This window comes from Muscardinus avellanarius (genome assembly GCF_963383645.1).
Source record: "Muscardinus avellanarius genome assembly, chromosome: 1".
NCBI lineage: Eukaryota > Metazoa > Chordata > Mammalia > Rodentia > Gliridae > Muscardinus > Muscardinus avellanarius.
The window spans coordinates 227581544-227707790 of NC_137786.1; the positions used below are offsets into that span (position 1 = coordinate 227581544).

Here is a 126247-nt window from a genome sequence, read left to right on the forward strand (position 1 = left end):
AGCTGAGGCTGGCTTCGAACCTGTGCGATCCTCCTGTCTCAGCCTCCCAAGCACCGGGATTATAAACGTGCGCCACCACACTAGGCCTAATTCTTAATTTTTCACAAAGCAAATTTAGCAATATAAAAATATAAAACATCATGAGCAAACAAGGTTTATCCCAGGAATATAAGATAGGGTTGCAACTAAAAGTTAATTCAGTGAAGCCGGGCGTGGTGGCGCACGCTTGTAATCCCAGCATTCGGGAGGCTGAGACCAGAGGATCACAGTTTGCAGACAGCCTCAGCTACTTAGTGAGGCCCTCTGCAACTCAGTGAGACCCGGTTTCAAAATAAAGAATAAAATAGGGCAGGGGGTGTAGCTCAGAGGTCGAATGCCCCTGGGTTCCATCCCCAGACCCGAAAAAAAAAATTAATGCAGGGAATTCACCAAGTCAATAGAATAAAGTAGAATAAGCATTGATCATTAAACAGTTAGAGCTGTGGCAAAATTCAACACCCATTCATGACAGGGATTCTTTGCAAACTAAGAAGAGAAGAGAACTTCCTATACCTGGTGAAAGGAAACTGAGAGGGACTATTTTTTTATTTTTATTTTTTTCAGTACTGGGGATGTAACCCAGGGGCATTTTACCTCTGAGCTACATCCTCAGCCCTATTGTTTGTTTGTTTGTTTATTTATTTATTTATTTATTTATTTATTTATTTATGTGTTTATTTATTTATTTATTTTGGTGGGTCTGGGATGGAACCCAGGGGCATTCGCCTCCGAGCTACATCCCCTGTCCTATTTTTTATTCTTTATTTTGAAACATGGTCTCACTAAATTGTGGAGGGCCTAAGTAGCTGAGGCTGTCCGCAAACCGATTCTCCTGTCTCAGCCTCCCAAATGCTAGGATTACATGTGTGTGCTACCAAGCGCGGCTGAGGGACTATTTTTTATTCTTTATTTTAAAACAGGGTTGCCGGGCGTGGTGGCGCACGCTTGTAATCCCAGTGCTTGGGAGGCTAAGACAGGAGGATCACGCAGGTTCGAAGCCAGCCTCAGGCGGTCTAAGAGACCCTGTTTCCAAGTAAAATATAAAATAGGTCTGGGAGTGTAGCCCGGAGGTAGAAGGCCCCTGGGTTCCATTCCCAATACCTCCAAAAAAATAAAATAAATAAAACAGGGTCTTGAGGGGCATGGTGGCGCACACTTGTAATCCCAGCACTTGGGAGGCTGAGACAGAATTGCCCAGGTTCGAAGCCAGCCTCAGCTACTTAGTGAGGCTCTCAGCAATTTAGTAAGACCCTGTTTCCAAATAAAGTATAGTCTGGGAGTATAGCCCGGAGATAGAAAAGTCCTTGGGCTCCACTCCCAGTACCACAACAAAACAAAACAAAACAAACAACAACAAAAAAAACAGAGTCTCACTAAATTGAATGGGGCCTCACTAAGTTGCTGAAGCTGGTGGCAAACCTGTGATCCTCCTGTTTCAGCTTCCCAAGTACTGGGATTACAGGCAGGCACCACCACACCTGGCATGCCTGTATTTTAACTCTTTTTTTTTCTTCTGGTATGTGATGCTGGGAGTTAAACTCAGGACCCCATGATTGCTAGGCAAGGTCTGTATCAGTGAGCTACACCTTCAACCCTTTATTTACTTTTGTGATACTGGGAATTGAACCCAGTGGTGCTACATCCCCGGCCCTTTTAATTTCATTTCGTTTTACTTATTTTGTTTTTATGGTACTAGAGGTGGGATCCAGGGGAATTCTACCTCCCAGCTATGCCCCCAGAACTATTTTATTTCTATTTTAAAACAGGGTCTCATTAGGTTGATGAAAGTCTCACTCCTTGCTGAGGCTTTCCTTGAACCTGTGATCCTCCTGTGTCAGCCTCTCAATGACTAGGATTACAACTGTGCACCACCTGAAGGGTCCAAGAATTGCCCACCAACCCAAATATCGAAGGACTCACAAGAGATGTAAAATGCAAGCGAGGTTTATTGTGCTGCAGCTGTCCCGGCTAGCCAGGGGTCGAGACCAAGACACTATGGCCGAGGTTCGACCCCTCCCCACTCCACGCTCTGAATTTTATAACCCTAGGAGGGAGTGGTTACACATGAGGGAGTGGTTACACACGTCAGAGCCCGCCAACCTTAGAATACAACCAATCAGATACAAGGACAAACAAGTACAACCAATAATTTTAAAACATGCTCTGCCTTTCCCACCCACCTTGGCTGGGCCAGGCTTATCTCTGCACTGAATAATCTGCCTGGAGAGCAGATTAGCCTGGCCTTGTTTGCTGATCTAGCTCAGAGATATGGGGATGGGGTCCCATTTACAAAGACCTTGGCCATCAAGCTGGAGATTAGAGGCTTTGACCTTGTGGGTCCCCTACCCTCGTCCTTGAATCCTGCAACCTGGGCAGCTGGGCTTATGGATCTTCATTCTATTTCCAATCCTACCTTACTTCTATATCTTAACTCTATATTTTAATACCTTATTTCTAATCCTAATATGGAAGAAGACTTCTCTAGTTAACCTCTCATACTGGGGGGGAAAGTGCTTCTTCCATCCTACTTCCCAGCACCCCTACACACCATGTTCAGCTTATTTTTATTTATTTATTTATTTATTTATTTATTTGGTCTGGGGATGGAACCCAGGTGCATTCGACCTCCGAACTACAGCCCCTGCCCTATTTTTTATTCTTTATTTTGAAACAGGGTCTCACTGAGTTGCAGAGGGCCTCACTATATAGCTGAGGCTGTCCGTGAACCGCGATCCTCCGGTCTCAGCCTCCTGAATGCTGGGATGACAAGTGTGCCCATCACGGCCGGCTTCTATTTTATTTTGAGATAGGGTCTTTCAGTGTTGCCCAGCCCGGCCCCAAACTTGCGATCCTCTTGCCCCAGGCTCTAGAATCACTGGGATTACAGTCATGAGCTACCACATGCTGCCTATTTTATTTTTTTCCTGCACAATATCATGACCAAATGGGCTTATTTAAAAAAAGACAAGATTGGTTATACCCTTGAAATATCAGCGTAATCCATTACATTAGCAGCATAAAAGGGAAAAGTAAAAAATGATTTCAATAGATACAAAGAATGCACTTAATAAAATGCATCTTAAGCCTTTTAGCAAACTAGGAAGAGGATTTATTCATCTGATGAGTATCTACAAAAATCTCTAGTAACATTAATATTGAAATATGGAGCCGGGCGCGGTGGCACACGCTTGTAATCCCAGCATTCGGGAGTCTGAGACAGGAGGATCATGGTTCGAGGACAGCCTCAGCTATTTAGTGAGGCCCTCTGCAACTCAGTGAGACCCTGTTTCAAAATAAAGAATAAAAAATAGGGCTGGGGGTGTAGCTTGGGGTAGAATGCCCCTGGGTTCCATCCCTGGGACTGCAAAAAAAAAAAAAAAAAAAAAAAAAAAAAATATATATATATATATTATATATATATATATATATATATATATCAACATATACCTCCTTGAGGCTAGGAATAAGGTAACATCTCTATCTCCAACACAGCAAAAACAAAAAAGAATAAGACAAGGGGATCCATTATTACCACTTCTATTCAACATCATAGTAAAGGTCTCAGTCAGTGCAATAAGGCAAGAAAAAAAATTGAAGGTATAAGGACTGAGAAAGAAGTAAAACTATCTTTATTGTTGATGATGTGATATGTGATAAGTTGGGTCCTGCACTCATGTGACTTTGTGTCACATGACCTCTGCAGGGGAAGGGAGGGGCTGAAACCCCCGCGAGAATTGGGCGTTCCCACGAGTAAACCCTCATCTCGCGAGATGCATACCTTGAAAAGGAGAGCCCGCGTCCTCAAGCTTCGGACAGGCGCGCGGGCCCCATGGTGCCTCACCCTGATCCCCGGGAGAGCTGTGCCATTAAAACTTTACATGCCATGTGTACCGGACCTCTCTTGTGTTTTTCACACTCCGCCGTACGCACATTATTTTTATTTTACTCGCATTAATTTTTTATTTTACTTATCATTTGGTGCCGAGACCCGGGAGAACTCTTGGGTCCCTCCCTATTTTTTTCCTTTTTTTTTTTTTTTCTGTTTTCTCTTTTTATTTTTACTCTCTTTTTGAGCCCCGGACTCTCCGACCCGCCAGCAGCTCGACTGTGAGGTCCCACACCAGCGCTCCGCTTGCAGGCGTTGCTCCCACCACTGCCGCCGCTGCCGCCCCGTGCCTGCCCGGACCGTAAGCCTTCTTCCCCAGCCCCGCGCTCTCCAGGAGAGCCGGCGGCCTTCTTCCAGCCCCGAGCTCTGCTGAGAGCTCGCGGCCATCTTTTCGGCCCCACGCTCTGCTGAGAGCCGGTGGCCATCTTTCCAGCCCCGCGCTCTGCTGAGAGCCGGTGGCCATCTTCCAGCTCTGAGCTCTGCTGAGAGCTCGCGGCCATCTTTTCGGCCCCGCGCTCTGCTGAGAGCCGGTGGCCATCTTTCCAGCTCTGAGCTCTGCTGAGAGCTCGCGGCCATCTTTTCGGCCCCACGCTCTGCTGAGAGCCGGTGGCCATCTTTCTGGCCCCGCGCTCTGCTGAGAGCCAGTGGCCATCTTTTCCCACCCACGTGCTCTCTTCTGGAGCGCCGACGGCCATCTTCCACTGCCACCGCGGCCGCAGCCACCACTGCCGGGGCGTGCAGGCTCCGCCGGCTGCCAGGCTGCCAGTTCCACCCGCCCGGAGCCAGGCTCCTTGGGTGATGCTGGCACCTGCTCTGCTTGCCGACCTCCTGCACGGGCCAGGACCTCTGCCTGCTGCTTGGACCTCCTAAAACCGCCGTTCCAGCTCGGCGCTCCAGTCACCGCCGGGACCTCTGGCCGGTTTGCCCCGCCCGCCCCGAGCCAGGCTCATTGGGCGGCGCATAGCCGGCTTCGGTGTCCGCCACAGTCACCCGCGCCAGGCGTAGCTCTACTCGCTGCTGCTGCTCCGTTTCGCCCGCCCAAGCCAGGCTCACTGGCGGTGCTCCTCGGGGCCCAGCCTCAGCGACTGCCGCATGCCTGGAAGCCATTTTGTCTCCACACCGCAAACTGGGCAAGCCATGCCGCCTGCGTGCCACCGTTTGATCCTGCCTGTGCCAGCCGTCAGTGCCATCCACACCAGCCACCGGCATCCACGCGCCCCAGCTCCACCGCGCCCCCAGCAGCTTCTCAGCGCTTCTGTTGCAGCCAGCGCTGGCCGGCAACACTTCACTCTGGTAAACTGCCTCCTTCCCTTGGTTAGCGGGTTCCGGACTTGGGTCTTCCGGTCCACTGGGACCCCAAAATCTAAGCGCTTGGTGACCCATTGTCCCCTGGTCCACTGGGACCACCCTCCGGATGACCAGGTCATCCTCTGGTTTTGAGAAGGAATGAAGACGTTCTTCCCTATCTTTTAACCTCTGTTTCTGAATGATTGAGCAGGGAAATTGGGGACGCCCACTTCCTGTTCTTCGTTTCCGCCCGCGAACCAATTATGGGAAGTCGAACCTTTATGCTAGCAGATGCCCACATCTCCATGCTCCGCCTGTCTGCCTTGATACGAGTTGGGAAATGGGTTGCGATGGCCCAGGAATAGTTAGGAACTTTTCTAAGCGGTCTGGTATCCCTCCAAATGCTCTCCTCTATCAGCTGCCATTTATTTTCCCACCAGCCGCCATTTTGTGATGGCGCGCAGTCGCTGCCTGGTGACATCACAGTCGCCATCGTGGCCCCCACCAGACTACAATTTTGTTGGGTGGCTGCTCGGCCGCTCCACAAGGTTTTAAACGCACTTGGCTTCTGGCTCCCATTCCAGCCCGCTTGGGCATGCCCTAGGTGCTGTGGGAAACACCGGGGCCAGGCCGGGGCTGGGGTGACACCCTCTGTCTGCCTATGGGGAGTCTGCGTTGCCATTCTTGCCGGACACCCGCCCTGGGACGCGCTCTTTGTGTGTGAGTGTAGATCCGTCGCAGCTGACAGAACCTTAACATGACATCTAAAGTTTTAATTCCAGAGAGAAACAGGCGGAAATGGAGCGTACACTCCGACTTTGCCAAAAAGCAGATCCCTGGTAGCTGCCCTTCAGCTGGCGGTGGCGGCTCAGCCCTCTGGAGCGCCACCTAGGTGTGGAGGACTGCAACAACAACTACCTCCAGGAGCCTGCCTGAAGTGGGGTAAAGCCACGCCTACCAATCAGACTGCTTGGCGTGTGGCCAGGAGGGCCACTGGAACAGTGCCCTTGGAAAAGGCCCTTGCCTGTTCAAGCCTCCTCAAGCGCACATCACTAAGCTGTCCAGGGTAACCTCCAATTCGCACTGCAGCTATGCACCCACCTGCACCCCCTTCTGGGGGACTGGACTCCCGACTCCTCCCGGCCTGGGGCCCCTGACGACGCCCCTTGGCAGCAGGAAGAAGCTAGAGGGTCCAATCGTCATCCGTTATCCCTACCATCAAAAGGCCGGAATGTTAAGTTGGGTCCTGCACTCATGTGACTTTGTGTCACATGACCTCTGCAGGGCAAGGGAGGGGCTGAAACCCCCGCGAGAATTGGGCGTTCCCGCGAGTAAACCCTCATCTCGCGAGATGCATACCTTGAAAAGGAGAGCCCGCGTCCTCAAGCTTCGGACAGGCGCGTGGGCCCCACGGTGCCTCGCCCTGATCCCCGGGAGAGCCGTGCCATTAAAACTTTACATGCCATGTGTACCGGACCTCTCTCGTGTTTTTCACACTCCGCCGTACGCACATTATTTTTATTTTACTCGCATTAATTTTTTATTTTACTTATCAATATGTACATAAAAAGCCCAAAGTAGCTTCAAAGCCTTTTAGGAATAATCAGTTTCACCTGGGCCTGGTGGTGCACCCTTGTAATCCCAGTACTTGGGAGGCTGAGACAGGAGAAGAGCCGATTCAATTCAAAGCCAGCCTTGGCAATGTAGACAGGCTCTCAGAAATCTAGTGAGACCTTGTTTCCAAATAAAAGAATAAAAATTGGGACTGGGGGTGTAGCTTGGAGGCAGAATGCCTCTAGGTTGAATCCCTAGTGCCAAAAAAAAAAAGAAATAATAATCAGTTCCATGCCAGGCATGGGGATGCACATCTATAATCCCAGTACTTGGGAGGCTGAAACAGTAGGATCACAAGTTTGAAACCAGCCTTTGCAATTTAGTGAGGCTTGCAGCACCTTAGTGAGACCCTGCTTCCAAATAAAAAATAAAATAGGAGCTGGGCGTGGTGGTGCATGCTTATAATTCCAGCATCTGGGAGGCTGAGATAGGAGAATCGCGGTTTGTGGACAGACTCAGCTACTTAGTGAGGCCCTTTGCAACCTAGTGAGACACTTTCAAAACAAAGAATAAAAAACTAGGGCTAGGGGTGTAGCTTGGAGGTAGAATGTCCCTGAGTTCCATCCCCAGTACCGCAAAATAAATAAATAAATAAATAAATAAATAAATAGGGCTGGAGTGTATCTCAGACGCAGAATGTCCCTGAGTCCAATCACCAGTTTGCAAAAGAAAAAATAACAATAATCAAAATGAAATAATTGGTTTTGCTAGGTTATTATATGTTGGGACAAACAGTTGTCCATGTCCCTAGGTGTCTCTGTACATTCTTTGTGGTGTGTATGTGTGTGTGTGTGTGTGTGTGTGTGTGTGTGTGTGTGCGCACACACACGTGAATGAATCCAGGGCCATTCTACCCCCACCCTTTTATTTTTTTGGACTTCACTAAGTTGCTTAGGTTAACCATGAACCCGTGATCCTTCCATCTCAGCCTCCCAGTTACTGGTAGTACAGACTTGTGCGATCACTTCTGACTGTACATTCTTGATACAGAGCACAGAGATAATTAAGTAGTTAGAGGTAGCTGAGCATGATAATATTTATTCCCAGTACTTCGGAGGCTGTGACAGGATGGTCTGAAGTTTGAGGCCAGTTTGGGCAATTTAGTAAGACCCTGTTTCAAAATAAAAAGTAAAAAGGGCCAGGCCTGGTGGCGCATGCTTGTAATCCCAGCATTTGGGAGGCTGAGACAGGAGGATCGCAGACAGCCTCAGCTACTTAGGCCATTTGCAACTCAGTGAGACCCTGTTTTAAAAAAAAAAAATAGGGCTGGGGTGTCACTTGGAGGTAGAATGCCCTTGGGTTCCATTCTCAGTACCAATCAAATCAAATCAGGCAGTGATCAGATAGAAGACAGACTGACGGCTGCCATTACCCATCAGCTTCCCAGGCTGTCGCCCCCTGGTGGGAGGCTCTCTGTGTACACTCAGGAGTTGCTTCTGCCCCTTTTCCCTTAAACCTAGAACCACCCCCTCCCCTAGAACCCAGTTTGAGTGGGTCATCTGTTGTCTGCCTGCAGTACCCCACAGACAACAGACGGCTCACAGCCAAGTCAGCCCGAGTCTTCAAAACCCATTCCTCTTCCCATTCCCCGGCCCACGGCGGCGACACACTTTTACTGTTCCAAGTCCTAAGAGGTGTTTACAGCTCAGCTCTCAGGCCGTCATTTGGAGACTTTTTCGGTCCCGCCTGGGAGTACTTTGTCCCTCAGCTTCGTGGGGCTGCACACATGGGTCACCTGGTGACGGTTAGCTCTCCTGTTCTTGTTTATTTACGCTCCGGGAAAGGATGCTCTGTTTCTGACTCATCTTGGTCCAGGAATTCGCCGCAGGGAAGGCCAGTGCTAACCCCCACCCTCGTTCGCAGAACCCGTTCACACACACCCTTTCTCATTTTCAGATGGTTGTCGGAGGAGAAAATTGTGAAGCTGGGCATGCTGGTGCCTGACTGTCATCCAAGGATTACAAATTTGGGAGGCTGAGACAGGAGATCACAGGTTCAAGGCCAGCCTCAGCAAATTAGAGGACCCCCCCCCAATAATTTAGTGAGACCCTGTTACTTTGTTTTTCTTTTTTGTGGTATTGGGGATTGAACTCAGGGACGTTCTACCTCCGAGTTACACCCCAGCCTTATTTTTTGTTCTTTATTTTGAAACAGGATCTCATTAATTAGTGGAGGGTCTAAGTTTCTGAGGCTGGCTGAGAACCTGCGATTCTCCTGTACTGGGATCACAAGAGTGCGCCATGCCTGACTGAGACCCTGTTTTATATTTATTTATTGATTGATTTGTTTGTTTGTTTACTTATTTATTAGTGGTACTGGGGGTGAAACCCAGGGGCTTTTCTACCTCCAGGCTATACTCTCAGGCCTATTTTATACTTATTTGGAAACAGGGTCTCAGTTGCTGAGAGCCTCACTAAGTAGCTGAGGCTGTCTGTGAACCACGATCCTTCTGTCTCAGCCTCCCAAACGCTGGGATTACAAGCGTGCACCTCCACGCCCGGCTTGAGACCCTGTTTTAAAGTGAAAAAATGAAATTAGGTTGGGGTTTAGCTTAGAGGTAGAAGGCCCCTGGGTTCAATAGAAAGAAGGAAAGAAAGAGAGAAGAGAGAGAGAAGAGAGAAAGTAAGAAAGAAAAAGAAAAAAGGGAGAAAGGAAGAAAGGAAAGGAGAAAGAAAGAAAGAAGAAAGAAAGAAAGAAAGAAAGAAAGAAAGAAAGAAAGAAAGAAAGAAAGAAAGAAAGAAAAAGAGTTCGGAAACAAAGAACTAGGGACTAGGGCCAGTCCTCCGACACTTCGTCACCACGGCCACTTCGATCCAACGCCTTGTAATCGAGGTTGGGGGGAACCCGAAAGCTGCCCCTGTCTCCGGGGTCCTGTAAATGACAGCTCTATGCGTCTCTTAGCTATAGCCGACTTACAACTCAAAGCCGCTCTCGGCGAGCGCTCCGCTTTGCGCATGCGCGGCGGGCCCGCGGGCCGGGCCCGAGTGACCATAGAGTGCCGCGGGCTGGCAGAGGGGCCAGCAGCCCGGGCCGCTCTGCCCCCCACTTCCGGCAGAGCCTCGCTGCTCCGGGAGCGGCCGCGCCGCGTACGCAGTTTCCATGGGGACTGAAGATGGCGCCGCGAGGTGAGATTCCCGAGGTGTGTGAGTCTCTGCTCCCTGACCCATCGGTACCCGTAGTCCTTCCACCTCCCTTCTTTGCCAGAGCTCGACCTAAACCCCCATTCTCAAGTGTTAGGGACATCGCTCCTCATTTGTCCTGAGGGGGGATTCGCAGCCCCGCCCACCCTGCGTGTTTGAAGGTCTTGAAATGCAGGTCCCAAATACTGTACCTCTGAAGCTTTGACTGGGTCGGCTGAGGGCTGGTTCAGTCACAGATCAGCTAGTTTGTTCCAGGCCAGTGCTGGTCTCAGCGTCCAAATTTTCCCTCCCAAGTAGTGGCCGGGTAGATCCTTGGGATGCTTTTCAGCTGTGCTGACCTCTGAGTTACCTCTTGACTTTCTCGCCTGAAGCCCAAGGAGTAGAGTTTGACAGTCATTCCTGGGGAGGAGAGCAAAGGGTGTCCCCGAACACCACACCCTTCACTCCCACCACCTCATTAGCAGCCATCAGAAGTGCCCCAGCCACTCCCTGCGGCCTTGTGTTTTCTCCAGGTTAGACCTAGAACTATTCAAGTAACGGAGCATGAGCTGGCCTCCCCTCTGTTCTTTATTCAGGGAAACGGTTGTCCTCAACCCCCCTGGAAATCCTGTTCTTTCTGAATGGGTGGTATTATGCTACTTATTTCCTGCTGGAGCTCTTCATATTCCTGTATAAAGGTAAGGCTGGGCTTGACTGCCCAGGCACCAACATCTCTTTCCCACTTCAGTCAACAGCCACCAAGAACTTTCTTTTTTATTCTTTACTGACCCCTGCAGCTCCTTCCACTGCAAAGCAGAGGTCTCTCCTTCAGATGGCTTCTTTGAGAATGATTCAGTAGCACTAGTCAGTCCCTCAGCAAGAATTTCTTGAGTTTGGGAAGTGTGGGCTTCTTTTCCATTCTGACTTCCCCGTCTCTTCTCTTTGCTGAGCTCCAACTTAAACCTATTGGTGTAGCTGGGCTTGGTGGCGCATGCTTGTAACCCTCGTACTTGGGAGGCTGAGACAGGAGGATCACAGGTTTGAAGCCAGCCTCCGCAATTTAGTGAGGCTCTCAGTTTGTTTGTTTGTTTATTTATTTATTTATTTATTTATTTTTGTATGGTACTGGGGATGGAACCCAGGGGCTTTCTACCTCCGGGGCTGTACTCCCAGACCTATTTTATACTTTATTTGGAAAGTCTCACTAAGTTGCTGAGAGCTTCACTAAGTAGCTGAGGCTGGCTTCAAAACGGTGTGATCCTCCTTTCTCAGCCTCCCAAGCGCTGGGATTACAAGCGTGTGCCACCATGCCCGGCTCTGAGGCTCTCAGCAATTTAACAAGACCCTGTTTCCAAATAAGAAATAAAATAGGTCTGGAGGTGTAGCCTGGAGGTAGAAAGCCCCTGGATTCTATTCTTAGTACCACAAAACAAAACAAAAGTCATTTGTAGCATGGTGTGGTGGCACACGCTTGTAATTCCAGCATTTGGGAGGCTGAGACTGGAGGATCACGGTTCGCAGACAGCCTCAGCTACTTAGTGAGGTCCTCCGCAACTCAGTGAGACCCGGTTTCAAAATAAAGAATAAAAAATTGGGCAGGGAGTGTAGCTCGGAGGTAGAATGACCCTGGGTTCCATCCCCAGGCCTGCAAAAAAACAACAACAACAACAAAAAACCTCATTTGTGACCCTCAGAAGCTATTCAGTGGCCTGTATGCCCCTGCTGTACATCTGAGCATCTTGGGGAGTGGAGTCCCATAGACTCGGGAGTAAAAGCCTGCCTCTAACAGACCTAGTTGCACTATGAGTTAATGTTTCCCGCAGCTGTAATAATGCCCACATCCTACTCACTGGTCCACGGAAAGCTAAGGCTGACGTCCTCTGTGTTTCCAAGCGTGGACTCTGGCTTTTTGTATCGGCAGGTCTCCTGCTGCCATATCCAACTGCCAACCTAGTACTGGATGTGGCGATGCTCCTCCTTTATCTTGGAATTGAAGTCATTCGCCTGTTTTTCGGTGAGTGTTGTTCAGGGAGTATTTCCATTCTTTATGAGATGGGCTGGGATCTGTAACTTGATTAACAAGACAGAGTACATAAGCTGGGCCAGCTATCAGCAGCTGGATCTGGTGGCCTATACTGTTACTCCCTTTCTGAAGTTTCCAGCTGCTGCTTCATATTTTGGGTCAAGATTTACCCGTCTGTTGCTCTGTAGAGCTAAAGGCGGTCAGTAGTATGGGCTCTCAGATCATTCTTTCCCAGATGCCTAACTGCTACAGGAACACCTGGTTCCTTTCACTGACTTTCTTGGGAGAATAGATTTAATTGTAATTCCATGTCTAGGGTGGCCAACGCCTGCATAACACCAAAATCTCTTCTTCTCTGAATAAGGATCTCTTCAACAAATTATATATCCCCAAAAACACAGACTCAGATCCTTACTAGTTAGAATATCTCAGCCCTCAAGACAGTGTCAAAGCACAAACTGAAGAAAAAAGACTTGCCACACATACAAGAAAGTATAAAGACGGCTCACATAAATCACTGAGGAAAGATGGATGAACTTTTCTTGAGTGTGTGGTAATGTGGATTGAACTCTTGGGCATTCTACCTCTGAGCTATATACCCCCAGCCCTATTTTACTTTTTATTTAGAAACAGGGTGTCACTAATTTGTGGAGGGCCTCAATAAGTTGCTGAGGCTGGCCTTGAACCTGAAATCCTCTTGTCTCAGCCTCTCAAATACTGGGATTTCAGGTGTGAGCCACAATGAGCCGCTAAGTTGGAGTGATTTTAAAAATCAGTAAGAGCTGGGCGTGGTGGCGCACGCCTGGGAGACTGAAACAGGATTGTAGGTTCAAGGCAAGCCTCCGCAACTTAGGAGGCTCCCAGCAACGTAGTGAGACCCTGTTTCTAAATACAAAAACAAAATAGGGATGGGGGTGTAACTCAGAGGTAGAATGCCCCCCCAAATTGATAAGGGGCGCTAATAAGAGTGAACATGAGAATAATTACAAAGGATGAATAATCTTGACAAAATGCCCAAACTCAGCAATAAAATGCAAATTGGAACAATAAGGCAATATTTTTTCACCCATTGATAACAATAAAAAGATTTACAGGATCCAGTATTAGAGCATATTAGGGAATAGATATTAGTATACACTTCTGTGTGTATAAACACATACTTTCTATATTTTCCTTCTCTTTTTGATACTGGGGATGGAACCCAGGGGCATTCTACCTCTGAGCTATATCCCCAGCCCTTTTTATTTAAAAAAATTATTTATTCATTTATTTATTTTTGCGGCACTGGGGATGGAACCCAAAGGCATTCTACCTCTGAGTTACATCCCCCGTCCTATTTTTCAGTCTTTTTATCTTTTTGAAACAGAGTCTCACTGAGTTGCAAAGGGCTTCACTAAGTAGTAGCTGAGGCTGTCCGCGAATACCCGTTTTAGCCCCCTAAGTACTGGGATTACAAGCGTGCGCCACCGTGCCCGGCTCCCAGCCCTATTTTATATTCTTTATTTTGAAACAGGGCCTCACTAGGCAACTGAGGCTGGCCGTGAACCCACGGTTCTCAAGTGTGTGCCACCATACCCAGCTATATAATATTTTTTTAATTAAAAATTTTTTTTCCTAAGGAAGATCCTATTGTCCCTTGTGAGGGAGAAGGATGAGAAGTAGGGTCTCTGGAGTAAATGACTCCAACCCTGTGTTTCCTCCAAAGCTTCAACTTTTTTTTTCTTTTTGGTGGTATTGGGGGTTGAACCCAAAGGCATTCTACCTCCAAGCTATACCACCATCCCTGTTTTTTTATTTGAAAACAGGGTCTTGCTAAATTGCTGAAGCTGGCTTTGAACCTCTGATCCTCCTGCCTCATCTTCCCAAATACTGGTCCAGTGTTTCAACTTATTAGTACAGCGGGATCCCACCCACAATTGTGCATCCCCTGCTCCCCAAGTCCCTTCTCTCTGCTCTCCAGTCCCTCACATCCCACCCACCTGTCACCTGAGACCAGGGCAAACAGCCAGCTGGAGGTGACTCCATAGGCTGTGTCCGACAGGTACAAAGGGAAACCTCTGCCAGCGAAAGATGCCACTTGGCATTAGTGTGGCCTTGACCTTCCCGTCTGCCATGATGGCCTCCTATTACCTGCTGCTGCAGACCTACGTGCTCCGCCTGGAAGCCATCATGAACGGCATCTTGCTCTTCTTCTGTGGCTCAGAGCTGCTCCTCGAGGTGCTCACCCTGGCCGCTTTCTCCAGGTACTCCCTGGGGGCCGGGTCCCTACCCAGGGAGGGATGCCTTGTTCTTCGGAGGCCCGAGGGGTCCAGAGGACTAGATTTAAGGGGGTGTCAGTGGGACCGCCTTTCCCATTTCTGGTAGGTGGAAAGGTTCACTCTTAGGGAAGGCATTTCTTCTGGTTCTTTGGGGCCAAGAGGCTCGGAATATGAAACTTCGGGCCAGCTACTCTTGTTCACTAGTCTTTTAACATTTTCTTTTTCTTTCTGCCATCAGTATGGACAGGATTTGAAGTACCAAAATGTCAGCCCATCAGGCTGACACCACGCATACTTCTGGTACTTTGGTCACACCCGTGAGAAGCAGTGGGTCATATTGGCCTGGGAGGTCATGCGGCTTTTCCTCAGCACAGACATCTGGGCAAGCAGCCGGCATAGGCCTGTGGGCACCATCTGGTCCACCAGGACATCATTCTGAGACCTCTGCACTCCAGCACAGAGGGCGAGGCTATCCCCATGCTGGCCCTTCTCAGACCAGTTCCCGCTGATCTTATGCTCTCCTCTTTGATCACTGTGGCCAGAGCATCTTCTGTGGATCCTGTAGGCTCCTTGGGCTTCCAGCAGGACCTGAGTGCATGCGCAGAGAGCCTCGTGGCGCTGGGCTCCTGGAGCTATGCGAAAGCCTCCTACCCAATTCCTCAAGGAGCCTCGAGCCCCAGAACTTTGTAGTAGCTCATAGTGTTATTTTTCTACTCTGATCATGAAGTAAACACTATTTTATAATAAATGTGTATTTTTGGTTGTGGGGGTTGCAGCCTTTTCCTTACAACACATTCTCGGGCTGTGCGTAGTGACAGACACAAAGGCAGTGATGGTCCCAGTGAGTGTCTTCTGGCCTGTCACCCACTGCCCACCCGGACCCAGCGTCGGCGTCTTGGCTTTCGTTGCTCCCACAGCTCGTCAGCTCCTTTCCAGGCTTGGCCATGTGTTACTGGAAGAAGCATATTCTAAATGTACCACATTTTAAAATTTATTGTAAAAATTTGAGTTAACATAAAAGGAATACATAGTTTAACCGGGACAAATGGTACCTTAGGTGAGTATATAATTTCAAGCACTGCTCTGCATCATCCTTGACACCGGTCATGTGTTTTAGCCTCAGAAGTCACCAGGGGCCATGAAAGAGAGGGTCTATCTTAGGAAGCTGTGAGGTGTCTTGTCAGATGAATCCCAAAAATAACTGACCGGTAAGTCTTCTATGCTGGACTTTCACTCGCTTTTTCTCTGTGATCCAGCTCATCCTGTGGTCTCCACTGACCAGAGCCGCAGCTGTGTTCTACCTCTGCCCTTGCCTCCTAGCTGCCCTTGGGAGTACATTCAAACACTAGTGGACAGATGTAACCCACCATGAAACAGTAACCAAAAATCCAACAGAAGCTTCCATTATGTTGGTCACAAATCCCCAAGTGTTTCCTGTTGCTCCTCACCCATCGCTTTCTCCAGCCCCGCGTTGACGTTAGCATTGCCTTGAAGCTGAGGGTGAAGCCACCCTCCATGACTTCTCACTTCATTGCGGGGTCTGTGGTTAAGGGCACCCTCCCAGCCACACAGGTAAATGAATGGAAGGCTCCAAAGCGTAGAGGGAGATTATAAAATCTAAACCTTAGCATCCAAAAGGACCTTGGAGATCAAGCTTTTTTTTTGTTGTTGCAGCACCAGGGATGGAACCCAGGGGCATTCTACCTGTGAACTACACCCCCAGCCCTATTTTTTCTTCATTTTGAAACAGGATCTCGCTGAGTTGCAAAGGGCCTAAGTAGTAGTTGAGGCTGTCCTCCAACCACGATCCTCCTGTCTCAACCTCCCAAATGCTGGGGTTACAAGTGTCTGCCACATCAGCTAATTCGAACCCCCTACTTTACAGGCTTAGGTGACAGCTCTTCCCAACTGGTACTGACAAAACTAGAAACCTTGTATATGTCTCAGCCTAGATCAAGTAAATTCCACTTCTCATCAGGTGCCTCTTTTGTATAAGGATAATGGCCGAAAGTAAGGATGTGATTAGGAAATCCTCTCATTTCATGGTTAGACCACTGTTTGAGGATGTTTCTTCCTGGTGCCGAGTCACCTGTGTAGATAATTGGTCGCATCAGAGCAGAACACTACAAAAGAAACCAAGGCAGTGGAGACATCTTTGGAGTTGAGGCGCTGGGAGGCCGGGCTCCTCAGTGAGGGAAGGACAGTGTGGACAGAGAGTGGCAGAAAAAGCACTTGTGTGTGCCGGCACAACAGCTCTTTTCATCTAGACTGGAGACTGAGGCTACATTGTTTGCCCATGGTTAGATGGAGGAACTAGGCTCTAGAAACAAGTCTACCAGACGCAGTCAGCACTGCAAAAGTAAACCAACACGAGTAGGAAATGTGCTCTGAACTTGGTTGTAGGAATCTTGAAAGGCAGAGGGTGACTTGGAAGTTCTCTAACCAGGGGTCAGAAAGCCAAGGAATGGCAGTCCAACTCAAGAGGTGCCTCCGGAGGGCCGCACTAGAAGTCTAGGGAGCTTGCCACTCAGCTCTGGCTGCCAAGAACCCACCTAACGCAATTCCACCTGCGAATGTGGGCTCTCTACCATCCCCCAGCACCTACGTCAGCCCGTGCCCACGCCCAAGACCTCGACAAATCTATTCAATGCAAAATCCACAAAACAGCTCACACCCCATTTATTATTTAAAAATATTTTGTTACAAAAGGAAAAAAATACAATGCAGTATAAAAGATTGACAGCGTCATCAAGTTTATTACACAATTTTCAACCTATCAGAAAGACAAACAAATCACCGACAACAGGGGGACGGGGGGCCTTGGCCTTTTTGAGGGTTAGGTTTTTTTTTTTCCCTTTTGCTATCAGGAAATAAAACTAAAAATTGTGTCATTGAGTAAAAACAAAACGAAAATGGGGAGAAAATAATTCTCCGGGTAAACGGCTTTTCCGATATTCTATGTATTGTTTTTCCATAAACTGTCACCTTACTTGGTTTTTTCTACATTTAAAAAGACACCCAGAGCTGCTCCCAAGGATAAGCACATTGCTTAGCACTTGGCCAGTGGGCGGGGTGCCTGTTCTGAGTGGAGGTGGGGACAGGGCTGGGGACAGGGAGAAAAGCTTCGACCTGCAGCCTCTGTCCCAAGGGAATGTGCCTCTCCAGCCCCAGGCTCCCTCAGTGGCTGAGGGCAAGTCGGAGAAAGGTTCATCCAGTCCAGCCTCTCCCTTCCCAGCCCGAGGGCCTGCAGTGCCTGTTCCCCTCGAGTGCCACGCCTCTTCTCGTGTCAGATTTCACGCCCCTGTCGATGCATGCAGGAGCACCACCCATGGGGCCTGCGGCTGCCTCCTTCAGCAGCACATCCATCAGTTTGGATGTTACAGGAAAAGCAATTCCATTCGCCTGTGTAGAATCCACCCCAGAGTGCTGGTCCTTAGAGCTCTGAGCCAAGTTCATTCAAGTCAGGCTCCGTTTCTTCCTTGCTCCTTATCACAGGCAGGAGTTGCCTCCAGGCCGAGTGAGTGGGGCTGTTAAGTCAATAGTCGAAAGGTGGAAAGACACCAAATGTGTGACTTTACCTGCCTGCTAGTGCTAGGTTTTCCCACAATATGTACCTGGGACAACAAGCCCATGCTTACATCGAACCTGAAAGAAGAGAAGCTTGTGCAAGTAGGCCGTCTCCTGCCCAACTGCCCCTTCCCCACTCCTCCTGGTACTTCGCTAAGGTTCTCCATTGCTGACATCCCACTATCCCCATTCCCAGTGGCACTCACTTCCTCTAAAACAAGGAAGCAGCCTTCTTGGGGAAGGGCTTCATGTGAAAGCCCCAGGGAAGGGAACACTCTAGAGAGAGCCGGTTACTGGAGGAGGCCACCAAGCACTAAGCAGTAAAGGGTGGCAACTGGCTCTGCCGGGCTAGCAGCAGAAAGCAACCTCACAGGCCTCTCTGCTTAGGAGGGACAAGTCCACCAAGAAGGCTGGGCGGCAGGGAGTTGAAAGAGTTCAACCCTCTGGGAGGGCAGGGAAAGAAACCGTCAATATGCAAGAGGGGAAAACCAAGAGCAGAAATCGCTTTTCACAAGGTAATTTCTGTTCTCATGGTCCCTCTTTAAAGGAAAGGTCTGGGAAGGTAAAAGAGTGAAACAAAGTGGTATGTTAGCAAGGGCTTTGGACCCTCTTGACCCCATCAAATCTACTGCTGAGGGCAGGACCCTGGGCATATTTTGGCACACCCAGTCGTGCTCCCAGATCCTGCACGAGGACCCATTTTCTTTGGGAAGCAAGTCTTCCCATCAGCCTCACCAATACACTGCTCCAGGAGAATCAGAAACTCATTCGGTTCCTTGGACAAAGCACCATTCTCTATGGAGACAAGGGGCCCGAGCTTGTAGCTTTCTTCTGTCTTGTCTGCCATCCCCCCCAACCAAGTCGTTATGTTCTTTCCCCTGGCAATCAGGAGGTCTGGGATTGGGAGGGCTGCCAAGCCATTTTCAAACCTGTAGGGCAGAGGGTATTTCCCTGGGTGTCAGGAGGGAGTTAGGGGTTTGGAGAAAGGGGAAGAGGTGGAGCGGCCTCCGTCCTTTAGTCCTGATCAAGGTGAGGAGATGCAAGTCCATTAAAAAAACATTTGCTTCCAACCAGACTCCTGCAATGAGAACATCAGAAGAGGAGAAAGGAAACACTGAGATTACTGTCTGATCAATAGAGGCTTATAAGAAATACAATGGCATGTTCTTAAGTTACAACATAAGGGATGTAGACAGACAGAATGCAAACCTGCGAAAGTAGAAGAGAGTGAACAGATACCAAATGGTGGTGGAGGAGAAGCTAAAGTTGAGAGAAAAAAGCAGGAACATCTTACTTTAAGGTCAGGGAGAAAACACACAGCAGAACAAGGTTCAGAAAGCAGCTTGAAAAGGAGATTTTGGCTAAGAAATTATGGGAACTATAATGTTTCAAGAAAAGTTGCTGTAAGGGCACATGGTAAATTTAAGTAATTTAAGGAAATCTATTCTGAGCAAATGTCATAGCTTACCTTAAGGGGAAGAAAAAAAAAATCTGAAAACGGGGTGGTACAGTGGTAAGAAAACAAGTGTGTACACAATCAAATCCATCCATCCCCATGCACCCAAGGCCCTAACAGGGAGCACACACTTCTGCAGGTAACTTCTGTTTTCTTCGAAAGCAAGTCTGGTTAAAACTGATTCCAGTGTCCTTCTACAAAACACACACACACACACACACACACACACACACACACACACACACACACACACACGATTGTCTACACTGTACTAAAATAAACTCAAAACAATTTCAAGTCCTTCCCCACATGACAGGTGTGGGTGAGAGACCAAGAAATAAATGAATGTCACCAGGAAGGCTCTGCCAGGAGAAAACAAAAAGCAGAGCATGAAAGAAAAGGAAAGTGGTAACGAGTCACCACCACAGAAACCTAAAGTTAAGAAACTTTTTACCCAAAAGCAAGGTTGTTACTCCACCACCAAACTGCGGGGTCCGAGTATACTCAGCCCTTGTGAGTACTGCACCATCGATCTGCAGACTGCAATGTGGTTGAGTCTGACCATATAAAACAGACTAACAGGCAAAAGGAAAAAGAAGACCTAAATCCAGACTGAGAATTTTATTTTTTTGTGGCACTGGGGATTGAACCCAGGGTCAGTCTACCTGGGCTACACCCTCAGCCCTTTAAAACTTTTATTTGAAACAGGGTCTCGCGAGGATGAGAGTCTCACTACTTGCTGAGGCTGTCCCTGAATTGTGAACCTCCTGCTTAGCTTTCCAAGTACTGGGATTACAGGTGTGCACCACCATGCCTGGTTTCAGACTGAGATTGAGAATTTTAGAAGACTTTTTTTTGTGTGGTAATAGAGATTGAACCCATGGGCATTTACTTCTGAACTACCTACACTGCTAGCCCTTTTTATTTGCTGAGGCTGTCCTCAAACCTGCCATCCTGTTGTCTCAGGCCTCCTAAATACTGGGATTACTGGCATGTACCACCATGCTCCGCTGTTTTATTTTTTTTGTTTTGGAAATTAAATCCAGGGCTTCATGAATGCAAGGCACAGATTTAGAATTTTTGCTAATGTCCAAACTGGCAACACAGACCATACACATTCACCCGCTGTGTGTATACTTTTGTAAAGAGGCTTCATAAAGCCAGGCGTGGTGGCGCACGCTTGTAATCCCAGCATTCAAAAGGCTGAGACAGGAGGACTTCGGCTCATGGACAGCCTCAGATTACTTAGTGAGGCCCTCTGCAGCTCAGTGAGACCTGGTTTCAATATAAAGAATAAAAAATAGGGCAGGGGGTGTAGCTCGGAGGTCGAATGCCTCTGGGCTCCACCCCCAGATCTCAAGGAAAAAAAAAAAAAGAAAAAAAAAAGAGGGCTTCATAAAACCTAGAGTAGCTATCCAAGGTGGGGGGAGACATCCACATGCTTCCTGGTACTTGATCCTTTAACCCTGAAATAGCATTATTTCAGCACTGATCCTCAGAATCTATATGGCCTCTGCCTTGTTGGCTGTCTCTAAATACCTAGACAGGCAGGCACTTGTCCGTTTTGCTTTTGTTATTTTATTTTCCAGTGCCAGAGATTGAGGCTGGAGCCTCGCACATGCTAGGCAAACACTTTACTACTGAGCTACATCTCCTGCCCTTATTTTCTATAAAGGAAAACTGAAGCCCCTCGGGCACTCTCCATTTCATATGATTTGGGTTACTATATTTTTCAACTGGATCAAAATTATACAGAAAGAGGAGGGCGTGGTGGCGCACACTTGTAATCCCAGCATTTAGGGTGTAGCTTGGAGGTCGAATGCCCCTGGGTTCCATCCCAACTCGCAAAAAAGTACAGAAAGAATGACAGAACTTTTTGTATATTTATTTATTTTGGTATTGGGGATTGAACCCAGGGGCATTTTACCTCCAAACCAAACCCCTGGCCCCATTTTTCATTTTAAAACAGGATCTCACTAAGCTCAAGTTGCTAAGGGTTTTGCTAAGTTGTTGAGGCTGGCCTTGCACCTACAATCCTCCTGTCTCAGCCTCCCAAGTACTTACATTCCAAGAATGCACCACTGTGCCTAACTGATCAAGAACTATAATTTGTGAACTGTTCTTACAAAACAAGATACAGAAGATAAATGGTGTGTCAAGAGCACCCAGTTCTGAAAGGTCTTAAAGCTAGTCTGGTATAACTTTCTTTTGTGTGTATGGTACTGGGGACTAAACCCAGGAACATTCTACCTGAGCTACACCCAGTCCCATTTTATTTATTTTGAAACAGGGTCTTGCTAGATTGATGAGTTTCACTACTTGCTGAGGCTGCCCTCGAACCTGCGATCCTTCTGTCTCAACCTCCCAGCACTGGGATTTTAGGCGTGTACCACCGTGTCCAGCTGGTATGTTTGAATGCCAACAGAAATAGAAGACCTCTTTACTAGGTCAATCAGTAGAGGGGCCCAGAGAAGTTGGTGCTCTATTGCTGCCTCTGGACAGAACACACCTTTCCTGCTGAGGAAACACCTACTTGTCCATAGGAAGTAAATACAATTCTATTTTGTGTGTGTGTGTGTGTGTGTGTGTGTGTGTGTGTGTGTGGTACTGGGGGTGGAACCCAGGGGCTTTCTACCTCCGGGCTACACTCCCAGATCTATTTTATACTTTATTTGGAAACAGGGGCTCTAAGGTGCCAAGAGCCTCACTAAGTAGCCGAGGCTGGCTTCGAACCTGCGCGATCCTCCTGTCTCAGCCTCCCAAGCACTGGGATTACAAGCGTGCGCCACCATGCCTGCAATACAATTCTTTTTTTTAACAAAGACTGCTGTATATAGAGCTTACAAAATTACGTTCTCTTGCCGGGCGTGGTGGCGCACGCTTGTAATCCCACGCTTGGGAGGCTGAGACAGGAGGATCGCACGGGTTCAAAGCCAGCCTCAGCTACTCAAGTGAGGCTTCCAGCAACTTAGTGAGACTCTGTTTCCAAAAAAAAAAAAAAAAAAAAAAAAAAAAAAAAAATTCTGGGAGTATACCCCCAGTACCACCAAAACAAACAAACAAACAAACAACCCCCCCACAAAATTACGTTCTCTAAGTAAACAAGGCCTATGTAAACTGGGTAAATGCAGAAGGGACAGAAAGTCCTTAAAATGAGAATGCAGCAAATTGCCATTTTAGGGGTATCAGATTCATTTTTTTGCACTGAATTCTCATTCAGACAGAATAACCAATGTACCTCACAAATGAACAGGACAGGTGTTGAAGTGCAAAGCCTGCTCACCCATTCTCCCAATGGGAGAAATAGTCTTTTTTTGTGTGGTACTTGGGGTGGAATCCAGGGCCTTTCCTACCTCCAGGCTATCCTCCCAGATCTATTTTATACTTTATTTGGAAACACGGTCTCACTAAGTAGCTGAGGCTTGCTTCGAACTTGTGCGATCCTCCTGTCTCAGCCTCCCAAGTGCGGGGATTTCAAGCGTGCACCACCACGCCCAGCTGAAATAGTCTCATTTCATAGGTGGAAGAAATGAGACAAACTGACAGGTAAGGACTCAAATTGAGGTGCTCAGTCCCCAAAGTGCTGATGAGTCAGTGGGTTTCCCTGTCAAAGGCTGTCAGGAGCCAAGCCGGCATGGTGACACACAGTTACATGTTCTAACCAGTAGACTGATTTTGGCTCCAGAGACTAGATTTCATACTTGGCACAGACCAAGTAACACCTCCATGTTCACTTTCCCAGGCAGCTCTAAAGGACATACACTGGCCAGCGCCATGGGAGGTGGTGGCAGTTTTATTAGTAACTTTTATCTTTCCACTTACCAGGTGTCTCCTATGGCAGAAGACAAAAACAATTCCTAGCTATAAATCCATTTAAGTCAATGGAAGATAAAACCAAAGAACAAAATAAAGGGCAATAATCAAATATAAGGGGAGTATTTTATTGTAGGTAGGCTGTCACGAGACAAAATGCTATCAAATTTCCAACTGTTTAAGTCTGGCTATTGCTTATCAAGTGTAGGATCACAGGGGTGGCAAGGGTTTCTTTTCCTTCTTGGTCCAGTAATTCATTTACCCACCCCAAAGATACCAAAGAGAACTACTATTCTTTTTTTTTTTCCTTTCTTTTGCGGGTCTGGGGATGAAACCCAGGAGCCATTTGACCTCCAAGCTACACCCCCTGCCCTATTTATTTTTTATTTTGAAACAGGGTTTCACTGAGTGGCAAAGGGCCACACTAAGTAGCTGAGGCTATCCGTGAACTGCGATCCTCCAGTCTCAGCCTCCCAAATGCTGGGATTACAAGCGTGTGCCACCACGTCTGGCTACTATTCTTTATTGTTAGCGCCTCCTCATAACCTATTTGATGTCAGACAAAGCAGGAGGTCCCACACTTACAAATCTGCAATCACAAAGCTGACACGAGCCCTGAGGTCATCTGCGGTATGCAGTAGTTCCTGGGAACCACCGATCCTTGTCACCAGAGACTGGCCTCTTTTTTACATCTCCAGGGAAACAGACAACAACCGCTCTTGCTTACATACCACACACAGTCGCTGCTACAGCTTCCTTTCAGTTGGGGTTGCTAAACTGCTGTGCTGCAATCAGAGCTACCAGTCCCTCCCCCAAGACAAAGCTTTTCTGAGCATGAAAGCACAGGAAGAAGTAGAGCTGAGAAGCAGAGACTGAATCCTATTACACACTCAGAGTCCCCGATCCAGACAGTTCTCACCGAACCTCTTTCACCTACTCAAGTCAATATTTTCCTCTTCAACCCCCAGCCTTTGTTTTACTGGAAAATAAAAAATTTCTGCTGAAGCCGGGCATGGTGGCGCACACTTGTAATCCCAGTACTTGGGAGGCTGAGACAGGAGGATCGCACAGGTTTGAAGCCAGCCTCAGCTACTTAGTTATAAAGGGATTGCTAATAAGTTGCTGAGGTTGGCTGTGAACCTGCGATCCTTCTTATCTCAGCCTCCCATACTTGGGATTACAAGCATGGGCCACTATGCCCGGCTGTAGTGAAATTTTTTTTTATTGCGGTACTAGGGATGGAACCCAGGGGCTTTCTACCTCCGGGCTACACTCCCAGACCTATTTTATATATTTTATTTGGAAACAGGGTCTCAGTTGCTAAGAGCTTCACTAAGTCACGGAGGCTGGCTTCGAAACTGTGCGATCCTCCTGTCTCAGCCTCTCAAATGTTGGGATTACAAACTTGCACCACCACTCCTGGCTTCTAGCGACATTCCTAAAAACATTATTGTTGTGCTTTAAAAACTAAGTAAGCAATGGTCTTATACTTTTGTCTTGGTCAACTTTCCTACTATTTTTTTTTTTTTTTGGGCAGTACTGGGGATTGAACCCAGGAGCATCCTACTTCTGAGCTACACTCATAACCCTATTTTTATTCTTTTATTTTTGACAGGGTCTAAGCTGTGGAGGGCCTCATTAAGTAGTTGAGGCTGGCTATGAACTGGGATTCTCCTGTCTCAGCCTCCCAAGTACTGGAATTACAATCAAGCACCACCCACCCAGTTTTTCCCGCTTTTTACTTGAAAGTTTGGTATTGATAACTTACTACGTGACAGGCACTTTGAGTGCTAACTACATGGATTATCTCACTGAATACTCTGCAAGCCAGAGACAGTTGCTTTTATTCTCTTCATTTATAGATAAGGAAACTGAGGAACAGAAAGTAACAGGGCTTATTAATGGAGAAATGGGGGTCCATGATGACATTTTACTGCAGACACCATGCTCTTGCTAACATACCAGATTACGAAGTCAAGAAACCAGCTAAAGCTGCTTAATCTCAGGGTTAGAGCCCCTCAAATAAGCTGCAACGCTGCCCTGAACATCTAGTAACCAAAGTCCAAAGTCCTCTCCACCCCTGCTGCGATTTTTGGTAAGTAACAGAAAGAGAGAGAGAGAGAAGAAAAAGGAGGAGGAGGAGGAGAGGGAGGGGAGGGGTAGGAAGGAGGGAGGGAAGGAGGGAGGGAGGGAGGGAGGGAGGGAGGGAGGGAGGGGTCTTTAAGAATCTCTCTTTCATAAAAGATCGCCTGCCAGCCAGGAGCAGGGCTCTCCCACCTTCCTCAGTGGTGCCGGTCCCGCTCTCTATCCCGGTGTCTCTCGTGCTCCCGGTTCCTTTCTTGGAAGTAATCGTCGTGCCGATCTTCATTGTGGAGCAGGTCCCGGTGCCGCCTGCTGCTCTCCCGGGACCGGCTGGGTGACCTCTCCCTGGACCGATGCCTTTTCCTAGCAGAAGGATCCTCAGCCTTACTCAGAAGGCTCACCACCTTGGTGTCTCCCAGCACTTGCCTGAACTACTTTGCTATTCCTCTATCACAGGCCTAAGGATCTTAATTCTTTTTTTTGGTGGTACTGGGGTTCCTGGAAGCCCTTCTACCTCTGGGCTACACTCCCAGACCTATTTTTACATTCTTTTTTTTTTTTAATTTGGAAACAGGGTCTCCTAAGCCAGTGCGCGCGGCTGGCTTTGAACCTGCGCGATCCTGCTGTCTCTGCCTCCCAAGCGCGGGGATTACGAGCGTGCGCCACCACGCCCGGCAGGATCTTAATTCTTTGAGGGCTAATTTTATCTTGGAAAATAATGACAATTGGCTGGGCATGGTGGCGCATACTTGTAATCCCAGCATTTTGGAGGCAGGGACCGGAGGATCGCAGTTCACAGATAGCCTCAATTACTTAGTGTGGCCCTTTGCAACTCAGAGTGAAACCATAAAAAAAAAAAAAAAAAAAAGACTAAAAAATAGGGCTGGAAGTACATGTACCCTGGAAGTAGACAGCCCCTGGGTTCCATTCCCAGTACCATATAAACAAAAACAAAAATAAATAAAACCAAATTCTTTCAGTTGGAGTGAAAATCTTTACTAATACATCAGGCATGTTGGTAAAAACACATTATCTGACCTCATTTTAAAAATAGGTAGTACTGGGATTGATCCCAGGGGCTTTCTACCTCTGAGCTTCACCCCCAGCCCTATATATATATATATTTTTTTTTTGGGGGGGGGGAGTGCAGGAATCAAATCCAAGGGTGTTTTAAGTTACACCTCCACCCTTGTTTTATTTTTTAGTTTGAAACAGGGGTTTCACTAAGTTGAGAAGGGCCTCAGGTACTGAGGTTGGCCATGAACCTTCGATCCTCCTGTCTCAGCCTCCCAAGTCCTGGATAGGCATGTGCTACTATGCTGGGTTTTTTTGTTTTCTTTTTTGGTGGTACTGGGGTTCCTGGAAACCCTTCTACCTCTGGGCAACACTCCCAGACACCTATTTTTTATATATTTTTTGGAAACAGTGTGCCTTAAACCAGCGGGGCTGGCTTCGAACCTGCACGATCCTTTCTCTACCTCCCAAGCACGGGGATTACAAGCGTGTGCCACCACGCCTGCCCCCCCCCCTTTAAATTAAAATAGAGCCTAAGTTGCAGAGGGAGGACTAAGTTGCTGAGGCTGGCCATGAGCCTGTGATGCTCGTCTTAGCCTCCCAAGTACTGGCATTACAAGCATGTGCCACCACATCTAGCTTATCCCTTTTTCAAAGTAAGAAAACAACACTTGGAAAGTTGCTAACTTCCATATTTAAGATGGTCATGCAGGTAGTTAGAAGCAGAATTGAGACTTAACCCCAAGCTTGTCCATGTTCTTAACAATCTCTTCTTTTCTCCTACTTGCGCCCACTGCCTCAACAACATAGGTTCTAGACAATACAACACTTTTATTGATTTCTTCTAAAAGATAGGAGAACTCGGTCCGCTCTCATAGCCAGGTCTTTGTGAGATACCCTGGGCTCAATACCTAGCCCCACCAATGCCCAGAAGAGTGCTGCACAGGGCAGGAAGGCTGCTGAAGCAATCATCTACTCACCTGGAAGAGCTCCCGCTGGCACCCACACTGTAGGACTTGGCCTCAATGCCATGAAGACAGTCCTTAAGAGAGGAGACGAGGACACGGCATCGCTCGTCATTGGCGACCCGGGACTGTTTGATAACCGCAATGGCTGTGAGCAGTGTCTCAATCGCGTCACTGTAATCCCCTGACGAAAAATGGATGGGAAAAACCAAGTATGAGCACAGGCAGTAAACTAACCAGACCAAAGGAACTCATGAGGACACAAAGATAACTAGCTATTCCAAAAAACAATGAATGGGGTGGACACGGCAGGTATAAAACTGGATGACACATAATCTAATGGTTTAGAATAGGACAGATGTTGTCACTGGATACATAAACTGGGTACATCACTGTCCAAAGGCTATTTGACAACATCTATTAGATAAACACAATGCATACATTTATTTATTTACTTATTTTGGTGGTACTGGGGATTGAACCCAGGAGCACTGAAACTCCAAGCTACACCCTCAGCCCTATTTTATGTTTTATTTTAAAATGACAAGCCGGGCGTGGTGGCGCACGCAGGTTCAAAGTCAGCCACGCTGGCTTAAGAGACCCTGTTTCGAAATAAAAAAAAAGAGTATAAAATAGGTCTGGGAGTGCAGACCGGAGGTAGAAGGGCTTCCAGGAACCCCAGTACCATCACCAAAAAAAAAAAAAAAAAAAAAAAAAAAAAAAAAAAAAAAAAAAATCTAAAGGGCTGCTGAAAGTGTAGTATAGTAGTTTGGAAGTAACTGAATGTCCCTGGAGTCAATGCCCAGCACCATTTAAAAAAAAAAAAAAAAAAAAAAAAAAAAAGGTGCAGGGGGTGTAACTCAGAGGCAGAATGCTATGGAGTTCAATCCATAATATTAAAATCCATAATATTAAAACCCGCAAAGGCTTAATGTTTTGAATATAAAGTAATAAGTAAAAAAACTCATTCAAGAACCTGGCGTGGTGGCGCACGATTGTAATCCCAGCAGTTGGGAGGCTGAGACAGGAGGATCCTGGTTCGCAGCCAGCCTCGGTTACTTAATGAGGCCCTTTGCAACTCAGCGAAACCTTGTTTCAAAATAAAGAATAAAAAATAGGGCTTGGGGGTATAGCTCGGAGATAGAATACCTCTGGGTTCCATCCCCAGTACTGCAAAAATAAATAAATAAAATAAATACACAGAACATACAGTATTTTTTTTGTTTTGTTTTGTGGTCCTAAGGATGGAACCCAGTTCCAAGCTATACCTCCAGACCTATTTTATATTTTATTTGGGAACAGGGTCTCAATCCTCCTGTCTCACCCTCCCAAGTACTGGGATTACAAGTGTGTGCCACTATGCCTGGCTCACACTTTGTTGTTAAACCTATTCTGTGGGTTCAAGTTTTGCAGCCAAAGATAAAAAAATTATGGAGAACACGATTATTTATTTATTATTTAGTGGTAATGGGAATGGAACCCAGGGGCATTCTACCGCTTAGCTATGCTCAGTCCTATTTTAATTTTTTAGTTTGAAACAGGGTCTAAATTGCTGAAGGCCTTGCTAAGTTTTTGAGGCTGGGCTCAAACCTGTGATCCTCTCTTCTTAGCACCCCAAAATGCTGGGATTACCGGCATTAGCCACCATGTGCATCCATGATAATATTTAGGGCCAACTTATCTCGTAGGAGACCTGCTGGTCCATTTACAGTTAGGTTTAGATGGTAAACACAGAAGAAGAAAGTGAACATGACTCATGTCATGATGTGAAACTTGAACTACAACCCTCCAACTTTCAATATCCTCTTCTTTTAGAAACCAAAGATTTTATGCCCAGGGCTTTCGGAATCCCAGCTGCTGGTTCTGTGCGCCTTATACGGAGAGCAGGGTGAAAGTTAGCTGACAGGGCACGACGACATACCTTACGACGACACCCAACACACTTGCCTTTCCAACACAGGCTACCCGGAGGCCGCCATTCTGTCTAGATCCCCAATGCAATCATATTGCACATCAAATCATTTAGTTGAGGCACTGTTCCTAAAAAGCAGGGTCTGTATTTGGCATTTGATCCACAACAGAGACTAGATCCCCTAAGCCAGAAAGTCCAGTTACCTATTGTTCTCTGAAGTATGCCTAAAGCAGCTCCAACTTTATGTTGTCGAACTTGACAATGGACACGACAGAATAGAACAAGTAAAGGCAAGGGAAGGCAGCGGAGCTGAGATTCAGTTACCTGCGCTGGCTCCGGATACTGCTTTGGAAATGGCACTGCTGGAAATCGCTCTATTTCGCTTCATGATCTCTTCAAACTCGGCTTCACTCACTGTAGAGGGCGGAGGGCCCGAATCTCGGCTGCAGGAGACAATACCATTCCTGGTTGGCTATTTCCCTTGCTACTTTTACAATACTCTAGAATACTGTGTTATTTAATCATGTTCTACTATATAATGTCTTTTTTGTGTGCGTATGGGTCTGGGGATAGAACCCAGAGGCATGTGACCTCCGAGCTACACCCCCTGCCCGATTTTTTTTTAATTCTTAATTTTAAAACAGGGTCTCACTGAGTTGCAGAGGGCCTCACTAAGTAGCAGAGGCTGTCCGCGAACCACGATCCTCCGGTCTCAGCCTCCCAAATGCTGGGATTACAAGCGTGCGCCACCACGCCCAGCTCTATAAAATGTCTTAAATGGTTCTCAACCTGTTCCCGTTATTTTGTTTTCATCATCTTTTCAAGGAGAGAATTATGTCCTAGCTTTTGTAATTTGGGCATGACTCAAGAGTACTATACGTTGTAGTGTTTCTAGCAGCCTTTTATAACTTAAGCTACTTTAAAGGGGATATAAGCCAGGTGTGGGGGTGCACGCTTGTAATCCCAGTACTTGGGAGGCTGAGACGGGAGGATTGCGCAGGTTTGAAGCCAGCCTCAGCTACTTAGTGAGGCTCTCAGCAACTTAGTGAGACCTTATTTCCAAATAAAATAAAAAATAGGTCTGGGAGTATAGCCCAGAGGTAGAAGGCCCCTGGGTTCCCCAGCACCACAACATAAATAAATAAGCAAATAAATAAATATAAAAAAATAAAAGGGGATATGAAGGATATGACATGGGTCAAATGGTTAAGAGGCAAACCAAAACACAAGTAAAAACCACTGAGCATGGTGGTGCGCGCCTGTAGCCCCAGCACTTGGGAGGCTGAGATAGGAGAAGGATCACAGTTTCAAAGGCAGCCTCAGCCACCCAGTGGGACTCTGTTTCCGAACAAACAAATAAAACAAAAGGACTGGCGGTGTAGCTTAGAGATATAATGCTCCTGGGTTCAGTCTCTAGCACCACAGGAAAAACACACACCACTGACAGCTGGGCTCAATTCTGAACACCTATAATCCCAGTACTTGGGAAGCTAGAACCGGAGGACCACAGGTTCGAGGCCAGTACATGGTAGTTTAGTGAGACTAATTCAGAGGCAGAATGCCCCTGGGTTTAATCCCAGTACCCACCCACACCAGTGACAGAAAACTATGTCCTAGGACTAAAGACTACGACAAGAGTGCAGGAGGGAAGGAAACACATCACACTCGACTCCTCAGGAGAACGAAGCGCTTGGCGCGCTGTCCACACTACTGTCCTCGGCTCAGACCTATGGGAACGAACAGTCCTTACCTGCCGTGGTGGTTATAGGGTGTAGAGGCCTTCATGTAAGTATCTGGTGGAGGCCCCACTGTAGCATTCGGTGGGGGGAAGAAGGCTGGATTGAGGTGAAGGGCGGGGGGGATGGCCCCAGGGGGAGGTACAGCCAGATGCGGAGGTAATCGAGGAGGGGGGGGCATGAGATGCTGGTAGTGGATGCCAGGAGGAGGAGGAGGGACCCCAAAGCTTGAAGAGAGAGGTGGTGGGGGTGGAATTGGGGGTGGGGGCAGACCCATCAGGGGAAGGGCTGAAGGAGGGCGATTGAAGTAGGGAAGCACGCTGGGAGGCTTATCCACACGCGCAGAGGAGGGCGCAAGGTTCTCAGAGGGGGTGGCCCGTCCATCGGCAGAATCACTAGAATCTCGGGAGTGGGCCCGTGGAGGTATTCCTACAAAGTGAAGCAGAACTGACATTACTGCCCAGGCTTTAAACGAAACCCCCAGATCAGCTCATCCTCCAGCAAGTCTTCTGACACTGCACCAAGGAAGGCAACTGAGCTGGCTGGGAAAGAAGGAAGCATCACCTTTACTTTGCTCTGCCTCAGAGAAAAGGTCAGAAACATCTCGGAGGTAAACCTAGACAGCCACACTACCAAGTTTTATGTCAAAGGATGCTTCTTATTCAGAACTCTTAAAGTGCTTCAGATTCAATTTACCCTAGGAATTTTATTGATTTATTCTTTATTTTTAATGGTACTGGGGATAGAAACCAAGGGCATTCTACACAATGAGATGCAAAGGGCCTCACTAAGTAGCTGAGGCTGTCTGCAAACTGTGATCCTCCTGTCTCAGCCTCCCAAATGCTGGGATTATGCATGCACCACCACGCCTGGCTTTTATTTATTATTTTGATACTGGGAATTGAACCGGGGGCACTCTACTATGATCCTTCTGTCTTAGTCTCCCAAGTCCTGGGGTTACAGGTGTGCACTACATTTTCTGTTGCTAAATGTAGAAGAATCCTAATAATCCACAAGAATGACAGCATTTGGTCAGGGAACTTGGGGGGGAAAAAGGAAAGGGCAGGGGACAGACCTAGTTTCTTTATTCATATACCAAACTGGTAGCAGAGGAGGGAAAGAAACACATGAAGAGTAGAACACTGGAAGATACGTAAGAGGTTTAAAAAAAAAAATAGGGCTATGAGCCAAGAAAAGCTGCCCGCAGAATGAGCAGGCGGCACGGATGGCAGCAGAGGCTCCCGACAACTGGAAGTCCCAATACACTTCCATGGCGAACTCCTCTACCGCTCAAGGCAGCTGCTGGGGACAGCAGCACAGCAGGGCGTGCACAGCAGGGCAGAGGTATACAGCTGCGGGGACACGGTTCCCGGCGCTGTCACGGCACTTGGATGCACTGTCCCCCACTCTGATTTCACGAGCTAAGCCTGGTTCACATGAATTCCAACAGAACATGACCATAGGCCCTTGGGAGCCTTGGCGGTAGAAGATGCTCATCAAGTACAGATGGGAAAAAAGAGTGCGTCTAAAACTAAAACTCAAGAGCGAACCCCACTCCTGCGGAAAGCCCAAGGTGGAAACTGGTGCTGCTACCACCTTGACTTCTCTGCCATGGTATACTGCCGATGCTTGACAGGGCATTCTTTTTCCTTCAGGTCTTAAACACATGGCAACCTGACCTTCCCCAAGCTCTCAATCTGAAGAAAGAGGAGGGTTTAATAAAGCCAAGTGTGATTTTCTGACAGCTAACTACCTGTTCCACTACAGCTCTCACTTCTATAAGGGTTGTTTTGTGTCTATAAGTACAAATCCTCAGAGAAGCAGTCCACGAGTGGAATTCCACTAGCTTTACTTAGTGAATTAATAGAGCTCAAATCCATCAACAAGAGCAGAAAAGCAGCACTCAGCCATGACCACCTTCAGCAAAGATATGTAACACCAAAGAGTAAACAGCCGAGTAGACAGAAGCAGGAATGGTACCCCAATGCAGGTATAAATCATGAATGTTAGACGTCAGGAGAAGAGCCGGGCGTGGTGGCGCATGCTTGTAATGCCAGCGCTTGGGAGGCTGAGACAGGAGGATCTCACAGGTTCGAAGCCAGCCTCATCTACTTAGTGAGGCTCTCAGCAACTCAGTGAGACCTTGTTTCCAAATAAAGTATAAAACAGTTCTGGGAGTATAGCCCAGAGGTAGAAAAGCTGCTGGGTTCCACCCCCAGTACCACACACACAAAAAAAGTAGTCAGAGGAAGAGTCGAGTTAAGACTGACATGGAAGGGCCCTGAAAATGCAGGCTGTCAAGGAAGAAAGGTATACCTCCTAACCTGGAGCAATGGGAGCTCACACCACATCCATCTTGGTTCTCCATACAGCTTAGAATGGTTGCTGCTGTGAAAGGCAGCAGTGACCATACTTCTACCTGAAGGACACACTCAATTGATATGAGGCACCACTGTTTTTAGAGCTAGACCTAAGCAGTGGCAGAATATAAGTGATGAACCTTACCACCCCTGGTTAGCTGCCTCAGGCAGGGCCTTGTACAGTGGTCAGGACAGTCCAAAGTCTGTTCCTGAGGTTTCCAAGTTCAGAAACTAAATTTTAATAGCTCACCAGGGGTAATGACACCCTATGAGATTGATTCACACTAACTGGACTCACAAGAGTCTGATGCATAAACTAGAACACCAAGAGACTAGGTGAGAAATCAAATTAGCATCAGAAGGTGATCTGGTGATACAGAGCCAGGATAAAGGGAGGGAAATAAACTTAAAGGGAAGCCGTCAGCAAGCTAAGGTAGGATGCTACAACTTCCTTTATGCATGGGATCACTTGACACATAAACTAAACCACTCGGTCATCTAACCTGTGCCCTCTCCTGGACAATGCTAGAAAGAGTTGAGTTTTTCTTTTTTAATCCTTTTTTAGTTGACTCCTTACAAAGCACCCTTCTAGTACATGCTCATGACAAGATTAAGCTGTCTATATATGTCTTAAATTTTAGGATGGCTGCTTCTTGAAAGTTTAGGGAGGCATGTCTCAAAAGTAAGCTCGCTCACCATCTGGTAACTTTTAGATAAAAATACAGAATTTAGAGTTAATGGCAACTTTAGACATCAGGTATCCAGTTCAGCTGGAAACAGGCCCTAAGCAACAAAATGCCTTGCCCAAGGTCACAGTGAGCCAGAGGCAGGATCCAAGTATGACCCGAGCCTGCCTGGCGCCTAGCACAGCTCTTTCTTCTACAAACCTTGCTTTCTAGCCTACCCATTGGCCATACCACCACCCAGAGCCACCAGCACCCTCCCCCCAAGCCCCCATGTCACAGGCTGAGCCCACAACACAGAAACAATCCCACAACCTCCCCCCATACAGATGGTCTCCACGTACCCCCTCTTGGGACTCGGACGCACTCACGTTTCCGAGCCTGTGCCTCAAACTGTGATAAGTTCTGCCGGGTGGCCGGCCTCACATCCACTTTTTCTCCATTAAGAACTTTTCCTGGCAAGAGTTCCAACAATTTGTGGACAGAGTTTTCAGAGGCTACCACCACTTCAGCATACCTTGAGAAGGAGAGAGAGAGAGAGAGAGAAAGAGAGAGAGAGAGAGAGGGAGAAAGAGAGATTATTTAGACAACTGAAAGAATAAATTCTCTTCCATAGTGTGTGTGTGTGTGTGTGTGTGTGTGTGTGTGTGTGTGTGTGTGTGTTAGTTACTGGGGATTTTGTGGTACCAGGGGCATTCTACCCACAAGCTACCTCCAACCAGCCCTATTTTATTTTTATTATTTTGAAACAGGGTCTCCCTAGGTTGATGAGTCTTACTACTGACTGAAGCTGTTCTCAAACCTACAATCCTCCTGTCTCAGCCTCCCAAGTATGGGCCACCACACCTGACTTCTCTTTCACTTTTAGTGAAAACTGGCAATAGAAAAAAAAAAAAAAAAAAAAAAAAAAAACAACGTTGCTAACTTAACCCCCCCCCCAAAAAAAAGGGTAAAGGTACCAACCTATAATCATGTGTTTTTTGGGAATTAAATGTCAGCATCCTTCGCCCTTCAATAGAATGCTGTACTACATGGCAGCCAAGTTCCCACATTAAGGCAGCTTGTGAAAACCAACGCAGTAAGCTGGGTCAGGGTTGGAAGAAGGTAAAATCCAGCACCAAAATATAGTGCAGAACTGTTGCCCTAATAGTTACACACTAAAAATGAATCCCCAAGTCCAGACCTCACCCTTTGGACTGGCCATTTGCTCGATTCTCTGCAAATTTCAGTTCCACGACATCATAGACTCCTATAGAGCGAATAACCTGGATCAGCTGCTGGTCTGTGGTCCACTGGGGTTGGCAAGATGGAAAAGGGAGAAATGTAAAGAGCTACGTTCCCCTTCCCACTCATCAGAACACCCCAAACCTAGGATTCTAGCCACACCATGACCCCCGCAGCAAACCCCAAAGCGCAGCAGTACTTCCAATTAGTGTAGGCTTTTCTTATTGTTCTCACCTACACAGGGTTCCAAACCCACTACCCCTGCTAATCCCCATCTTTAAAAACTAACACCTATTTTAACTTTGCCATTTGTGCTGGCTTGGTTTTCAGTTCAAACAATGATTGCTAACAATCTGGATCTAACAGGCTAGAGCTGACCACTGTCAGGAGCTTCCCCTTCAAATTTACATATTTCTTAATTTGGAGCCCCCCACACCAGTCCCAAAACACACCACACAACGACTTTTGCAGAACAGTAACCACCTACCCCAAGTGTACTAGAGCTATCAAGGTCTTTGATCCCCGTCACCCACCATTATCACAGGACCATCGAATGACCACCAAGAGTTCAAGGTGTTCACTCTGAAATCTCGTCCCACAGATGACCCTGCTAGACATAAAGCCCCAGGGTCAGGGGCAGCAGTAAGATGGCAGAAAAAGCAACTACCCACTTAATCACTGCTTTCTTCGGCACCAGTACGTCCTCAGGATAGTTCTCTTTCAGAGATCAATCCAACCTGATCCCAGGAAAAAGAAATCCAACCCCATCAGAGCACAAAACAGTGCAGCAGTGGTTTCTGAAAATGCCATCACCTCCCAGTGCTCTCCCCCACCAGCCCTCCCACGAGCCGTGGTTAGCCTCGCTCACCCAGGAGAAGCTGCCCACGTAGACGGCGGCTCGTCTATTACGCAGGCCGCTGTAGGTATAGAGGATTGCAGGGGTCTTGTTGTTGGGCTTGGGAGATGGCTCCTGGCGAGCAGGAGGCGGTGGCTCGGTGCTGCTGCTCCTGTCATCAGAGGGCTGTGAGGTGGCGGTCAGCACGTCATCATACAGGTCGATCTGATCTGTATTGTTGAACTCTGGGTCCTGAGGGAACGAGGGGTTGGCACAGGTGGGTTTGCAAACTTTTTATTTTGTTCCTTCTACTTCACTCAGTTAACATGGAAGCCACAGTCAAATACTTTGTCAAACACAAGATTTCTCTGTCCTACTCTAAGAAACAATGTTTCAAAGATTCCTTGCTTGTAAGCATATTATTTAGTTATCCATATGTAAGTTTCTTTGTTAGTGGTACACAAAATTTTTCTGGTTTAGCCACTTGTGGGAATCAAGTTATGCTGGGAACAGTAAGCAAATTAAGAAGGAACAGGCATCCTGCTCTTACCAGTGAGGTCAGTCCCAAAGACCACCACTAGGATACACAGTGAAAACTCATCAGGATCGTGGCTATGTAAAATCAAGTGTTCCACACATAACACTCACTATTCTATTTCAGAAGAAACAAAGTAATTTATTAAGAAACATAAAGCAGGTAGAAACAGGTAAAAGTGGGTCCCACAATGCAAAAAAGACTGGGAATTACTGATTTAAATCCCTTGGTTTATACAAATGATTTAGGGAGGCTCTCAGTTTCACACATAACCCTTTTTTTCTTTTTTTGTGGTACTGCGGATGGAACTCCCAGGGGCATTGTATCTCTGAGCTACACCCCCAGTTCTATTTTTTTTGTCTTTTTATTTTTGAAACAGGGTCTGAGTTGCGAAGGGCCTCGCTAAGCAGTGGAGGCTGTCCGTAAACTGCGATCCTCCAATATCCGCCTCCCAGATGCTGGGATTACAAGCATGTGTCACCATGCCTGGCTCTAGCCTTCTAATAACCATCAAAGAAAGAAAGAAAAAAAAAAAAAAAAAAAGAGGTGGGTGCAGAGGGAGGGGTATATCTCAGTAGTAATCGATTGCCAAGCAAGCACAAAGACCTAGGTTCTATTCCCAGCTCTGCTCAAACTGTCCTGACTAGACAAGACAAACAACATCTCTCCACGTATCAGATGGCCTTAGGGTTTAAGAAAGGTCTTATAAGTCACCTGATCCTATTCAACGCTCTAAACCTCAGAGGGCACTACATTTGGCCCCATCTGTGGGTTCTGTACCCATGGATTCAACCAACTATATACCAAATATATCATAGAAATAAAATTTAAAAATAAAAATAATACAAACAAAAGGTATAACAGCTATTTACAGAGTATTTTCATTGTATTTATTGTAAGTAATCAAAGTCAGGCATGGTGGCACATTCTTGTAATCCCAGTACTTGGGAGCCCGAGGCAGGAGGATCACGCAGGTTCAAAGCCAGCCTTAGCTACTTAGGTGAGGCTCTCAGCAACTCAGTGAGACCCTGTTTCCAAAAAATATATAAAATAGGTCTGGGAGTGTAGCCCAGAGGTAGAAGTACCCCTGGGTCCCACCCCCAACATCACACACACACAGAAACAGAAAGTAATCTAGACACGATGTAGTGCATGGAAAGAATATGCATAGGCTACATGCAAATACTACAACATTTTATTTTTTTGTGGTACTATATTCCAAAACAGGGTCTCACTGAGTTGCAAAGGGCCTAAGTAGCCGAGGCTGTCCACGAACCACAATCCTCCTGTTTCAGACTCTCAAATGCTGGGATTACATGCGTGCAACGCCTTATTCTTTGTTTTTTTTTTTTTTTTTTTTTGGTACTGGGGATAGAACCCAGTACCTATAAAAAAATAGAACCCTATTTTTTTATTCTTTATTTTGAAACAGGGTCTCACTGAGTTGCAAAGGGCCTTACTAGGTAACTGAGGCTGTCCTCGAACCACAATCCTCCTGTTTCAGCCTCCTAAATGCTGGGATTACAAACGTGTGCCACCATGCCCGGCATCCATGCCTTATGCTTTATTTTTGAAACCCAGTCTTACTAAGTTGAAGAGGGCCTAAGTAGCTGAGGCTGTCCACAAACCCACGATCCTCCTGTCTCAGCCTCCCAAGTACTAGAATGACAAGCACGTGCAATTACGCTCAGCCTATTGTACCATTCTGTATATAAGACTTAACCATTTGAAGATTTTAGTATGGGAGGAGGCACTGGGACCAATCACTTGGGGATAACAAGGGATAACTGTGCTTCACATAAAAGTTCAGGAGGAAAAGAAAAATCAAGGATTTCCAAATGAAACCTATAGGGGATAAGGACATATATCCTGTTGGACTTTCAGTGGAATCAAATTGAGATTCGAGTTTCTGCAGTGTCTGTAATTCCGAGGCATCTCTAAAACCCACAGAACACCAATATAAAAATCATCACTAAAGTTGCTTAGTCAACTAAGTATACAGGTTTGGATCAAATGCATCACCAGGAAATCCTTCATATTGCCATCTTAGAGTCAGCTAGTCACTTATAGAATAAGGCAGACTTAGTCCTGGAGAATCTTAGTTTATAGACTATCACCTTAGAAACAAAGATTCAATGAATGCCAAGCTGTCCTAAGATTCCAACAGTCTCTCTGGACCAGAGCCTTGTTCAAAGAAGGTGGTGGGAATGCATAGGGGAGTTCTGTTGTGGGTTCCACTGAAGAAACAAGATATCAAGTTGTGTTTGGATTTAAATCTACTAGCCTCACATTTATTTATTTTGCGTACTGGGAATTAACTCAAGGGCATTCTTCCTCTGAGCCACGCCCCAGTCCTGTTTTTTATTTTACTTATTTATTGCAGTGCTGGGGATGGAACCCAGGGGTGTTCTACCTCCGAGCTACACTCCCCACCCCTGGTCCTATTTTTTAGTCTTTTTTATTTTTTGAAACAGGGTCTGAGTTGCAAGGGGCCTCGCTAAGTAGCTGAGGCTGTCCGTGGACTGCGATCCTCTGATCTCCACCTACTGAATGCTGGGATTACAAGCGTGTGTCACCATGCCCGGCTCTATTTTTTATTTTGAAACAGGGTCTCCCTAGGTTCCCGAGTCTCACTAAGTTGATGAGGTTCACCAATTCACGTTACTTGTTCAGCTGTTGAGACAGAAAACCACGAAAGGTCTGAGGTTTTTCTTTTCTTTTTTTCAGGTACTGGGGGTGGAACCCAGGGCATTCTACCTCTGAGCTATACCCGCAGCCCTATATTTTATTCTTTATTTTGAAAGAGGGTCTCATTGAATTCCAAAGGGCCTCACTAAGTAGTAGCCAAGGCTGTCCTCGAACCACAATTCTTGTGTCTCAGCCTCCCAAATGCTGGGATTAAAGTGTGCACCAGCACGCACAACTCTGTTTTTTTTTTTTTTTTTTTGAAACAGGGTCTCACTGAATTAGCTGCAAAGGACCTCACTAAGTAGCTGAGACTGGCTACAAACTTGGATCCTCCTGTCTCAGCCTCCCAAATGCTGGGATTACAAGTGTGTGCAACCACGCCTGGCTAGGTCTTTTTTTTTTAATTACAAAACCTAATTTCAAGCCTAGCATGGTGGTGCACAATTGTAATCCTAGTACATAGGCCGAGACAGAAGGATCACAGGTTCAAAGCCAGCCTGAGCAACTTAGTGAGGACTTCAGCAACTTAGTGAGATTCTGTTCCAAACTAAGAAATAACAGGGCTAGGATATAGTTCAGAGGCAGATGCCTCTGGGTTCCCAGTATGCCCCTCTCCACACACATTTAATTTCACAAATTAACTGAAAAGCAATGTTTATATGAAGTGGTATTGAAATTTTATTCCAGAAAGATTAAACAGAAAGCATGTATTAAATACTAACTGATGCTGGGCCTGGTGGCACACACTTGTAATCCCAGCATTTGGGAAGCTGAGATAGGAGGATCACGGTTCGCAGACAGCCTCAGCTACTACTTAGTGAGGCCCTCTGCAACTCAGTGAGATCCTGTTTCAAAATAAAGAGAATAAAAAATACCCCTGGGTTCCATCCCCAGTACTGTTAAAAAAAATAATAATACTGACTGAATGTTTCAGTTAGAATTTTGTGTTCAATAGTCAGAAAAATTGTGATTGTCTCATTAAACTCCTCTGCTTCTTCGAATACAAGAGAACTTGTTTAATTTTTAACTTAAATAGGATTTCCCCACCAATACTAATGTTCCCACCCCAGCTCCGTACTCCTGGTACAACTGAAGGAGGTCTAGGATTTATTTTCCTCAAAGCATCAACGTGACATCACTGCTTTTCTTTTTCTTGTGGTACTGGGGATTGAAGCAGAAGTGCTTTGCCACTGAGTAACATTCCCAATTCTTTTTATTTTCAAACAGGACCTCACTAAGTTTCTGTATACTGGCTTTGAACCAGTGATTCTTCCATCTTAGCCATCCATGTACTGAAATTCCAGGCAAGTGCCGCTGTACCCTTGTTTCTCTTTTCCTTTTCTCCTTCCTTCCCTCCCTTCCTTGTGGTAATAGGGATGGAACCAGGGGGCAGTCTACCTCTGAGCTATACCCCCACCCTATTTTTTTATTTTGAAACAGAGTCTCAGTAAATTATGAAGGACCTCACTAACTTGCCAAGGCTGCTTTGAGCCTGCAATTTTCCTGTCTCAGCCGCTTAAGTACCGGAATTACAAGTGTGCTCCAGCAGGCCCAGCCTGTTGTCTGGGCTTTGGAATGGCGATCACCACAGCTCTCCCTTACAACTTCCTCATGGCTGCTGCTCTGCACTGTCACTGTCAATCCTTCTCTCTAGCCCACCAGGACTAGAACTGTTTCGAGTCCAGGGACCCAGTTTTCCTGTTACCTCACTAGCCCTGGCACAGTACTTAGCAAACAAAATCAGCTTAATAAATACTTGTTGGTGGAAGTAAGGAGAAAACCAGGTATAATGTACAAAAGCCCGCCTCAGCATCAGTGGCAGGAGACACAATCACTCAGCTGGCCAGCAACTCTCAGTCACCAAACCCAAAGAGCAACTATGAGCCGACAGGTCTTGTCTGCAAAAAGGTTTTGTACACATGCTACAAGGGAACAGGAGTAAGCGTCTCAGGGTTCTATCTAGGAATGGTGTTAACTTTCCTTGGGGAGCAAAAAACACTTGTCTTTCTCGGGCATGGGCTAGCCTGGCACAAATCAGTAATATTCTTAAAACATTCTCAAACAATGCGTACTGGCTGCATTCAGTCTAAGCCAGCTTCTAAGGACCCTACAGATTTTTAGTATTTCTTTAGCAATTTCCAGATTATATTAAAACCAGTTTTGCTAAAATTAATTCTTTGGGTGGTAGTGGAGGTGTTCCTTCCTCTACCTTCTCTAAGCCATGTGACACTCAAAATCTAGACTTTTCTCAATTCTCTTAGCATTAAATATTACCTGTTTGGTATAAGTATCTTTCTTCTTTTGTGGTACTGGGGGTGGAACCCAGGGGTCTTCTACCTCCAGGCTATACTTCCAGCCCGATTTTATTACTTTATTTCTTTTTCTTTTTCTTTCCCATACTGGGGATGGAACCCAGGGACATTCTACCTCCAAGCCACACCCCCAGCCCTAATTTTTATTCTTTATTTTATTTATTTTTTTTGTACATGAATGTTTACAGCAGCACTGTTCATAATAGCATTAAAGTGGAACACAACCCAACTGACCATCAAATGACAACAGATATAACATGGTATGTCTTTACAATGGAATATTATTTTTAAAAAAAGGAAGTACCAGCCAGGCGTGGTGGCGCACGCTTGTAATCCTTGCGCTTGGGAGGCGGAGACAGGAGGATTGCACAGGTTCGAAGCCAGCCCCAAGCGCTGGCTTAAGAGACCCTGTTTCCAAATAAAAATATAAAAAAATAGGTCTGGGAGTGTAGCCTGTAGGTAGAAGGGCTCACAGGAACCTCAGTACCACAAAAAACAGGGGAGGCCTTGCTAAGTAGCCGAGGCTGTCTGCAAACCTGCGACCCACCTATCTCAGCCTCCCAATTACTGGCATTACAAGTGTGTACCACTTCGCCCGGCTTTATTCTTTATTTTGAAACAGGATCTCACAGAGTTGCAAAGAGCCTCACTAATAGTAGCTGAGGCTTTCCTCGAACCCCAATCCTCTTTCTCAGCCTCCCAAATGTTAGGATTAAAAGCATGCATCACCACGCCCAGCTCCAATTTTATTTATTATTATTATTTTTTGTTTGTTTTGGTGGTACCAGGGGTAGAATCCAGAAGCTTTCTACCTCCAGGCTATACTCCCAGAGCTTTTTTATATTTTATTTGGAAACAGCGTCTCAATAAGTTGCTGAGAGCCTCACTAAGTAGCTGAGGCTGGCTTCGAACCTGTGTGATCCTCCTGTCTCAGCCTCCCAAGCGCCAATTTTATTTATCTGAAACAGGGTCTCACGAGGTTGATGAATTTCACTACTTGCCAAGATTCCTCGAACCTGTGATCCTCCAGTCTCAGCCTCCCAAGTACTGAGATTACAGGTGTGCATCACCACATCCAGTTTTGGTATAAATATCCTTATTTTTTTTCGGTACAGAGGATGGAACCCAGGGGCATTCTACCTCTAAGGTATACCCTCAGCCCTATTTTTTATTCTTTATTTTTGAAACAGGGTTTCACTGAATTGCAAAGGTCCTCACTAAGTAGCTGAGGCTGGCTGGCCTTGAACCACAATCCTCCTGTCTTAGCCTCCCGAAGGCTGGGATTACAAGCACGCACCAACACGCTCAGTTCTATAAGTACCTTTATATAGAATCCACATATTACTTTTGGACTTACACCCTTAAAAAGTCCTCTGTTAACTAAACAGAGTAGAGAACAAAGGGTTTTGTGTGTGTGGTACTGGGGATAGAACCCTTCTACCTCCAGGCACACTCCCAGACCTATTTTTTATATTTTATTTGGAAACAGGGTCTCTTAAGCCAGATCTGCCTGTCTCTGCCTCCCAAGCGCGGGGATTACAAGCGTGCGCCACCACACCCGGCGTAGAGAACAAGGTATTAAGGCCAACAACTTCTTTTTTTTTTTTTTTTTGGTGGTACTGGGGTTCCTGGAAGCCCTTCTACCTCTGGGCTACACTCCCAGACCTATTTTCTGTATTTTTGAAACAGGGTCTCTTACACCAGCGCGGCTGGCCTCGATCCTCCTGCCTCTGCCTCCCAAGCGCAGGGATTACAAGCATGCGCCACCACGCCCGGCAAGGCCAACAACTTCTGATAAAGCAGAGAGCACTAGGAGTCCTGTGTCCTATGACCTACAAGTAATACTGCTTAGGAAATTATATTATGAGCCAGGTATGGTTGTGCACATTTGTAACCCCAGTACTTGGGAGGCTGATCAGGAGGCTCAAAGGTTCAAGGCCAGTCTCATCAACTTACAATACCTTACTTCAAAATTAAAAAAAGGCTGAGCACGTTGTTCAGAGCTAGAATGCCCCTGGATTCAATTCCTAGTACCTACTTCCCCACAGAAGTCTCCTATATGATCCTCCACGCTTTCCAATCATTTGCCACCAGATGTCAATGTCCATCCAGTGTGGATCCAGGGATCATGAAATAAAGACCGCAGCACCTCCATCCACTCAGGGCTTTAAAATGGAGCAACGTTGTGTCACCTTCATTACTGATGGACTGTATGGGAGTGAGAAATAAGTTCCTTCTATGTTGTTGAAAAAAATTATGAAAATATTCTCTTAAACCAAATGTGGCCAAATAGGCCATTCAGCCTATTTCTTGAAGTAAACTGGCAGCACCGGTAACAATACACATAGGAATTAAGGGGGAAAAAACCTTTTTGTTAAAAATAGAACAAAAGGAGACTTCTTTTTCTTTCTTTCTTTTTTTGTACTAGGGATGGAACCCAGAGGCATTCTACCTGAGGTACACCTTCAGCCCTATCTTTTATCATTTTATTTTGAAACAGGGTCTCACTGAGTTGTAAAGGGCATAAGTAGCTGAGGCTGTTTGTGAACCGTGATCCTCCTATCTCAGCCTCCCAAATACTGGGATTACAAGCATGCGCCACCACAGGTATCCTAATTAAAAAAGAAATCCAAACTCGGTGTAGTGGCCCATGGCTGTAATCTCAGTATTTGGGAGGCCGAGACAGGAGGATCGTAGGTTCAAGGACAGGACAGCCTAGCAACATAGTAAGACTCCTAGCAACCTAATGAGATTCTATTTCCAGATGGGGCAGTATGACCCTGGGTTCAATACCTAATTACACAGACACAGACACACAGACACACACACACACACACACAAGAACTAAATATATAATATATAAAAAGCACTAAAAATCTGATTCAAAGGAATCTGTAAAACTTAGGAAAACAATAGTTTTATACCTACTTAGTATGTGCAACCTTTCTCATTTATCCATAAAATTAGCATGGTAGGGTGACACATACGGATGTAATCCCAGTACTTGGGAGGCTGAGACAGGAGGATCACAGGTTCAAGATCAGCCTCAACAACTTAGTGAGATTCTCAACAACCTAACAAGATCCTGTTTCAAAATAGAAAATAAAAAGGCTGGAGGTGTAACTCAGAGGTAGAATGCCCCTGGGTTGAATCCCCAGTTCGTATGTATGTATGTATGTGTATATAAATAAAATTAGGGCCAAGTATGGTGGTACATACCTGTAATCCCAGTACTTGGGAGGCTAAGACAGGACTGCAGGTTCAGAGACAGCCTCAGCAACGTAGTGAGACTCTCAGAATACTAGCAAGACCTTGTTTCCAAAAAAAATAAGAAAAAAGGACCAGGAGCATATCTCAGAAGTAGAATACCCTGGATTCAATCCCCAGTACCACACACAAACAAATAAAAAATAATTCAGGTATGGGTGTGGTAATACATGTCTATGATCCCACTACTTTGGAGGTTGAGAGTAGAGGATCGCAGATTTGAGGCCAGCTCCAGCAACTTAGTGAGATCCTATTTCAAAACTTGGAAAAAAATGATATAATAAAGAGTTGGGGTGTAGCTTGGAAGTAGAAAGCATTGATTCAGTCTTCAAAACCAAACAAATAAATAAAAAGTAAAATATAATTAAGGGCAAAAGACACACACACGTAGCTCAGTGGTAGAGGTTCAAGCTTAACATATACAAGGCCCTAGGTTTAATTCCAGTGCCAATGGGTATGAGATCATTTCTTTATTCTACTTTTGTGCATTTTTAAAAATCTCAATGTGCTGGGCGTGGTGGCGCACACTTGTAATTCTAGCATTCAGGAGGTTGAGATTTGGAGGATCGTGGTTTGCAGACAGGCTCAGCTACTTAGTGGGGCCCTCCGCAACGTAGTGAGACCCTGTTTCAAAATAAAGAATAAAAGCTGGGCGTGGTGGCACACACTTGTAATCTCTGCGCTTGGAAGGCTGAGACAGGAGGACTGCACAAGTTCAAAGCCAGCCTCGGCTACTTAGTGAGGCTCTCAGCAACTTAGTGAGACCCTGTTTCCAAATAAAAAATATAAAAATAGGTCTGGGAGTATAGCCCGGAGGTAGAAAGCCTCTGGGTTCCACCCCCAGTACCACACACACACACACACACACACACACACACACACACACACACAAGAATAAAAAATAGGGCAGGGGGGTGTAACTTGGAGGGCGAATGGCCCTGGGTTCCATCCCCCGACTCGAAAAAATAACAAAAATAAATAAATACATACATACATACATACAAAAAAACCAGGCGGGGCGTGTGGTGGCACACCCTTATAATCCCAACATTTGGGAGGCTGAGGCCAGAGGATTGTGGTTTGCAGATAGCCTCAGGTACTTAGGCCTTTTGCAACTCAGTGAGACCTGGTTTCAAAATAAAGAATAATTTTTTTCTTTATTTTGGGGGTGTAGCTCAGAGGTACAATGCCCTGGGCCCCTGGGTTCCACCCCCAGTACTGCAAAAGAAAAAGAAATGAAATCCCAATGTCTAAAAGATACAATATACCAAAAAAGCTTTAACTGTACATTTAAGCCAACTGGACAGGAAGAAAAAGAGGCACATGAGCCTTCTGTTTCCTCAAAGACGGTCCAACGGCACTCCCCTTCTCTAGTTCATTCTTTTCATTCTTTCTAGGTTCTAATAGAAAATGCAAATGGGAAGACCCAGCTTGCCCAAGTAAAATGGTGCTGAAAAGAACAGGGATGCTAACTTTTAAATAAAGACTTCGGAATATTCTTGAGTTTTAACCTTAAAATCACAGACTGAGTGCTGGGCGTGGGGGCGCACGCTTGTAATCCCTGCACTTGGGAGGCGGAGACAGGAGTATCATGCAGGTTCAAAGCCAGCCTTGCCGGCTTAAGAGACCCTGTTTCCAAATAAAAATATAAAAATGGGTTTGATTGTAGCCCGGAGGTAGAAGGGTTTCTAGGAACCCCAGCAATAATAATAATAATAATAATAATAATAATAATAATAAATTAAAAAATATCACAGACTGAACTACATGGAAGATTCGCCCTCCAAGGTATACTTCCTGCCCTATTTTTTATTCTTTATTTTGAAACAGGGCCCCACTAAGTAGCTGAGCCTGTCCACAAACCGCAATCCTTTGGTCTCAGCCTCCCAAATGCTGCCATTACAAGCGTGCACCACCACGCACGGCTGAATATTGTTATTTCAAGGAAAATATTTGTATAAAGTTCCCTTATATATAATAAAAATACAAGGAAGCCAGAGATGGTGGTGCATGCCTGTAATCCCAGTACTCGGGAGGCTAACACAGGAGGGTTGCAGGTTCCAGGCCAGCCTCAGTGAGAACCTCAACTATGTAACAAGGCCCTGCTTTAATAGAAAATATAACAAATGAAAAGAGCTGGTGGTGTAGTTTGACGGTACAATGCCCGTGGGGCCAGTCCCCACAAACAAATACTAAAGACACCAAAGATCCCAACTTAGGTTGTATGTGTGGGTGTACATCTGCTTTCTATTTCATTTGTCCAACATCTTACCCTCCCCTCATGCTCCAGAAACAGTAAGGTTCATCAATAAAATTTATTATATCAAACTGCCTATGGACTTTTCAAGACCAGTATCGACCCAATTATAAAACATTTAAAACAACTGGAATGAAGTTAAAATTAAAGTATCTTTCCATTTTTAGAGGGGAAGGAAACTACATATTCAAGCTGCAGTCTGAAAGAATAGCAAAGGATCATGTGTCAAAAGTATCCTCACATATACTGCTAACAAAATTATGATTTCTTTTCACATCGAGTGTGCTTTATTTCCTCCACAGGTATTCTGTTAAATAAAGCACCATTTATATACCGCTAGGCCACAGCTAAAGAGGATCCTTTACGGCATCAAATTTCTGGTGGCTGTTCGGTATACAAGTAAACTTAATTTTGATCATCAGAACCGCAGCTAATTATGATTTTTAAGTGTGGTTAGTATCCAGGAGACTGACATCCAACTCTGACTTCCTCGGGGAGCAAATTCCACAGGTTGATTCACCAGTCTATTACACTTGATTTTTATTTGCTCTTAAAACCCTTTAAAATGAAGCCTGGAGGTTCCAATGAACAGAAAAGGGGCATGGCCAGTCCGTCTTTAAAGCCTCCGCTAGGGGTAAATTTCTGGATGTCAGGGGGGAAATTTTTGGATCCGAGGGGACGCCGGTTCCAGCCCAGGACTGGGCAGGCTCGAAACCCCTACAAGTTTGCTAGATGCGGTTCCTGGGCGGATGGAGGGCGCATCCCCGAGCTCGGGACGACCCCCGCCTCACCTGGTTGAACTCCTCGTCCGCGTAGATATCAATCAGGTCCACTCCTTCTGACATGGCTCCGCCAGGAAGATCTCGGGCCCGAAGACGGGGCAAAGTCAGAGAGATGCCACTGCAGCGTTCGGAGAGGGGCAGGCATTAGGGGCGGCCGGGCCCGCTCTCCGGCGCCGCGGCAGCATCCCGGCCGCCCGCCCCGCCCCGCGCCGCCCCCGCCGCCCGGGCCCGCGCCGCCGGCTCGCGGGGCCCGCTGCCCATCACCCGAGGGCGCCGCAGCGGCCGCGCGGGCCCAGGCCGCGGCGCCCGGGCCTCGGCCGGGCTGGGAGGAGCCTCGCGGCGGAGCCCGAGCCCCCGCCGACGGGCGCGGCCGCCCCGGCCCCCACCCAGGCCCGCCTTCGCCTCCGCGAGGCCTTCCCCGCTCCCTCCCCACACACCCGGCCCGGCGCCCTCGCCCCCTCTTTCAAAGGCCCGCGCCTCCGGCCGCCGACGCGGGCCGCCCCCGGCCCAACGGACCCCCTCCCCGCCTCGCCGCCGGCCCCGACCCTCCTTCCGGCCCAGCCGACCCCGGGCCGCGCGCCCCCGTTACCGGGAATATGGCGGCGGCGGCGGCGGCGAGTCCGGACTAGGCCCGAAGCGCGCGAACCGCTCTCCGCCCAGGCCCCGCCCCCCGCCGCCGGCGTCACACGCACCGCCACTTCCGCCTCACGCAGGGACGCGCCTTCCGGTTCCTCCGGGCCGCGGCGGCGCGAGTCCTCGGGCCGGGCGGGCCGCGGTTCCCGGAAGTGTGTGGGCGGCGGGCTTCCGGGCCGAGCGGGGAAGATGGCGGTGGGCCGCGGCGTCCCGGCGCTGGCGCGGGTGAGAGCGCGCGGGTCCTGGGGTCCCGGGCGGGCGGCAGCGGGGCCTGAGTCCCGTCTTCGTCTGTGGCCATGGAGGTTGTACTGAGGGCTAGCTGCCCCGGGTAGGACAGCCGCACTGCGAGGCCGACCGCACTGCCCAGCCTCTGGGTCGCTTTGGGGAGCCAGGGTGTACTCAGCCAGCAGTACTGGGTAACATTTGGGCGAATGAGCGGTCATCGTGCGAGACTGGCCCAGGAAAGGTCTCGCCCCAGGCTGAGTTAGCCCAAATGCCCTTGAGTGCGTCCGTCGAAGACGCTCCCTACCTGGTCTAGGTCTCCAGTGCGAAATCTCTCGTGATTTCAGAGTACATCCTAAGGTCTCTTAATTCTGTTTAACGTAGGCATTTATCCCGGTAAGCTTCCCTCTTAGTACTGTTGTTGCAGCTGTGTGTTGGGTTTTAGTTTGTCCTAAGATACCTTTTAATTTCCACTTGATTCCTACTTGACCTTTTGCTTCTTTGGGAAGGCATGGCCGGGTGTAGTGACGCAAGCCTGTTGTTATTCCTGAGACTCCAGAAGCTGAGGCTGGAGGAACCGCCAGTTTGAGGCCAAGCCTCTGTTTTAGTGAAACCTTCTAGCAAAATGCAGAAGAGAAAGGGCTGGCGATGTGGCTTAGTGGTAGAGCGCTCCTGGGTTCAGTCCCTATATAGTTAAAAAAAAAAAGTGTGTGTTGTTTAATTTTTACATAAAATTGCCCAGTTTTTCTTCCCAATTGCTTTTGTCGTTTAACTTGGGGAGTGTTTCCCCATGCAGTTGAGAGGAATGTATACTCTACTCTTGGGCCCATTAGCTACATTTGGTCTACAGGGTTAAGTCCTCCGTCCTTATTGACCATCCGGATGGTCTGTCCATTGTTGAAAGTGGAATATTGAAAACAGTTACTATTATTTGTTACTATTTTCTCCCTTTCAGTCCATGTTTGTTTCATATATTTGGGTGCTCTCTTATTAGGTGCATATGTAAGTGTTGTGTTGTCTTGGCGAGTTAGCCCCCCAAAAATACATATTTTTTGTGGTACTGGGGATTGAACCCAGGGGCATTCTACCTCCAAGTTACATCCTTAGCCCTATTTTTAAAATTATTGTTATTCTTTATTTTGAAATGATCTAAGTTAAGGAGGACCTCCCTGAGTAGCTGAGGTTGGCCACAAACCCATCATCCTCCTGTCTCTGGCCTCCCAAGTACTGGGATTATAAGTGTGCACCACCGTGCCCTGCCTACAGCAGGTCTCTTATAAACAGCTTTTTTGGGGGTGGTTCCACTTTTTCCTCTTGCTGTCATCCATTGATTTTTCATTTTAGTCTTACAGTGACATGCTTTGATTTGTTTCTCATTTTCTTTTTGTGTGTGTCCTCCTCAGATACTTTCTTTGTGATTACCGTGGGTTTTACATAAAACAGTGTTCTCGTGGCTGTGATCCAAATACCAGACATATACTTTAGAGGGAGAAGATTAATTTTCTAACAGATCTGGAGAAGTCCAGAGGTCATAGTCTATTTGGGGGCCAGCTTTTGCAATGGTCGCATTTCTTCAGGGCATCCAAGTGGGGAACAGAGAGAGCAAGGGGAATCCAAAAGGGAAATATAGTCTCCAGGGACACACTCCCAGAGTTCACCTCCAACCGCCCCTGTCTTCAGAGCATGAAGTCAGAGTCACTTTACTTTCAAATCATAACAAGCAGCTTCTCACAATGTCTTTTAAGCTGATAACTGTATACAAAACTATGCTAGCCTGAGCCCTGTTCTGTGTTATTGTCACAAAGTGTACATTTTATATTCTGTATCCATTAACTTATAGTTACAATTTTTATAGTTGCAACTTATAATACATTTACACTTATATTTAACTTTTTTTTTTTTGTGGTACTGGGGTTCCTGGAAGCCCTTCTACCTCTGGGCTACACTCCCAGACCTATTTTTACATTTTCATTTTGGAAACAGGGTCTCCTAAGCCAGCGCGCGCGGCTGGCTTCGAACCTGCGCGATCCTCCTGTCTCTGCCTCCCAAGCGTGGGGATTACAAGCGTGCGCCACCACGCCCGGCTTATATTTAACTTTCATACCAGAATGAAAAGCGATTTACCATCAGGAAGCAGTGGCACTCCGATAGTCCCAGGTACATGGTCAGGCCAGACACGAAGATGCCTGGAGCCCTGGAGGTCAAAGCCAGCCTTGGCAACCTAGTACAACCTCCTCCAAAAAATAAAGTGACTTGCGTATCACCTAGAGTGTTACAACCTTTTGTATTTGTTTATACATTTGCCTTTGCCAGTGAGCTGTGTACTTCCATATGCTTTGTGTTACTGTCTAGCATTCTCTTTTTTTTTTTTTTTCCTGTACTGGGAATGCAACCCAGGGGCATTCTACCTCCTGGCTACACTCCAGCCCTATTTTTTGTCCTTTATTTTGAAACAGGGTCTCACTAAGTAGCCGAGGCTGGCTGTGAACCACGATCCTCTGTCTCAGCCCCCCAAATGCTGGGATTACAAGCATGTGCCACCACACCCAGTTGCATCCTGTCATTTCTACTTGAGGGCTTCAGTTTATTCTGGGATTATGTGTGCCACCATGACCAGCTCTCTAGATGCTTTCAAAATTCTTTGTCTTTGATTTCTTTTTTTTTTTTTTTTTCCTTTTTCTTTTTGGTGGTACTGGGGTTCCTGGAAACCCTTCTACCTCCAGGCTACACTCCCAGACCTATTAATTTTATTTGGAAACAGGGTCTCTTAAGCCAGCAAGGCTGGCTTCGAACCTGTGTGATACTCCTGTCTCCGCCCCCCAGGCATGGGTATCACAAGCGTGCACCACCCTGCCCAGCTGTCTTTGATTTCTGACAGTTCCTTTTTGGTAAAATAATTATGTTTAATTAACAAAGGATATAAACACGAACCAGAGAAGCATAATCTTTTCTTTTTGTAGTCTCAAAACTGCTGGTGGTTATAAGGACAGTTCCAGTATATTCCAGTATAAGTTTCTAGTGAGAGTATTGAAGTTTATACCCCATGCTTCATACATGCTTAGGGACTATGGATCCCTGCCACACCCAGGATTGTTTCACTTCTGTAATGCTTCCTTGATACTAACAGAAAAGTGGATGAAGCCAGGCGTGGCACACATTTGTATTCCAGCTGAGACAGGAGGATCGCAGCTCATGACAGCCTCAGCTACTTAGTGAGGCCTTCAGCAACTCAGTGAGACCCTGTTTCAAAATAAAGAATAAAAAATAGGGCTCAGGGTGAGCTCAGGAGTAGAATACCCCTGGGTTCCATCCCCAGTACTACAAAAAAGAAAGAAGGAAAGAATAGATAAAATTTGGCCAAAATAATAAAAAATCCAAATTATTGGAACAGTTTTCCATATTAATGATGATAACTCTCCCTATCCTTTCATTTCTGTAGAAATTACTTAACCATTTGTGTTATTTAGTGCAGAAAGCAGGGATGCCTGCCTTCAGTGTGTATCAAGAATCTTCTAGAGGGCTTGTTAAAATGGGTCCAATCATAGAGACTAATTATTATCAGTGATAATAACACTGCGTTTCTTTTTCTTTTCTTTTTTTTTTTTTTTTTCTTTTTTTCTTTTTTTTTGTGGTATTGGGGGTGGAACCCAGGGGCTTTTCTACTTCTGGGCTATACTCCCTGACCTATATTCTACTTTATTTGGAAACAGGGTCTTACTAAGTTGCCTCACTCAGTTGAGGCTGGCTTCGAACCTCTGTGATCCTCCTGTCTCAGCCTCCCAAGCACTGGGATTACAAGCCTGCGCCACCACGCCCGGCTCTTGGGCTTTATTTTTTAATAGTAATCCCAGTACTTGGGAAGCTGAGACAGGAGGATCAGAGTTCACAGCCAGATTCAGATACTTAAGTAAGTGAGGTCCTTTGTGACTCAGTGAGACCCTGTTTCAAAATAATAAAAAAAATGGGGCTGGGAGTGAAGTTCGGAGGTTTAATGCCCCTGGGTTTCATCTCCAGTACTGCAGGGGGAAAAAAAATCAGGTTGGGAATAGAGCTTGGAGATAGAATGCCTCTGGGTTCAATCCCAGTACCACAAAAACAGAACCAAACAGGATCTCGCTAAATTGCTGAGGCTGGCTGCAGACCTGCAGTCCTCCTATTTCAGCTTCCCAAGTACTGGGATTAAGAAGCATGTGGCAGCTGGGTGTGATGGTACACATTTGTAATACCAGTATTTGGGAGGCTGAGAGGAGAGATCACATTGCGGAGGGCCTCAGCTACTTAGTGAGGCCCTCCACAATGTAGTGAGATCTTGTTTCAAAATAAAGAATAAAAAGTAGGACTGGAGGTGTAGCTCAGAGGTATAATGTCCCTGAGTTCAATCCCTACCAACATGCATATGTGCCACCAGCCACTCTCTTTCCCTTTTTTTTTTTTTTTTTTTTTTGGTACTAGGGTTTGAACCTAGAATTGAGCTTATTCTACTTCCATACCCCTAGCCCTTTTTGTTTTTATTATTTATTTATGTATTTATTTTTGGTGGTACTGGGGGTGGAACCCAGAGGCTTTCTACCTCCAGGCTACACTCCCAGCCCTATTTTATATTTTATTTGGAAACAAGGTCTCACTAAGTTGCCGAGAGCCTCACTAAGTAGCTGAGGCTGGCTTCGAACCTGTGCGATCCTCCTGTCTCGGCCTCCCGAGCGCGGGGATGACCAGCGTGCCCACCACGCCCGGCTCTATTTTATTTTGAAACAGCTTACTAAGTTGCTGAGGGTCTTGCTGGGTTGCCGAGACTGGCGTGGACGCCGCGATCTCCCTGTCTCCGCCTCTCCAAGGACTGCCTTACAGTAGTGCCCAGCTCATTTACTTCTTCCACCTTCCTTCTTTTTTTTTTTGTATTCGGGATTGAGCCCAGGGACATTCTACTCCCAACCCAATTTTATTTTTCTTTTTTTGAAAAGGTCTCACTAGGTTGATGTGAATCTCAGTACTTGCTGAGGCTGTCCTTGAACCCGTTATCCTCCTGTCTCAGCCTTCCTGATACTGAAATTACAGGCGTGGGTCACCACTTTTCTTTTTCTTTCTTTCTTTGTAGTACTGGGGATTAACCCAGGGGCCTCCTACCTTCGATCTACATTCCCAGCCCTATATTTTATTCTTTTTAATTTAATTTTTTTTTTCCTTTTTGTATTCCTGGGGATGGAACCCAGGGGCATTCTACCTCCGAGCCACACCCCAGCCCTATTTTTATTTCTTAATTTGAAGTGGTCTTACTGAGTTGCAGAGGGCCTCACTAAGTAGCTGAGGCTGTCCATGAACCATGATCCTCCTGTCTCAGCCTCCCACATGCTGCGATTACAAGTGTGCGCCACCATGTCCAGCTTATTCTTTATTTTTAAACAGGGTCTCACTAAGTTGTAGAGGCCTCACAAAGTAGCCAAAAACTTGCAATTCTCCTATCTCAGCGTCCCAAGTACTGGGATTACAAGCATGTGCTACCATGCCCGACTACATTTTTTCTCTTCTTCCTTTCCTTTCCTTTTCTCTCCTTTCCTTTCCTTTCCTTTTTCCGAACCTGGAGATGGAACCCAGGGGCATTCTACATCCAAGCTGCACCCCCAGCCCTACTTTTTATTCTTTATTTTGAAACAGGATCTCACTATTGTCACGGAGAACCTCACTAAGTAGCTGAGGCTGTTCTTGAACCTGTGATCTGGGATTACAAGCATGGGCCACCATGCCCAGCCGTGCAATATTTCTGTAAAACTTCTGCCCCTGTCTTCTCCTTCTCTGAGACTCTCATAATGTATTTTTTGGTCTTTCCAATGGTGTCCTATGTGTCTCTATTCTTTCTTTACTCCTTTTTATCCTTTTTTCATTGGTTTTCATGATTGAACAATTTTAAATGGTCCCTCTCCATCTTTGAGTTTGCTGGTTCTTTCTTCTGCTTGATCAAGTCTCTCATTGAACCCCTCTTTAAATTATTATTATTATTATTTTTTTTTTTCGGTACTTGGGACGAAACCCAGGAGTATTCTACCTCCTAGCGTCAACCCCGGTCCTATTTTTTACTCTTTATTTTGGAACAGGGTCTCACTGAGTTGCAAAGGACCTCACTAAGTAGCTGAGGCTGTCCTCAAACCCGGGTCCTCCTGTTTCAGCCTCCCAAATGCTGGAATTACGCCCGGCTACCTCTGGTTCTTTAGGGTCAGTTTCTGGAAATTTATTTTACTCCTTTGACTGGCCCATTATCCCTGTTTAGCCCTGCAACTGCAGTGATGCTCTGGGATCTGCATTTGAACAAGCATACCTCTCTCCTGGTCTTTTTTTTTTTTTTTTTTTTTTTTTTTTTTTTTTTTTGGTGGTACTGGGGTTCCTGGAAGCCCTCCTTCCTCTGGGCTACACTCCCAGACCTATTTTATATTTTTGAAACAGGGTCTCTTACGCCAGCACTGCTGGCTTCGAACCTGCGCAATCCTCCTGTCTCCGCCTCCCAAGCGCAGGGATTACAAGCGTGCGCCACCACGCCCGGCTCTCCTGATCTTTTTGAGCTGGCTTTCTACAAGCAGAGGCCTTTACCATTCCTCCTGGTTGGAGATTTCTGGGGGCTCCAGTCCTTTGCTGCTGACATGTCTTTGTTGACATGCAGCGGGTCTTGCCAGTTTTCTCTTCAGGAGCTGTACTGTCTTGCTCCCTCTGGTGTCTGTGTGTGTGTGGTGCCATAGTTACTGCGGAGCTGCTGCGAGGTACTCAGTTCTCTTATACTCATTGGCCCCTGAACTCGTCGGGCATGCCAGGTCTGTCAGTACCTAGGCTGGGCCATGCAGAAACCATCCCCTCAGGCCGCTCCCTGGCAAGCCAGAACATTGGGCACTCTCCAGGCCTCCTTCCCCCAGGGAGGGCTGCTGAACTGGATTGGTCTGTCTCTGCTCTCTCGGTGTCCTCTGGATCAGCAGTAAGCTGCCCACCTCTCCTCTGTTCTCAGTGGTTCCTGTGCATCGGGAGTAGGCTGTGTTCTGTCAGTACTCTAAGACAGGAGACAAAAAACAGACTTACAGGCAGCCCCCCGAAAAGCTGGCACATTAACTACACACTCTGACTCTCTATAGGGAGAAGCTAGAAGTTGTGAGTTTTTTCCTTATTCTATACTAAATCAAGAATGGGGACTAAACGCAAGTGAGTGCTTATAGTCCAAACCATCTCTTTTCTTTCCAAGGCACTGGACCCATTCCTGGAGCACAGAGATGCAGGCAAGACAGAACCAACACCCCCTTGCGAGTCTAAACATTGGACATACGGATCAGTCTTCTCTGCTAGGAATATTTCCCCATCACTCTGCGGGGCAGGGGGTGGAGGTGGAGAGTGGACTGTAATAAGAAGTGCCACAGAGTCTTGACTGGTTTCTGGATTTCTCATAGAGGGACTTGATCTGCATATTGCGCTGGTTGGTCTGTTGCGGCCTGGTATTCAGACAGCGCGTTGCTGTGCTAGGCATGCACTCTGAGTGCATCCCAGCCCTGGGCAGCTTGGCTGCGGCGACATTGCCACAGAGGGAAGGAGGGTTGGGGGCTTTCTGCCTGCCATCTTGCTAATGTCACCACCTTCCTGTCCTGCCTGAGAGTTTAGGCCCTTCTCTAGATTGTGATCCTTTGGGAGATTGGGACTGTACCATCCGAACCCTCAGGGCTTCACAGATGCGTGACTACAGCAAACCATACCATAGACTTCCAAAGGAATGCAGGAAAGGCAGAAAATATTTGTGCTGGAATAATTCTGGACAGACTGGTTAAGAACACATTGAAAGTTCTTGTTGGATGACTCTATCCTCCCTGAACCTTGGATTCCTGGATTCCTGGCTGTATAGTAGGGATAGTATCAACACAACTTCTAAACAACTAAATAAGATCTAATGTACTTAATCCATGTAAGCATTATGTAACAGTGATGGTAATCATTGCTTCTATAAGGATGTTGTTTGTTTGTTTGTTTCAGATGCTGTCAAGACATAGCCTAATATCTCCTGTGGTCATTGTGGCATCATTCAGACGCTTCTACAGAGGTGACAGCCCAACAGATTCTCAGAAAGATATGATTGAAATTCCTTTACCTCCATGGCAAGAGAGAACTGATGAATCCATAGAAACCAAAAGAGCCCGCCTCCTCTACGAGAGCAGAAAACGAGGAATGTTGGAAAACTGCATTCTCCTGAGGTAGGGGGATGGGACTCTGGGTGTCATTTCTCTTTGACTAGGGACAGTCTTTGCAACCTCTTTTTCTTTCTTGTTTTTAGCCTCTTTGCTAAAGAACACCTGCACCAAATGACAGAGAAGCAGCTGAACCTCTATGACCGCCTAATTAACGAGCCTAGTAATGACTGGGACATTTACTACTGGGCAACAGGTACTGGTCATGATAAGCCGCAGTGTGAAAATAAGATGACTTAGATTGGAGTCTGAAATGGGATCCTAGAAGCGTTTTTCTGTAGAGCGGGGCGTGGTGGCTCACACTTATAATCCCAGCACTTGGGAGGCTGAGACAGGAGGATCGCACAGGTTTGAAGCCAGCCTCAGCTACTTAGTGAGGCAGGTCTGGGAGTATAGCCCAGAGGTAGAAAAACCCCTGGGTTCCATCCTCAGCACCACACACAAAAATTTTTTTCTTTTATTCCTATAATGGACTTTATAACCTTTGACTACTGTTTAAATTTTTTCCAGATGTACAAAATTCATTTTATCAGTTAATGCTCTTTGGTTGTTACACAGATCTAGCTTAAACAAAAAGGGGACTTAGTGAGAGAGTATATGAAACTCATGGGCTTGAAGGGAAGGTTGAAGAAAAGCCAACTGGGAAGAGACTAAAACCTTTGCTAGACCCAGGCCCAGAGCTCAACAAACGACAAGCCCGTTAAGTTGACATGTTAAGCAAGGAAAGGCAGCTAGAAAAGATGAAAGACAGTCATCCTAAGTCCACCTTGCTCCTCAGGGCCAGTCAGGGGCTTTTAGAGGGGAAGTTTAAGGAAGTAAGAACAGAGAGGAGCAAATAAAACCAAGAAGCTGTTTTGAATTGCAGGCCACAGGTGTCATTAGGGTCGGCTGTCTCTCTGGTTGACGCTATCCAGACTTCCCAAGGTTTCTATAGCTAACTCAGACTTTTTTTTTTTTTTTTTTTTTTTTTTTTGGTATCAAGGATTGAACCCAGGGGCTTTCTACCTCTGAGTTACACCCTTAACCCTAATGTCCTGTTTTACTTTTATTTTGAAACAGGGACTCACTAAATTGCTGCGGCTGGCTTGGAACCTGCAGTCCTCCTGTCTCAGCCTCCCAAGTACTGGGGTTGCAGGCATGAGCACCGCCAAGCCTGGCTAGATGAGCGTCAAGCTGTCCATTGACGGACCGTCTGCTTCCTGCCTCCTACTTGCAATAATGCAGGTTGCCTAAAGGCTTTGTTTGCATCCACTCTGTGGCGAACTGTTAAGTTTCAGCAGCCTCTGTCTTTCTAGGACTAACAATGTTTTTTAGTATGGTGTTAATGCTGCTGCAAAACCTTGAGGCTCAGGAAGTATGCATAGAGCTCTTCAGTGGTTCTCGGGCACTGCCTCTATGAGAGGAGAATTCTTTTTTTTGTGTTTTTTTTTTTTTTTTGGTGGTATGGGGGGGTGGAACCCAGGGGCTTTCTACCTCTGGGCTACACTCTCAGACCTATTTTATATTTTATTTGGAAACAAGGTCTCACTAAGTTGCCGAGAGCCTCACTAAGTAACTGAGGCTGGCTTCGAACCTGCACGATCCTCCTGGCTCAGCCTCCCAAGCAGGGATTACAAGCATGCGCCACCACGTCCGGCTTTGAGGGGAGAATTCTAACTGGAGAGTTAGGATTATTTGGGGCTGTGGGTAAAAAAGTCCAAAACAGTAAGGGCACTCACATGATAGAACCATCTCTGATCGTAGTCCAGAGGCAGGCTCCAGAGCCCACAGGGGTTCAGAACATCACGGGGTCCAGGATGCTCCTCGCTCGCCACTCCTTCACCCTGGACATGTTCTGTCTGCTCGTGGTCCACAAAGGCTGCTGAGGCACTATCTGTCACGTCAGTATTTCAGCCAGGAAAACACTTAGAAGAATATGCCCTTTGATTTGAATCCTTCTCAGGAAATTATCCATTATACTTCCAGCTAGTTTCCATTGGCAACAGCCTAGTTCCATAGCGACATCTTGCGACAGGGAAGAAATGCTGTGGTCTGTTCCGCACTGGCCACACTGGTGATTTTGTTATCAGTGAACTGGGAGAGTAGATGTTAGGGAGCGCCTCACCCATTTCTTGTTTGTTTTTTTTTTCCTTCTTTTTTTGCAGTACTAGGGATGGAATCCAGGAACGTTCCTCTTCCAAGCTACACCCCCAGCCCTATTTTTTATTTTTATTTATAATTTTTATATATTTATTTATATATTTAATATATATTTTCACATATTTTTCTAAATTATATACTTATATAATTTATATATTTATATATTTATATAAATTATATATTTATAACTTTATTTGTAATTTTTTATTTATAATTTGCAGTACTGGGGGTTGAACCCAGGGGCATTCTACTTCTGATCTTTACCCCCAGCCCTATTTTGAAACGGTCTCACCAAGTTGCGGAGAGCCTCACCAAGTACTAAGGCTGGCCTTGAACCTGGATCTTCCTGTTGAGCCTCCCAAGGGCCGGGATTACAAGCATACGCCACTATGCCAGGCTTTTTGTTCTTTATTTTGAAACAGGGTCTCACTGAGTTCTGGAGGGCCTCACTGAGTAGCTGATACTCCTGTCTCGGCCTCCCAAGGGCTGGGATTACAAGCATGGGCCACCACGCCTGGCTTCATCTCATCCATTTCTGCTACACTTTGGGTCTCTTGTTTTTGTGATTTTTCCTCAGTACAGTCATGTGCCACAAAACTTTTAGGTCAACATGGACTGCATATATGACATTGGTCCCATAAAATTGTAATCTAGTCTAGATGTACAATAGACTCTGGCATCTAGGGCTATGTACATACACTCTGATATTCACAGACCAATGAAATTGCCTATCAACACAGTTCTCGGAACATACCTGTCAGCTGGGCGTGGTGGTGCACGCTTGTAATCCCAACACTTAAGAGTCTGAGACAGGAGGATTGAGGTTCACGGACAGCCTCAGCTACTTAGTGAGGCCCTCTGCAATTTAGTGAGACCTTGTTTCAAATTAAAGAGTAAAAAATAGGGATGAAGCCGGGCATGGTGGTGCATGCTTGTAATCCTAGCGTTTGGGAAGCTGAGACTGGGAGGATCGTGGTTCAAGGACAGCCTCAGTTACTACTTAAGGAGGCCCTTTGCAATTCAGTGTGACCCTGTTTCAAAATAAAGATTAAAAAAATAGGACTGGAGGTGTAGCTCGGAGGTAGAATGCTCCTGGGTTCCATCCCCAGTACTGCAAAAAAAAAAAAAAAAAAAAAGGAAGGAAGGAAGGAAGAAGTTAATTGAATAGCTAGCTGGGTGTGGTGACATACACATGCAATTCCAGTACTTGGGAGGCTGAGACAGAATTCAGGTTGATAGGCAACCTGAGCAACTTGAGGCCCTCTGCAACTTAGACTTTGTTTCAAAATAAAAAATAAAATAGGGCTGGGGCTAAAGTTCAGAATTAGAGTTCAACCTCTGGGCTGAATACCTACTACCCCCCCGCAAAAAAAAAAAAAAAGAAAAAGAAAAGAAAGTGAACACCCAGCCCTGGATTCAGTCCCCAGTACTGGGAGGTTGGGGAGATCCTACTTGGATTTTGGTTGGGGTTTTGTTAAATCAATGGATTGATCTGCAAAGACATGAATACACTATATCTCTGCATTTATTTAGGGCTTCTTTAATCTCTTTCACCAGTGTATTATCTATTGTATAACAAATTACCCCAAACTTAATGGTTTAAAATATTCCACAGTTTTTACCTCTGTTTTTTTCTGTTGGGATCCTGTTTCATGGTCTCACAAGGTTGGAATCAAGGTGTTAGCCCCTGATCTGGCCTCTTCTGGAGGCCGTGTTAGGGAAGGGGCCGCTTTCGGGGGTGGTGACAGACTCAGCTCCTCACAGGCCCTCCATGGAGGGTCTCTTTCGCTGACTGTTACTAAGACGTCAGCCTCCGTTCCTTGTCACAGGGACCTCTCTAGGGGAAGCTGGCACCATCGAAGCATGCAATCCAAGACGACAGTAAAGCCTTCTGGTGAGATGGAGACCACAGTGTTTTGTAACCCAGTCACAGAAGTGACCTTCCGTGCCTTTGCTGCACTCTGTTAGCTAGGATTAAGTCCAGGTCCAGGCCCTGCTCAAGAGGAGATTACACACAGTGGCAAACCAAGAAGCAGAGATCGCCAGGGACCTTCCCCAGTCAGGGTTTCATACTTTTTAGCACATATTTCCATTTCCAGTATTTATTACTAGAATGTAGAAACACAATTGATTTTTTTATATTGACTTTGTATCCTGTGGCCTCGCTAAACGTAGTGTGGAAGTTCCTTTCTAGACTCATTAGACTTCCTGTGTAAATATCCATGTTTTTGTGAACAGAGACAGTTTTCTTTTTCCCTTTCCGACGTGTGTGCCTCTCACAGCCGTTACTTGCCTCTCCACACGGCCCGGGACCTTGGGCACACCGTGAGGGCCAGCGCCCTGCCCCGTTCCGCTGTTAAGGAAAGAGTGCAGTCTTCAGACGCGAGTGCTCATGTAGCTGCACGGGGGTTGTGATGGCTTTCAGCAGGTTGAGACGGTTTCCTCTTGTTTCTAGTAGACTGAACGTTGTATTGTCAGTAGATGTTGATTTTTTTTTGGGGGGGTAGTACTGGGGTTCCTGGAAACCCTTCTCCTTCCGGGTTACACTCCCAGACCTATTTTATACTTTTTATTTGGAAACAGGGTCTCTTAAGCCAGCGGGGCTGGCTTCGAACCTGCCTGATCCTCCTGTCTCCGCCTCCCAAGTGCGGGGATTACAAGCGTGCGCCACCACACCCGGCAGTAGATGTCTGTCAAGTGCCTTCTGTGCATCTATTGAGATGTTCATTTCTTCAGTGGTGTGATATTTCCCTCTAAATTTATTAACATGATAAACTATTGACTGATTTGCAAATACTGAACTAGCCTTGCATTCCCAGGATAAACCATAGAGTCATGAAACAGACTGTTGGATTTGATTTGCTGATACTTGTACCTATCTGCATGAAGGCTGTATTCTTGTAATGTCATCTTTTTTTTTTTTTTTTAACAGTACTGGGGATGGACCCAGGGGCATTCTACCTCAGAGCTACACCCCCAGCCCTATTTTTAGTCTTTTTAGTTTTGAAATAGGGTCTCACTGAGTTGCAAAGGGCCTCACTAAGTAGCTGAGGCTGTCCATGGCCCACGATCCTCCAGTCTCAGCCTCCCAAATGCTGGGATTACAAGTGTGTGCCACCACGCCTGGCTCTGTCATCTGGTTTTGATCAGAGTAATGCTGGTTTGATAAAATGGATTGTGAAGTATTCCTTCCTCTCCTATTTTCTGGAGAATATGTGTAGGACTGGTATTGTTTCTTTGTTAACTGTTTGATATAATTGTCCCGCGACAGTGTATTTTATTTTTCTGTCATTTGTACATGTGTACCACCTAATACTTGGTTGATGTTAGACGAAGATAAGACATTGAAGACAAGGTGCAAGCCAGGTGTGGTGGTGCACACCTGTAATCCCTGAGACAGGAAGACCACAGGTTTGAGGATAACCTCAAAAACTTAGTGAGACCCTGTTTCAGAAAACAAAAAATAGAACCAGGTGTGGTGGCACATGTCCATACTCGCTACATGGAGGGCGGAGACAGGAGGATTGTAGGCACAAGGACAGCCTCAGCAACTTAGCAGGACTCTCAGCAGCCTAGCGAGACCATTTCAGTAGGCGAATGGATCCGGCTGTCCGTGCTCTGGTCTCTGCTCAGGTAGAGCAGTTCCCGAGGGCTTTTCTCAGTGTTCCTTTCTACCCTCAGCTCAGTCGTCCCTGTGTTTCTGTGCCTCAGAGGTGTGCCCAGGTCCTGTGCTCCCCAGCAGTGGACTCCTGGTGCTTTCTGCTTGGTGTTTGTGAGCTTAGGGGAGGAGTGGGTGGGAGGGCCGCCCTTCCTATTCCTGGGCCAGCCTTGGTCTCAGTCCCCGTGGCCCTGGCTCTTGGAGCTGGGTGTCTCAGCAGTACCGTGCTTCCCCAGGGGTGGCAGGTTTTGTTTTTGTTTTTCTTTTATCTTGTCTCCAGCCCACATGGTCCTCAGCTGTGCACCGTGAGGTTTCCTGGCCTGCGTTAGTCACTGGAGGCTTGTGCTCTGCACAGTGGAGGGGCCGGGGCTCGCTTTGTGCTCTTTTACTGCGTGGCCCACCTCACCAAGGGCGGCATCCCCAGCCTCCTGCTCTGCCCGGTCTTCATCAGGCGACACCCAATGGAGGCATCCTGGGAGGCTTGCCAGAGGTGTAGGCTCCACCTGGGTCCGCGATGTGCAAGGCTTTGACACCCCCGTACTGGCCCATACTTGGCTTTGGGCAGTTCTAGAATTTTAGCTGAATTCTTCTTACCTGTTCGCATTGCACCCAGTGTCTCCTCCTGAGCCTTGGTACAGGTGGGCAAGTCTAGTTCTCTCTTTGAGGGACTTCTCTTTCCTTATTCGTTCTGTTTAGTTGCCCAGCACTTTTTTTTTTTTTTTTTTTTTTTTTTTTGGTGGTACTAGGGGTGGAACTCAGGGGCTTTCCACCTCTGGGCTATACTCCCAGCCCTTTTTTAATATTTTATTTGAAAACAGGGTCTCACAAAGTTGCTGATAGCCTCACTAAGTAGCTGAGGCTGGCTTAGAACCTGTGCGATCCTCCTGTCTCAGCCTCCCAAGTGCAGGGATTACAGGCATGCGCCACCACGCCCGGCTCAACCTCAGCACTTTTTGAGAAAAGTCATGGTAATTCAAGTTTTCTGGCTTTTTCTTGTTTGTGTATGATACCCTTTTTTTTTTTTTTTTAACTTTCTACATCCTAGGGAGAGGGTTGAAATTCCTTGATCTTATTTCAGTTGTCACCAAAAGCCCAGAACAGTGACTAGATGCCCGCTCCTGTGCCGAGTGAGGGGAAAGCTGACTTGGTATCAAGGAATTCCCTCTCCTGGCATTGCATTTTGTCTTGATGGAAGGATGATTCCAGAGTACGTTGCCTACACTTTGCGCGGGAGGCTTTGCCCGTGATCGGCGTCTTGCGCGAGTGTCTCAGGTAGAGAGGCCCAGGTGGCAGCACCGCCAGACCCCTGTCCCTGGCCGAGGCCGTGCCCGGGCTTTGCCCTCTCTGGCCGCCCATCTGCTGGCATCTGGCTCTCCAGGCTCAGGCAGGTCTATGGTCCTGGTGGCCTTCAGTAATCCCCCTCTGCTTAAGCCAGTTACTGGTTTCTGTTACTTACAGCCAAGAACCTCTAACTGATAAAGTAGAGCTTTTCTTTTTTAATGTATATATTAGAAAGGGAAACTCAGTACAGCAGCCCCCCTTCATGAGGAATGCCTTCCAAGACCCCCTGGAATGCTGGGTCTCTGGAGAATAGCGAGCCCGTATGTGGTGTGTCCCCCATATGTCCTACAGTGCTGCCACATGGCACCATAGTCACTCTGTCCTTCCAGGTTTTATGCCCGGTCCCTCTTGTGCATCACTCCTCTTATATTCTGGGACCTTTACTGATAAAACAGGATTTCTTAACCACAAGCCCGCAGTACCTGCGCAGTCAGTCTGAACACAAGGATGGCTGCTGAGTAAGGCGTGGCTGGTAGCCACCAATATGCTGGACAAAGGTGAGTCCTACCTCAGGAGAGAGGAAGCAGGACAGTGTGCGATTTCTTTATGCAACTTGGAATGGCGTGCAGTTTAAAACTTACGAATTACTTGTTTCTGGAGTTTTGCATTTAATATTTTCTGACTATAGTTGACCCTAGGCAACTAAAATTAAGGATAGTGATACCATAGATACGGGGACTCTTGCACTCATTAAACAACGAAAAGGCTGAATGCAAAGCAGAATAGCATAGCCAAGAGCGGCAGGCTGGGCCAGCATGTTTGTCCACGGAGGACCAGATAGTGTCCTAATGGTGCACACGGGCTCTGACCTGACTGCTCAGCTCTGTCATCAGAACACAGAAGTAAGTGGATCTGTGCACACAGGAGGCATGGCTGTCCCCCTAACACTACTCACAGTAGAAGGTGTCCTGGTCGCCAGCCCTTAGTGCCATGTACATTTAGAGGAAGAAAGAGACAGCCTGTATATCCATCTGTGGTTCTTGGCTGAGGCCAGTTTCAAGTTTTCAGATACTCTCTCTGAGCACTGGCTGACTGTGGCATAATTCTTTCTGCCCACTCTTCTCTTGCAGAAGCAAAACCAGCACCGGAAATATTTGAAAATGAAGTCATGGCGCTGCTGAGAGACTTTGCTAAAAACAAAAACAAAGAGCAGAGACTGCGCGCCCCAGACCTTGAATACCTCTTTGAAAGGCCACGTTGACCCGTGCACCGCCGCCCTCACAGAACCCCACCTGTGGACGGTAACTGCTTAGGACCCTGGCCTCAGCCTCCCGCGCCTCCTTAGGCTCTCAGCCCCTCCAGCGTGGACATCCCCCGCTCCCAGGCAGACATGCAGATGTGCAGCGCCGCTCATTCTGCTGAGCACCTGCAAGGTGGTCCTGGGCGCTCTGTCTGGCTGCTGTGGGCATGTCTGCCACAAGAGGGCACCATAGGGGAAGTGAGCGTCCTGGCTCATGCCTCCACCCCAAGTGGTTCAGAAAAAAGGTGGCCAGCTGCTCGCGCTGCATGAAAAGCCCCCACCCACCCCTCCACCCCAGGGCCCAGGGCTGAGTGAAAATGGAGCCCCCCCTTCCAAGCTGGTTTGGTCCCTCTGCCCTGAGCAGAACCGTCCAGGCACAGCAGGCACGGGAGGCGGCGAGTGGAGCGTGTGGGCGGCCGCTCAGAGTCAGCACCCGCCCGGCTCTCCGCACAGCGCGCACCTTCTAAATGAAAGGTGGCTGGGTATTAAAGGATATTGAAAAAAGGAAATTACCAGTTTCCTAACCTTGCAGTTGTTTTCATTGTCTGTTCTATGTAACTCGTGGGCACATGGTTACAGGGTTTACAGGGTCACATGCATGGGTTTTCCGTGTGGCACTGGAGCACACTTGCCCTTCGTTCCTACAGACTTCCCGATTATTTTAACCAAACGATACTACTATTTATAAGAAGTAATATGTGAGAATGAAGTCCTGGGAGGGTCTCGTTCTGGGTCCAGCGAGCCCTTAGCTAGAAGGGCCTCCGGGAGGGGCTTTACCCTGCGGTCAGTCACTCAGACCCGCTGGGACTGCGTCAAGCCACCATCTAGGAGAAGGCTGGTCAGGGCTGGTGAGCACAAGGGCTGCCAAGGAGGAAGTAGTTCCCTGTGTGTGTGAGCTCTGAGTTTCCCGGGAGCCTCCGGGTGGGTCCAGCCTGCCCTTCGTGCCCTGGAGGAGGGAGGAGCAGCCTTTGCCTACACCCTCTCCTGAGTGCCTCCAGCACTCCCACCGGCAAGTGGGGCTGGGCTTAGTGAATCCTGTTGGTTGGTTGGTTGGTTGGTACTGGAATTAAACACAAGGGCATTTTACTTATGAGCTACACCCCCTGCCTTTTTTTTTTTTAAACAAGGTCTCACTAAGTTGTTGAGTCTGGCCTTGAACCTACAATCCTGTCTCCGCCTCCCAAATACTGGGATCACAGGCATGTGCCATGGGGTCCAGTTACTGGGCCCGATATATATATATATACGGGAAAGTGTGCTCAGAGGGTTAAGTATCTAAGGTCAAGCAGCCAGTCAGTCAAACAGTCAGAATTTACTGTAGCCCAGCCCGCCTCCAAAGCCCATGAACTTTCTGCTGGAAGACATTACTGCTAGAAATTTAGTAGAAATCTACACTTGAGGCCGGGTGTGGTGGCGCACACTTGTAATCCAAGTACGAGGGAGGCTGAGACGGGAGGATCGCAGATTCGTGGCCAGCCTCAGCTACTTAATGAGGCCCTCCACAACTTGGTGAGACCCTGTTTCAAAATAAAAAATAGGGCTGGAGGTGTAGCTCAGAGATAGAAAGCCCCTGGGTTCAATCCCTAGTGCCATTAAAAAAATAAATCTACACTTGAAAAAGTTATGCGGGCATGGTGGCACAAGCATGTAATACCAGTGTTTGTAATCCCAGTACTTGAGGCAGGAAAATCACAGGTTTGAGGACAGCCTCCACAAGTTGTGAGACTCTCACCAGTCTAGGGAGATCCTGTTTCAAAATAAAATAGGGCTGGGGGGAAATAGCTCAAAGGAAGAATGCTCCGAGGTTCAATCCCCAGTACAACACACAGGAAAGAAAAAGTTATGGCAAACTGGGCATGGTGGCGGCGCACGTTTGTAATCCCAGCATTTGGGAGGCTGAGACAGGAGGCTCACGGTTTAGTGAGGCCCTCTGCAACTCAGTGAGACCCTGTTTCAAAATTTTAAAAAATGGGCTGGAGGTGTAGCTCAGGGCTAGAATGGTCCTGGGTTCCATTCCCAGTACCACAGGAAGGAAGGAAGGAAGGAAGGAAGGAAGGAAGGAAGGAAGGAAGGAAGGAAGGAAGGAAGGAGCGAGCCATTGGTGCTCCTGGGTGGGTGGATCTGGACTTGCTGGACTTGGCCCCGGCCGGCCCTTGTGAGTGAGGGAGCAGAGCACTGGCTGTGCATCCACTTGCCTGCCGGGTAAGTTAACTGACCAGAGCGCAGCTTCCTCATCTAGAACTGGGGGTCATTCTCCCTGTGTCAGGTGAGAAGATCAGATGAGGCGAGTTAAACCACGCCACATCCTTATGTGGGACTTGGCACCCAGTTTGCACTCAGTGTATACAGTTGTGAGCATTTGGTCCTGGACTCAGCCTGGGACCTGGAACCTGTCCCCTGACACACATTGCCTGGCATCTCTTGTGTGAGGTCACCATAGCTACAGGCAGGGCAACCTTGACTGCAGGTCAGAAAGCCGAGCCTATTAAAGTAACCGCCGAGTGTCTTCCGAACTGCTGAAAACTGGAAACAGAACAGACCCTGGTGACAAGTCCTTTGATGGAAAAATCTGCCACTCACCCAAGCCAGGAACGGGAGTGAGACTTGGGAGGTAGGAGCTTAGCAAAGGTTCTGGCCTTCCTTTCAGGGCCTCTTCTGATGTCCCTCGGGAGAATGTTAAGCAGGCAACGTTTATATATAGAACTATATCTGGACTGTAAGAAGCGCACATGAATCGGCCGGTGACTTACCCATTTATCCTGAGCACGTTATGCAACAAACCCCAGAAGCCAAGTATGCAGTTTGGGCCTCTGCCCCCGCCCTTGGTTTGATCCCTTCTTACCCTGATTTTGTCTATTTAACATAATGCTCAGCTGCTCGCTCCCACCTGCGAATGGCGTACTTCTAAGGAATTGTTTTCCTCCCGGGCTGCTGGCTTGTGTCATCCTTGAAAGTGAAGGATCTTGCTAGCTTCAGCTGCTCAGTGTCAGGCCCAGGGGTGCTATGTAAACAGTTTTTGCCTTTATTAGGCCTTACGTGAAACTAGGCCGGCCACAGTGCATTTTTAAAAAAATTAATAAACGTACAGCAAGGGCCAGCAGCCCCCGAGGAGCGGCAGCGCGACGCGTTGCTCTCGGTGTGACACACCAGCGCTCGCTGGCCTCATTCGGAGCCCGCGCGGGCACACGAGCGTCTGCCCTGCCCCGGCCCGTCTGAAGTGGTCTCGTGAGTCTTTTTGCAGACTCCCGCGTGATGCATCAAACTGGGTCAGAAAAGCTGTTCCCTTCCCAGCCTTTCCTCTCTTCATCATTTTAAATCTTAAAAATCCATACATCAGCACCGGCGGCCCCGGCTCTTCATGCCTTAGGTCTTGGCGTGTTTCTTTTGGGGGCCATCGGCGAGGTGCCGCACGCTGGCTTTGAGCAATATCTGGAGGTCATCAGGTCTGCCTTTGCTCCAGCCAGAGCGGCGCCCGTGCAGCCTGGTTCATATTTTTAAACATTATCGGGGAAGGAGATTCCTCTGAGATAGTGAGCGTCTCACAGTCATCCTTCCGTCCATCTGCTGCTTTGTAGCTGGCAGAGAGACCAAAGCCCGACGCTAGGTAAGCTAGAGCCGCCTCACGTGGCCCACAGGTGGGGGGCACGCTGCGTCCCGTGTAAGTGGCCCCTGCGGCACCTGAGGATGCTGGCCTCGCCGCCTTGTGGCTGTCAGCCAATGGTACTCATCAGCCCCCATGAAACCGACACCTGCTTACCCTGAGCCTCCAGGGATGAGCAGCAGGTTTGCATCGACAGGTAGCTGAGGCTCCGAGAAATGAAGGTCCAGCCAGGCAGTGCAGGCGTCTGTAGCCCCAGCTCTGCAGGAGGACCACAAGTTCACAGGCCAGCCTGGGCAACTTAGCAAGACTCTGTCTTAAAAAGGGCTAGGGTGAAACTCAGTGGTAGAGTGCTTTCCTGGTACCGGTGAAGTGAGGCCCTGGGTTCCACCCCCACCCCGCATGTGAAGTGAGGCCCTGGGTTCCACCCCCCACCCCGCGTGTGAAGTGAGGCCCTGGGTTCCACCCCCACCCCGCGTGTGAAGTGAGGCCCTGGGTTCCACCCCCCACCCCGCGTGTGAAGTGAGGCCCTGGGTTCCACCCCCCACCCTGCGTGTGAAGTGAGGCCCTGGGTTCCACCCCCCACCCCGCGTGTGAAGTGAGGCCCTGGCACACGCTCCCTCTCCCCCCGGCACACGCTCCCTCTCCCCCCTGCACACACCATGCACACGCAGAGAAGAAATCTGTCACCTCAACCCATAATGATGAGGAAGATTTAAAGCCTTTTGTTGGCTCCCAGGCCTCTGCTGACTCAAGGTCCTCTTGCCAGAGAACATTCTTTTCACAAAGGCCAAGGTAGTCGTGTCATTTTATGTAACTGTACATCCCAGCATGTGATTTTAAAAAGTGAACGATGATGTTAAGATGTGCGTTTTATTTCCCAGCGGGTTCCAGTGTAGTTCGTATTTAATAAAACGTTCATCTTTAGTTGTGCTCGGGAGCCCGTGTTTAGGGGAAAGAGCAAGGTGTTCCGAGCAGGTGTCTGAGGGGCCAGGGCTGTGTGTGACTTCGCGGTGGAACTCCTGCCTGGCACGCAGGAGACCCTGGCTTAATTCCCAGCATCACACAAAAGTAAACGAATAGCAGACATTTGGGGCTCAGCTACCATCCTGGGGCCACCACTGGTCAACTGGGTGACTATGGATGCGTTATTTAACCTCTCCACGCTTCATCTGTGCAGAGGAAGGAAGCGAAGGTCCCGGGCTTGGGCTGGGACTAAATGAAACGTGTAAAGTGCTCACAGTGCCTGGCACCCTAAAACCCCGACAGTAACAGCCAACACTACTGCTCACCATGTGCCCAGCACTGCTGAGATACACGGTACAACACAGACACATACTATGAGGCTTGGTACCAAGGGTTCAAACCGTGCCCCAGGCAGAGAGGTGAGGTCGAATGCTTCCACGGTCTTCCTGCTGATGGCTGGCGGGCTGGCTCAGCTGAGCGTGCCTTTTGGGAAGCGCACTTGAACCTCCGGCTAGGATTCCTTTGCAGCCCCTGCCTGTGCTTTCCCTTCAGGCCCGAGCCACCCCTCCGCCAGCAGGACCCCCACTCCCCAGGTTCTTGGCTGTCATCCCTTAGCAGGTCACTAAGAGGAAGGTTTTAGTAGCTGTTGCATTTGATATTGTGTTTTCAGTGTAAATAGAAACAGGCTTGGTCCAAACAGGAAAAGTGATCTCAGAAATCTAATTTGAAAGCTACACCGTAACGGTTTTCACTGGAGGGGAGCTGGGGACGGGAGAAGATGCCTCTTGTCTGTCCTTGAGGCACTCACTGTTTATTCGCCCATGCTTTGATTTCATTGATTGCAGAGCACTGTGCTCCGCCCAGGGCAGACACAGCAGACAGATCATTGAGACGCAGCTCACGCCCCAGGGACTCTCGGGAGTGGGTCAGTGAATGGAAGGCAGGGGAGGATTTATTCGTCCAGACGTCTTGGGCACTAAGCCCACCCCGAGTGCAGGCAGAAGGACAGCTAGCCCTGGGTGGCAGGTCTGTCTTCCCACGGAGGCGAGACAGCTACCTTTAATAATCAGATATAACTTTCTTGTCCTGAACTCATCCTCAGCAAGCAATTTTATGATGCTCTAGCAGATTGCTTTTTTCCCTTTGGTGCTAGGGATGGAACGCAGGGCCTCCTGCCTGCTAGGCGGGCGCTCTACCACAGAGCCACATCCCCAGGCCCCGGGTAGGTTGCTTATCCCTGTGTTCACACCCCTGCCACGCAGCGTTGCCAGGGCCGGCCATGGGCAGGTATCGGCCAGTAGGATAGCAGTGCTTGTGAAGCACGCAGTACCGCAACGGGAGCTCCCCCTTCCTCTCTTACCTTGGCCGGCCCCTGTAAACTTGGCCAGGCTACAGGACGAGAGACCGTCCAAGTCACCTCCGCCCCTCAGCCAAGGTCAGCTGATAGGTAAGCAACCTGGTCAAGACCAGAAGAATCAGCCACGCTCAATCCACAGGGCCAACTCACAGATTCTAGTTACTGCCACAGGCCGCCGAACTGGGGAATCATTTGTTATGCGGCATTATCGTGGCAATTGGCAGCTGATATAGACAGTAGCTGGGCCATTTAGTGGCCAGCATGAGTAAGAACTGTACCCCTTGGATAGTGTATAGAGTGTATCTCACTCTATTTTTAAAAATTTAACGTTATTATTTCTTTTGTGGTAGTGGGGATTGAACCCAGGGGTATTCAACCTCCAAGCTCCACTCTCAGCCCTATTTTTTTGTTTTGTTTTGAAACAGGGTCTTGCTAGATTATAAGAGTCTCAGTACTTGCTGAGGCTGTCCTCAAACCTGCAATCCTCCTGTCCCAGTCTCTCCTCTCCTCTCCTCTCCTCTTTTCTCTTTTCTTCTCTCTCTCTCTCTCTCTCTCTCTCTCTCTCTCTCTCTCTCTCTCTCTGCAGTACTAGGGATAGAACCCAGGGTCATTCTACCTCTGAGCTACACCCCCTGCCCTATTTTTTCTTCTTTATTTTGAAACAGGGTCTCACTGAGTTGCAAAGGACCTCACTAAGTAGCTGAGGCTGGTTGTGAACCCACATCCTCCTGCCTCAGCCTCCCAAATGCTGTGATTACAAGCGTGCGCCACTACACCTTTTTTTTTTTTTTTTAAGTAGCTGTTTAGCGTCTCAGACTTTGTGAACTTCTCAGTCTCTATCCTGGGACTGGAACCCAGGACATTCTACCTCTGAGCTACACCTCCAGCCCTATTTTTTTATTCTTTGTTTTGAAACAGTGTCTCGCTGAGTTGCAAAGGACCTGGCTAAAGGCTGAGACTGTCCGTCGTGATCCTCCTGTCTCAGCCTCCCAAATGCTGCTATTTTTATTCTTTATTTAGAAACAGTGTCTCACTGAGTTGCTAGAGCCTCACTAAGTAGCTGAAATTGGCTGCAAACCTGTGATCCTCCTGTCTCAGCCTCCCAAGTACTAGAATTACAAGCATGCGCCACCATGCCCGACGAAATGAAAATTCTTAACACAACCTACAAGGGTCCTGCACGGTATACCCACATCTCAAACAGCTGCTTTGGGGCTACTTCCTGTGTTTCAGCCTCAAAGATGCACCTTCAACTGCTCATCCTCTTTACCATGCTTCCTACCACAGGGCCTTTGCACAGGCCTCCTCCCTTCCCCTCTCTCCTCTTTTCCATCTCTGCTCAAATGCTACTTCCTCAGAGAAGCCTTCCTAGCCTCTCAAGTTTAAATCTATCCAGTGAGTCTATGATTAATACCTCTCTCCACTAGATTTTTTTGTTGTTTTTTGCGGTGCGGTACTGGAGATGGAACACAAGGGCATTCTACCTTCGAGCTACACCCTCAGACCTATTTTTTGTTCTCTATTTTGAAACAGGGTCTCACTGAGTTGCAGAGCCCTTCACTAAGTAGCTGAGGCTGTCCTCGAACCGCGATCCTCCTGTCTTAGCCTCCCCAGTGCTGGGATCACAAACATGCACCACCATGCCCGGCTTCCGCAATGACAAGGACTAGATCAATTTGTTCACTTTTCCTCTCTGGTGCCTGGCACATCCTTAAAGCCATAGAAGGTGCTTCTAATGATTCAAGAAGTCACCGAACAAAATCGGCCAATTGGTGGGCCAGTGTAATTTCAGAGCTCAACGTAGACCTTCGCAGCAGCCAGAGTGATAGGCCTGTGGGCTCCAGGCCTCTTGGGTCTGCGCTACTGTCCCCCTCTCCAGTCACAGTGGTTCTGTGTGCCCGCAGCTCCCCAAGGTGGCCGGCCGCCCTCTGACCAGGGGAGAGGGTGTTAATGAATTAGACCTGTCTCTCTTAAAGTGCAGAGTTCTTGGTCCTCTGCCCAGAGCTTAGGGCCTGGGACACTAGAGGAAGCAGGCTCCCAGCCCCAGGTGTGCTTTGGGAAGCAGCTGCTGCCTCAGTGGGCCCTGGAGCCCCGCAGGCTGGTGTTTCTCATGAGGAGGCCCACACTTGTCATCCCAGCACTTGGGAGGCTGAGACAGGAGGATCACGCAGGTTCGAAGCCAGCCTCAGCTACTTAGTGAGGCCCTCTGCAACTTTGTGATACCCTGTTTCCAAATAAAAGATAAAAAAAATCGGGCTGGGGATGTAGCTCGGAGGTAGAATGCCCCTGGGTTCCATCCCCAGTACCACACACACACACACACACACACACGATATGGTAAAATAAAATGCGGACCATTTGGAGAACAGAAATAGCTGGCCGCCATCAGCGTCTGGGGCGCACACACGAGCTACCCTGCTGTCTTTCGCCCTCTTCAGTGCTGAGGGCTCTTCAGACCCCACCACCACCAGCCCCACCACTGCGCTGGTGTCGCTGCCCCAGGGAGCCTTCCAGCTGTTCTCCAGACAGGAATGATCTGGGCCTTCCTCCTCGGCCCTAGCACCCCCCCCAATAATGTTGCCAAAATTAAAAACATAACTATAAAAACAAATGCATTAAGTGTCACGGAAGGGTTTTGTAGCGTCGCATCATAAACCATTTCAAACATAACACGGCCGACAGAGTTTTATAGCGCTGTACTGCACCGCCCAGATCCTGCCATTAACCTTTCTGTCTATTGCTGTAAACACGCCCTATCTGTCCATCTTCCATCCTTCTCTCCCTGCGATGGCCCACCCTCCCTAGCTACTGTTAGGTGCGTTTCAAAGCGCATCCCACACGTCGGAACACTTACCGTAAAGGAAATGCACGTCACTAGCTAGAGTGCCGTATTTCTTCAAAGACTTCTTTCACTGTAAAACGTATATACAACAAAATGCACAAAGCATTTCTTTTCTTTTCTTTTCTTTTGTGTGTGTGTGTGTGTGTGTGTGTGTGTGTGTGTGCACGCCTGGGGCTGAACCCAGGACCTCACACCTGGCAGGTAATCATACTACCACACATATCCTTTTTTTTTTGTGTGTGTGTGTGGTACTAGGGGTGGAACCCAGAGGCTTTCTACCTCCAGGCTATACTCCCAGACCTATTTTATATTTTATTTGGAAACAGGGTCTCACTAAGTAGCTGAGGCTGGCTTCGAACCTGTGCGATCCTCCTGTCTCAGCCTCCCAAGCGCCGGGATCACAAGCGTGCGCCACCAGTGTATGTTTGCTGTTTTTTGTTTTTTTTGGTTCTTTTTTGTTTTGTTTTGTTTTGCAGTACTTGGGGTGGAACCCAAGGACATTCTGCCTCCCAGCTACACCCCCAGCCCTATTTTTTATTCTCTATTTTGAAACAGGGTCTCACTAAGTTGCAAAGGACCTCACTAAGTAGCTGAGGCCATCCGTGAACCGCGATCTTCCTGTCTCCGCCTCCCGAATGCTGAGATCACAAGCGTGCCTCATCACGCCCAGCTCAGCCCTATTTTTTTTATTCTTCATTTTGAAACAGGGTCTCACTGAGTTGCAAAGGACCTCACTAAGTAGCTGAGGCCATCTGTGAAACTGTGATCCTCCAGTCTCAGCCTCCCGAATGCTGGGATTACAAGTCTGTGCCACCACACCTGGCTTCTGCCGTTTTGTTTTGTTTTGTTTTTTGTTTTTTGTTTTTTTGTTATAGCTGTTGCTGCTTTGTGGTACTGGGAAGTGAACCTAGGGGCATTCTACCTCTGAGCCACACCCCCAGCCAGCCCTATTTTATTTTTTATTTTAAAACAGGGTCTTGCTAAGTTACTGCGGGATAGCCTCAAACTTTTGATCCTGTTGTCTTAGCCTCCCAGGTCTTGGGATTACAGGTGTGCGCCACTGGCCTGGGCTTGTTTGCTGAGTTTTAGAAAATGCTTATACCAATCTCCTGTTCGGGTACAGAAATTCTCATCACCTCAGGAAGCTCCCACATTTTTGTGAGTTCCCATACCACACCCGTCCCAGACGACCTTATCTCTCATTTTTGCCACCACAGATTAGTTGTGTGTGGGGGGGGGGTTGGTGGTGTGGGGGGTTTACTGGGGATGGAACCCAAGGGCATTCTACCTCTGAACTACATCCCGGCCCTATTTTTTCTTCTTTATGTTGAAACAGGGTCTCACTGGGTTGCAAAGGCTGTCACTAAGTAGCTGAGGCTGTCTGCAAATTTTATTATTTCTTTCTTTCTTTTTTTTTGTGATACTGGGGGTGGAACCCAGGGGCTTTCTACCTCCAGGCTACACTCTCAGACCTATTTTATATTTTATTTGGAAACAGGGTCTCACTAAGCTGCTGAGAGCCTTAGTAACTAAGTAGCTGAGGCTGGCTTCGAACCTGTGCGATCCTCCTGTCTCAGCCTTTTTCTTTATTTTGAAACAGAGTCTCACTAAGTTGTGGAGGGCCTCACTAAGTAGCTGAGGCTTTCCTTGAACCTGTGATCCTCCTGTCACAGCCTCCCAACCCCCACTTCATTAAAATAATTCTCACTGAAAAAAAAATAGACCTGATTATAACTAGTCTATAATAATTGGAGACCTAGCTTAATATTTATATCTAAAATGAAGATGAAATTCTCCATCAAAATGCAAAAAATGCAATTCTCTTTTCAATCTTGATATTAGCCAGCACTAAAAATGCCAGAGCCATATGTATGTAGGTGGGGAGAGCAAAGGATTTTAATTGCCTGCTCTGATACAAGTGTTTATCATTTTGTCACATAAAAAAAAGTGGTTGTTAAAAGCTCAGCACAGTGGAACATAACCTATAATCCCAGATAGTGAGGAGGCTGAGACAGGAGGACAGCGAGTTCAAGGTCAGCCTGGCCTGCATAGTGAGACCCTTTCTCAAAAAATAAAAAGGGTCAAGGATGTAGCTCCTTTGTTGAGCACTTGCCCAGCATGTGCAAGACCCTGGTTCAATCCCCAGTACCCACCCTTTGCCACATACACACAGTGGCCGTCAGTGTCTGGAAGGAACATTTGTTGTAGTCATGAGTAACTGCACCACAAGCCGGGCGTGGTGGCGCACACTCTCAGTACCTGGGAGGCTGAGACAGGAGGATCCTGTGGGTTCGAAGCCAGCCTCAGCTACTTAGTGAGGCTCTTAGCAATTTTGGAGACCGTGTTTCCAAATAAAATGTAATAGGTCTGGGAGTTTAGCCCGGAGGTAGAAAGCCCCTGGATTCCATCTCCAATACCACAAAAAGAAGAAGAAGCTGGGCGTGGTGGCCCATGCTTGTAATCCCTGGGCTTGGGAGGCAGAGACAGGAAGAGACCCTGTTTCCAAACAAAAATATAAAAAATATAGGTCTGGGAGTGTAGCCCGGAGGTAGAAGGGTTTCCAGGAACCCCAGTACCGCCAAGAAGAAGAAGAAGAAGAAGAAGAAGAAGAAGAAGAAGGAGGAGGAGGAGGAGGAGGAGGAGGAGGAGGAGGAGGAGGAGGAGGAATGAAAGAAATCAGTACCACAGCCAATTGTGGCGGCACACACATGTAATCCCAGTGTTTGGGAGGCTGAAACAGGAGGATGGCAGGTTTGAGGGCAGCCTTAGAATCTTAACGAGGCCCTCTGCAACTTAGTGAGACCTTGTTTCAAAGTAAAAAATAAAATAGGGATGGGTATTGTTCAGAAGTAGAATGTCTCTGAGTTCAATACCCAGTACTATACACACACACACACACGCACACACACACACGCACGCACACACACACGCACACACGCACGCACACACATCCTCACTAGAGCTGGGTGGAGTGGCATGTAGCAGTTATTCCACTAGTGGGGAGACTGAGGCTGGAGGATTACAAGTTCAGTGCTGGCCTGGGCAATTTGGGGAGAACATGTCTCAAAATGTAAATATAAAAAGGACAGGGGAGAGCCGGGTGTAGTGGCGCACACTTGTAATCCCAGCATTTCGGAGGCTGAGACCGGAGGATCGCGGTTCGCGGACAGCCTCAACTACTTAGTGAGGTCCTCTGCAACTCAGTGAGACCCAGTTTCAAAATAAAGGAAAAAAAATAGGGCAGGGGGTGTAGCACGGAGGTCGAATGCCCCTGGGTTCCATCCCCAGACCCGCTAAATAAATAAATAAATAAATAAATAAATAGGACAGGGGAAGTAGCTCAGTGGTAGAGCCGTCATGTTTAAATCTCCAGTACTACAAAGATAATTAAAAAAAAAAATCTACACCCAAGATCCCGTCACTTGGCAGCAAGGCGGGAGGCTCAGGCTGGGAGCCTGCGGGTCACGTGGTCTGCATCTGGTCAGTGTCAGGAAGACAGCTAGACAAGGCCTCCTCCTCCTCCTGGTGCCAGTCCACGCCTCCTGGAGCCGTATCCTAAAGCAGAGTGTAGTGAGACCTGCTTACCACGTGTGAAGCCTACTTCTCATTTATCTCATTTGTTTCTCATAAGTAAAAGTAGTAGCTCTCTTATCATCTCCACTTTAACAAAGAGGCGCTGGAAGGCGTGCAGCCTGCCCAGTGGCTCTCGTGTGGCTGCTGGCAAGGCCATGGGCCTGGTTTCCCGGCCAGCCTTTCCCGCCTCTGCTGCTTTGCCTTCTCATAAGAAAAGGGCTTTGGACCAGGTGTGGTGGCACAGGCTTGTAATCCCAGTCCTGGGAAGGCTGATGAAGGAGGATCGCAGGCTCAAGGCTAGTCTCAGCAGTTTAGCAAGACCCTCAACCCCGTTGCGTGTGTGTATGGTATTGGGGATGGGACCCAGGGGCATTGCACCTCCGAGCTACACCCCTAGTCCTATTTTTTAGTCTTTTTTTATTTTTTGAAACAGGGTCTCACTGAGTTGCAAAGGGTCTCACTAAATAGCTGAGGCTGGCCGTCCTCTACCTCCCGAATGATGACCCTCAACCTCTTTTATTTTGAGGCCCAGTTTCAAAATAAAATAGGAGCAGGGTGTGGTGGCGGCACACGCTTGTAATCCCAGCATTCGGGAGGCTGAGACAGGAGGATCACAGTTCCCAGACAGCCTCAGCTACTTAGTGAGGCCCTTTGCAACACAGTGAGACCCTGTTTCAAAATAAAGAAGAGAAAGAAGGGCTGAGGGTGTAGCTCGGAGGTAAAATGCCCCTGGGTTCCATCCCCAGTACCAAAAACAAAACAAAACAAACAAAAAGGGCTGGCGGTGCAGCTTGAAGGCAGAGTACTGATGAGTTCCGCCCCCAGCACCGCTTTATTGGTTCTACTTTCCCGGAGGATGCCAATACATAAAACCACATCCCAGGTCCCCAGAAGTTGTCAGGTTCTTATCACTTTTCTCCCTCCACAGCAGCAAACGAAACTCCAAACCTCAGGGGCTTAGGCAGCAAGGCCAGTTTCTCCCGTCCCCTGTCTAGTGCAGGAAAGGCAGCCTCCAGGGCGGCTCCCGTCCAGAGCGGGACCCCCACACGCCCTCTTAAGGGCCTCAGACCAGGAATGGCATTTGCAGATTCACCCATAACACACTGGCCCTGTCTAATCGCGAGGGAGTCGGGGAAGTGGAGTCCGAGCCATCTGCATGGATCAAGTGCTTTCTGCTTGGCAAGCTGTATGCTAAGCCTGCAAGGACTGTCTTTTCTGCATCCTCCCCCCCAAGGCTACCAATGAAGATCTCCTGTGCTAAGGAAACAGGCTTAGGTTAAGGAGGTGGTCCAAGGGCGCAGGCAAAAATAAAAAAGAATATCTGCACAACATCTGAAGACTGGGATTGGTTGTTCTGTTTCATCTCCCTTCGTCTTCTGCAGGAGTCATGAAATTTTAAATCTTATGCAAGATCAACCAGCTCACCCAGAGGAGACAGCGGAAGAACAGGGCAGGCAGAGAGAACAGGCACCGAACAGGCATGGCCAGGATCTGCCAGGAAGTGTTCAGGGAGCGGGGGAGCTGTGGAAGGTGTGCTAAGATGGTGGGGGGTGGAGAGAGCCAGCCCCCTCCCCAGGGAGAGGAGAGCGGCCTTGGCCCTTTAGGTTCCGGCGATTTCAGTTCCTAGTGGTGACGTCACTCAGAATTGAGCCCTTAAAGCACTGTGTGTGTGTGTGTGTGTGTTTTACTGGAGATTGAACCCAAAGGCATTCTACCTCTGAGCTACATTCCTGGCCATATTTCCTCCTCCTCCTCCTCCTCCTCCTCCTCCTCCTCCTCCTCCTCCTCCTCCTCCTCCTCCTCCTCCTCTTCTTCTTCTTCTTCTTCTTCTTCTTCTTCTTCTTCTTCTTCTTTTTTGCAGTACTGGGGATGGAACCCAGGGACATACTATCTCCAGGCTACACCCCCTGCCCTATTTTTTATTCTTTGAAGCAGGGTCTCACTGAGTTGCGGAGGGTCTCAAGTAGCTCAGGCTGTCCACGAACCGCGATCCTCCCGTCTCAGCCTCCCAAATGCTGGGATGACAAGTGTGCGCCACCACAGCGTGGCTTTATTCCTCTATTTTGAAGAATAAGTTGCAGAGCTCCTCACAGGTTGCTGAGGCTGGCCACAAACCTGAGATCCTCCTGTCTCGGCCTCCCAAGTCCTGGGGTTGCAGGTGTCCGTCACCACACCCAGCAAAGCCAGGGCTCCTGACCCAACACAGAGCCATTCAGCTGCCAAACCTGCTTCCCCAACTCCTTACCAAGACATTGGCACACATGCCTGTAATCCCAGTACTTGAGAGGCTGAGACAGGAGGGGCGTCACAGGTTCAAGACCAGCCCCTGCAGCTAAGGGGGACTTTCAAAATACAAAGGCTGGGGGTGTCGTTTGGACTTAAAATGCCCCTAGGTTCAATCCTCAGCACCAAAAAGAAAGAAAGAAAGAAAGAAAGAAAGAAAGAAAGAAAGAAAGAAAAAAGAATAAGAGGAAGATGTCAGTTGTGGTGGCGCATGCTTGTAATCCTAGCATTTAGGAGGCTGAGACAGGAGGATGGCGGTTCGCAGCCAGCCTCAGCTACTTAGTCCCTTTGCAACTCAGTGAGACCCTGTTTCAAAATAAAGAATAAAAAATAGGGCTGGGGGTGTAGCTTGGAGGTAGAATGCCCCTGGGTTCCATCCCTAGTACCACAAAAATAAATAAATAAATAAATAAATAAGGAGAAGGAGAAGAAGAAGACAACGACATTGTCTCCACAGCTGAGCTCACCGGGCCCAGACTCCACACCCAAGGCGAATATGGGAGAGGCGCCCGCCTGGACGCAGGCTGCGGCCCCAGCCCGCTCCCCGTCAGCCCTTTCCTCCTGGCTCCCTTAGACTCAGCATCCACTGCTCCCCTGGGAGACTCAGCTGGAGCAGCTGAGAACCGAGGTCACACAGAGGGGGGCACCAGACCTGGGTGAGGGTTGTCAGGTAACCTCAGAAGAGAATGGGTGTCCCCACCGAGAACGGGGGTTTGATGCGTCCCCCATGGGTCCCGGACTGAGAGAAGCTTCCAGTGCCGGCCCAGCTGAGTCCCCTCCTCATCCCCTGAAGCAGCAAAGGGCCGTGGAGGCCATGGCAGGTCCTGCTGGCTCACAGAGGGGGGGAAGGAGCCAAGCATCACTTCAGTAACCCTTGAGGAATGAGTTCCAGGGCCTGGAGGCCAAACAACACGTCGCCAACTAGTAGCGAACAAGCCAGACCTATTCTGGCTCCAATGGCTCTTCACAAAGAACAGAGCCGGAGAAAGAGGGGGAATTCAGAAAGGCCACACGGGCGCTTTGTGCCAAGCCAGACCTCAAACCTAAGTTTTAGAAGAGGCTCAGAAGGTCACCTCCGCTCCCTCAATACCTGAGCCTCCAGGCAGTTGCTGGGCAACACCTGACCCCATCCAGCCCCGCTCCTGTCCTCCATCTCCTTGCCTCAGGGTCCCTGGAAGCCCCAGTCTCAATAATGTGAGTGTAGCTGGGGGTGGTGGCCCACACCTTTTCAGTACTTGGGAGGCTGAGACAGGAGGGTCTCAGGTTCTAGGACAGCCTCAGCCACTTAGGGAGTCCCTCAGCAACTTAGCAAGACTCTTGTTTCAAAATAAAGAAAAGAAAAGAAAAGAAAAGAAAGTAGGGCTGAGAGAGTAGCTCAGAGGTAGAACGCCCTGGGTTCAATCCCCAATACCAAAAGAAAGAAAAAAAAGTGAGTATCCTGAAGTCCCCCTCCCTGCCACCTGCCGCCTCCCATGCTCCCTTGGGGCTCCATTCCCCAGGGGCCTGCCTGTGCCCCCACATCTCTGTCATCTTGGCTGACTTGGAGGATTTCAAATCTTTTTTTTTTTTTTTTTAGTACTGGGGATGGAACCCAGGGGTGTTGTACCTCTGAGCTACACCCCCAGCCCTGTTTTATTCTTTATTTTGAAACTCTTTGAGTTGCAAAGGGCCTCACTAAGTAGTAGCTGACCTGTCCTCGAACCACGCTCCTCCTGTCTCAGCCTTCCGAATGCTGGGATGACAAGCGTGTGCCACCACGTCTGGCTTCAAATCACTTTTTTCTGTGAATTTTTGTGCCCAATGGTACCTGGCATACATGGAGGCTCCGGATGCAGGAGAGACCGTAGGAGGCATGAGGTTTTATTTTTTATTTTTTTGCGGGTCTGGGGATAGAACCCAGGGGCATTTGACCCTCGAGCTACACCCCCTGCCCTGTTTTTTATTCATTATTTTGAAACAGGGTCTCACTAAGTTGAGGAGGGCCTCACTAGGTAGCTGAGGCTGTCTGCGAACCGAGATCCCCCCGTCTCAGCCTCCCGAATGCTGGGATTACAAGTGTGTGCCACCACGCCCGGCTGGAGGCATAAGGTGTTTTTTTTTTTGTTGTTTTTTTTGTTGTTTTTTTTTTGTTTTTTTTTTTTTTTGCGGGTCTGGGGCTGGAACCCAGAGGCATTTGACCTCCAACCTACACCCCCTGCCCAATTTTTTATTCCTTATATTGAAACAGGGTCTCACTGAGTTGTGGAGGGCCTCACTAAGTAGCTGAGGCCGTCGGCGAACCGCGATCCTCCGGTCTCAGCCTCTCAAATGCTGGGATTACAAGCGTGCGCCACCACACCCGGCGAGGTGTGAGTTTTTAAAGGGGGATCTTGAAAAACTATCAGTGAAGCTCCGATTTTGAAAACAGCTTGGAGAACCTTGAGCTCGCTATCAAAATGGCCGCCACTTGGGAAGCTGTAGGTTCAGAGACCAGCTTCAGCAAATCAGCGGCTCTCAGCAACCTAGCAAGACCTTGCTTCCAAACAAAAAATAAAGCCGGGCGTGGTGGCACACACATGTAATCCCAGCATTTGGGAGACTGAGATGGGAAGATTGTGAGATGGGAGGATCGTGGTTCGCAGACAGCCTCAGCTACTTAGGCCCTTTGCTACTCAGTGAGACCTTGTTTCAAAAATAAAGAATAAACCTCATGGAGCCCAGCAGTTCTAGAAAGGAGAAGGAGGTTCCAGGGCAGTCCATCCAGCCAGGGAAGTCCACCCCTTTGGAAAATCTCTGAGCTTGACCTAGGGTGTCAGAGCCTACTTCTGCAGCCCCAGTGCTTTACAGAGAATTTGCCAGTACACCCCAGTAGGCAGGGTGCAAGTTCAGGCGTCAGTGCTGGGTTTGGATACCAATGTCATCCCTTCCTGCCTGTGAGGCTTTGGGCAGTTTCCCCATATTCAAATTGGACATCTAACAACGGTTGCTGTTGGTATATATATGTAATAGGGTCGGAGTGAAAATCAGGCTCCCAGCTGGGCGTCTGGCACACAGGAAGTGCTTAATACACGGGGACAATTACCAGAAGAAAGTGGCCCCGGGGTTCCAATGGAGAATCAATTCTGTTTAGTCTGTTCCTTTTACTCCACAGATAGAACTGGGGGCCCACAGGTGAGGGGTCCAAGGCCACAAGCAAATCCGTTTCCACTAGGACCTGCAGCTCGGTGAGCGGCCCCTGCCCTGCTGCTCTTTCTGGGCTTCAGGTTTGCTCCCCTACTGGAGGGCGAGGACTGGGGGGATGCGGAGGTGAGTGACCTTGAGCAACCCGCCGCCCCGGCCCCTCCTGACACCCCTTCAGGCGTTCCGCCCTTCCCAGCCTTATTAGGGCAGCACCTGCTGCATGCCCTGCAGTTTCGCATTATGGCCGCTGGGTGTCGCCACACAGCAAAAAACCCACCGCCGTCCGAGAGGACCGGCCGCTGCCACCCCTTAAGCAGAGCTGAACCGCCCTGAACTCTGGCCCAAGTCCTCCATCGGCTGCCACAGCCCAGGGTGCCCAGGGGACGGTTTCAAACCTTTCTCCAACCCCTTCCGACCCGCTAAAAGGACACCTGGCCACAGCCTCGCGGCTGAGCCCCCTTCTGCACATCGCCCCAGCGCACAGCCCGAGTCTGGGCTCTCTGGGCCTCAGCCTTCCCCTCCATCTCGGCTTTGCCAGCTTTTCCTCCCCCATGCCACCGGGCAGGCCTACTGCTGCCAGACACTATGGGCACGATGTCTCGAATCCGCAGCGACCCCGCCAAGTAGGCGTGTCTACACGTGCCAGATTGAGGAGCCCAGAGAAGCTGGCTTTATGTCTCGGAGAGGCGCTTCCTCTTACCACCTTGCCCTGGCTGAGTCCGAGGTCCCTCTAGACTGCGGGGGCCCTGCAAACTTCTGGTCGTCAACCTTGAGCCCAGCCCTTTGCCTCACAGGCACTCAACAGATACTTCTTTCCCTAACTCTTAGATGGCACTCACTGTGTGACAGGTGCTGGGCTAGGTGCTTCACAAGTACCCTTACTACTCCTGTTCAGAAGGGGAAACTGAGGCACGAGTCATATGCACCTATTCTGCCCACGCCCTCCAGCTTCACAGTCAGTGGCTTGCAACCACTTAGAAGGGCGCACACACATTGGGGCCACCTCTAGAGGGCTCCCCTTTCCCCCATTTTCAGGCGTAGAGCTCACAGGAGCCTGTCTGTAGACTTGGAGTGCTGGCTGGAGGGTGGGGCTGGGTGCATTCACCCCTCAGACCTTGAAAAGAGTGGTCACTTGGTGGGGGGGAGGCATTGAGCCTCCATTCCCCCCGCAGCCCTCGGAGTCCTGGGTCCCCTGAGCCCAGGGCCTCTCAGTGGGGGTCCGCTGCGGTCACCAGCCCCTCCCTAGCAGGACCAGGTTGGCCTGGGAGCATCCTTTCCCTAGGCCTCCCCTTCGTTCAGACCTCACTCTCCGGGAAGGGCAGGGGTGCGCTGGAGCCAGCTCTAGGCTGCGAAGACGTGAAGGCGAAATTCCCAGGAAATATGTGAGCCGGCTGCTCGACTCTGCCATCGATAAAAACTAAATTACTTAGAGTTAAGATTCAATCAATTATACTAAAAATAAAGGTAATGCATATTTAAGGCTCATCACCTCCTGCTTACGTTAGTACATTTTCCCCGTACCTAACTTCTTTGAGGTTGGTTTCGTCCATGGGATCCGTATGACAGGAATACTATACAGGGCAGAGCTGCCAGAACATCCTGGTCCAGGGATATGGCAATGCGGGCTCAAAAGCAGCCTGGATGGAAATAGCTACACCCCCAAAATTGGCAAATGCTACAAGTCAGGCCCCCCCTAACCTCAGAGATCCAACCGTCACCACGTTCACAAAGACAACTCGAAGCAGGAGCGGTCGGGCGGGGACGCGGAGCTGACCGAGCGCTCGGTGTGAACCGCAAGGTGCAGTTAGGCGGCGTCATGACCCCGTTCATCTCGGCCAGGTGCTGCATGCACACGCTCGTTACGTCTGCCACAGCCTCGGGAGGTGGGTGCAGTTACATCCTTGGTTAAGATGGGGAAGTGGAGGCGTAGAGAGGAAAATAAGTACTTCATCAAAGTTGACAGGTCGGGTTTGAACCACACTCTTAAACTGCCGCTGTGGTTTATTGGCTGTATAATAAGAGGACCCAGTTCACAAGGGTGGTTTTGGGGACTGGACGAGATAATGTGTGTAAAAGGGCTTAGCACAGATTTGGCTCCGGCACAGCATAGTAAACATTAATTTACCGAGAGGCATAAAAGAGCAGAATCCAGATCCACCCACGTTTGAATCTCAACTGGGTTATTTTCTGATGGAGACGTTTTTGTAGCGAGGCCTCCGGCCAGCCGAGCCACTTTACGTGCTTAAGTCTCCTGTTCTCCCTGTGAAAAGAGGGATAATAATAGCTACCTGGAAGAGCAGCTCGGAGGACAGAGATAAAGGATATAAAGTGTCTGGTGAGAAGTAGGTACTCCACGAATGGCAGTGATTGCTCGGGATTATCGTTTATTTCTTGTCACTCAGACGGGAACTCTTCCCAGCCCTGGGCCGGAAGATGGGGATGGGCCTGGAGCCAGAGCCAAGGAGGAGGCAGAGCCTGGCCAAGTCAGCCCTCAGTGGGCCCTGGGCCCTACCAGGGCTTCAAAGGTGTGGGGACACCGTTGCTAGGCACCGGTTGCTAGGCAACTCTCTGTTACTCCTGGCTTGGCGTCTCTAGGAAGGCCCAGGTTCTCTGGAGCAGCCTCTGCTGACCTCAGAATCACTGTGGAAGGCAGGTGAGGGTGGAGCATTGCGCCTGGGCCCAGGAGAGCAGCAGAAATTACTTTCAGCAGGAGTGGGCCAGGCCAGGGAGCTCAGAAAGAGACCCAGAGGGCGACTGGGAGTGGGTGGCTCAGGATTCCCGGGACTCATTCCACAAGAAGCCCGTGTATGCCGTGGTTCAGATCAGAGATACCCCAGGTCTGAATCCCAGCTCTACCACCTGGGCAAAGGCTTCATCACTCGGAACCTCAGCTTCCCGGCCATCAGTTGGGGATAGAAAAGTATTGGGTGTTGGGAAGAACAAGCAAGATACAAGTGGCCACGGGATGAGAGCTGATGACTGATAGGTTCTCTCCTCTGATTGGGATGTGGGTGTCCGCGGAGGAGGACGGGGCCTCCTGGGTGGGGTTGATCGTCACTGCTGCCATCTCCTGAGCCTGACGCCGCCTGTTTCCTTCCTAGGCCCTCAGGGTCTCTGCCCCCAAGGCATCATGATGGGGAAACTCCCCCTGGGGGTCGTCTCCCCTTATGTGAAGATGAGCTCAGGGGGCTGCACGGATCCCCTGAAATTCTACGCCACCAGCTACTGCACAGCCTACGGTGAGGGTGCCCGCATGGGAGCAGCCCTGGGCAGCGAGGCGGAGACCTCGGAGAGAGGGTGCACCGCAGAGTGACCCATCCCTGAGCCCTCCGAGGACCCGCACTGTCAGGCTGGCCCTGTCTGGCCTCTTACTTCCCTGGCTCCATTACTGCAATTCTGCCACCTTGACCTTGTCCCCACCCCGTGGACTCTGCTCCCAGCTCTCAGGTCCCAAAGAGCCCCCGCTGGCATAGGGACTCTGGGGGAACTCTGCTGGTCCTGCCGGGGAGCCCCGCTCCTTTCCCGGCTCTGCTGACCTGCAGTCCCGTGTCCCTGTGGTCCCCCGCCACTGCAGGTCGGGAAGAGTTCAAGCCCCGCATAGGCACCCATGTGGGCACAGGCTACAAATCAAACTACCGGCCCCATGTCTCCTACCAAGCCCACCTGGATGCCCTGGACAACCCAGCCATGGGGTACGTCCTGTGACCCCTCTCCTCCTGCCCTGCTGGTCCTTACCTCTTGGGGATATCAGAGAGCTCAGACCAACTGCGGGCTCCAGGGACAGGAACCCTGAGCCCTGCCTGGCCGAGGCGCGGGTCCACGGGGACGCAGGACCTGGTGCCCAGCTTGCGGCCAGAGGACCTCTCTGGGGGAGGGGAAGGGAGGTACAAAGCTCCTGGGAAATGCGCCGCAGCCCCCAGAGGACCAAGGCAGGCGGGCCTGCGGGTCCCAGCTGTCACTCCTGCTCCCCACAGGGAACAAATCCGGGATAGTTTCCAGTCGGTGAGCAGTCAGAGTTACTGCCCCCTGGAGGTGCCCGATGGCAAGTGCCCGCTGCCCTGGAGCACGTACCAGACCAGCTCCAGCTACGGGCGGGAGAAGTCCAGCACCGGCCCCCTCACCAAGGAGGTCAGTGCCGGCCAAGGCCTGGGCGGGGAGTCCTCCCAGCAGGCCTGCACTTGCTGAGGACTGAGGTGACAGGACCCGGAGGAGCCACCGCGTGGAGTGAGGGGCCACTCACCTGTCCCCCTCCGCCATCCTGCCACCACCACCTTCTCTGTTCCCCTCCCCAGTTCCATCCCGGCTCTGTCCCCAAGGTCCCCACGATCCCATCCAAGTGTCCAAGCTCCGTCCGCACCCCTCCTGCCCCGCACCACTGTCAGCACCTCCACCGTCTTTGCTTCTGGAGGCACCGTTAGCATTGCTATTTCAGCACTACGGTCAGCATGACCTCCGTGTTCTTCTGTCCATCCCGCTAATCTACTCTGACGTCTCTGTTTTGTGGGGCCAGGAACTGAACCCGGAGCCTTGTGTGAGCTAGGCAAGAGTGCTACGATTGAGCTACACCCCTAGGCTGAACGTTTCTTTTATGTATGAAGGAGATCAGAGCGAGGGAGTCACAGCAAGGAGGAGGAGGGCCGAAGAGAGAAAGTGTGCTATTGGGCAAAGACTTTGGGAGGCTCCAACACCTTTGCCTCCTCCTGGGAAAACTGTTCCGGGCAGTGTGGACAGTGCATGCAAAGGCCCTGAGGTGGATGTGTCTAGCGTGAGGGCAGCAAGGGGCCAGTGGATGCAGCAGGATGAGGAGCCCAGGTCCCTGTGGCCGCCATTGGACTTGGAAGTTACTCTGAGTCCGAGGGGGATCCAGTGTGTCTCCGAGCAGGAGGGATGCACTGCCAGCTCACTGTGAATTCCCCTCTGGCCGCCATGCGGTAACTCTGCCAGAGTTAAGGGTAGAAGCCAAGTGTGATGGCGCACACTTGTAATCCCAGCATTTGGGAGGCTGAGACCGGAGGATGACAGTTGGAGGCCAGCCTCAGCTACTGAGTGAGGCCCTCCGCAACTCAGTGAGACCCTGTTTCAAAATAAAAAATACAACCGGGCTGGGGGTGTAGCTCAGAGGTAGAATGCCCCTGAGTCCAATCCCCATCATCAAAATAAGAAAATATATAAAGGGTCAAGGGCAGATCAGGGTGAGGAGGTGACTGCTGCCCCTCCCTGTCCACGAGGCTCACTGGTCCTCCCTCCTGCAGGTTAGGAAGGTCCATTTCGACACCCAGGATCACGGGCCCCAGGCCATCACGGGGCTGGAGCCCAAGGAGGTGCCCCTGCTCCACCAGCAGCAGGACAAGGGCTCTCTGGAGTGGGAGAACTCGCACTACGTGAGTGGACAGCGCGGGCTTGGCAGGGGGCAGCCCTTCCTCTCCCCGCAGATGGTCTGGCTGCTGTGCTGATCACCCAAGGGCCTGGGCACCAAGGGACACGTGGAGAGCAAAGGATTTGCCGTGATATTTCCCAAACATCGTCACGGCGCTCCTCCCTCCCCTGCCAGCCCATGCCCGGGAATAAACAGCTCTGAGCACAGCTCCCTCCATCAGCCTTCCTCTGCCCCTTACACCCCCTTCCCGAGCCAGGGTCCAGGTCCCTTCCTCGGGTCTCACTTCCAGGAATCCAGCTGGCCAGAGCCCCCGCCCCTCCCCGTGGCCCTCACCGGCCCACTTCTGTGTTCCAGGGCCCACGCTTCATGACTTCTGAGTACAATTCCAAGTATCTTAAGGAGCCACCTTCCTGCCAGCCAGGTAGGCTCACATGTAAACTTTTTTTTTTTGCAGGTCTGGGGATGAAACCCAGGGGCATTCGACCTCCAAGCTACACCCCTTGCCCTCTTTTTCTTTCTTTCTTTCTTTCTTTCTTTCTTTCTTTCTTTCTTCCTTTCTTTTTTTTTTTTTTTGGTGGTACTGGGATTCCTGGAAACCTTTCTACCTCCGGGCTACACTCCCAGACCTATTTTATAATTTTATTTGGAAACAGGGTCTCTTAAGCCAGCGCGGCTGGCTTCGAACCTGCACGATCCTCCTGTCTCCACCTCCCAAGCGCGGAGATTAAAAGCGTGCGCCACCACGCCCGGCTTTTATTCTTTATTTCCGGCTTTTATTCTTTATTTTGAAACAAGGTCTCACTAAGTTGCGGAGGGCCTCACTAAGTAGCTGAGGCTGTCCACAAACCTAGATCCTCCAGTTTCAACCTCCCAAATGCTGGGATTACAAGCGTGTGCCACCACGCCCGGCTACATCTAAACTCTTGCTGCCCTCCTAATCCATCCCCAATGGCCCCAGGAACCCCTGGCTGGACCCCGGAGTCCTTCCCCTGCTGACTAGGACTCTCTAGGCTCAGGATTCCGGGTCCTTGGCCTCAGCCCTTAGCATCAGGGAGGCTGAGCGCCAGGGAGGCTGAGCCGCAGTCAGCGCCCGGGCCTGTCCTTTGCAGATCTCTTGCAGAAGAAATCAATTGGAGCCAAGGAGGAGACCGGATTCACCGAGGAGTCCACCAAGAACCCCCTTGTCTTTCAGCCACCCTCCCAGGCCCTCCCTGGGGACCCCGTAAGTTCCACAGTCCCCTGCTTAGACTCTTAGGGTGATCAACCCCCACCCCCAGTGAAACAAAACAGTAAAACAAAAATAACCCCTGGGAGCTGCAGAGCTCTCCATTCAAACACAAGGTGGGTCTTGGATGGAAACTGTCACTTTGGTCCAACTCCCCCATTTTCCAGATGCAAAGATTGAGGTACAAGGAGATGAAGGGGCAGAGCCAAGGTCATTCAGAACCTGGCCTGCTGGCTTCACCCATTTTTCTCCCCAAATTCTTGCCTTTGCTTAGTGACCCCAACATGTCCGTCAGTGCTGAGCCCTCGTGGAGGCCTGGAGGCCGCTGCCTCCGCTGGCTGATGCTTCTCTTTGGGGGGGGGGGGCTTCCAGGTCCTGCTCCCAGGCCGGAGTGTCACCAGGTCAGACTTCCTCCCAGTGACTCACCCTCACGTAAGCACGCCGGGGCCGGTAGGACACGGGCAGGGCAGGAGAACAGCCACATTCTTACCCAGGCTGCTTTGCTCCTCCAGGGAAACGAGTTCCTTCCCGTCTTGGCCAGAGGCTCAGAGCGGGAGACGGGCTATAGCCGAGTGAATGAAAGGACTCTGAACCCCAGAGTGAGTGGCGTGGCGCTTCTGGGCCTGGTGGCATTTGGGCCAGGAGGGGGCGCACCTCTGCCCTTCCTCCATCTGGGGGCCAGATCCCTCTTCTCATCCCTCTGCCCCCTGCAGGTGCCTCCTCCCAGCCCAGAGCCCAGTGGCATGAACCACTGGCAATTTCAGTCCCCGCAGCGAATGCAACAGACAAATGTCGCCATGCTTGGTCGAGAGACAGTGGGGAACAAGGTGAGGCCAGCTGTGCGGAGCCCCACTCCCCTCCCGGCCCCGAGCCCCACCCTCCGGGCCTCACAACCCCTGCTCTGCCCCTCTCGTGCAGGAGCCCACGGGCTTCAGCCTCAACAACCCCAGCTACGTCTGGAGTGCCAATGACCCCGACAGGGACAATCGGTACCTGACCACCTACAACCAAGGGTGAGGCCCCTGCCCGGCCCAAAGCTGGGGCAACTGGAAGACCGAGGCCCGGATGAGTACTGAGCTCACAGCCTTGGGGAACAAACAGCACTGAATTAGCGCATGTTCAGAAAACACCACTCAGGACGGGCCTGGTGGCGCACGCTTGTAATCCCAGAAAATAGGAGGCTGAGGCAGGAGGATCGTCGCGGTACAAGGACAGCTTCAGCTGCTTAGTGAGGCCCTCGCAACTCAATGAGACCGGTTCAAAATAAAGTATAAGAAAACAGGGCTGGGGTGTAGTAGCTCAGAGGTAGAATGCCCCTGGGTTCCATCCCCAGTACCACAAAAAAAGAAAAGAAAAAAGAAAAACCACTCAGCGTTTTCCCAGCCAGAGGGTGAGAAAGCAGGATCTCCACACTCCCGCCTTCAGCAGCTGCTCATTAAAGCCTGTCCCTGGGGGGAACATAAAGTTCCAGGCCCCTGGTTGCTCAGGGGAAGCAGATTTCAGCAACCCCAGGGTAGCTTTCCTGTGGAGGTTCAGTACCAGATACTGGTGGGCATGGGAGAACTTAGCAAAGGGTCAGGGGTCTGCAGAAACAGCAGCAGCTAATGGATGGGCTCGATGCCCCTCAAGGAAGCTCTGTCTGTGCTGGGAGTCTTGGACAAGGAGGGAGGCATCAGGAAGAGCTTCCAGAAGGAGGTGGCCCAGCACGGTGGTGACCTGGTCCCAGAAAATAAGAGATGAGTGCAGGAGGGGTTAAAGACAGCTTCGGCAGAGTATTCCCAGCAGCCTGTGCAAGGCAACCAGAGAGGGTCCAAGCTGGAAGAGACCTCCGTGGGCCTCTGGACTAAACCGCTCCCTCCGGGTGGGAGACCTGGGCTCAGTTTCCAGCACAGGGGCTGCTCTGGTTTCCAGGGAGCCTCACTCAGCGTGCTAAAGGATAACCCTCTTCGGGGCCCAGCGCCTCCAGCCACACCCCTCTCTGCCTTCCCCATCCACCTGCAGCCCCCATCTGCTGTGTGCCTAGGGAGGACGCGTTCAGGTCGGTGCTGGTGCACCCGGAGCCCCAGGTTGTGATCGCTGATTTCCATGGTGACCTGTCACAGCCCCTCTTCATAAGCTCAAGGGTAGGGCCTCGTCCCTGGCACCCTCAGAACCTGGCCCAGTGAGCCTGTCGTAATGGAGAAAGCCTGGCATGGTGGCGCACACTTGTAATCCCAGCATTGGGGAGGCTGAGACAGGAGGATCGCGTTTCATCGACAGCCTCAGCTACTACTGAGTGAGGCCCTTTGCGGCCTAGTGAGACCCTGTTTCAAAATAAAAGAATAAAAAATAGGGCTGAAGGTGTAGCTCAGAGGCAGAATGCCCCTTGTTTCCATCCCTAGTACAGAAAAAGAAAAGAAAAAGAAAAAGAAGAAAAAAAAACGCTGGGGACTCTGAGGGCCAGGATTCCAGTGGGGGAGGATGAGAGAGGCTGTGGTCATGAGCAGGAGCCAGTGGAGGCCGACCCCCTCTCCTCTGTTCTAGGTACTTCGAGAACATCCCCAAGGGAATAGACCGGGAGGGCTGGACCCGAGGCGGCATCCAGCCCCAGAAGACTGGAGGCTACGCGCTCAGCCAGGCGGCCACCCGCATGGAGGCCAGCCCCAGCCCCGCAGAGACCCTGCGGCGCCTGCACCCCCACGTGGGAAGGTAGCGCTCCTCCCTGCTCCGCACACGCAGGCCTGCCCTCTGCCCGTCTGTCCCCCGCTGTCCCCTGGGGGGGCAGTGGGAGTGGGATCAGAAGATGAGTGGAGCCAGGCATGGTGGCACACATCTGTAACCCCTGTATTTGGGAGGCTGAGACAGGAGGCTGGCAGGGCCAAGGCCGGCCTCAGTGACTTACCAAGGTTTCAGCAACTAAGACCCAAGTAAAAGAGAAAATTGGTCTGGAGTTGTTGTAGGTCAGAAGTAGAATGCTCCTGAGTTCAAGTCCCAGCAACAACCAAGAACAAAAGAAGAAAGAAAGAAAGAAAGAAAGAGAGGGAGGGAGGGAGGGAAGGAAAGAAAGAAGAAAGAAAGGAAGGAAGGAAGGAAGGAAAGGAGGGAGGGAAGGAAAGAAAGAAAGAAAGAAAAGAAAGGAAAGGAGGGAGGGAAGGAAAGAAAGAAAGGAAGAGAAGGAAGGAAGGAAGGAAGGAAGGAAGGAAGGAAGGAAGGAAGGAAGGGAGGGAGGGGCAAATAGACGATGGCTCTGCTGTGACTCTGCTCAGCTCGATTCCTCAAAACCTGCACTTGGGCGGCAGAGGCCGGGCTGGCCGGCAGAGCACCTGCAGCTTGGCTGCGGGACCCTGGCCTGGCCGGCCGCCCTCGGGCTCTCTGCAGAAGAGCAGGTCCAGGCTCTGTTCCCTCCGCCCACCCAGCTTCCTTCTCTCCCTGCAGAACCCTGACCTCAGTCGACCCCTTCTACCGAGAGCCCCCGCACTGCAGCCGCTACAAGACCAGCTGAGCCCAAGGCCGGTAAGGGAACCGACCCCTGGCCCCTGCTCCCTGACCCCGCCAGTGGCCGGGTCCCAGAGCGGGCGGGGCTGCTGAGAGCGCCTGCCCCCCAGGCCCCTCACTCGGGCCTCGCTGTCTGCTTCTTCTGCCCAGGTTCGCCAACCCCACAGGACAGGAGCCTGGTTCCGTCCCCAGTCTCACCGCATCCCCCACGAGGCCTCCCCCAGCCACTTTGCTAAAGAAATAAAGAGCTCTGAGCGGGAGAGTGTGGTGACTGTAGGGCGGCTGGGGCCGTGGGTGCAGCAGGGGGCGCTGGGCCATGGAGTGGGATGGCTTGGAACCTCTGAGTCACCACCCGGATCTGCAGATAACGCACGTGGCTCTGTCCAATGAAGGGCCCCTGCGGCCTGTGCTGTGCGGAACAGCCTGGGTCAAGTGTGGCTGGCGGGACCCCAGGGGAGGGCGGGTGGCCAGAGCGGAGAGGGCAGGCGGGTAGAGAGACAAGGCCCACAGCGTTCCAGGCCTCAGCTTCCTGGTCTACACAATCGGGGTAGGGGTTAGTTCTGGGCTCTTCTGGGTCCCACAGTGCATGGCTTCAGGAGAAGGGGGCATAGGTCTGTCTCCAAGTACAGACATAGCCTGTCTCCAAGAGATGGAGGCGAGTCCACAAAAGATGGATGCCAGAAACCAGCACGGGTGGGCGTGCGGAGCGCAAAGGCTGGTTGGTACCTCTTCTCCTTGAGCCCTTGAGCCACAGGCAGCCACTTTGTGAGCGTGAGAACAAAGTGCCCAGTAGAGGGGCGCTCCTCCAGGGCACCGTCCCTAATGAGCAGGTCCGTGGGAGACGTTCACACCCCTTCCACGTGCTGCAGCATGGAGCCAGGGCCCCAGACTGCCAGCTGTGATCTTTTTGTGTGTGTGTGTGTGTGGTACTGGGGATTGAACCCAAGGGACATTCTACCTCTGAGCTACACTTCAGCCCAATTTTATTTATTTTTAAATTTTTAAATTTTAATTTTTTTATTTATTTGCGGCACTGGGGATGGAACCCACGGGCATTCTACCTCTGAGTTACACCCCCAGCCCTATTTTTTATTCTTTATCTTGAAACAGGGTCTCACTGACTTGCAAAGAGCCTCACTAAGTAGCTGAGGCTTACTGAACCTGCGATCCTCCTGTCTCAGCCTCCCAAATGCTGGGATTACAAACGTGAACTACCATGCCGTTTTTTTTTTTGTTGTTGTTGTTTTTTGGAAACAGGGTTTCAGTAAGTTGGCGAGGGCCTCATGAGGTTGCTGAGGCTGGCTGGGAACCTGTGATCCTCCTGCGTCAGCTTCCCAAATACTGGGGTTACAAGCATGTGCCGGCATACCCAACTTATTCTTTATTTTGGAACACTAAGTTGCGGAGGGCCTCAGGAAGTAGCTGAGGCTGGCCACAGCTACTGTGATCCTCCTGTCTCAGCCTCCCAAGTGCTGGGAGTTACAAGTGTGCGGCTCAATGTCCGGCTTTAATCTTTGGTCACCACAACCAGGTGCATTTGTGCAGTGCGCAGGCGTGCCCCTGTTTGCTGCGGCCCTGTTAGCACCAGCCTTCATTTTATACAGGAAGAGCCTGGCTCCAGAGGGGACCTGAGCTGCTGAGATCCTGGAGCAGCAAGGCGGCAGGATCCCCAGGCCGGGGATGTTCCCTGCACAGCGTGGCCTAGCCTGGTGTGCAGAGGGGCGCCCAGGCCTAGCAGCTGTCCCCCACGCTGCTCCTTAGCGGGTGTCTGCGAACAGCTCTGCGGGCCCAGCATCCTGGCTGTACCCAGCGCCGTCCTGAGCGGCAGGCCTGGGGGCTGTCCGGGACTGGGGCTCCAGGCGGGCTGTGGGCGGCTCCAGCTGGTTCCAGCATTGGAGGACGGGAGGCGAGGACACAGAGTTTCTCAGGCTGTAAACTTAGCCAGACTCAGTGACAGCCCCATGGCTGTGGGCGGGGACCTGCTGGCCCAGGGTTCCCAATGCTGGGAATGAGTCACCAGCCTTGAGAGCAAGCTGGGCTCCAACCGTGGCCTGGCCACAGTGGCTGGAAGAGCAAGAGTCAGGGAGGGATCAGGCAGTCCCTCCCTGTCCAACCACACACACACACACACACACACACACACACACACACACACACACAAGTCTACGCTGTCAACAAGAAAGCACGCAGAAATATAAGAATAACACAGACCCCCGAAGCCACAGGCACGTTTATGCCAACAGACAAGGATACAAAGACTCAAAAACACAGCCCTTGGCTGGGCCCTATCTTTAATACTTTATTTGGAAACAGGGTCTCACTAAGTTGCTGAGAGCCTCACTAAGTAGCTGAGGCTGGTTTCAAACCTGTGCGATCCTCCTATCTCAGACTCCCAAGTGCTGGGATTATGAGCGTGCGCCACCACTACTGGCAGGTGGCTGAGACAGGAGGATCAGGGTTCTTGGCCAGCCTCAGCTACTTAGTGAGGCCTTGTTTCAAAATAAAAGAATAAAAAAAAAATTGGGGCTGGGCGTGGTGGCGCACACTTGTAATCCCAGCATTCGGGAGGCTGAGACTGGAGAATTGCGGTTTGTGGACAGCCTCAGCTACTTAGTGAGGCCCTCCACAACTTAGTGAGGACCTGTTTCAAAATAACGAATAAGCCGGGCCTGGTGGCGCATGGTTGTAATCCCCGCGCTTGGGAGGCAGAGACAGGAGGATCGTGCAGGTTCGAAGCCAGCCGCACGCGCTGGCTTAGGAGACTCTGTTTCCAAATAAATATGTTAAAATAGGTCTGGGAGTGTAGCTCGGAGGTAGAAGGGCTTCCCAAGTGCTGGGATTACAGGTGTGCGTCAGTACCACCAAAAAAAAAGTAAAAAAAAATAAAGAATAAAAAATAGGGCAGGGGGTGTAGCTCAGAGGTCAAATGCCCCTGGGTTCCATCCCCAGACCCCGCCCCCCCACACACGCACCAAGAAATAGGTCTAGGAGTATAGCTTGAAGGTAGAATGCCCTTGAGTTCAATCCCCAGTACTGGGAGAAAAAAAAAAAGAAAGAAAAGAAAAAAACACACAGTCACACACGTGGAAACCCTGGACAGACATGTGCATGAACACACATCCAAGATGCTTAGACAGACACAGAGACAGATCTAAAGACAGCCACGCTGGCATGGCGATGCATACCTGCAACCCCAGTACGTGGGCTGAGACAGTCTGAAGACTGCAGATTCAAGGCCAGCCTCAGCAACTTAACTAGGTGCTATTCATTTCTTTTTATTTTTATATTTTTGCGGGTCTGGGGAATAGAACCCAGGGGCATTCTACCTCCGAGCTACACACCCAGTCCTACTTTTTATTCTTTATTTTGAAACAGGATCTCACTGAGTTGCAAAGGGCCTCACTAAGTAGTAGTTGAGGCTGGCTGCAAAACGCGATCCTCCTGTCTCAGCCTCCCAAAATCCTGGGATTACAAGTGTGCGCCACCACGCCCAGCTAACCAGATGCTATTTGTTTATTTATTTATTTATTTATTTATTCATTTATTTATATTTTGGTGGTACTGGGGGTGGAACCCAGGGGCTTTTCTACCTCCAGGCTACACTCCCAGACCTATTTTTTTTTTTTACTTTATTTGGAAACAGGGTCTCACTAAGTTGCTGAGAGCCTCACTAAGTAGCTGAGGCTGGCTTTGAACCTATGGAATCCTCCTGTCTCAGCCTCCCAAGCGCTGGGATTACAAGCGTGCATCACCACGCCCAGCTAACCAGACATTATTTTTTTTTTAAAAATGCTGGGGGTATAGTTAGCTAGGAGCTAGAACGGCCCTGAGTTCAATCCCCAGTACAGGACACATGAGCTGGGACTACATCCATGATTTTTGAGCGGGCTCTGTGGACTCCACTACCTATATATGGACATGCAGACCACATAGACACACGAAAACAGAAGCGTGAGCTGTGTGCATGTCTATAATCCCAGCTCCTCAGGAGGCTGAGGTAGGAGGATCACAAGTTTGAGGCCATCCTGGGCAGTTTAGTGAGACCCTGTGGCCAAGTATAAATGCATAAAGTCTGGGGTGGTGACACATGCCTATAATCCCAGTACTTGGGAGGCTGAGAAAAGAGGATTACAGGTTTGAAACCGGCCTCAGCAATTTAGTGAGAGTCTCAGTAAATTAGGGAGACCTTCAGCAACCCAGTGTAAACCCTGTTTCAAAATAAAAACTATAAAGCCGGGCATGGTGGTACACGTTTGTAATCTCAGCATTTGGGAGGCCGAGATAGGAGGATCGCCGTTTGTGAACAGTCTCAACTACTTAGTGAGACCCTTTGCAACTCAGTGAGACCCTGTTTCAAAAATAAAGAATAAAAAATTGTAGCTTGGAGGTAGAATGCCCCTGGGTTCCATCCCTAGTACCGCAAAACAAAACAAAAACAAAAACACAACTATAAACGGCTGAGGTATAGCTCAGAGGTAGAATGCCCTGAGTCAAATCCCTGGAATAGGAAGGAAGGAAGGAAGGAAGGAAGGAAGGCAGGCAGGCAGGCAGGCGGGCAGGCAGGTAGGCAGGTAGGCAGGTGGGCGGGCTGGGATGTATGTAGCTCAACAGCAGATCTTGAATTAACCCCAGTTAATTAACCCCAGTTCACCCCAGGTCTTGAATTAACCCCAGTTCTAAGCAGACAGACAGACCTACCGACTGACAAACGCTCCCAGAGGTGTATAGAGAGCGGGCACAGTGCACACACACCACCCGTCCCCAGCACCCTGGTTTTCCTTCCCCTTCTCCCCTTACAGCTCGAGTTTCCCTCCCTCCACCTGCAATACTGTGTCAGAGACACTGGAGCCCTCCTACCCTGTCCCTGCCCTCCCCCACTGCCTGGCACCCAGTTACCAGGACACATGAGCTGGGGCCGCCCCGTGGTGATTTTTGAGGGCCGAGTCCCAACGCAGGGGCCGCAGCTGCCTTCAGGAGCCCATCTGGGTCAGCCGGGTGCTCGGCCCCAGCCCAGGGCACGGTGTGAGGACAGCGCGGCGCTGGGATGTGGCACGGCAGGAAGGGGGTCCAGGAGGTGCCAGGCCTTGGCCTGGTGGTTCCGGAGCCCCTGCCTGGGGCGTGGCATGGACTCCTGGTCCCTGGGCAGACATGTAGGAATGGCGTGGGTCACTACAGGGTGTCCAACTGCAAGGCCGTGGGGTGGGGCCTGCTGCCCAGTAGTGGTCTGGGAGCCTGGCGTGGCTGCAGTTTGTTTATTTAAATTTTTTTTTTTTTTTTTTTTTTTTTTTTTGTGGTACTTGGGGTGGAACCCAGAGGCTTTCTACCTCCGGGCTCTACTCCCAGACCTGTTTTCTATTTTATTTGGAAACGGGGTCTCACTAAGTCGCTGAGAGCCTCACTAAGTAGCTGAGGCTGGCTTGGAACCTGCGCGATCCTCCTGTCTCAGCCTCCCAAGCGCGGGGATTACAAGCGTGCGCCACCATGCCCGGCAGGTGGCTGCTGCAGCTTGTGGGGCGTGAGCCACCTCCAAGTCACATCGCCCACCTAGTTACGCAGCGCAGGGCATGCGGGGGCGGCGAGGGGTGAGCCGGACCCTGGTCCCAGGCCCAGGGAGGCCCTGAAGGAGGAGGCTGATGGGTGAGGACAGAGGAGGGTCGAGGCCAAGGCACAGCCAGGGGAGGCTGAAAGTGGCCTCTCCCATGAGAAGGCAGATTTCGGGAAGCCTCAAAGGCCATATTAGGGAGCCCTTCTGTGCTCCCTCCTTGATGGGGTGGCTCATGAGAACACAGCTGTGTGTGTATGCCCTATTCATGGCTGAGACAGAAGGATCGCGTTTCGAAGCCAGCCTCAGCTACTTAGTGAGGCCCTTTGCAACTCAGTGAGACCCTGTTTCAAAAATAAAGAATAAGTAGCCGGGCGTGGTGGCGCACGCTTGTAATCCCCGCGCTTGGGAGGCTGAGACAGGAGGATCGCGCGGGTTCAAAGCCAGCCTCGGCTACTTAGTGAGGCTCTCGGCAATTTAGTGAGACCCTGTTTCCAAATAAAATATTTAAAAAAAAAAAGGTTTGGGAGTATAGCCTGGAGGTAGAAAGCCCCTGGGTTCTACACCCAGTACCACCAAATAAAATAAAATAAAATAAGGAATAAGAAAGCAGGGTTAGGGGTGTAGCTTGGAGGTAGAATGCCCCTGGGTTTCATCCCTATACCCCAAAATAAATAAATAAGTAAATAAAGTAATAAACAAAGAAGTAAATAAATAAATGCTTGAAGGCTGCCAGGAGAGGCACCAGATGTGAGCTCCGGGGTGTTACCTGCACCGACAGGGTGCCATGCACCCAGGCTTTCTGCATCTCTGGGGCTGGCAGCTGCCGTGGGGCCGCTTAGGGACCCCTGCTGCTTTGCTTTTCTCCACACGTGCCCTCCTCCGGGTCCCCCTCACACAGCAGCAGCCTCTGACAACTCCAGCCCGCCCCTGTGTGACTGAGGGCCTTCTCCCTCCACCCCAGGCCCCTGCAGGCCCTGAGGCAGGGACGGGCAGTGCTAGGGCGTTCTCTCTGTGTCCCCATGGACGGGTGGACACCCCTACAGATAGCTCTTCAGGCTACAGAGCCCTGGGTGGGCGAAGGGACCAGCTGTCGGCGTAGGCTGGGCCACGTCGCCCTCCTGCCTATGCTTGGGGGCGTGTGGAGCCCTCTCGTGGCCGGCCAGAAGGCTGAGACAGCCGCAGCTGAGGGGTGCGGAGGACGTGGTTTTGTCCAGTGGCCCCAGCCCACTGCCCCTCTGGGACTTGAGGGCGCAGCCCGGCCTCAGCTGGCCCCGGGCCCCCCGACTCTCTAGGCTCCGCCAGTGGCTGCGTGGCTCTCTCAGACCTGGGCCCTGTGTAAGACCTGCTGGGGTCCAGCTCTCCACACCCCCAGGCTGCTTTCTGCCACCGACTGTCTGTGTGACCTCCAGTCCGGTCCCTTAGCCATTCTGAGCTTTGACTAATAGTAGCGCCTACCTTGTGGACCACAGTGAGATAACGGGGATGTTGAGACAAGAGGATTGCAGGTTCAAGGCCAGCCTCAGCAGCTTAGCAAGATCCGGTTTCAAATAAAAAATAAATAAATAAAAAGTGTGCCGGTATTGGAAAATTGCTTTGGTATTAATTTCCAAAATGTAAAAAAAGTAGTCGGAGCTTGGGTCCTGCGCAGGCGCTCAGGCAGGGAGGGGCGGCAGCTGTTACAATGCAGAGCTCCCCTCTCTCTTCGCCCTTTGTCCTAATGATTAGCCTATAGTAAAATATACAGAGGCATCAGGGCCTCTGTTTACCTCCTCTCCGCTGTGACCTGGCCTGGGTGTAGGAAAGGCGAACTCCACCCGCTGCTTCAAAGCACCCATTGTCGACGAGCAGCCGACACTGCCCGGGACAATAGAGGCAAAGGCCAGGTAGATCCCTGACCCCGCACTTAGTAAGTGCACTGTCAGGAGGCAAAGAGGGACCAGCTGGCTAAGGAATAAGCCCGTTGCCTTGGTAACGCTGATAAAGAGATACCAATACAAAATCTATTGAAAGGCTGGGGTCCCGGAAAGGGGTCAGAGTTCCATTTTAGGGCTCCCCAGCGTGTGTGTCAGCGCGCTGTTTTATTTCTCTTCTATTTCTATTTCCTACTGATGTTGTAATACAGACTTGTTAAAGCTGCACCAAGTTGCCTATTTCAATTTTTTTTTTTTTTTTCGGTACTGGGGATGGAACCCAGGGACATTCTACCTCTGAGCTACACCTCCAGTCCTATTTTTTATTCTTTATTTTGAAACAGGGAATTACTGAGTTGCAAAGGGCCTCACTAAGTAGCTGAGACTGACAGCGAACCTGGACCCTCCTGTCTCGGCCTCCCAAGCATTGGGATTACAAGCGTGCGCCACCACGCCTGGCTAGTTTTTTTTTTTTTTTTTTTTTTTTTTTTTTTTTTTTTTTTGGTGGTACTGGGGTTCCTGGAAGCCCTTCTACCTCCGGGCTACATTCCCAGACCTATTTTTACATTTTTATTTGGAAACAGGGTCTCCTAAACCAGCGCGTGCGGCTGGCTTCCAACCTGCGCGATCCTCCTGTCTCTGCCTCCCAAGAACTGGGATTACAAGCGTGCGCCACCACGCCTGGCTAGTTTGAATTTTTCTGTTCAACAAACTTTAGTTGAATAAGATAAAGAGTCTATGGCACCATTTGGACCGTAACAAAAAGGGCTGTAGGTGTAGCTTGGAGGTAGAACCCCTTAGGTCCAAACCCCAGTTACTCCACAAAAACAAAAACAAAAACAAAACCACATATACATAGGGCTTAGCACAAAAATAGAGACAGCCATGGGGTCCAGCCTCTGTCCTTTGCTTGGTTCTGAACAGGACCCCTCGAGACCTCCTCTGAGAGCAGGCTTCCCGAGAGCACAGGGTGGGTGATCTGTCTGCAAGGCCTGACCTGGAGGCCGTGGGCCCACCTGTCCCCAAGGCCACCCTAGGCCAGGCCCTACGGCAGGGGATCACCTCTCCCTTCACAGTAACCTGGCCTCAGGCTTCCGTGGAGCCTTCCTTTTCCTCAGGCAGCTGTTGCACCTGCCACCCAAAGATTCCTTTCTCTCCCACATCTCTCAGGTGTTTTATTTATTTTTATATATTTTTTATTTTGGGGGGCAGTACTGAGGATAGAAGCCAGGGTCATTCTACCTCCTAGCTACACACCCAGCTCTATTTTTTATTCTTTATTTTGAAACAGGGTCTCACTGAATTACAAAGGGCCTCACTAAGTAGCTGAGGCTGTCCGTGAACCCCGATCCTCCTGTCTCAGCCTCCCAAAAGCTGGGATTACAAGCGTGCGCCACCACCCAGCATTTGGGAGGCTGAGACGGGAGGATCACAGTTCGAGGACAGCCTCAGCTACTTAGTGAGGTCCTTTGCAACTCAGTGAGACCCTGTTTCAAAATAAAGAATCAAAAATAGGGCTGGGAGCCGGGCGTGGTGGCGCACACACTTGTCATCCCCGCGCTTGGGAGGCAGAGACAAGAGGATCGCGCAGGTTCGAAGCCAGCTGTGCGCGCTGGCTTAGGAGACCCTGTTTCCAAATAAAAATGTAAAAATAGGTCTGGGAGTGTATCTCGGAGGTAGAAGGGCTTCCAGGAACCCCAGTATTACCAAAAAAAAAAAAAAAAAAAATAGGGCTGGGAGTGTAGCTTGAAGGTAGAACGCCCCTGGCTTCCAGCCCCAGTACCACATACACACACAAAAGACCTGTTTCAGTCGGGCGTGTTGGTGCACACTTGTAATCCCCGTGTTTGGGAGGCTGAGACAAAGAAAGGTCTGGGGCTGAGGATCAGGCAGGTTCAAAGCCAGCCTCAGCTGCCTTAAGAGACCATGTTTCCAAAGAAAATATAAAATAGGTGTGGGAGTGTAGCCTGGAGGTAGAAGACCCCTGGGTTCCATCCCCAGTACCACCAAAAAAAAAAAAAAAAAAAAAAAAGACCTGTTTCAAAATAAATAATAAAAATAGGGCTTGGGGTGTAGCTCGGAGGTAGAATGTCCCTGGGTTCCATCCCCAGTACTGCAGAAGAAAAAGAAAAGAAAAAAAAAAAAGAAAGAAAGAGAGAAAACTCTCTAGGTGCAGTGACGATGATTAACCTTTATTAAGCTCCCACAGCTTGCCAGGTGCTGGGAATATTCCGTGGGCCTTCACCTCTTTGGCAAGAACACCGAGGGGCCTCCCTATGGGGGAGGCTGGGGACACTGTGGGTGGGGTGCTGATGGCGCCAAGTGGGGTGGGGTGCGGGCTGGCAGGCTGGCAGGCTGGGGCCGGAACTGGTGCCTTGCTCAGGCCTCCTTGTGACGCACGGGGACGTGTGTGAGGACGTGTGTGAGCGGCCGGCTGCCCGTCAGGGCACCGTGGCAGCGATGTTGACAGGTACCATCTGGACTGGGTCGTGTGACGGCGCAGAGCCAGAAGCTCATGGGCTCCACAGCTGTCCAGCTGGGAAAACAGGGCTCCGGGGGGTGGGGCGGACGGCGGGGGTTTTTAAAGGCATCTGCTCCTAGGAGCCAGAGGCCCGGGGAGGCGGGAAGCCCTGCGTGGGGAGGCCTGGGACGGCGGGTATGGCACACACAGACAGATGGGTGCCTGAGACTCGGAGCCACTTCTCCAATTTCCTCTCTGGCCATCTGGACAGCCGCCCATTCCTGAAGAACTGTTCCCCGAACAGCCAAGTGGGCAAGCGTAGAGGGTGACTCAGACCCCAGGAGCCCCACCTGGGGCTCTGAGGCAGGGCCTCCCAGTCCCTGGCTTCCTCAGGCTCTGCCAAGGAAATTTTTGTGGCGCAAACTGGAAGGACCTTTGTAATGACCGAGGCAAGCTGGGCGAGGTGGCGCACACTTGTAATCCCAGCATTCGGGAGGCTGAGACATGAGGATCGCGGTTTGAACCCAGCCTCAGCTACTTAGGCCCTTTGCAACTCAGTGAGACCCTGTTTTAAAATAAAGAATAATAAACTGGGCGTGGTGGCGCACGCTTGTAATCCCCGTGCTTGGGAGGCTGAGCCAGGAGGATCACACAGGATCGAAGCCAGCCTCAGCTACTTAGGCTCTCAGCAACTTAGACCCTGTTTCCAAATAAAATATAAAATAGGTCTGGGAGTATAGCTGGAGTATAGTCCAGAGGTAGAAAGCACCTGGGTTCCACCCCCAGTACCACCAAAACATAATAATATAATAATAATAATAATAATAATAATAATAATAAGGCTGAGGGTGTAGCTCGGAGGTAAAATGCACCTGGGTTCTATCCCCAGTACTCAAAAAAAAAAAAAAAAAAAAGGATAACAGAGGAAGCCACCGGCCCAAGGCCAGGCAGCTCAAGGACGCCACTCGGTTCTGAACAGGAGGTGCCACCACGCCCAGCCCATCATTACCTGGGATCTAGAAGCTTCCCCATTTTCAGAGGGTGGCTTTGGGGGGGTGGGGGTGCGTGTGTGTGTGTGTCTTCAGAAGTCTCAGGAAAAGAGCCCGGTCAGAGAGGCACTGTCTGGCCACCTGGCCTCAGACTGTGGCAGGTGCTCAGGGAACCATGCTGGAGGAGGACTCCAGAAGCCCCCCCCCGCGGATGGCGGCGTGGTTCCTGTGGCATGAAGGCTTTGCCATGGAGCCACCTTTCTCTGGCGGTGCCCCTCACCCCGGGGCAGGAGGCTGACACTGAAGAACACGGGCAAACTTATTTCTGAGTGCAGAGGAGGCATATCACCTCCTCCGGGCTCCACAGTGGAAGGCGGGGGTGGGGTGGGGCTGATCCCGTGACTCCCCCTCCCCCAGAGGCAGCAGCCTAGGTACCAGAGTTCCTTGCAAGCTGCAGAAACTAGTTTTGTCTAATTTAAGCAGAAGAAAATTTTATTAAAAGGACCGGGGTGCTTGCATAATCTTCAGGTAGACCCAAGGTCGAAGCTTAGAGGGCTACCCACCAAGTACCACAGCCCAACCCCCTCACCCACCCCCGGCCTGGGTCCGTGAACGTGCCAGGGCCTTCCCAAGTGTGGCCCTGGCACAGCGCTGCTGTCCCTTGCTCTCAAGAGCATCCCTTCTACTTGGCAGTGCACACTTTTGATTCAGAATCCAGGGTGGCTGGGCGTGGTGGCACACCCTTGTAATCCCAGACTTTGGGAGGCTGAGACAGGAGGATCTCAGCTACTTAGTGAGGCCCTTTGCAACTCAGTGAGACCTTGTTTCAAAATAAAGAATAAAAAATACAGGGCTTGCTGGGCGTGGTGGCTCACGCTTGTAATCTCAGCGCTTGGGAGGCTGAGACAGGAGGGTCACACAGGTTCAAAGCCAGCCTCAGCTACTTAGTGACGCTCTCAGCAACGTAGTGAGACCTTGTTTCCAAATAAAGTTTAAAAAATAGGTCTGGGAAGCACCGGGCATGGTGGCACATGCTTGTAATCCCCGCGCTTGGGAGGCGGACACAGGAGGATCATGCAGGTTGGAAGCCAGTCTTGCTGGCTTAAGAGACCCTGTTTCCAAATAAAAATATAAAAAGTAAGTGTCTGGGAGTGTAGCCCAGAGGTCGAAGGGTTTCCAGGAACCCCAGTACCACCCAAATAATAATAATAATAATAATAATAATAATAATAATAATAATAAATAGGTCTGGGAGTATAGCGCAGAGGTAGAGAAGCCCCTGAGTTCCACCCCTAGTATCACACAAAAAATAATAAATAAATAGATAAATAAATAAATAAAAAATAGGGCTGGGGGTATAGCTCAGAGGTAGAATGCCCCTGGGTTCCATCCCCAGTACAAAAAAAAAAAAAAAAATCCCAGTACTTGGGAGACTGAGACAGGAGGATTGCAAGTTCAAGGCCAACCTCAGCAACTTAGGGAAACACTCTGCAGCTTAATGAGACCCTGTTTCAAAATATAAAGGAATAATGGGACTGGAGTGTAGTTCAGAGGTAGAATGCCCCTGGGTGTTCCATTCCTAAACACACACACACACACACACACACACACACACACACACACACACACACGGCTAGGGGTGTAGCCCGGAGGTAGAATACCCCTAGGTTCCATCCCCAGTACCATGGGGGAGGGGAATCCAGGGTGATGCTTTTTTTTTTTTTTTTTTTTTGGTGGAGGAGGGAAGGGCTAACTTCCCACTCACATTCCTCCACCCAATTTGCAGGGAAAGTGAATAGCCAGCGATTTCAGCTTCTACCGTGGGAAGGGGTTCTGTTTTCTAAGGCAGTGGGAACCCCTGATGTAAGGAGGCGCTTCAGATGGTGGGACGGCCCCAGGATTCAAATGCGGCATGCAGGGTCCCATCACTGGGAGGGGAATGAGCGTGTGGAGGCCAGCGCTGTGCAGCCCCTGGTGGGGACCTGCTGGCCTGCCAGGGCCCTTTATGAGACTATGAAGACACCCTTTCTCAGTGGACTCCCAAGGACGCCCGCAGGATAATGCTTCTCTGGCGCACATCTGGGCACTGAGCAGGTGTGTGCATTACAGCGCATCCTCAGGAGCTCAAAACATACTGGTCCATCAGAACGTGATTGAGCAGAGAAGTCTGTCCATCTACTCACTCGCTCCCATTCTAACTCAGTCTCTGTCTATGCTGGGCGTGTTGGCGTAGGCTTGTAATCCCAGTACTCGAGAGGCTGAGACAGGAGGATCATAGGTTCGCAGCCAGCCTTAGCTACTTAGTGAGGCCCTCTGCAACTTAGTGAGACCCTGTTTCAAAATAAAGAATTAGCTGGGCGTGGTGGCCCACACTTGTAATCCCAGCATTCGGGAGGCTGAGACTGGAAGATCGCAGTTTGCGGACAGCCTCAGCTACTTAGTGAGGCCCTTTGCAATTCAGTGAGACCCGGTTTCAAAATACAAGAATAAAAAATAGGGCAGGGGGTGTAGCTCGGAGGTCGAATGACCCTGGGTTCCACCCCCAGATCTGCAAAAACTAAAACTAAAACTAAAACTAAAACTAAAAATATAGAAAAGTAAAGAATTAAGCCAGGCATGGTGGCTCACGCTTGTAATCCCAGCATTTGGGAGACTGAGACGGGAGGATCGCGGTTCTCGGACAGCCTCAGCTACTACTTAGTGGGCCCTTTGCGACCGAGTGAGACCCTGTTTTAAAATAAAGAATAAAAAATAGGGCAGGGGGTGTAGCTCAGAGGTCAAATGACTCTGGTTCCATCCCCAGACCCGCAAAAAAAAAAAAAAAAAATAGGGCTGGGGATGCCCCTGGGTTCAACCCTCAGTATCACAAAATAAAGAAAGAAAGAAAGAAAGAAAGAAAGAAAGAAAGAAAGAAAGAAAGAAAGAAAGAAAGAAAGAAAGAAAGAAAGCTCTGTCCGTTAAGGACCCACATCCACTCAGGTAAGGAATCCTGTCCCTTCTATGGAGACTCGACCTGGGGAGAGGTGTCCATGTGGGCATGGCATCTGCGGGCTTTGATCGTCCACACCTGTCCTCCCTGCTCAGAAATGACTGTGGCCTTCTGACCGCGGGGGTCCAGGGTCATGCAATCAATCCTGCAGCCTCCCTGGATCATGAAGCCCCTTTGGCTCTACCAGCTGCTCCTAGCCACACCTGCGCCCATCCGTCTGGATTCTCCCCCTGTGATGTGGCGTGTAAGGATTCAGGGCAGGGGGCTGGCTTACCTCCACTTCTGTCTACTGAGGGCTTTGCGTAGCTCAGAGGGCTTGCCTCTCCACAGGCAAGCAGGGCTATAGCCCAGTCAGAGAGCACTTGCCCAGCATTTTGAGGTCCAAATTTGATCTCAGTACCGCAAAACAAACACTGTATTCTTAGGCTAAACCCGTTAAATGCAGGCCGGTCCCCTAGTGTCCTGCAAGTATGCTGGGGGTTTCCCTCTAGCTACCGCAGGCCCCTTTGGTAGACATCCATGACGGGTCTGCAGTTTGGCCGGCTCTCTGGCTGGCAGGTGGAGCCTTTATCTGCTTTTGGGTGGGATTTCTGCCTCGGTGATGACGCAAGCTTCCCCGCTCCAGGGCTGACGGCATCCGCTGGCATCAGCTGTCTGCTCTTCAAGTTCAAAAGCAGATGCCTGGCTCTACAAAAAAGATTTCTCTTTCAAAACTCAGCTCTTGTAAGGCTATAGTCTCAGGCTCTGGGTTTCAAAGCCACTTTTGCGACTCCAAGCCAAGGATTTGACTCTTTGTTCTGGCTTTCCCTGGGAGGCAGGAACCAGAGGGAGCCGGCTTAGCATCTGAATGGAGGGGAAGGGAGAGAAGGAAATCGTCTAAGGCTGAACAGCAGCTCATACTTTGAAATGATCACACCACCCAGGTCTTCTCTTATCTCTTGGTGGCTTAGTGCTAATCCCACAGGGATGGGGAGATCATGCCCACTCCAGACTGGCTCTTTGGTGAAGGGAATGCCGCACAAGTCCCAGGTGCAGTATATAAAGACGTGCCTCATGCCGGGCGTGGTGGCACACGCTTGTCATCCTAGCATTCGAGAGGCTGAGACCGGAGGATCGCGGTTCGCGGACAGCCTCAGCTACTTAGTGAGGCCCTCTGCAACTCAGTGAGACCCTGTTTCAAAATAAAGAATAAAAAATAGGGCAGGGGGTGTAGCTCAGAGGTCAAACGACCCTGGGTTCCATCCCCAGACCCGGAAAAAAAAAGAAGTGCCCCAGCCACGTGTGTTGGCGCACGCTTGCAATCCCAGTACTTGGGAGACTAAGACAGGAGAATCTTGGGTTCGTGGACAGCCTCAGCTACTTAATGACGCCCTCCAAAACTTAGTGAGACTCTGTTGCAGAATAAAGATTAAAAAATAGGGCCAGGAGTGTAGCTCAAAGGCAGAATGCCTCTGGGTCCCATCTTTAGTACTGCAAAATAAATACATAAATAAATAATAAATAATAAAAATACTAAAGAGAAAGAAAAAAGTGCCCCAAACTTCACAATTAATATAAGTAATGGTTTGATGTTGTTGGTTTTTTTTGTACTAGAATTGAACCTAGGGGTGTTCTATCTCTGAGCCACACCCCACCCTTTTAATTTTTAATTCTGAAACAGGATCTCACTAAGTTTCTGCATGCTGCTTGTCGGGAACCTGCAATCCGCTTGTATCAGCCTCCCAAGTGCTGGGGTTACAAACACAGGCCTCAACGTCCAGCTTTAATGAAATCTTTTTTTTTTTTTTTGTGGCATTGGGGGTGGAACCCAGGGGCCTTATACCTCCAGGCTATCCAGGCTATCCTCCCAGACCTATTTTACACTTTATTTGGAAAAAGGGTCTCACTAAGTTGCTGAGAGCCTCACTAAGTAGCTGAGGCTGGCTTCAAACCAGCACGATCCTCCTGTCTCAGCCTCCCAAGCGCTGGGATTACAAGCATGTGATTACAAGTGTGTGTGCCACCACGTCGGCTCTAATGCAGTCATTGTGTGTGTGTGTGTGTGTGTGTGTGTGTGTGTGTGTGTGGTACTGGGGAATGGAACCCAAGGGCATTCTACCTCCAGGCTACACTCCCAGACCTATTTTATATTTTATTTGGAAACGGGGTTTCTTAAGCCAGCGAGGCTAGTTTTGAACCTGTGCGATCCTCCTGTCTCCACCTTCCAAGCGTGGGGATTACATGCGTGCACCACCACTCCTGGCCAATTTTTTTTTTTTTTTTTTTTGTGGTACCGGGGGGTGGAACCCAGAGGCTTTCTACCTCTGGGCTCTACTCCCAGACCTATTTTATATTTTATTTGGAAACAGGGTCTCACTAAGTTGCTGAGAGCCTCACTAAGTAGCCGAGGCTGGCTTTGAACCCATGCGATCCTCCTGTCTCAGCTTCCCAAGCGCAGAAATTACAAGCATGTGCCACCACACCCGGCCCAATCATTTTTTAAATAAAAGTTAATGCATGCCGGGCGTGGTGGCGCACGCTTGTAATCCCCGCGCTTGGGAGGCAGAGACAGGAGGATCGCGCAGGTTCGAAGCCAGCCGCGCGCGCTGGCTTAGGAGACCCTGTTTCCAAAAATGAAAATGTAAAAATGGGTCTGGGAGTGTAGCCCGGAGGTAGAAGGGCTTCCAGGAACCCCAGTACCACCAAAAAATAAATAAATAAATAAATAAATAAATAAATAAATAAATAAAATAAAATAAAAGTTAATGCCAAAGCTCCATGATGAACGAAGCTTCCACATTTATTTATTTTTGGTGCTGAGAGTTGAACCTGGGGGAAGTTCTACCTCTGAGCTACATCCTAGGACTTATTTATTTATTTATATTTATTTATTGTGGTACTGCGGGTTGAACCTGGGAGGCATTCTACCTCCGAGCTACATTCTCAGCCCTATTTTTTTTTTTTTTTCACTACTGGGAATTTTTTTCACTACCAGGGGAATTTTACCTTCAAGCTAGATCCACATCCCTATTTTTTATTTTAAACAGGGTCTCACTACGTTTCAGAGGGTGTCACTAAGTAGCTGAGGTTGGCCACAAAACTGCAATCCTCCTGTCTCAACCTCCCAACTATTGGGATTACAAGCGTGCACCACCACACCCAGTATATTTTATTTTACTTTTTAAAATTTTGAAACATGGTCTCACTAATTTGCTAAGGGTCTCACTAAGTTGCTGAGGCTGGCCTCTAATCTGCGATCCTCCTACTCAGCCTCCCAAGTACTGAGATTACAGACGTGCCCCACTATACCTGGCAAATATCAATATTTTATTTATTTATTTATTTATTTATTTATTTATTTATTTAGTGGTACTGGAGTTCCTGGAAGCTCTTTTACCACTGGGCTACACTCCTAGACCTATTTTATATTTTCATTTGGAAACAGGGTCTCCTAAGCCAGCGCAGCTGGCTTCGAACCTGCGCAATCCTCCTGTCTCCGCCTCCCAAGCACGGGGATTACAAGCGTGCCCCACCACGCCCGGCCAAGTATCAATATTTTAAATAAAGACAGGAGGCCAGGCGTGGTGGTGCACGCTCATCATCCCAGTACTTGGGAGGCTGAGACAGGAGGATCACGCAGCTTTAAAGCCAGACTTGGCAGTTTAGTGAGGCTCTCAGCAACCTAGTGAGACTCTGTTTCCGAATAAGAAATAAAATTGGGCTGGGGTGTAGCCCAGAAGTAGAATGTTTCCGGCTTCAATCTCCAGTACTCCCCCAAATAAAAATAAAATAGAGACAGCATTAGTATTACTGATTTTTCCTTTCGCCACACACTTCTCTAGTAGCTCAGCAGAACACTAATAGCAATCTAGTCTTTATTACAAAAAAATTTTTTTTGCGGGTCTGGGGATGGAACCCAGGGGCATTTGACCTCCGAGCTACATCCCCAGCCCTATTTTTTATTCTCTATTTTGAAACAGGGTCTCACTGAGTTGCAGAGCGCCTCACTAAGTGAAACGGGGGTTTCTTGCGAGAAAACCCCGGCGAGTTCTTGTCTACAGTGAGCGAAGAATGACACCCGCAGACCTCAGGAAGGGGAGTAAAAGGTTTATTGGAAGCAGCAGGGAATGGGGCAAGAGTGGCTGAACACCCCCAAAGGGGCTAGAACTCTGGGTCCAGCAGCTGCCTTCAGGACAATACTTGAGAGTAGCCCAAGCCGAATTGCCTTCAGGTGCAGGCTGCTTTCTTCCGGAGTCCACACGATCTGCCAGGAGGGAATAGAGAAAAGTGGCCGAACACCCCATAGGGGCGGTCAGAACTCCGGGGTCCAGTAGCTGCCTTCAGGGTCACTACCCGAGTGTCGCCCGAGCCAAGTGCCCATCAGTTGCAAACTACTTTCTCCCAGAGTCCACGCGATCTGCCAGAAAAGAGGTGCAGGTCACCCCTAGGGGCCTGGCCAGCCATGATGTCCAGCAGAGGCCGTCAGGTCACTACTTGAGAGTCCTCAGATGCACTCTGCCTTCTCTCAGGGCCAACATGACCTGCGAGAGAGAGAACAGCTCCCCAAAGGGGGAGGGGGTCCCGAGCGGGAAGTCCCCACTTTTGCCATCTGACTGGCCAATGCCTGACCGTTTGCAAGTCCGTTTGTGGTTAGGGTGACTTTTGGGATTCCAAGGAGAATTTGCATAGGACATTTGCAAGTCCTTTGAAGGGTCTCCTTTCAGGAATGCCAGACTTGCTCCGTGGATTTGTTGATTAGGAAACTCAGGATGGCCTTGTGAAGCTCTGGCCTTCTTATCTCCTGAGCCTTTGGAATTTCAGGCATTTGTGGCCCCTGAGGAAACTCAGGAAATTAACTTTTTCTACCAAGGCCTTTTCCCTATCTGCCTATTTCCTTTCTATCTCCTCATAAGTAGCTGAGGCTGTCCGGTGAACCTCGATCGTCTCAGCCTCTCGAATGCTGGGATTACAAGCATGCACCATCACGCCTGGCTTCTTTATTACAAATTTTAATATTTTGTTTGTCATGAGTTTTTTGTCATTAATTTCGAAATTTTAAAAATATCACACGAGCCAGGCATAGAGGCGCATGTTTGTAATCTTAGCATTTGGGAGGCTGAGACAGGAGGATCTCCATTTACAGCCAGCCTCGGCTACTTAGTGAGGCCCTCTGCAACTCAGTGGGACCCTGTTTCAAAATAAAGAATCAAAAATAAGCCAGGCGTGGTGGCGCACGCTTGTAATCCCCGCGCTTGGGAGGCTGAGACAGGAGGATCGCATGGGTTCAAAGCCAGCCTCGGCTACTTAGTGAGGCTCTCGGCAACTTAGTGAGACCCTGTTTCCAAATAAAATATAAAATAGGTCTGGGAGTATAGCCCGGAGGTAGAAAGCCTCTGGGTTCCACCCCCAGTACCACCAAAAAAAAAAAAAAAAAAAAAGAATCAAAAATAGGGCTGGGGTGTAGCTCAGAGTTAGAATGCCCCTGGGTTCCATCCCCAGACCTGCAAAAGCAATAACCAAAAAAAAAAAAAAAATTACATGAGGGCTGGGGGTGGAGCTCAGCTGTAGCGGACTTGCCCAGTATGCACGAAGCCCTGGATTTGATTCCTAGCACTGAAAAAAAACTATAATTTCTCCTAAATAACTATTTTGGTTATTTTTTTTCTTTAGCTTCCATGTCTCCTGCCTTTTAAATTTTGTTCCCAAGGCTGGTGGCCTCCCTTCACCTCAGTTCAGGTTTATTCTTTAGCCATAATGTACCAGTATTGGGCATGGCCTAGGAAGATTTGAGAAAGCTCTGATTATTAATATATTTCAAAAATTGGGTGAGGGGTAAATCTGTGCAAGGACTTGGTTTCTGCCTAAAAGCAGGCAACTATTCCAATGTAAATTAACATAGCTAAATTAATTAACAAGTCAATAGGAGAGGAGAACTAGGCCTTTCTCTACCTAAAGACAGATCTACATGATTGGATAAGCTAGCTAAGATGGTAGGAGGGGTCGACCTTCATGAAAGGAGACACCTTGCTAGGGGAGGTACCTTACAGGGACGTTCAGCACGTCAGAATTACGTAAACAAGATGGAGGTGATGGGTATAAAAATTCCGGTCCACGTACTGTATCTGGGGAGTGGTGAGTTGGCCTGGGCCACTTTTCCCTTCATGCCATTTTGGCATGGGGCTGTATTTTTATTTTCTGTATTTCTATCTTTTTAATAAACTTGTTGAAGATTAAGAATTTTAGTCTGGATCGATTGCCACCATCTGCCAACAACAAGGCAAGAAGGGTGGCCTCGGTGGCCCCTGGCTCTGCTAATCAATACCTGTGCCCTGTCCTCATTTCTTACTAGGCAGGGGATGGAGCCCAGGACCTCACACTTGGCAGAGTATTAACCTGGCGTACATTTATTGAGCACTTGCTGTTTTCCAGCTACTCTACTGAGTGGTAGAACAACTGGAATCAGCAAAAGAACCCAAGGCTGAGCTGGTAACCTTCAGAGCTGGCAAGACTATTAACATTGGGAGTAGATGGCGACCGAGAAAAGCGGGGCTTAAGAGCCCCACTAACAACAAATCTCCATTACCACAAAATCAGCGCCTTTCATAGCCAGAAAACACCATCACCAGTGAAACAAAAAATCACCAGGCTCCAGAGAGAAAGCGGACTGAGAACAGAGCCACAGAGGAGATAACCGGCTTTGCGCCCGAGGACGCGGCAGACGCGGCGGCAGACGCGGCAGCAGCGCCATACTGCCGGCGGCACCAGCGAATTCACGGGACGGCTACAGCAAGCCGAGGTGAGCCACTGCGGAACAGCCAGGCGGGATTTCTCCGCGCAGAGAGCATCTAAAGCTCCCAGTGGCCGAGCTCAGCACACGCTGAAGGGATTCAGAAGAAATCAAAATCAAGAAGAAAAACGCCAGCCCCATAGCCGAGGGCGTAGCAGTGGCGCCATATTGCCACCGGCGGCAGCAGCAGAAAATTCACCGAATCCAGTATAGCTACATCTGCGTACTCAAGAACAGTGAGTCAAATTGCGGGCCACAGAGGAGAAATCCCAGTACTGTACTCACTGGGACTTGACCCAGTGGGGGAGGGGCGGTGGCAGAGATATCACACCATAGGAGAACGTGCAACCTGGCACCCCCCACAGTCTAAAGCAGCCTCTATCGACTCTCTGGGTCGGAGACTCTGTGATAAAACCTAGTAAAGGAGTAGTGGGGTCCGAGATACTACTGACTCGAGATCCAGAACACCTTAAGGGAAGTCATAGTGACCCAAGGGAAGAACCCAGAGAAGGTACAAACATCGGAAATCATGGGAAAGAGGAATAATACTGGAGCAATGAATGCCCACAACCCCACAACATCAGAACCCGATAAAACAGAAAATCAGAGATTTCTAGAAGATCAAATCAGGAAAATAACTGTAGAAATAATAGAGGTGCTTCGAAAAGAACTCAGAGAGAGCCAAAAAGAGATAAAGGATGCAATTAATGAAGTAAAGGCCTCAATTCAAAGCACAAACAACCTATTAGACCACATGGGGAACAGAATCTCGCTCTTAGAAGATGAGCAATCCAAAAATGAACGCATAGTTTCTAATCTAGAAAAAAATATCCGACAACAGGAATCTGATATTGAAGAAATATGGGCCCATCTTAAGAGAGCTAACCTAAGAATAATTGGAATAGAGGAGGGAAAAGAAAGTGAAACCAAAGGGATCAACAATCTCTTCAAAGAAGTAATAGCAGAAAATTTTCCAAACATAGAGCAAGAGGTTGATACACAGATCCAGGAAACTTATAGAACTCCCTTTAGACAGGATCGGAGAAGAGGATCCCCACGCCACATAATTGTCAAAATGACCAATGTGGAAGCCAAGCAGAGAATCTTAAAGGCAACAAAAACAAAGGGCCAAGTGACATTCAGAGGCAAACCAATTAGAATCACTCCAGACTTCCCAAACCAAGTCATGAGAGCCAGAAGGGCTTGGAGTAACATATTCCAAACTCTGAAAGAAAACAACTTCCAGCCAAAAATTTCCTACCCAGCAAAACTTTCTATCAAATTAGATGGAAAAATAAGAAGCTTCCATGACAAACAGAAACTGAAGGAATTTATGTCTTCAAAACCGGCACTAGAGAAAATACTCAAAGAGATTAACTACAAAGAAGAAATAGGTAACACACACCAGAACCAGAGAAACAAGAGTTTCCATCCAACAGACAATTAAGATTGGTTATCTGTGGAGATTCATTATTTATGTTAGTCTTTTACCTATCTCTAAATGGTATTGTTTGCCTTTATTGTTGTTAAATTTTAGGATTTCTAGTTGGAATATTAATATACCTTCAGATATAGCAATTGGAAATATTTTATCCCATTCTATTAGTAACTGTTAACTCTGTTTACATTGTCTTTGGATATACAATTTTTTTTTTTATTTTTTAGGGAGTCTGTATACTCTTCTGTTGCCTGTGCCATTGAAATCATAACCAAGAAATCACTGCCAATTTCAATGTTGTGAGGTTTTATGACCCAGATTTTCTCCTAAAAGTTTATAGTCTTAAGATTTATATTTAGGTCTATTATCTATTTTGAGTTAATATTTGTATATGGGATTAGGTAAGGGTCCAATTTTATTCTTTTCCATGTAATTATTATTTTTTAACAATATTTAGTTAAAAGATTATCATTTCCACCACCAAATGTTCGTGGAAACCTTGTCAAAAATAACTTGACAATATAGGGAAGAATTTAGCTCTAGGCTTTTATTTAACTCCAATGGTTTATATATCTGCCTTTAGAATAGTACTACACTGTTTCAATTATTGTAGCTTTATATGGTTTGAAATCAGAAAATATATATTCTAGCTTTGTTCTTTTTCAAGATCGTTTTGGGTACCTAGACTCCATATTCCATATTAGGATAGATTTTTTTCTGAAAAATAAATATATAAATATATGATAGTTTCACCTAAAAAACAGAAAAAAATATTCTCTGGTAAGAAAGAAAGCAAAAAGAAATATTGAAATGTTATCTTTAAGTCATCAAAAGCTTGGTATCAGACAAATGAAACTGTTATGTGAGATTATCATTTTTAATTTTAGATAAATTGCCATAATACTAGATGTCAACTACTAAGCCAAGCATGGGAGGGAGGGATAGGGAGAGAATGGGGTGGGGATTGGGTGGGGGCTGACTGGGAAAAGTGTGCATGTATGTCTACAAAAGTATGTATCCTACTATGATGTATGAATACAGTGCACCAATAAAAAAATAATAATAATAAACTTGTTTAAATCTTCAGCAACTCTCCAAGCTGTGCATTTTTATTCTTAGCTTAGGGCAAGAACCCGTGGTAATTTTCTGGTTTTGGTCGTTTTAGGTTTTGTTATGGGTTGGGGGAAAGTGTGTCCGGGACCCTCACAGAGGTTCCGGGGCAACAGTTTCCCCACAACCATATTCTCCAAATGTGTAACATATTTGGCGCCCACGCGGGGCTCACTTTCAATGTGGGGCACGTGGCTCTGTATTTTTCACGGGACTTTTTGTCCAGTGTGTCGGTGGGCAGCAGCAGTTTTAGCTCCAGCTGGTGAGCTGCTGGGCTTTAAAACAGCTACAGAGCAGCCTATGCATCACGGCAGCTCTGGAAGTGACTTCCAGGGCATCTCGTCGGTGGTCCTAGTACCACTGCACCCCACAAGGTTTGTACCTTACTGGAGCGATAAGGAGTTCCCCCAGAATGACCGTGATCTTCCGGTGTCTGGGAGGCAATTCTGGTTTCGTGGGGAACCCCCGGCCAAGGAATTAGCCCATGGTGTATCCCCTCCAGGAAGAAACTGTTAGGTTCTGGACCCTCCCCATATTGGACAGGGACGGGGCTGACCCGCCTATCCTGCGAGACCCAGGATGTTCCCACGGAAAGCCACTCCCCTTTGATAAAAAGGGGAACACGGCGATCTCGGGACACAGAAGCCTGTGGGACGGAGAGATTTCTACATCCGTGGAAGGCTCTCTTCCACGCCCCTCCCACCCCCACCCCGCACCTGCGACACGGGGGTGGGGGAGGGAGCTGCCTGGGACTAATGGGTTGATCTAATAAAGACTTATGCCACCTGCATGGCCGATCTCGCGTGTCTGTGGAACTCACGCAATCATACAGAAACTCCTTTAAATAGCGTAGGCATGCCGGGCGAGGTGGTGCACGCTTGTAATCCCAGCATTCGGGAGGCTGAGACCTGGAGGATCACGGTTCGCGGACAGCCTCAGCTACTTAGTGAGGCCCTGTGCAACTCAGTGAGACCCGGTTTCAAAATAAAGAATAAAAAGTAGGGCAAGGGGTATAGCTCGGAGGTCAAATGCCCCTGGGTTCCATCTCCAGACCCGCAAAAAAAAAAAAAAAAAAAGAAAAAAAAAAGTAGCGTAGGCATGATAGGCCCAATGAGTGCCCATCCATTCTGTCCACATCACAGATGGGACACTTTTAAAATCCCTATACAAGGTTAAAATCTAAGAGAAATGCCCATGGCCCACCTCCAGAATAATTCCCAAACAGGAGAGGCTAGCCAGTACCCATTTCTACATAGCAGTGAGTTTTTCCCCCGGCAATGGGAAACAAGTTCTAGGGAAATAAGCTAAAGGAGGATAAATGGACAGAGAAAGCTCCCCAAACAGGAGACACATGCCAGCAAATGGTAGTAAGTTTTTTTCTGTGGTTAGAAACCGGTTTTCGGAAGATAAGCTAGTTTGTTTTTAGCGGCAGGGTCTAGGAAGCGTGGCCATTAGCAACTGCGGCCATGTGCGCCCTGTTGGTCGCTATGGCAGGTCCTAGTCACCGGCAACTAGTGGGAGCCATAATGGGTAAGCTTTTCCAAAAGCTCAAAAAGAAAAAAAAAAACCTAGTAAAAGTTTCTGCCAGGCAGGTCTGCTGGGTGATGGCCACACCCGGGAGACATTGTCCATTCAGCAGGCAGTTACAGCTCCATTTGCATAAGAAAGCCCTCAGGAAAGAAAGCCCCCAGGGAGGAGGCAGCTCAGTAGGAGGCCAGGCCCAGCTGCTGGAGACTTGGGATTCTTAGGCCTCTCAGAAATTGAAATAGTTACAGGGAGGCGAGTTAATAAGATTTTGTTGAAAAAGGCAATATTTTCAGCTAGAAAACCTCATTGAGAGAAAGGACAGGCACAGTGAAAGCAGTTGCAAGGCAGGAGGGAGGTGGCTACAATTCCAAGCTTGCACTGGCTTTCTGGTGGACAGTGACGCCACTAAACTGCTCCATGCGGTCCACGCTGGACGCCCCCGGCTGGGCCACTGGCTTTAGGGGTGCAGGGGACTTCATCCGGACAGAGAAAGGCCACGCAGCTCAATCGGACAGGGGAATATGGAAAGGAAGGCAAAGCCCCTTCCCATTTAATACCCTCCCGGTGGGCAGCAAACTGGTGGGAAATGAGGCCACCCTCAAGGCCCACACACACATAGGGTGCAGGGACAGGAGGACGACCTTCTGAGCACAGATTTGCCCCTCACCCAATTTTTTGAAATATATTAATAATCATAGCTTTCTCAAATCTTCCTAGGCCATCCCCAATACTGGTGCACATAAGAATCAATGTTCGGTATGGCATGGTGTCACATGCCTTGTAAACCCAGTACTTGAGAGGCTGAGTCAGGAGGATCGTAGGTTCAAGGCCAGCCCCAGGACTTAGTGAGGCCCTCAGCAATTTAGTGGCATCCTGTTTCAAAATAAAAAAAAGGTCTGGGGTGTACTTTAGTGGTAGAATGCCCCCGGGTTCAATCCTCAAAGAATCAAGGTTCAGAAAGGCGAGCAGGGTGGCTGGGTAGCTCAGTGGTAGAGCACTTGGCCAGCATGTGTGAGGCCCCGATTTGATCTCCAGTACCGCAACACAAAAACAAACCAACCCAGAAGAGCGAGTGGGCAGCTCAAGTGGCGAGGCAGCCCCAGGGGGACGTGGGAGAGAGGCTCCATACCCTCCTGGAGCTCAGGTCCTTCGGTAGGAGAAACAGCCTTCAGTGGAATAAATACTTAGAAGGAGAAAGAGAAATGCAGATGGTGGAGAATCCACGCCGTGGGGACCTGCTGTGCTCTAGGAGATCCTGGAAGAATTCCCAGGGACAGAGATTTCAGTGAAGACCCCGAGGACAAATGGTGTGAGGCAAGCTGAGAGACCAGCGCGTGCCGAGATCCTGGGGCAGGAAGAAGCTGCGGACAGAGAGGCGTTACGTTAGACAGCCCAAGCCGATTCTCTAGTAAACAGCTCTGAAGTCTAAAAGGCTAAACGCGTTAAACATTTATTTCTTCTTCTCTTCACAGTCTAAAGTGGGTCAGGTGGTTCACATCCCAGTGTTCACTGAGGGTTCCAGGCTCCTTTCCGTTATTAATACTGCAGAAGGTAAAAAACAGTGAGCCGGGCGTGGTGACTGACGCGCGCTGGTCATTCCAGCAGCTTGTCATCCCAGCATTCGGGAGGCTGAGACAGGAGGATCGCGGTTCGCAGCCAGCCTCAGCTACTTAGTGAGGCCCTCTGCAACTCAGTGAGACCCTGTTTCAAAACAAAGAATAAAAAATAGGGCTGGGGGTGTAGCTCAGAGGTAGAATGCCCCTGGGTTCCATCCCCAGTGCTGAAAACAAAAAAAAAAAATCCCAGTGGAGGACTGTGCACTGATGACTTTACTTTTTGCTTCCGCCCTCTTCCGCTGGCCCCGCCCTGCCAGGGCCCCGCCCCACCCATGGCCCCGCCCCCAGGTCTGGAAAAGTAGTTTTGCTAAGTGCTCAGGAAGAAGACATGGAACACAGAAATGAGTGCGGCTTAACAGTCCCCACCACAGGGAGGGGACCAAGCTAGCCAAGTCCTTGGTAGTCATTGTTGAGACCTGGATCTGTTTTTTTTTTTTGCAGTGCTGGGGATGGAACCCAGGGGCATTCTACCTCTGAGCTACACCCCCAGTCCTACTTTTATTTTTATTCTTTGTTTTGAAACAGGGTCCCACGGAGTTTCAAAGGGCCTCACAAAGTAGCTGAGGCTGGCCACGAACCCCGATCCTCCTGCCTCAGCCTCCCAAGTACTGGGATTACCACGCCTGGCTGGATCTGTATTCTTGAATTTCAAGAGTAGAAGACCGTGTCTGTACTTGGCCACAGGTTTGGGGCGTATTAACAGAAGGGGAGCTGCCAGCGGTGACCACCGTGGGTCCTCCTAGGAGGACCTGGCCGTCGTGTCTGGACTTCATTCTGCAATATGGCGGTCTACCAGAACCAGTGAGCCTGGTCAGGTTCCTGACTATAGCTTGGAGGCTTGGCCATGGGCACCAAGACAGCCTCTCCCCTTCACACAGACCCCTGCTGCCCTAACTCTAGGGGCCCCGGGGGACAGGAGAGGCCTCTCAGCTTCCCGCAGAGCAGAGCTGGCCGGTAACCGCAGAGCTAGGGTTCCCGGGTGACACGATCCCAGGCCTGGGCTCCTGTGTCAGGGGGCGGGCGCTGGAGCCGCAGTGACCGAGCCATTCCCTGAGTTTAGCTTCGCACAGAAGGGCTAACGTTAGGCCAGGGACTGCCTGGAATTTGTGATCAAGTGGGCCCCGACCCCAGAGCATGTTCTTAAACTTGAGGGCTTTTTTCTTCTGTCCTTTTAAACCTATTTTGGGGATCCTGGACTTGCTCTGTAGGTCTCAGAATCCCCCTTTCCATCTCCCAGTTAAGAAACACTGAGCTCGGGTTTAGAATAAGAAATGGGGTGGGGGGGAGACTGTGGCTCTCAGCCCCTCTTGTCTTCTCCAAGAATAGGGCAACCCTAGCCGGGCGTGGTGGAGCGCGCTTGTCATCCCAGCATTCGGGAGGCTGAGACAGGAGGATCGCGCTTGGCCGCCAACCTCAGCTACTTAGTGAGGCCCTCCGCAACTCAGTGAGACCCGGTTTCAAAATAATAAATAAAAAAATAGAGCTGGGGTTGTAGCTGACAGGTAGAATGCCCCTGGGTTCCATCCCCAGTACCACAAAAAATAAAATGAATGAAATAAAAATAAATAAATAAATTAAGAAGGCTGAAGGTGTAGCTCATGGGTAGAACGTCCCCTGGGTTCAATCCTCGGTTCAAAAAAAAAAAAAAAAGCCGGGCGTGGTGGCGCACACTTGTCATCCCCGCGCTTGGGAGGCGGAGACAGGAGGATCGCACAGGTTCGAAGCCAGCTGCGCGCGCTGGCTTAGGAGACCCTGTTTCCAAAATGAAAATGTAAAAATAGGTCTGGGAGTGTAGCCCCGAGGTAGAAGGGCTTCCAGGAACCCCAGTACCACCAAAAAAAAAAAAAAAAAAAAAAAGGGCATTGGGGCAGCTGGGTGGTGTCTCCAACCCCTCCGTGTGTCCCAGAGCGAGCGTCAATGAGACACAGCAGAAAAAGGCCTGATTTCACAGTAAGATAGGCTGGATTTTAAAGACGGCTTGGCCTCTTACCAGCTGTGTGACCTCGAATGTGCAAGCCAACTTTCTGAATCTGTTTCCTCATCTGCAGAGTGGGAGGCTGGGGAACGCAGCCCCTGCCCGGAGAGCGGCGGTGACAACCTGTAGGTGCTCAGTAAAGACAACTGTCATTAGCCTGTGGGAGGGAACGCAGATGAGGGGGCGGGCTGCACGCTACTGCAGCTGCACCTGAAGGGATCTCGTTAAACTGTGCACCCTCTGCTCAAAAGCTCAGTGGCAAAGTCTCCGGGGAAGCCCCGGGCCCTCTGTGGCCTCTTTCCCTGTCTGGCTGGATCTGCGACCCCACGCCCCCTGCTCTGGGGAGCTCCAGCCACACCCGGCTCTTTGCTGCTCGGGAGGGTCCTGGCCCACTCTCGCCCACCGCGGTCCTCCCTGCGGGAGTGCTCCCCTCCAGACATCTGCTTGGGGTGGCCTTCACCTCCTCTCAGAGAAGCCTCCACTGGCCACTCGTTTTGTTTTTATGACACTGGAGGATAGACCCAAGGGTAACCCACTGGGGGATACACCCAGAGGCTGAGCTACACCCCCAACCGTTTTTACTTTTTGCATGGAAACAGGGCCTCACTAAGTTGCAGAGAACCTCACTAAGTTGCTGGAAATCTCACTGCAAAACCAGGCCTCCAACCTGCCATCCTCCTGGCTCAGCCTCCCAAGTCCTGGGATTATAGGCATGGGCTGCTGCACCTAGCTCTGATTTTATTGATTCTCTCACCAGCAAGACTATAAGTCCACAAAGATCCCCAGACCCGCAAAAAAAAAAAAAAAAAAAAAAAAAAAAAGTTTTAGTCTGTTATATTTAATTCATAGTAGTCTCCAGTACTAGGCCTGGAAGTTGGTAGTTTGTTGAGTGAATAACTGAAAAGACCGAAGAGATGGATGCAGGCTCGGACTGGTGCAGATAAGGGGCTTGGGCTGGGACACGGAGGACACCACCACTTTCGTTTTGGCCAAATGAGGGAATTGGACTAGATCCCCAGGAGAACCAGCAGCGCGGGATCCTGCACATCACCGGGTGCCTGCCTCCAAGCACTTTTCTGAGTTGGGGTCCCCTAGCTTCCTGCGGACACTCTGTGGAAGTCTGTGATCTGTGACCCCCTCGAGAAGCCAAAGCCCCTCCCTGCTTGGAGGGGCTCTAATAGACTCAGCCCTCTCTTTTCTCCTTCTCTTCCTCTTCCTCCTCCTCTTCCTCCTCCTCCTTCTTCTTTTTTTTTTTTTTTTTTGTTGTTGTTGTTGTACTAGGGATGGAACCCTTCTACCTCCGGGCTACACTTCCAGACCTTTTTTAAAAAATATTTTATTTGGCCGGGCGTGGTGGCGCACGCTTGTAATCCCCGTGCTTGGGAGGCGAAGATAGGAGGATCGCGCAGGTTCGAAGCCAGCCGCGCTGGCATAAGAGACCCTGTTTCAAAAATATAAAATAGGTCTGGGAGTGTAGCCCAGAGGTAGAAGGGCTTCCAGGAACCCCAGTACCACACACACACACACACACACACACACACACACAAATTTTTATTTGGAAACAGGGTCTCTTAAGCAGCGCGGCTGGCTTCGAACCTGTGCCATCCTCCTGTCTCTGCCTCCCAAGTGCGGGGATTACAAGCGTGCGCCACCACGCCCGGCAGTCTCCCTCCCTTCCTTCCTCTCTTTCCTTCCATCTTTCTTTCCTTCTTTCTTTCTTTCTTTCTTTCTTTCTTTCTTTCTTTCTTTCTCTTTGTACTGGGGATGGAACCCAGGTGCATTCTACCTTCGAGTGACACCCCCAGCCCGATTTTTTTATTCTTTATTTTGAAACAGGGTCTCACTGAGTTGCAAAGGGCCTAAGTAGCTGAGGCTGTCCGTGAACTGCTATCCTCCGGTCTCAGCCTCCCGAAAGCTGGGATTATGAGCCTGAGCCACCACGCCCATCTCAGTCCTTTCTTTCAAAAGACCTAGGGTGCTGGCCTTCTTCCAAGTCTCCTCAGCCAGTGGTCTTGGCCCCAGGGTGGGGAGAGGGAACCAGAGGCGACCTTGGCAGGGTCAGCAGGAGCACTTGTGGGGACGCCAGAGAGACAGAAGGAGCTTTCTTTATTACACCTGCTGTTTTCTTTCTTTTATTTAAAAGGAAATAGATTTAGAACAAGTATAACAAAATGTGAACGATTGCCCATGCTGGAGACTGGCACAGGGGTGTTTAGCACAGAGAGCGTTGTACTTTTTCTGTATTAAAAAAATCCTTTAAAAAATACAGATTTGGGGGTGGGTGCAATAGTTATGGTTCAGGATCGGGAACAGAGAGGCAGTTCCGGGGACCTGGGGGCCCGCGCTGGGTATTTTTGCAGCGTGTGGGCTGAGGGCACGGCCTGGGTTGGTCCAGTACCTGCAGCTGTCAGAGCCCTGCTCCCCCTCGCTTCCCATCGGGTCTCGGTTTCCTGCCTTCCTGGGGAGCGGGGTAAGGCTGTGAGGAGGCCCCGTGCTGGGGGTGCAGCTAATTCATTAGTGACGCCTCAGCAAGGACCCGGAGCCCGCGGTGCCGGTGATTGATTCATCACGATGATTGCCCGGCTGCCAGCCTGCGTGGGCCCGGAACGCCAGCACATTCCACCTTTACCCACTGCGAGGGGCGGTGGGGGGCAGGTACAGGATCTACTGAGAACAAGAACAAGACTTGGAGAAAGACGGGGGCCAGGCCGGCACGCTTCCCACCCCGGGAAGCCAGGCCGGCTGCTTCCAGAGGGAAGGCACTCAGCGGCGGCTACTCCTGGCCACAGAGCCCAATAGGGCTGCCTGGTGCCAGGGTGCCAGCCCCCGCTGAGTCCCCTCATTAAAACTGCTGGGGAGTGGGGGGGTGCTCACGCTCAACTTACCTGCCTGGCTGGATTCTCCCCCACTTTCTGATCTCTGGAATGCCCCCTCCTCCAAGAAATCCTCCCAAATCAGTAGAAAGGAGAGAGTGGGATTGGAACTCAAGGAGGCGCGAGAGGGGCCTGAAGCCCCTCCAGCTAGGGCTGATGGCCACAGAGGTCATGACCACAGTTATCTCTGGGAGGTAGAAGCGGCTCAAAGGAACCCTTGGGTGCTGGAAATGCGACGTGATGTGAACATTTGTCAAAAATGTGTGCAACTGGCTAGTCACGGCAGTGCACACTGGTGCAAGCCTGCAATCCCAGCAACTCAGTGAGATTCTGCTTAAAGAAAAAAAAAAAGAAAGCCGGGAGTGGCGGCACACACTTGTGATCTCAGCATTCGAGAGGCGGAGACCAGAGGCTCGCCAGCCTCAGCTACTTAGCGAGTCCATTCGCAACTCAGTGAGACCCTGTTTCGAAAAATATAAAGACTAAAAACATAGGACTGGGGGTGTAGCTCAGAGGTAGAATGTCCCTGGGTTCCATCCCCAGTACTGCAAAAATAAATAAATAAATAAATAAATATTTTAAAAATAGGGCTGGTGTGTTACTTGGAGGTAGAATGACCCTGGGTTCTTTTTTGGCGGTACTGGGGATGAAACCCAGGGGCATTCTACCTCTGAGCTGCATCCCCAGCTCTATTTTTTACTCTTTAGTTTGAATCAGGGTCTCACTGAGTTGCAAAGGGCTTCACTAAGTAGCTGAGGCTGTCCGTGAACTGCGATCCTCCTGTCTCTGCCTCCCAAATGCTGGGGTTACAAGCGTGCGCCACCACGCCCGGCTTTGGCTTCCTCTTTTTCTTTTTCATTTTGTATTGGGGGTTAAACCTGCGGCACTCTAGCTCTGAGCTATACCCTCAGCCCTTTTAAAAACTTTTTAGAGTCTTGCTAAGTTGCTGAGGCTATCTTCGAACCTGTGATCCTCCTGTCCCAGCCTCCCAAGTACTAGGATTACAGGGAGGCACAACCAAGCCTGGCTTTGTAAAAAAAAAAAAAAAAAAAAAAAAAAAAAAAAATTGAGATGGGAGGTCTTGCTATGTTGCCCAGGCTGGTCCTGTCTCCTGGTCTCAGCTATCCTCCTCCTGCCCCAGCCTTCCAATTAGCTGTCATTAAAGGCACGCCCGCACTGCAGTGCCTGGCTTCCATTTTCTTAAAAACTTTTCATTGCAGCAGGCAGGGTGATGGTGTGGGATTGGAGGGAGGGGCGAGGGCTGTACCTGGGTCTTGGCAGCCAGGTTCCGGAGAAGGCAGGATGGAGGTCATGGGGCTTGCAGGCTCTGCTCCCTGGCTGCTGCTTCTCCTTACCGTGACCTTGAGCAGGCTGCTTAACGTGGTGGGAGCACATCCTCCTCTTTCCTGCGGGATTGACAATGCCTTCCTTGTAGCTCTGCTTTGGGAGTTAGAGGCTCTGTTGGGGGGAGGTGGGGGATCCTTTTGCCAGGACGGGAGTGACCATTGTTCCACCTCTTAGCAGTAGCGTGTGGTTAAGAGCCCAGGCTCTGGAGTCACACACTGCCTGGCTTCAAACCCCAGCCACTCACCAGGTGCTTAGTAGCCTCGGGCTCGGAGTCGCCCAGCAGGAGTCAAACCACTCCGAGCCTCAGTTTCTCTGCTTAAAATCGGGGGAACGGCTGTGTCTCGAGGACTCTATGCAAGGCTTTTAACAGGGTGCTGGGCACGTGGCATCCCCGCAGCGGACGCAGGGCGAGTGTCTGCCAGGGAGCTCTGTCCGGCAGAAGGGCTCCGAACGGAGGGGAGAAGGCAGGGCAAATGTCTGTTGGCGGGAACATGCGCAAGAAGGCACCACGTCGTCGGGGGCGTTCAGAGGCGTGCACCTGCGCTCCGTCCACCGCAGCCGGACACAGACCCTGGGCATCACTCAAGGCAGGAGATGGGGCTGTGAGCGCGCCGGTGAGGAAGCGGGTGCGCCGGGGCGGGGCCAAGCCCGAACCCCCACATCCTAGGACGTGAAAGGGGACAGGCAGCCTCCCGT

At 49.4% G+C, this 126247-nt stretch overlaps 3 protein-coding genes across 4 annotated transcripts; 2 read left to right on the plus strand and 1 right to left on the minus strand.

Annotated features, from left to right (window-relative positions):
- Window positions 1-9923: 9923 nt before the first annotated feature.
- On the plus strand, window positions 9924-14916 carry TMEM216 (transmembrane protein 216; the record flags this gene model as incomplete). Its single annotated transcript, XM_080691864.1, has 5 exons — window positions 9924-9951; window positions 10542-10643; window positions 11867-11959; window positions 14010-14211; window positions 14769-14916. Exons 1-5 carry the CDS (start codon window positions 9939-9941, stop codon window positions 14914-14916), a joined length of 558 nt encoding a protein of 185 aa, XP_080547990.1. The 5' UTR covers window positions 9924-9938.
- Window positions 14917-25344: 10428 nt separating this feature from the next.
- On the minus strand, window positions 25345-47825 carry CPSF7 (cleavage and polyadenylation specific factor 7; the record flags this gene model as incomplete). 2 transcript variants are annotated; one of them, XM_080695787.1, is made up of 8 exons in its annotated part: window positions 25345-25507; window positions 27139-27307; window positions 29360-29478; window positions 30786-31200; window positions 34159-34331; window positions 35003-35106; window positions 35907-36125; window positions 47724-47825. In XM_080695787.1, 8 exons carry the CDS (start codon window positions 47775-47777, stop codon window positions 25345-25347), a joined length of 1416 nt encoding a protein of 471 aa, XP_080551913.1. The 2 variants fall into 2 exon arrangements, with proteins under 2 accessions (XP_080551913.1, XP_080551912.1); XM_080695786.1 differs by having other exon boundaries at window positions 34186-34331; window positions 47724-47777.
- A 38234-nt stretch (window positions 47826-86059) lies between these two features.
- SAXO4 (stabilizer of axonemal microtubules 4) lies at window positions 86060-93012 on the plus strand (the record flags this gene model as incomplete). The annotated part of the gene is made up of 12 exons (XM_080691879.1): window positions 86060-86168; window positions 86504-86621; window positions 86904-87057; window positions 88182-88310; window positions 88661-88727; window positions 89416-89528; window positions 89904-89963; window positions 90044-90130; window positions 90245-90358; window positions 90450-90544; window positions 92055-92219; window positions 92946-93012. 12 exons carry the CDS (start codon window positions 86060-86062, stop codon window positions 93010-93012), a joined length of 1278 nt encoding a protein of 425 aa, XP_080548005.1.
- Window positions 93013-126247: the final 33235 nt, after the last annotated feature.